Source organism: Tachypleus tridentatus, chromosome 13, assembly GCF_004210375.1.
Source record: "Tachypleus tridentatus isolate NWPU-2018 chromosome 13, ASM421037v1, whole genome shotgun sequence".
Taxonomy (NCBI): domain Eukaryota; kingdom Metazoa; phylum Arthropoda; class Merostomata; order Xiphosura; family Limulidae; genus Tachypleus; species Tachypleus tridentatus.
The window spans coordinates 257,372,533-257,494,428 of record NC_134837.1 but is presented as its reverse complement, the minus strand read 5'-3'; the positions used below and the strand labels follow the sequence as shown (position 1 = coordinate 257,494,428).

At 33.4% G+C, this 121,896-nt stretch overlaps 3 protein-coding genes across 15 annotated transcripts; 1 reads left to right on the top strand and 2 right to left on the bottom strand.

Moving 5' to 3' along the window:
- Positions 1 to 1,028: 1,028 nt before the first annotated feature.
- LOC143240947 (uncharacterized) lies at positions 1,029 to 7,500 on the bottom strand. 3 transcript variants are annotated; one of them, XM_076484235.1, is made up of 2 exons: positions 4,540 to 4,814; positions 1,029 to 4,325 (listed from the first exon to the last, which is right to left on the bottom strand). In XM_076484235.1, the coding sequence occupies exon 2, from the start codon at positions 4,297 to 4,299 to the stop codon at positions 3,946 to 3,948; it is 354 nt and encodes a 117-aa protein (XP_076340350.1). In that variant the 5' UTR covers positions 4,300 to 4,325; positions 4,540 to 4,814; the 3' UTR covers positions 1,029 to 3,945. The 3 variants fall into 3 exon arrangements, with proteins under 3 accessions (XP_076340350.1, XP_076340351.1, XP_076340352.1); XM_076484236.1 differs by lacking the exon at positions 4,540 to 4,814 and adding an exon at positions 7,363 to 7,500 and having other exon boundaries at positions 3,838 to 4,325; XM_076484237.1 differs by lacking the exon at positions 4,540 to 4,814 and adding an exon at positions 6,583 to 6,712 and having other exon boundaries at positions 3,838 to 4,325.
- A 5,686-nt stretch (positions 7,501 to 13,186) lies between these two features.
- On the top strand, positions 13,187 to 62,284 carry LOC143240946 (myosin heavy chain, muscle-like). 10 transcript variants are annotated; one of them, XM_076484230.1, is made up of 43 exons: positions 13,187 to 13,314; positions 16,011 to 16,299; positions 16,750 to 16,890; positions 18,317 to 18,473; positions 18,670 to 18,697; positions 19,795 to 19,903; positions 21,069 to 21,161; positions 23,010 to 23,073; positions 25,231 to 25,329; positions 26,679 to 26,782; positions 27,438 to 27,695; positions 28,234 to 28,383; positions 28,858 to 29,028; positions 29,583 to 29,762; positions 30,191 to 30,353; positions 30,651 to 30,697; positions 40,339 to 40,426; positions 40,852 to 40,969; positions 41,602 to 41,725; positions 44,558 to 44,694; positions 45,401 to 45,482; positions 46,671 to 46,925; positions 48,896 to 49,024; positions 49,440 to 49,562; positions 49,720 to 49,806; positions 50,263 to 50,408; positions 50,520 to 50,610; positions 53,082 to 53,138; positions 53,310 to 53,396; positions 53,692 to 53,858; positions 54,190 to 54,268; positions 54,514 to 54,759; positions 55,426 to 55,622; positions 55,846 to 55,978; positions 56,725 to 56,941; positions 57,405 to 57,645; positions 57,806 to 58,127; positions 58,463 to 58,594; positions 58,864 to 59,103; positions 59,714 to 59,914; positions 60,244 to 60,393; positions 60,905 to 60,982; positions 62,104 to 62,284. In XM_076484230.1, the coding sequence occupies exons 2-42, from the start codon at positions 16,102 to 16,104 to the stop codon at positions 60,953 to 60,955; spliced, it is 5,862 nt and encodes a 1,953-aa protein (XP_076340345.1). In that variant the 5' UTR covers positions 13,187 to 13,314; positions 16,011 to 16,101; the 3' UTR covers positions 60,956 to 60,982; positions 62,104 to 62,284. The 10 variants fall into 10 exon arrangements, with proteins under 10 accessions (XP_076340345.1, XP_076340339.1, XP_076340348.1 ...); XM_076484224.1 differs by lacking the exon at positions 40,339 to 40,426 and adding an exon at positions 38,968 to 39,055; XM_076484225.1 differs by lacking the exon at positions 40,339 to 40,426 and adding an exon at positions 38,968 to 39,055 and having other exon boundaries at positions 13,299 to 13,321.
- Positions 62,285 to 66,329: 4,045 nt separating this feature from the next.
- LOC143240595 (mitotic spindle assembly checkpoint protein MAD1-like) lies at positions 66,330 to 112,574 on the bottom strand. Of its 2 annotated transcripts, XM_076483302.1 has the most exons (16): positions 111,665 to 112,567; positions 107,667 to 107,818; positions 103,427 to 103,609; positions 101,388 to 101,440; positions 97,385 to 97,456; positions 96,644 to 96,673; positions 94,862 to 94,928; positions 93,584 to 93,714; positions 89,907 to 90,086; positions 86,611 to 86,697; positions 78,895 to 79,039; positions 78,344 to 78,472; positions 77,951 to 78,061; positions 75,993 to 76,185; positions 72,563 to 72,753; positions 66,330 to 66,562 (listed from the first exon to the last, which is right to left on the bottom strand). In XM_076483302.1, the coding sequence occupies exons 1-16, from the start codon at positions 112,122 to 112,124 to the stop codon at positions 66,401 to 66,403; spliced, it is 2,346 nt and encodes a 781-aa protein (XP_076339417.1). In that variant the 5' UTR covers positions 112,125 to 112,567; the 3' UTR covers positions 66,330 to 66,400. The 2 variants fall into 2 exon arrangements, with proteins under 2 accessions (XP_076339417.1, XP_076339418.1); XM_076483303.1 differs by lacking the exon at positions 96,644 to 96,673 and having other exon boundaries at positions 111,665 to 112,574.
- Between the last annotated feature and the right edge of the window lie 9,322 nt (positions 112,575 to 121,896).

The window sequence follows — 121,896 nt, the reverse complement described above, 5'->3', positions numbered from 1 at the left end:
ATAGTTACTACCACTACCACTCAATAGTACACCCTATAGTTACTACTACTACCCAATAGTACACCCTATAGTTACTACTACTACTACTACCCAATAGTACACCCTATAATTACTACTACTACTACCCAATAGTACACCCTATAATTACTACTACTACTACCCAATAGTACACCCTATAATTACTACTACTACCACTCAATAGTACACCTTATAGTTACTACTACTACCACTCAATAGTACACCTTATAGTTACTACTACTACCACTCAATAGTACACCTTATAGTTACTACTACTACCACTCAATAGTACACCTTATAGTTACTACTACTACCACTCAATAGTACACCTATAGTTACTACTACTACCACTCAATAGTACACCTTATAGTTACTACTACTACCCAATAGTACACCCTATAGTTACTACTACTACCCAATTGTACACCCTATAGTTACTACTACTACCCAATAGTACACCCTATAGATACTACTACTACCCAATAGTTACTACCACTACCACTCAATAGTACACCCTATAGTTACTACTACTACCCAATAGTACACCCTATAGTTACTACTACTACCCAATATAGTACACTCTGTAGTTACTACTACTACCCAATAGTACACCCTATAGTTACTACTACTACCCAATAGTACATCCTATAGTTACTACTACTACCCAATAGTACACCCTATAGTTACTACCACTACCACTCAATAGTACACCCTATAGTTACTACTACTACCCAATAGTACACCCTATAGTTACTACTACTACCCAATAGTACACCCTATAGTTACTACTACTACCCAATAGTACACCCTATAGTTACTACTACTACACTCAATAGTACACCCTATAGTTACTACTACTACCCAATAGTACACCCTATAGTTACTACTACTACCCAATAGTACACCCTATAGTTACTACTACTATCCAATATAGTACACCCTATAGTTACTACTACCCCCAATATAGTACACCCTATAGTTTGTGATTTAACAGAAAATATCTTAACTCAGAAACGATTTAAGTTTAAAATTGGATCGATATTTCTACTTTCATGGTAAGATTTATGCACTTGGCTAGATTGTCTCGTACTGTGTCTGAATTTAGGTGTATTTGTTAATTTCTTTAAATCATACCACAATTCGCTGCACTTGCGTCTCCCGTGCACCTGGTTACTAAAATCGTAACTATTCCATGTGGATAAATGCATTTTTGTGTTTTATGACTCCTCTTATTCCGAGAAATCGAGAGAAAAAAACGTGGCTTGATGTAACACACAATGTGTTTTATATTTTATTAAGTGTGTCTGTGCGTGACGGTCAAGTGTGTCTGTGCGTGACGCTCCAAAGAAATCACAGATAGTTTGTTTCTTTGTTTTGAATTTCGTGCAAAGCTACTCGAGGGTTATCTGTGTTAGCCGTCCCTAATTTAGCAGTGTAAGACTAGAGGGAAGGCAGCTAGTCATCATTACCCACCGCCAAACATTCCCACAGTTGGACGCGAAATTAAACATGTAGGCTTAGCTCAGTTTCGCCAAAATTCCAAATTGAAATTATCTGAGGTTTACACTTTGAATTTTTTTAGTACTTACGATCCCAAATAAAAAACGTGACTTGAAGCGGAATTTTGCTTTTGTATTCTAACTTTCACAACGTATTCCTGCGGAGACATATCAATATTCCGAAACGTCACCGCCGTTACTACTGGACTTTGCTTCATCCTTCTTACTGTCAGTGGCAGATTTAAGTTGTGTGGGCCCAGGGGCTAATAATTTTTGTAGACCCTACATCCCATGTAATTTTAGATAGAATAAAATTATCAATGGGTTCCATTATGATCATGGGCCCTGGAGCTTAGCCCCCTACCTAAATACTCCACTGCATATTGTTATTCAACTTTTTCACGTTGTGTACATAATAATAATAATAGTTATTATTATTATCATGAGACTTTTGTCATGTTCTTCTCAAAGATTGGAAATCTTTAATGTCGGGTAACAATAATGTAGATTATAAATATATGCCTCCAAATGTTATCGACGTATGTCCCGGACAGAACATTATACATATCCAAACGCTTACGTAATACAACCTGAATGAACATTAGGCGTACATGTGTAGCTGTTTACATGTTACATTTTAGGAATTTCAGCCATTCGGAATATCGAGCCACAACCATCAGTGACAGAGAACTTTGTTATGATAATAGATAGCAGAGCTTGATTCATAAGGTGGCCACGTTTTGGGAATTACGTGAATTTAACGTTTTGCGTTGTAGTGTAGCAAAAAGGTTTAAAGGAACAATAAGAAGTTAAATTTAGTAGAATAGTCAGAAAATCTGAAACTCCCTTTCTCAATGAAAGGCCAAAAATGTAGCGTTTACACAAAAACATTTCAAAACTATTTTGTTTGTTGTATTTCATTGTCTGGTTCTAGTTGGCAAGAAACAAGGAAATACTATTGAGGTGTTTGTAAAACCAGTTTCTGTACTTGCGCGCATAGTAACAAATAACTGTTAAAAATCTCGTAAACAAACAAACAAAAATATACAAACAGTGTTTTGTCAAATAGAATTTGGAAACAAAAGTTTAATAAAATTTGTTTAAAAAATGAATTTATAACATAATGTACGTATGGAAACACCTGGTCAAACAAAATCTGTTGCTACCCACACACATATACACATACAGTTATTTAGTAATAAATTCGTTATTGCTTTGTTTAATTGTTTCTTATTACTGTTAAGAATAAGACATTGAAAAATCTTTAATCCAATGTTGTGTACTCTTATAACAAGTTTACAGTTTTTTGATGATCAGTTTTGCTAATAAACAAAATGCGGTAAATATTTTAAAGTTAAACCTACTAACATATCCCATCCCAGTGGTATGTCCGCTGACTTACAGCGCTAGAAATCGGGTTTCGATACCCGTGGGCCCGGCGTGGCCAGGTGGTTTTGGCGCTTGACTCAAAACCTAAAAGTCACGGGTTTGAATCCCCGTTACACCAAATATGCTGATACTAAAAACTGTGAAAGCGTTATAACGTGACAGTCAATCCCACTATTCGTTAGTTAAAGAGTAGCTCAAGAGTTGGGAGTGGGTGGCAATGACTAGCTGCCTTACCTATAGTGTTAGGCGCAGATAACCTAGTTGCTTTGCGTCATAAAACGCCAAAAACACACACCAACCCTCTAGTCTTACACTGCTAAATTAGAGAATTCGAAATTCAAAACAAACAAGCAAACGATACCTATGGTGTGCAGATTACAGATAACTCAATGTGTGGCTTTGTGCTTAATTTCTCTAATCATAGAGAAATATATGAACTAACACCGTAGTTGCAATGTTGTAAACGTAAACTTCACTTTACGTTTCAGGCGACTCATTACTTTCGAATGCCACAGATTACTAATATCATATTTTTCATTTTTCAGTAAATATACGTATTGTTGTAATGAGTTTTTATCGTTAGACGGGTTCTTTTGGATTATTTGATAAAATAATGTGAAATTCAGTATGTTTAACGATAACCAATTAATGTATGTCGTCGATAACTACAGGCTTCGTTGACTGGTCGGTCCAACTTCACAAACAATATTTTAATAGATAACACTATGTAACACAAATTTTGTTCCTGGATAGTATGTGTTATTTTTTAATTGCTTATGTTGTAAAAATACAGAAAATGGCCATTATTCCCTCCAAACATTGCTTTTGGGACTTGGATAATGAAATTTAGAAATTAACCTATTTTCTATGTAAAAACAGGCAAATTTGTACATTTTCATTTACATAAGGTCTGAATAAAACAACAAATGAATCAAGATTTACATGTATTTATACTAAAGTTATACAAAAATGAACAAGTATGTTTAGAAGTGAGTAGTTTATCAAGATTTGCGACATTAATGTAAGTCACTTTCATCTATCAGCCCCCAAATATAGTCTCGGCATTCGACTTCGTTAGACCAAAATCTCTGATCAAGTCATTGAGATCTCTTTGGTTGGGGTAGTATGGGTTTCTCTCACCAGCTGCACCTATGAACTTGTAATCTGGATCTTCAACGTCTACCTCATCTTCTGATTTGCTGCTCTCTTCTGAGGATGGCTGATTTCTCTCTGGGGGAGTGGGTAGAGGGAGCTCATGGCACTGGGGCGATGGAAGATCTGGATACATGATAACAGATGCATTCCTGCCAGCCCGACGTTTGAAAAGGCCCACCATGCAGAAACTTGAGTGGTCAGTGGGTTCACGCCAAATTCTTGGAATAGCGAACTTCATGGCTCTCTTTTCCCCTCTGTACCATCCTGCAAAAGAACAATAAATTGTTATTATGAAGAATAAATTTATTTCATCCACAACTAATGTGTAAAGAGGTTCATGCAAAATATTTTATGTCATATTTTTTCTACACTATTGGAAATTAAAAAGACAAATTAAGATATATTTAAATTTTAAAAGGTCTAAAATTTGTGTAAATAAAATCTTACTATTCAAGCAAACAAAGATTGTCCGTCTTACCTTCTAGAGTTTTTTAGAATGGTAGCAGGTAAAATGAGGTGCTCAGGGTTTGTATTGACCCCCGACAGGTATGCCGAAATATGCCTTGAAGGTTTCACACATTTTAACAGATGCTGTCACAGAGTATTTTGTCGCTCTTGTCTTGATAAATTGGCCACATACATAGTAGAATGTGTCTGGAGAATGCTTGCAGCTTCTTGATGCCATCTCTGATAAAATCAGATAGGTCTATGAGTTCACTTAGGCAGCTAGAACTAAACTGCAGTGGTGAGTCCCTGTATATATATATTACTATGGAAAGTTCTAGAAAATTCTCGTAGGTTCAAGAAAATTCTCTACCAGCTACTCGGACCTGAACCTACCTGGAATGTTCTGGAAAATGGGTAAATTTGAAAATTTCATTACCCAGGTCACAAAAACAAAGTTTGAAGAGAAAAATAGGTCTTTTCCATTTACTCTAGGCATAAGAAATTGGGAAATAACACTTTCTGCCCAGTAACAAGAAAAAGTAAAAATTTTGTTATATAGTGTATTCCAAGATTATTGGTAGGCCTAACTATTAAATAAACTTAATTAATAAATTGTAAACCTTCCTCGCTAATCAATCGGTAACAGGGACACTGATTAACTTACTAGTTAGATCATTGACGAACATGCTAAACAATCGACAATGAACTGATTAATTAATTTAACTTAATTACTCTAATATTTTTATATTCTACTTGTTTTTGGAGCATACTACAAGAAGCTCAAACAATTTAAGAAACCAAATAAACACAGCCACAAAACTATGTTCACCTGATAAAATTAACGATGAAATCAACAAAATAAAACAACCACTTCATCAACATTAACAAATTTCCTCAAAAAATGGAAAAAATTATACGCACACACCTAGACCAACAACAAACAAACAACAATAAATCCCAAGATACAACAAACTACAAAACCTTATACTGCTGCATACCATATGTTCCTGACCTCAGCGAAAAAATAACCAACATTTGGAAAAAAAACTTACAACAAAACACAACATTCCAGTAAATACCAAATTTATACAAAAACCAGGTGCAAAACTAAAGTCCATACTATGTAAAAACTACACTGACAAACACAACACTAACATTATTTATAAAATACAATGCAACAACTGCCACGACTTCTATATTGCAGAAACAAGCAGAAAAATGAAAACTAGATTCAAAGAACATAAAAAAAAAAACACCTTCACACGTTTTTGAACACTGCAAGTCAAATAAACACAACATAACCAGAGAAACACCAAGATACTAACTAAGTAGGGAAGCAAATATAAACTAACGCAAGATCAAAGAAGTCCTACTCGTACAGCAACTAAAACCAAAATTAAACCAGTATAAAGAAACACCTTTATAGTTATACTAATTAATAACCTAACATTCAAATGTAACGCCTCCTACAATTCCCTACCTGCTCGTAAACTTTCGTTAAACTTATAGTCTTTGCAGGGCTATTAGATCACACAGTCCCCCGCTGTAATGAAAATATAGCCCACAAAAGTATTATGATGTTATTTTATGAGTCTGTTATAATATTTTCGTTTGGAATGTCATAAGTCTCAACTGAACGATTGCAAAATTTAAAATCAAAGATGTAATTTACTGTTAATTGGCATAAAACAGCATACGTTAAACACTTTTATAAACACATGTTTTAGACACTGATAAAAAATTTAAAGTGTTTTATCCAAAGCCAGTGGCGTATTTAGATAGAGGCTGGAGGGGACTCAGCCCCAGGGCCCGTGATCTTAATGGAAGTCCATTGATAATCTTATTCTATGTAAAATTACGTGGGATGTAGGGCCCACAAAAATTATTAAACCCTGGGCTCACACAACCTTAAACCCGCCACTGTTCGAAGCCATTTGATATTTTCTTTTTCGCAGTTAACGCAAGTGGGTCAATGACCGGTAATTTTCGTTTTTATATGACACTATAGCAAAGCTTCATTATTTATACTGTATAGTGTGAAGAATACTATGAAGTAATACTAAACGTACCTCACCTTTAAGTAAAATATACCATACTGTCCAGTGGCGTAGCTAGGGGGGAGGGAACATCTGTCCCTGGGCGCAGCATTGGGGGCGCCAAATTGATGTTACATAATTAGGAATGAATTTCAGAATGAAATGTTTTCCCCTCTTTACCAATTAATGCCCAGTGTGTGTCCCATATATGGGAGTTGCAACGTCATGTGTTGCCACAACTTGGTTGTGAGTTGGTCACGTTATACCATAACGCTGTCTAAACGTTGCGAAAACATCAGATTGCAACGTCACTTCCTGACGAACAATGGACGTTGCTATGTAACGTTGCCACAACGTCGTAATTGGTCACATTTTTCTATTACGTTATCTAAACGTTATGAATACGTTAAAATGCAGTCATTTCATAGTGAATAATCAACGTTGTTATGTAACATTTTATGCTGTAAATCAGTAATCAGCACGTGCATTACACGGATACTTCACCGGACAAAGCTGGTCTCAGTGCCATGAGATTGTCAGCAGAATGACTGTCAGCCTTGGCTTTGCTAACTGTGGAGCGAGAGATTACCGACAGCATAAAGTTTGAGGTACTAATCGATAAATTAGCAGCAGCAAAGGCAAGAAGAATTTCTCTTTGAAGTTACATAATTACATCCAAAGCATTATATCAAACTATTTCCTACTCTTTATGTTAACTCTTCAGGTTACTATATCCAAAGTAATGTTTTACGTTTTCGCAATGTTATATTTGACTATTATTTTAGTATAAAATAATACTGTATTAATCTTTCACATACATTCTTGTTTCTGATTCTGTCCTTCTCTGTTATTCAGTATCTTCAAAGTACCATTGATGTCTCAATTATTTCACTTTCTTTCTCTCCTTCATACACTAAAAATACGCCACGAAATACAAGTTTTCATGTTCTAAAACTCCTAAATTTCTAGGAAAGCATGACGGACTCCCTTATGGCTTACATTTTGTCACGAGGGGCCGCGAAAACTGACTTTGTCCCCGGGCGCTGAAAGCTGTCACAAGTGCATTTTTAGTCACATGAAAATCTCATTAATATAAAATGTAAAAAAAACACAAATAACACGTGTGTTTTCGGATGAAATAGAACTCGACGTCGGGTTTTTACCTTCTCATCTTTCGGACAAAGTACGTCATGTGCTAAGGGTTGTTTTTGCTTCCTTTTGACAAACTAAAATAACCCTGCACCACATATCAAGCAGGATAAGAGTGGTAATACATAGCATTTGGCAGTCGAGCTATCTTTCTGGTTTTCAGCCCATCATGAGGCACAAAGATAGTTGGAAAGGTCACGTTTAAGACTAAAACATAGACCTGAATGAGACAGTTGACCATTACGCCTGATTGTAATCAATGTTGTTTTTTTCTGTTTTAGGGCTCGTACATACAGAAAAGTGTAATGTATTCAAGAGGATAAACAGCAATTGACAATTAAGGTTCATACGATATTTTATTAAGATTATCTATACTCTATAATCGTTTAGAAATGTTTTCGTTACCACTGCATTGTCTTTAGATGCGTGTTAGAAGTCATAAAATTATTACTTAAAAACCGTAAGTAAAACCTTCGTTTAGCTTTTGCGTAAAGCAACAAGCAAATGAATCACGAATGTCGTCTAAATAATGAAAAAAAATCATTTTTTAAAAGTGTAAGAAGGAGCTTCTTTGGAAAACAAAACCTGCCAAAAGAGTAATATGTGTTTAATTTCTTAATTAAACATTTTAATTTATTGTTATTTTGGTTGGTTTTTGTTTGTCATAGTTGTTTTCTGTCATAATTTCAGGTAATCATTTATTTAAAAAAAAATTAAATCGGAAAAGACTCGAATACATGATGGGGCTAATGTGGGAGACGCCTTATTTAAGTTAAACGTCTACATTTATATATTCCCGCACCTTTGAATTTTCACTTCTCCATAAAAAGCCCTTTTGGGGACTCATGAGTGAGACTGGTGGTATATAAAAAAAGTTTAAAATCGGTTTCAATGTTTTCCACGTGGAAAACATGCTCGCCCTTTCAGCCGTGGGGACATTATATGACGGTCAATCCCACTATTCGTTGGTAAAAAGAGTAGTCCAACAGTTGGCGGTTGGTGGTGGTGACTAGCTGCCTTCCTCTAGTCTTACATTGCAAAATTAGGGACGGCTAGAACAGTTACACCTCGTGTAGCTTTGCGCGAAACTCAAAACTAACATAAAAGTTTGTTGGTACGCAGCATGACATAAAGCCTTAGGCCCGGCATGACCAAGCGTGTTAAGGCGTGCGACTCGTAATCTGAGGGTCGCGGGTTCGCATCCCCATCGCGCCAAACATGCTCGCCCTTTCAACCGTGAGGGCGTTATAAAGTGACGGTCAATCCCACTATTCGTTGGTAAAAGAGTAGCCCAAGAGTTGGCGGTGGGTGGTGATGACTAGCTAGCTGCCTTCCCTCTAGTCTTACACTGCTAAATTAGGGATGGCTAGCACAGATAGCCCTCGAGTAGCTTTGTGCGAAATTCAAAAACAAACAACCAAACATAAAGCCCTTGTTGGAACGCATTGTTACCAAAACTGGATTTTTTATATATTACATACCAGTGAAAAAGTCAAATGTTTTTTTTAAGATAAATCTACAAAACAAATTTAAGGTTAAGTTACTTTTTGATTGAAAATTCACGTGTCAATAAAGTGCGTTAATTGAACGAAAACGAATGCCCTGAAACATTCTCATTTTGGATTTAGTAATCACAAAAAGAAATATTAAACGTCATTTTTCGCTGATTTTATGTTAGTTTATTATGCTTAAGCCTCTTTTACTCACGTAAAACACATTACCAATGATCTTAGTTTTGTTTTAAAATGTCTTAACTCATGACAAGAAAAGCTACAGTATAAAAATATTCGTTTCTTTAGAACAGTGGTTCCCAACCAGGGGGTGCGAGATAACATTATAAAAACTTGTTTTGGCCACCTTCACCTTTATTCTTAAATAAATAATTACTGTGAGGGGTGCGAGAACATATTAAATTTTTTTAGGGGTGTGGGGCATAAAAAAGGTTGGGAACCACTGCTTTAGAATTTTAGCACAAAGCCATATGAGGGTTCCCCCAGTGGCTCAGCGGTATGTCTGCGGACTTACAACGCTAAAAACCGGGTTTCGATACCCGTGATGGGCAGAGCACAGATAGCTTATTGTGTAGCTTTGTGCTTAATTCAAAATAACAATAACCATATGAGGGCTATTTACGCATTTCTGTTCCTCGTTTTAAAATGATAGACAAGAAGGAAGGTAACTAATCAAGAAGGCAAACCGCCAACAGTTTGTCTACTATAATCAAATAGAGGGATTTCACTTTTATTTTTATAATACATCTACTGCCCCATCTTATTTTTTGCTGTAACGGGACGCGAAACATGACCTCTTTCATTTCGCAGTTTGGGCAAACTGGTCACCAAGTTCTTAAGAAACATTTATGTATAATTTATGTTTACGTGTTTTCGCAATTCATTATCAAACTTTCTACATGGTTTCAGATGTTGTTAAAATATTCCATTATTTTACAATATTTCTCAGTCCAGGAAGTCTAATTGTGACATGCCAAACCTCAAAACTTGAGAACTTACTTCCTTTCAAGGGTTTTATTTGCTGTTACAAGCACAACTCGGTCAGCGGTAATGAATGTATGTTTTGAAATAAATTTATGATAAGAAATATAATTAATGTTTTGGTGGTGTAAATCCTGAAATATCGTGATCACGGTTACTGTACTTAAAACCTTAGACAATACAGTTATTCCACTGTGCTGTATAGAAACTTAGCGTGTGAGAGGTGTATCCAATGCTTTATGTTTTAAATAAACATTAAGAAATGTGATATATTTCATAAACTGGTTTATTATGATATCACTACTCTGAATCCGTTACAAGGATCCACTGCGAAGACTCACTTCCATGAAGGCCTGGCATGGCCAAGCGTGTTAAGGCGTTGGACTCGTAATCCGAGGGTCGCGGGTTCGAATCCCGGTCACACCAAACATGCTCGCCCTTTCAGTCGTGGGGGCGTTATAATGTTACGGTCAATCCCACTATTCGTTGGTAAAAGAGTAGCCCAAAAGTTGGTGATTGGCGGTGATGGCTAGCTTCCTTCCCTCTAATCTTACACTGCTAAATTGGGGACAGCTAGCGCAAATAGCCTTCGAGTAGCTTTGCGCGAAATTCAAAACAAACAAATAAACACTTCCATGAACACTGACTCTCGCTTTAAAACAAACTAACTTTTGATGTTGCATTCCAACTGGTAAATACATACAGATTTCTGCAAAAATTGGGTACTTTGTTACAAACATTTGTCGTTACTTTGATAAAGCATAAGACGTGTATTTTGTGAAAAACTGAATCGTCATAGTTTTTTGTTTTATATTCTGACAAAATTGTTTTTTTTACAATTTTTTTATATTTTCAAATTTTTTGAAAAATTTTAGTCTCTTGTATTCGACTGAAAAATGTGTTTGGCAATTGTTTTACCGAAATAGAACCATTTCTTTTTAACCGAAATAGAACCATTTCTTTTTAACCGAAATAGAACCATTTCTTTTTAACCGAAATAGAACCATTTCTTTTTAACCGAAATAGAACCATTTCTTTTTAACCGAAATAGAACCATTTCTTTTTAACCGAAATAGAACCATTTCTTTTTAACCGAAATAGAACCATTTCTTTCTAATGAGACGCCGATTTTATGTCACAGTGTCGAATTTTTTGCAACAATTTGTAATTTCTCATCTTGAAAAGTACAAGCTATAGTTACCAAATTACCTACCTAATTAGGTTCTCACTTTGAAACAAACCTAAAATTACGAGCAAACAAACTTTCAAAATGTCTAAAAAATAAATAAAAATGTCGACTATATACAAAATATTTGTGTGAGACATTGTCCGTATCCTTCATTGAATGGACAACTCGTACTGCTAAGCCTTTTTTGTTTTCGTTTTCTATAATGTGGCTGTATTATCACGCGAGACCTGAATATGGTAATTCTGTGAGAATCAACAGGTGTGGCCTGCAGAAAATGTGGCATTTATATAGACTTTAAATGAAACAATATCCAGATTACGATAAAATGTGGATATATAATACGCTCGTAATAATAAATACGAGCGAAAGCATAAAAGGATATGCAATAACATTTTAACTACACTACACCTATAATATACGGTGCCGAGAAGGCCTTGAGTACATTACCAGAATTTATCAGGCTGGATGATGTACGATAAACGTATTGGTGGTGTAGGTTATTGTATATTAATAATAATTTCGTATCTAATTTATAAATGTTATACGAAAAAAACAACAACATAGAACAGATGCAAACGAGCGCGTGTCCAAATTACTTAAATGCTTTTACGTTACTTATTTATAAGAAATACCCACTGATCATTTATAGGAACCGTATCTGTGTCACAAAACTTTTTGCTTAACCTGAAGTGGCCTTATTTTAGAATCCAGCTAATCAGAAATACTCTTGTTAGTGAGATCTATATAATAGGAAGTTATGTTTTTTACTCAAAATCCTTAAACGGAAGTTTTATCAAGTGTGTCTCGAAGATCTGTATCATAAAAGTATTCATGTTCTAAGATAAATCGTCTTAGAATTAAAATTACAAATATTTTCGCGTAAGATAAAGATGTTTAAATAAGGTATCGTGGTATAGTATTACACATAGAGTTCTATCAGTAAGTAAACAATTAAAAATAAAGTTTGTTGAGAATCTTATGAGAATTAGTGTAATATTAGAGACACTCTAATTATTTGAGGGTGAAAACTTTCAGACAAACATTCTATGATTCAAAACAACCAAATAGCGACTCAGAACAACTGATATTTAAAATTTATAATATTACATGTGCTTTATAATGTAACACGAAAGTTTCCAATGGAAACTGTTCTTGATTAATGTAAATATCTCAGAAACGTGTCGTAAATTACGAAACAACAACCGATTTGTCTCTGTTGCTAATGAATATGATAACGTTGTTAGGTTTTGATTCAAAGACCAACCAGGTACTGATTTTAAACCAGAATCTCGACGTAAGATTAGTGCCTGTTACAGGTTAGATGTCGAACCTTTTCCAATATGCCACCCCAAGTGGTGTCGCTGTTCAGATAATTATACTAATCGGTAAAGAAAATAAAAACATCTGTGAAACGTGTAGAAGTAAAAGGTAATTATTACATACATGAAATACAGACAGAAATAATTTAATATGCAAAGAAGAGTTTCTGCTTCATGTGATATAATTTACCCTGAGAAATACGAAGTTCCAATCCGATGCTCAGCTGAAACGTTGCGTGTCTGAAAACAGTCTGTGTGTTGTATGAAAGTATTTATTTTTAGATTATTTCCGTTCTCGAGCAGGGTTGGTGGATGAGTGAGTTCATCCAGGAATTACTTGTGGGAGAAGAGAATCTTTTAACAAAGCCTGAACCTCTGACCCAAAAATGGGTCTAGATTTATTTAGCGCCCCACCCTCTTTGACAGAGGTTTTGTGTTCCGCGTTGAGAGAATTCTCAACAACTAACACGGTTGGCTGGAAAAGCCTTGCCACGCTTCTGATCTAAAGCTGATAATCCAATCAGGAGTAGTGTTATATTTCACTTTCAGAACTGTGGTATCAGCTTTCGAAGGTTTAAAAGAGCGAACTCTCGACCTTCTGTTTCAGAACGGCTTTCGAACGTAAGTGGTGAGCCTTCCTTTGTGTTTAAATATTTTTTTATGATTTTCGGTACTGATGGTGTGTAACTCCAGACTGGTGAGAGAACTAGTAGGCTATAAGCTAGGCCTTGTCATTTACTTAGAGAGCTTATCTTTGCCTGATTGTGTTTAGCACCGACTGCTGGATTTTGGCCTCCTTTGCTCACTTCTCTGGATTTACTAAAATGATTGTTTTACTTATCAACCCTTCCTCAAAAGCCCAGCAAGAATCCTTTCCAAATCAGTCACTGTGTTGCCTTCCGCACTGTTTGATGAAATGACCTTAGTAGTGTTACCTTCCGCACTGTTTGATGAAATGGCCTTAGTAGTGTTACCCAACAAACAAAACATACAGCGAATCACCCGATTCAATCTACCCTTTTGACACCAATGAAACCTTTACGTATAATTTGTTTTTTTATTAAATACCTTTCATGATTTTATCCATTCTTTCTCTTCTGTTACACCTAAATAATCCCCTCTGCCACACCAAATACAATTTGAAGAATTGCTCTACCTACAAACGTTGTCTTTAACACAACTTTTAGTTAAGCCACTAAATATCCACTACCCATACAGCTGGATGAAACCAGTTTAAAACATTAGGTATTCTAACAACCAAATCCTTCCATTGACACCCTATAATCGAAAATGTGCTTTGTATGTCAGAATAATGTACTGTTATTAGTTTAAAATGTACATAGTAATGTATTTTTATTACTTTTATGTCGTTCTGTACGGTTTTAAATAAGACAGTTTTTAAAAAGTTAATCAAAAGTAATGTTATTACGTTTCATTTAGTACTTTTGTTTTTCAGGATTATTTATTATTATTCAGAATCATGGCCATAAAACTGCTAATTAATCGTAATGTTGTTTGGATCAAAAATATTATCTTATATATTTTTTCACTTTTCTTGTCAACTTTACTTGGTATGCCGGATGAACAAGAGTTCCTAAGTGATTAGTAAGAGACGTTATGTAATTTCTAAATGTGTTACACTTTGTGTTTTTGTTCCATAGAGCTTATGTATCAACTCTTAACATGTCTTACTTGAACAGAATTACTTAGAATGCTATATAGCATTCCATTCGTTTTATCACGAAGTCCGGGTAATTTAATGCTCATGTTATGGGATAAATGAGAAATATCTGAAAAAGATCCACATTCTAGGTAGATAACACTTTTTTCAACGACGTATTTGTTTCACTCGTGACTCTAACAAAGAATCTTAGATTCTATCAAAGCCGAAAAATTAAGTTTCAGCTAACTAACTTATAAATGTTATTCGATGCTTGAAGATTAACAACAAGAAACAGAAATATCAGATTTAATGAATAAGGTGTACAATATTATAAATAAACTAAGAGGAACAAAAATTCTATAGCGCCACCAACCGGAAACAACGAAGTCACGTGATTCAGTTTTAGGATTTTTTAAATTTTAATTATAAAATAGGAACATGCAACTTGCAGGATAAAAGACAACAGAATCGGAAATAATGGATAGAAACAACTGTAAAAGTACAATATTTGAGTGAAGTGTAAACACGAGCTGTTACAATAGAAACTGGTTGCTATGGTAAATATAAAATATTTTAACTATGTGACCACATTTTCAGACATACAAAATTACGCCTAATTGATAGCGCCTTTGGATGTGTATGTGTTTTTCCTTATAACAAAGCCATATTAGACTATCTGCTGTGTCCCCTGAGGGGAATCGAGCCCCTGATTTTAGAATTGTTGGTTCGTAAACTTACCGCTGTCCCAGCGGGGGAATCACCTTTGAGAGCCGCTGAAATAGAGAATACGTCTATAGCTTGAATTTATTTAGACCACTGTTTTTATCTGAAATATTCCGAAATTTAATATGTTCTAATGAGCTCGTCTGGCAAGGTATGATGAATAGAGACACTCCGCTAAGAATCTGAGGGTCGCGAGTTCGAACTCCTTCACAAAATTTGCTCGTCATTTCAGTTATAAAGTGAAGGTCAATTCATTGGTAAAGAGTAGTCCAAGTGGTGTTGACTGAAAGCATTCTCCTTCTAATTTATCACTTCAAAATTAGGGACGGCTAGCGCAGATAGCCTTTGAATAGTATTGATGAAAATACAAAAAACATGTCTATGGGATTTTGAGGTATTTTTACTTCACAATACAGATACTAAATTAATTTAACATATAAATAAAACCAACAAACAATTCTAATGAGCTGGAAGAAAACGTTTGTTTATAGTTAAGCACAAACCTACAGAATGGGTTATCTGTGCTCTGCCTACCATGATTATCGAAAACCGCTTTTTTACATTGTATGTCCGCAGACATGCCGCTGTGCCATGGGAGGGCGGTAGAAAAACCCCCACGTAGCTCTTGTTGACTAATAAAGGAAGAGAAATGAGTGGCATTCCATGACGTAATCTTTCACTAAACTTTAGTCAATACAATCTTTTAATAATGGTATACGATTGTTTTAAACTGATTTATCTACAGTATTAAAACTGCATAGTAATATATGCAATTAAAACAACAGTAAAAAGTCACTGATTCAAAATTTGGTTCCTCACTCTTTCTCTCTCTATATATGTAAATAGATAAATAAATAGATAAATAAATAGATAGATAAATACATAGTTATTAAAGATTGCAGTGCACAATATTGTTTTTTTCTTATTTTAGAAGAGCTCCAGGGCTGTTCTGTACTTACACGTCCACTCAAGGTCTTTATACTTAGCTAGGCCTACTTCTCAGCGTTTCCTTAACTTCAATAATGACGAATCCAGCAGCAGAAGATCCAGATCCATCCGAATATTTGTTCATTTCTCTTGAGCAGAAACGCAAAGATCAGACTAAGCCATACGATGGCAAGAAGATGGTTTGGGTTCCTGATGAGAAAGATGGCTTTATCATCGGTAATATTGTGAGCACGAAAGGGGATACCGTCACGATCGACTGTCCTGGTGGTGAGGTAAGCCTGAACTGCGTGATTATGTCGCTTTGTTTATAAACGATATTTCGAACTCACAATTAAAAATTATAATATTTTGTAATTATTTAGCTAAGTGACTTTTACATAAATGTTTTTAGAATTATTACATACTATAAAAAATATATGGATTTTATATAATATATATATATTCAGAACTACTGTTTGATGTTGTCATGTATCTCACTACTGACTCTACTCTCATACTTAGACAAATGATTCTACATTTAATTAAATACCGACGTACTGAAATAACGTTAGTTCCTTGTCGATCAAGACCAAGTTTGGTTAAGGTAAACTGTTATAACGACTTTAAATGTTATTTTTAGCGCAGTTCGTAAGGAAATACTTAAATTACTGGCGTATATACTTACATATTTTGCGTAAAGATTATTCATTTATCTTATGCATGCATTTTGTATCTCTCTACAGCGTGTGTTGAAGAAAGATCAACTTCAACAAGTCAATCCTCCAAAATTCGAGAAAGCGGAAGACATGTCCAACTTGACCTACCTAAACGACGCTAGTGTTTTGCATAACTTGAAACAGCGTTATTATGCTAAACTAATTTACGTAAGTGCTATATATTTCTCCTCATAACTGTGACTGTTGTACTAGAATTTGTTAACTAGTAAGATAGCCCATATTTTCTCACACATTTATTATTATATCTACTTTAAACAACGTCACAGAAGAAATGTCAACTTTTTTTTTTTTTTTGCAAGATCGTAATCAATACATATAAGAATGTTCATACAGTCAAAATACAGATAGGGCTTCATCTCAGTGCATTATGTTATATATTGGGTTGAGGAATAATTCGTGAGCGTTTTTTCAAGTTAAAAAATATATTCATAAATGAAACTCTTTCGCAAAATAGTTCATGTCATTTGGTAGATAATTTTTTGCTCTAATAGACGGTGTGTTTGATTTTCATATGTCTTTAATTTTTGCTTTCATTTTCAGCTCATTAAATGGAATGTCAAGTGGACAAAATCGAGCATTTTCGACACTATCTGCTTTTCGCATTTAATTTCTTGCAATTTCGTTTAAAACAATGCATACTATATACCAAGGTATCACATGAAATAAAGTATCATAATAAATATTTTGGGTGTAATGTGTTCATGCATTGAAGTATTGTATAGTCTTGTATGTAATGCTTGAATGAAATTATTTAAAAACGCTCACGAATTATTCCTCAACCTAATAATAACGTTTGAAAAAAACATTTAATACCACAAAACAACGTACAAGAAATCTGAAACCTATATGAACTAAAATGCTTTCGTCATCATTTACGATATTTTCAGTCAAAACAGGGCTCGGAAATTTAAGTCTCAAATCCAATCAGCGTGCTAGCAATATAATGGTCATAAATGTCCACAATTAATTATAACCATAAAACCCAGTAAAGTTATTATTTTATTACTTGGTTTGCGCTCAAGTATATTAATATTATTGCTTTTAATGCTTCTGATAATATTGGATATTTTAAAATTTTACATTCGTGAAGATTATTTTAAATTGTTAGCATATTGTTTGGATTTAAGACTGAAAATATCAGTAATGGTGACTCGAGCGCTTTTGTTCATGGAGGTTTCATTTAGTTTATTATATAACTTATAAGGCAGTAGCTTCCAAACTATGTGCTGTTGTAAGTTACAAAGGTGTCACTAAAGTCTTACCAAACGAAAAATAATTAAGAAAAAAGTTTTTAATGTATAGTTACTGGCACGTTGTAATTTATAACTTTGTAATTTTAATGACATATTGTCTTTATGAATTTCGTTTAAATCTGTAAGTTTGGTATTGTGAGAAATAAATATTTTAAGGAAAAAACAAAAGAGTAAGCTATGCCTAAAACATCTTAATGCCCCTAGTATCATATCATATGTATAATAGGAACTTTTAAGTTTTGAAAACATATATTTGATGATTAAATTATTGAACTGTAAGATTTTGTATCATATCAAATGGGACTATTTGTTGTCCCCAGACGTACTCTGGCTTGTTCTGCGTGGTTATCAACCCTTACAAGCGATTCCCCATCTACACCAATCGCGTTGTTCAGATTTACAAAGGCAGGAGGAAGACAGAGGTGCCCCCTCACCTGTTTGCTGTCTCTGACGGTGCTTATAACGCCATGTTGCAAAGTAAGTTTGAAAGTCAAATGGTTATTTGTTACATTTCAGCACATTTGTTGATTAGTAAATTAAGCCCTTTTATTTTTTAAATTATATTTTACACTCAGTGGACGATAAAGGTGCAAGTCTAAAAACAAAATAAAAAACGTTTGTCATATTATGAATATATAAAGTTGTTTAAAATGTTTTACGTCTTTCTTTTCAGATCGGGAAGACCAGTCCATGTTGATTACGTAAGTATTTTGTTTTGCCATTAACTGTCATTAATTATTAAAAATTAATAGTCAGTGTCATAAAATTTGTTCTAGTCTGTTATTTGATAGTACGAAAAATTAAGCAGGATTTTATTTTGGCTTTTTAGACATTTAACTAAGAACACAAATGAATAGAGACTAGATTTATCTTAGGACTTAAAAAAATTAGAAATCCATGTTACAGAAATGCAAATATTTTAACATGCAGGTGTCTTTATATATTTCTTTTTACAACTATCTTTATAAAATCGTTTGACTCTATAGTTTTATCATCGTAAGAGACATGTTAATAATAATAATAACAATAAACATGTGTAAACTATACGTGTTTGAAACGTTCTGTCGCCACTATATCATATTATATGTGCATTTTAAACTCATAAAAACTGTATTTGAAATTATTTAATTGTGAGATTTTCTACTTGCGTGGTTATTTATTCCATCCTAAATCTTGTGCTATTTTAGTTTAAAAAATATTTACCCCAGCTCTTCCTACTCCTCTGAATCTTGTGTTTCGATATTCAAGTTTTCGCTTCTCAGTAAACTCCAGTGCATATACGTGTTATCTACTTGTAATATTTAGTTCTCCAAACGTACTTATAACCTGTACAAAAGTAATTATTCTGTATGTTCAACGAGATTACCCCCCCACACACACACACAAATTGTTATCACGTCGTAATTATGTATTTTGTCTAAAACAAATTTAAATTTTTACTAGTTTACAAATATATACATATAAAGTCTAGCTACAAAGTAAAAAAAAAACTTATATCTGAAAGTTCTGATTTTTTTTTAGTTTGTCGATTCAACCGTTTTGTATCAATTGAAATATATCCAACTGTCTCATCCCAAATTTTGAGCTATTTTTGTAATGAAATTAATCACCACAGCCCCCCCCCCAAATCCTTTGAGTCTTACATTGACATTTTTGCTTCTCAGCGTAGATAGCTTATTATTACATCTGGAAGTTCTGGTTCCACCTTCCTTCAAACCTTCCACAAGCCCATATGTTCTTACTTCCCCACCCCATGAATACTTCTATCTTAACGTCAATATTTGACTTTCAAAAACAGTGGAGAATCCGGTGCCGGAAAGACGGAAAATACGAAGAAAGTAATTGCTTATTTTGCAAACGTCGGCGCCAGCACCAAAAAGGAAGATAAGGAGAAAATATCTAAGAAGGTAACAACTTGATATCCCCCCCTGTCTAAGACGGTAACAACATGAAACCCCCCGAGCCATACAGTCGTTAGGCTCACGTCCGGCTCGTATTTCATATCCAGCTTGGAGTATCCCCCATGCCTTCATAACCTTTTCGTGAAAACGAAATCCCATAAATCATTAAACATCCACAAGGTGGCGTCTCTCATTTTCCAAGTAACATGTAACAATTTCAATCTTCAGAAAGAACCTCTTTATTTCGGTTTATTTTGTATTATTACCTTTCCGTTATGGGCATTTTGTCATTTAAACTACTTTATTATGGAATGTCCTATTTTACCCTTTCTTTTGTTGCATGTTCTTAAATATTTTTAAACATCTCTAACGAATTATTACTGATATGCTTACCTTTCACCGGGTATTAAGTCAATAAATGAAATATTTAATAAAAAAGTTGGTATTTGCACGATAACCAGTATTGTTCACTAAATCAGTCTTTTTACAATATTTATCGAATAAATTTGAAAGGTCCTCAATCCAAAGAACTTTCAGTAACCATTAACGTTGAACGTTGTGGTCAAAATGCATGCTTGTTTTTTAAAACATGTGAATTTGATGATGAAAAAAATTAGAAGTTTATTGTGTTAAATAATGGCGAATTGAAACTGTAAATTAGGTAATTGTATTTATAACAATGTGAAATAAAAAGGCGCTCTTACAAGCCATTTAAACAAAGCTTTATTCTTAATACGAGTAAGCACAGTACATATACGTTGATTCTAAGTAAGCTTAACATTGGGTTTTAATTAACCGAGCTTCTCGTGGTTTGATAATTTCAAACGGTTCATAACTTACTTATTATTTATATGTTAATCTAACGCTCTAAATTGTAAGGGCATGTATCTGAGCAGCTGTCTCTTAAAACGCTACGGCATGATTTAAGTGCAAATAATGAAACGAATAATGTCTTTTAGCTAAGAGTCAAACCTGTGTACAGTTAGAACTGCATTTATCATAGGACTAGTTCGTACGTTGATAGTTGTCTGGACAACACATAAGTAGTTGTAGAGTAGTGTCATTACGCTTCATCCATTTAACAACTCAGCTAAAGTAACCTTTTACCCCACAAGAATGTCAGACAAGTATTTCACCAGATTTTTTTTTCTCGCCTTTTCTCTGTTTGTAGGGTAACTTAGAAGACCAAGTCGTCCAAACCAATCCTGTTCTGGAGGCCTTTGGTAACGCCAAAACCGTGCGTAACGACAACTCATCTCGATTCGTAAGTTCTTGTTATCATGTTATTTTAATCTTCAACCACACCATTTGTAGGTTTCTGGAGACAAGAATACTATGTCGTAATCCCAACGTTTTGCCTTTGGTGGCAATAAATTTAAAAAAAAATCACTGTGGGTAAAATATGAAGGCTATGAAATTAGAATAACATTATTTGGAATTTACTGTTGAATGCTGTATGAATGTCTATATTAAAAGAATAGAATAAAATGGTTCATTCTTCAGAGGAATTATTTGCTCATTGAAAGTCATTAAAGAAGTCAGAAGCAACATTTTTTCTTCAGTAACTATCATTTTATACAAAACTTAGGATTTCAGCCAAGGTTCATAAGATTAAAACTTCAAAGTTTGTATTATGTTCAAGTTTGGTATTGTCTTTAGTTTCAGACGCATTAAAATGTTTCCAAAACTATGGTCACAAATTTTTCCGGATTTTCTATGGACTATACGAAGTTTACTGTGCTTATTCGGAACGCGATAGAAAGTTGTTCCGACAGCAGTATGTTTGTTATAATAAAAAAGCATGTTTGCTGTTTTACTGTTTCATTATTTTCCTATATTTAAAGGTAACAACATTTTATAGAGGCCCTGCATGGCCTAGCGCGTAAGGCATGCGACTCGTAATCCGAGGGTCGCGGGTTCGTGCCCGCGTCGCGCCAAACATGCTCGCCCTCCCAGCCGTGGGGGCGTTATAATGTGACGGTTAATCCCACTATTCGTTGGTAAAAGAGTAGCCCAAGAGTTGGCGGTGGGTGGTGATGACTAGCTGCCTTCCCTCTGGTCTTACACTGCTAAATTAGGGACGGCTAGCACAGATAGCCCTCGAGTAGCTTTGTGCGAAATTCCAAAAAACAAACAAACAAACATTTTATAGACCACTCACTAGTGATGTAAGGGTGCGTGCGTGCATTTAGTCTTAATTCAACTATAGGATTAATTACACATGCCTGCGATGGTTTTATTGTCTTGAAATTTTTGCATGTTCTACACTGAAATCGGAAATGATATCAAATGTTTTCCATCATGCACAGATTTTTCACAAAACATCACATGTGCTTTTACATAAGTGAATGATTGTCACTGAAATCGGATCACATTTTGTTATGCTTAAAATGTTGACAACCACTAGCTATAGATTTCTCTAGATCAATTGCGACGTGAGAGTTTTATCGAACGTTCTAAAACCCATGAGAAACACAATAATAATAAAAAAGGTTTGCTATGGTAAACATAATAATAATTTGATCTAAGTAAACATTTTTTTCCTTCCCGAATTGTTAAAAAAAATCCTTACGTGATAGAAAAAAATATTTTCAAAATCTGCGTAGTTGAATTATGGAAAACCCATTATTTCATAGAATTTCCACAGTTATAAGTTGGTAACCCTATATAAGTGGTACTTACTTTAAAACGTTACATTGTTCGTTTTAGAAGTTTGTCTTATCTCTGTAAACTCCAACCATGTTAAATGTAATTAAATATAAAGTAGGCACTGATTATTCAACCAGAAACTAATCAGTTTTCAGGACTGGGCTAGAAATAAGTTTCGGAAGAGTCAAGAATCCGTGGTGTTTGTTTTTTTCGCCTTAACCTGGTTTATCTTTAGTGGCCAAAACTTCGCTTATTTAGCACATACTTTAATTTTTGATATTTCTATTTTTCTAAATGTGATTGATGGTAAAAATACAGTCGTAGAATAACTTGTGTAATTTTTCAAATTGTATTGTGTCGGTGTTGAAATATTAAGACAATTTATTTACATTCATGAATAGTCTGATTTATTAACACACACACTTGGATCTGTAGAAATATAAATCATTCTTTGATTGTTTAGGGTAAATTCATCAGAATCCATTTTGGGGGCATGGGCAAGTTGGCCGGAGCAGATATTGAAACATGTGAGTATTTTTATGACATAAAACCTACTTTATATGAATGTGTGTATCAGTGATGCCAGGAAAATACGTAGGTTCAATAGATCAGTTTAATACAAATATACGAAACCTTGTAACCCAATTGGACCACACTGTTTGCCCCTTAAGAAGAAAGGCTCACTTTTTCGAAAGATTTTCGTTTCTGTGTGTGTGTTATTTAACATTGAAATGTATAAGTTTTGATATTGGTATTTACATTAGTGGTTATTTTGATGTATAAATAAAGACACATCAACTAACATTATTTTAAAACAAACAACCAAGGTAGTAAGAAGTCATCATAACTTGTTTCATTTTTCATTCGTAACGACGTTTTCGTAAGTGCAGATCGGTTACGTTGGATATGTTTTGTTTGCTAACAGTAACACACGTGCCCACGAACACGAGCCAGTGGTGGCGCAGTGGTTATGTTCAAACTGACAACTCGAGATTCACGTTCGTTACCAGTCACTCAAAAAAAAATGCGTTCGTATTTTATTACCATGTTTGCACTATAATAGTGACGGTCAAATCCCACAATTCCGTTAGAGAAGAGTTAGTGCTGGATGTTGTTGACCAACTGCTTTCTCCCCTAGTCTAAAAGTTGAGATATAGGGACGGGTAGCATAGCTAACTCATACTGCGCTTTATACGAAATTCTGACAAGTTTTGGATGTGCCCTCTGTTTCGTATAGTATCACAGTCGTGATGAATAAGTTTCTTACCAAACGAATTAGATACAGTTTTAAAGAAAAGGTAATTTAAAACAGAAATAATTAATTTATTATATCACAGATTCCACGAAAGAAATATTAGTTTATGATATCGTAACTTGTAATGAGTATATGCTAGTCATAATGTTCGGACTACTGCTTTGACTGATCCGTAATCATAGTTTTATATAATATATGTGTAAACTTGCTGGAGTACGCGCCCACTGGACGGAAGTTATATAAATTTATGGTTAATGAAAGTGTTAAATTAGCACATGAAACGTTGCATCCGTTATATGTAATTGTAAAAAAACCAAAAAACAACAAAACCGCGAAACACAAAATGTAAAATCACTAATTTGCAGGTACCTCTGTAAGGACCGAACAAACTTTCGTCTCAAATTGGCCGAAGATCCTTCAACAGGGGACATACTAGTGATAAAAAAAAAAAAAAAAGTGAAAACCAAAAACCTCAAAACTGAAAATTTCTGTATACCTACATTGACCAAACGAACCACCGTGCCAACTTTGGTGAAGATCCATCTACACATTACGAAGTAGTTACATGAACATACAAGAGACAGTACTGTTATATTTATATAGATAAGTAGTTACATCAACACACAACAGACAGTACTGTTATATTTATATAGATAAGTAGTTACATCAACACACAACACACAGTACTGTTATATTTATATAGATAAGTAGTTACATCAACACACAGTACTGTTATATTGAAATAGATAAGTAGTTACATGGATACACAACACACAGTACTGTTATATTTATATAGATAAGTAGTTACATCAACACACAACAGACAGTACTGTTATATTTATATAGATAAGTAGTTACATGGATACACAACACACAGTACTGTTATATTCATATAGATAAGTAGTTACATCAACACACAACAGACAGTACTGTTATATTTATATAAATAAGTAGTTACATGGACACACAACACACAGTACTGTTATATTCATATAGTTTAATGTGAATTTAATTTTGTCATAACAGATCCAAAGTGTTATGGAAACACAAGATAACATTACTAGTTAAAGTGTTATGGAAACACTAAAATCAACGCTTCTCTAATTCAACTGAGCTATACATTGTATCTCTTCTCTAATTCAACTGAGCTATACATTGTATCTCTTCTCTAATTCAACTGAGCTATACATTGTATCTCTTCTCTAATTCAACTGAGCTATACATTGTATCTCTTCTCTAATTCAACTGAGCTATACAATACTATGATCCACGGCTCTTGCCCTTATTTTGTAAGAGTTGTTTTATCTATTAGTTTCTCGACTTTAGTTATAGAAAACTGGAATTTATTTCCTGGAACTTCCATAGAGTTAGACAGTTACTGTCACAACATTTTTCGAGCTGTTATCGCAAAATATTTTGTTTTCTACAGATCTACTTGAGAAAGCTCGTGTGATCTCCCAACAAGCCGCTGAGCGATCTTACCATATCTTCTATCAGCTCATGTCCGAGGGTATTCCTGGGACAAGAGGTCAGTTAAGTCTCTAGATTTCTCTTATGACTAAAGCTCAAAAAACAGTTTCGCTAATCTTACATAATTTCGTTTTTTCATCATCCAGAAAAGAAGTAATTCGCAAATCCATACTTAAAGTCTTGTTGCGTAAAATTAACCAATAATTATTTTCTTATTGGCACAAGAGCTGTCACTTGAAAATGCGTATTTAAAATACTAGTGTTTGAGATTATCACCCAAGTTGTATTTTCCAATACGGAGTTTCAAACTGGTTTAAGCAGGTATTTGTAAGTTCTATTTATGTACAACACCAAGTAGGCAAAATATTTAAGAATTCTAAGCATCCATTGCTACATCCAGTGCTGACGAGGCCTTTCACAAATACCAGGGTTCATCAGGTGAAAATGCTAAATTTTCATTTACTAAACACGACGGAAAAAGAAAAAACGACTAAATTTTTGTCACCCCCACCAGTGACTGGCTGTAAACTTGAAAAGTTGTGACCCCACCAGAATTTAGGATCGAACCCTGCAGTGGGCACAGCACAAATAGCCCATAGTGTAGTTTTAAGCTTAATAAACGATTTCCACGTTAACTAGTTTCATCGTTAGTTTTTTGCTTTGAAAAATCATTGGATAGACTTAGGTTTTCAAATTATAAGAGGCCCCGGTATGGCCAGGTGGTTAAGGTACTCGACTCGTAATCTGAGGGTCGCGGGTTCGAATCTGTGTCACGCCAAATATGCTTGCCCTTACAGCCGTGAGGGCGTTATAATGTGAAATTCAATTGCATTATAAAAGAGTAGCCCAAGAGTTGGCGGTGGATGGTAACGAATAGCTGCCTTAAATTAATAAATTAGGGACGACTAGTGCAGATAGCTCTCGTGTAGCTTTGCTCGAATTTCAAAAACAAACTTAAATTTTCGAAAGTCTCGCGTGTATTGTTCCTTGGTAGGATGGCGGTGATTTTGCAGACTTGAAGTGTTAAAATTCAGGGTTTGATTCATTACAGTGGAAACAGCAGATAGCCAAAAGAGGCTTTGTTCTAAAACTAACAAACAAGCTGGCGTGCCTTATTTTGTATTATTGTAGAAAGGAAGGTTTCTTTTGAATATATAAATAGGTAAATTTTCCATAAAATCCTATCACGTGACCCCTATTTAAAATGTTACACGGTTAAATAACCACCACCAGGATCTTACGTGTAACCGAAAACCTCAAGTACCGTAACGTGTATGCGTGTTGTTTTTCTTTCACGTTTTACAGCAAACTAAAAATATGCTCTCGTAGTACTACCAAACCCACAAACTTAAGTGACGTAACATTCAAGTTTCTAATGACGTAAATATCTATTTGATCCAATTACAGAGAAACTGCTTCTCTCCGACGATATTTACGAATACCATTTCGTATCTCAGGGTAAAACTGATATTCCAAACGTTGACGATGGAGAAGAGATAAGACTGACTGACGTAAGTATTTTAAATAAATATCTCTGTCGTGACGCTAGATGGCGATTTTGTTTTTTAAACAACCAGAATCGCTTGTTTGTTTTAAATATTTAACCTTGTTTTCGAAAAAAATTCACTCCTCACAATGATATATTTCTTACAATAAATTTTAAGTTTCACATAAAAGCAATTTTATAAATACTCGGAGAAAAAAGTTATGTAATAAGTGTAATCTTGCACATTTCTGAAAGTGAACATGTTTCAATACTTTCTCATTATTGCGAAAACAAAACCAATAAATGTATTACATGTATACGTATTGTGTTGGGTGTGTACACGATTAATTGCGTCTATTGCAATTAGTTGTTTTGATGTACTGTGGATCTAACATTCTGAACAAATTTACCATGAGAAGAAATTTCTAAAACTCTGATATTTTGTAACGAGGAATTAAAACACAGATAAAACAAACAGATTAAATTAATTAAAAAAAGATAAAATTATAACAGTATTATACAGGTTATTCAAAAACAGACTTAATTGTAGAGCAGAAGTTGCATTATTGTTATTTAAAGTTAGGAGCTAATTTATATAATACGTAGACTGTTTTTAATTAATTAAAAGTTTAAATATTGGATGATCCAGATGAGAATAGTGACGTTTTTAATAATATTAGCATGCTTTCGATGTCCTGGGATTCAATGAAACTGAGAAAGATAACATCTACAAGATTGTCGGTGCTGTTATGCACTTGGGTGAGATGAAGTTCAAACAGAGACCCCGAGAGGAGCAGGCTGAGGCTGATGGCACCGCAGAGGGAGAACGGGTGGGGTTCCTGCTGGGTGTGAACCCTGCTGACCTCTACAAGAACTTTTTGAAGCCTAAGATCAAGGTCGGCGCAGAGTTGGTTACTCAGGGAAGAAATAAAGATCAGGTGAGACCAGCGCGATCTCTAATTTAGAAACAAAACGAAACTCGTCCATGATGAGACGATTCTGGTAGCGATGCACTCACTGTTCGCGTTGATTATATATAACAATATTATATATACCTGATTCCAGTACATATTATTGAGAAAAATCATTCTTAAAACCGTGTTGCTTTCATAGCAACGACAGTAAATATATAAACCAAATTTTTCGATCTAATCGAACGTGGCTACTGTTGGGATTACGGCCGAAAAGACAAGACATATAGTGTTGCGAATTTCCAGAATCAGTGCGTTGCAGCCGTTTTGAGTTGCTGTTTTTTCCTTATGCACGTTCTTGAAACACATTATTTGATATGTAAGTTGTGTCCTAGTGTAAGAATAGTAGCAAAATCAAAACAACTATAATGTTGTAAGGCTTAAAAAAACTGTCGATAAGCTCCCGGTTGACGTTGTTAGTGTTTGTTTTTAACGTTACACTTCGTTTTATTATACTGAGTTCACTATAATCTGTATAGCTAGTGTGCTTTCATCTGTTTTCTAGTGTATCTACTCCATCGGTGCTATGGCCAAGGCAATGTTTGACAGGTTGTTTAAATGGCTTGTGAAGAAAGTTAACGAAACCCTTGACACCAAGCAGAAAAGACAGCATTTTATTGGTGTACTGGATATCGCCGGATTCGAAATCTTTGACGTAAGCCGTGAGAAATACCTTTTTTAAGTGTTTCTCAAATCGACGATCACTGTACATGATACTATATTGAATATGAAATCGACACCATGATCAATCAACCATTCATTTCTGGTTTTTTTTTTAGTCATTTTTCATATATGGACAAGGTGATGTAACCACTTACCAACGTAACTTGCATCGTAATTTTGCGTTTATAATTCATGTCGCAGAATTAACTTTTCTAAACTGACTTATTATGTTCGTGAGTTCTGAAGCTACATTTAATCAACAATATGTAAATAAATGTAAGTTGTGTTTTTGTTTTCCGACTGTTCTGAATTATTTTAACCTAACACTATCGTAACGAATTTTTCTTGATGTTGGCTATTAGGAAAAAAAAACATACATTGTTTAGTTTGCGACGTTAATTTAAGAGTGTTTTGGCTCGTTATTCTTGTGGTTACTAGATGACGCCACGGTACTTTTATATTATAGTTCAACGGCTTTGAACAACTGTGCATCAACTTCACCAATGAGAAACTGCAACAGTTTTTCAATCACCACATGTTCGTTCTGGAACAGGAAGAGTACAAGAAGGAAGGTATTGACTGGGAATTCATTGACTTTGGTCTTGACTTACAAGCCTGCATTGAACTGATTGAAAAGGTGACTTTTTATTTTCTCTTCATCTGCAATACATGTTCAGCTTTAATTAGATTTAATTCTTGGTGTAAGCGAAACCATATTTTTCCTTCTTTGGTTTTCAGGCCCGGCATGGCCAAGCGTGTTAAGGCGTTCGACTCGTAATCCGAGAGTCGCAGGTTCGAATCCTGGTCGCACTAAACATGCTCGCCTTTTCAGCCGTGGGGGCGTTATAATGTGACGATCAATCCCACTATTCGTTGGTAAAAGAGTAGCACACGAGTTGGCGGTGGGTGGTGGAGACTAGCTCCCTTCCATCTAGTCTTACACTGCTAAATTAGGGACGGCTAGCGCAAATAGCCCTCGAGTAGCTTTGTGCGAAATTCAAAACAAACAAATTTTTGTTTTTTCTCTCACTCTTTCATTTAACTAAATCTTTTTGATAGAGGTGTTAAATAAAAACGTAATTTTTTTTTAAAGTGAATACTTTTCAAAGAGATAAATATGGCCCATGGGGGAAAAAAAGCAGAACTTCGAAGGAGTGAGACAGTTTAATGCAATAAACTTTTATCTCTTAGCCCATGGGTGTCCTGTCCATCCTGGAAGAAGAGTCTATGTTTCCCAAAGCCACTGATAAGTCCTTTGAAGAGAAGCTGAAGAATAACCACTTGGGAAAGTCTCCTAACTTCATTAAGCCTAAACCACCTAAGCCAGGTCAGGCAGAAGCTCACTTTGCTATTGTCCATTACGCCGGAACAGTGAGTCACTCAGTTGATTTATCCTTTTCAAACTCAAAAAGTTAATTGTTTTATTCTATATAACATTTGGTGACTAGAATGTTTTCACTCAACTTTTGACTCTTGTAATCTTATTAAGAAATATTTTAACAAATTATAATTTTCGTAGACGATCTTAATTCTTTATAATTTGTTTAAAGGAAGTAAAATATTTGTTAATTAACATGGCTTAATATCACTATATTTGCCTAATTAACGCGGCTGTCTTTCTAAACAGTTTTCATTCAGTGGATAAAACAGATTAGAATTATATATACTAGATCCGTAGAAAATAACTTTTCGTTACAGTTATTAACATCCTATCAAGGTGTGGCTTATTTTATTCGGTTCTTTCGATCATTTGGGCGCCTTTTACAAAAACAAGTGTCCTTGTCCCTCTATTTTTATAGGTGCCCTACAACTTGACCAACTGGCTTGAGAAGAACAAGGACCCCTTAAATGACACGGTTGTCGACCAGTTTAAGCATGGTCAGAACCAACTTGTAGTTGCTATCTTTGAAGACCATCCGGGTCTTGGAAGTGGTGATCAAAGCGGTGGAGGTGGTGGCAAAGGTAGGCAAAAGTTGTGACGTTTTGACATGTGAACTGAAGTAAATCATATACTTTTTAAAACTTACTATCAGTAGCATTTCGTGTTGTTTTTTATTCTAATTTGGCAGAAATAATGAAAACGTGATATGTTTTCATAACTGTAGATGTCTAGAAAGATATACAGTTTTATGCTACTTGTTACTAAGAGTGTGATATTTGACAAAAATAGTTAGAAAAAAAAATTAAAATATTCGAATGTTTAGAGCTAATAGTTTTGATTGACATAATCATTGTTATTTTTGTTTAATTTGTTTTCAGGGCGTAAGAAGGGCTCTGGCTTCCAGACGGTATCTGGATTATACAGGGTAAGTACCATTGATAATTAAGGAGGGAGTCTCCTTTCATTATTTTACTTTTAAATAAAATGTTGAATAACATAAGTATAGATTACAGCTTTAACAACTTACTAATTCGATAAATATTGTTTTGTTTTGAATAATGACATATTAAGGAAAAGTCACCGTTGATTTCATCATTAGTATATATTATAATATAGTTCTTGGATAATATAAAAGTCTTTTATGTCTTGAATAGGTGTTTAAATGCACTGTTAAAATACATCAATAAACTTATTTACCTGCAATTCTAAGGTGTTGAAACCTAAAATGTCCTACTTATTTAAAAATTTCTTACTCGAGATAAATAAAACATTCAATAAAATATTAATTATAACATTCAATAAAACAGTCAATATAAACATTCAATAAATCATTAAATATAACATTCAATAAAACATTAAATATAAACATTCAAAATAACATTAAATATAAACATTCAAAATAACATTAAATATAAACATTCAAAATAACAGCTTAAATCACTTTCTTATTTTTTCAATTGTACATTTCTTCTTTAAAAAGTTCGTGAAAATCAAACTGTAAAAAACCAGTAAAGATTTAATAAAAGAATCTCATCTATTCTGAACCAGTAAATATTTAGTAAAGGAATCTCATCTATTCTGAACTGGTAAAGATTTAGTAAAGGAATCTCATATATTCTGAACTGGTAAAGATTTAGTAAAAGAATCTCATCTGTTCTGAATCAGTAAAGATTTAGTAAAAGAATCTCATCTGTTCTGAACCAGTAAATATTTAGTAAAGGAATCTCATCTATTCTGAACTGGTAAAGATTTAGTAAAAGAATCTCATCTATTCTGAACCAGTAAATATTTAGTAAAGGAATCTCATCTATTCTGAACTGGTAAAGATTTAGTAAAAGAATCTCATCTGTTCTGAACCAGTAAATATTTAGTAAAAGAATCTCATCTATTCTGAACTGGTAAAGATTTAGTAAAAGAATCTCATCTATTCTGAACCAGTAAAGATTTAGTAAAGAATCTCATCTGTTCTGAACCAGTAAAGATTTAGTAAAAGAATCTCATCTATTCTGAACCAGTAAATATTTAGTAAAGGAATCTCATCTATTCTGAACTGGTAAAGATTTAGTAAAAGAATCTCATCTATTCTGAACCAGTAAATATTTAGTAAAGGAATCTCATCTATTCTGAACTGGTAAAGATTTAGTAAAAGAATCTCATCTGTTCTGAACCAGTAAAGATTTAGTAAAAGAATCTCATCTGTTCTGAACCAGTAAATATTTAGTAAAAGAATCTCATCTGTTCTGAACCAGTAAATATTTAGTAAAGGAATCTCATCTATTCTGAACTGGTAAAGATTTAGTAAAAGAATCTCATCTATTCTGAACCCGTAAATATTTAGTAAAGGAATCTCATCTATTCTGAACTGGTAAAGATTTAGTAAAAGAATCTCATCTGTTCTGAACCAGTAAATATTTAGTAAAGGAATCTCATCTATTCTGAACTGGTAAAGATTTAGTAAAGAATCTCATCTGTTCTGAACCAGTAAATATTTAGTAAAGGAATCTCATCTATTCTGAACTGGTAAAGATTTAGTAAAAGAATCTCATCTGTTCTGAACCAGTAAATATTTAGTAAAGGAATCTCATCTATTCTGAACTGGTAAAGATTTAGTAAAAGAATCTCATCTATTCTGAACCAGTAAATATTTAGTAAAGGAATCTCATCTATTCTGAACTGGTAAAGATTTAGTAAAAGAATCTCATCTGTTCTGAACTAGTAAAGATTTAGTAAAAGAATCTCATCTGTTCTGAACTAGTAAATATTTAGTAAAGGAATCTCATCTATTCTGAACTGGTAAAGATTTAGTAAAAGAATCTCATCTGTTCTGAACCAGTAAATATTTAGTAAAGGAATCTCATCTATTCTGAACTGGTAAAGATTTAGTAAAAGAATCTCATCTGTTCTGAACTAGTAAAGATTTAGTAAAAGAATCTCATCTGTTCTGAACTAGTAAATATTTAGTAAAAGAATCTCATCTGTTCTGAACCAGTAAATATTTAGTAAAGGAATCTCATCTATTCTGAACTGGTAAAGATTTAGTAAAAGAATCTCATCTGTTCTGAACCAGTAAATATTTAGTAAAGGAATCTCATCTATTCTGAACTGGTAAAGATTTAGTAAAAGAATCTCATCTGTTCTGAACTAGTAAAGATTTAGTAAAAGAATCTCATCTGTTCTGAACTAGTAAATATTTAGTAAAAGAATCTCATCTGTTCTGAACTAGTAAAGATTTAGTAAAGGAATCTCATCTATTCTGAACTGGTAAAGATTTAGTAAAAGAATCTCATCTGTTCTGAACTAGTAAAGATTTAGTAAAAGAATCTCATCTATTCTGAACCAGTAAAGATTTAGTAAAAGAATCTCATCTGTTCTGAACCAGTAAAGATTTAGTAAAAGAATCTCATCTATTCTGAACTGGTAAAGATTTAGTAAAAGAATCTCATCTGTTCTGAACTAGTAAAGATTTAGTAAAAGAATCTCATCTGTTCTGAACTAGTAAATATTTAGTAAAGGAATCTCATCTATTCTGAACTGGTAAAGATTTAGTAAAAGAATCTCATCTATTCTGAACCAGTAAATATTTAGTAAAGGAATCTCATCTATTCTGAACTGGTAAAGATTTAGTAAAAGAATCTCATCTATTCTGAACTAGTAAAGATTTAGTAAAAGAATCTCATCTGTTCTGAACTAGTAAATATTTAGTAAAAGAATCTCATCTGTTCTGAACTGGTAAAGATTTAGTAAAAGAATCTCATCTGTTCTGAACCAGTAAATATTTAGTAAAGAATCTCATCTATTCTGAACTGGTAAAGATTTAGTAAAAGAATCTCATCTATTCTGAACCAGTAAAGATTTAGTAAAAGAATCTCATCTATTCTGAACCAGTAAATATTTAGTAAAAGAATCTCATCTATTCTGAACCAGTAAATATTTAGTAAAGGAATCTCATCTATTCTGAACTGGTAAAGATTTAGTAAAAGAATCTCATCTATTCTGAACCAGTAAAGATTTAGTAAAAGAATCTCATCTATTCTGAACTGGTAAAGATTTAGTAAAAGAATCTCATCTATTCTCAACTAGTAAAGATTTAGTAAAAGAATCTCATCTGTTCTGAACTAGTAAATATTTAGTAAAAGAATCTCATCTATTCTGAACCAGTAAATATTTAGTAAAGGAATCTCATCTATTCTGAACTGGTAAAGATTTAGTAAAAGAATCTCATCTGTTCTGAACCAGTAAATATTTAGTAAAGGAATCTCATCTATTCTGAACTGGTAAAGATTTAGTAAAAGAATCTCATCTATTCTGAACCAGTAAATATTTAGTAAAGGAATCTCATCTATTCTGAACTGGTAAAGATTTAGTAAAAGAATCTCATCTATTCTGAACCAGTAAATATTTAGTAAAGGAATCTCATCTATTCTGAACTGGTAAAGATTTAGTAAAAGAATCTCATCTATTCTGAACTGGTAAAGATTTAGTAAAAGAATCTCATCTATTCTGAACTGGTAAAGATTTAGTAAAAGAATCTCATCTATTCTGAACCAGTAAAGATTTAGTAAAGGAATCTCATCTATTCTGAACTGGTAAAGATTTAGTAAAAGAATCTCATCTATTCTGAACCAGTAAAGATTTAGTAAAAGAATCTCATCTATTCTGAACCAGTAAAGATTTAGTAAAAGAATCTCATCTATTCTGAACCAGTAAAGATTTAGTAAAAGAATCTCATCTATTCTGAACCAGTAAAGATTTAGTAAAAGAATCTCATCTATTCTGAACTGGTAAAGATTTAGTAAAAGAATCTCATCTATTCTGAACCAGTAAATATTTAGTAAAGGAATCTCATCTATTCTGAACTGGTAAAGATTTAGTAAAAGAATCTCATCTATTCTGAACCAGTAAATATTTAGTAAAGGAATCTCATCTATTCTGAACCAGTAAAGATTTAGTAAAAGAATCTCATCTATTCTGAACCAGTAAATATTTAGTAAAGGAATCTCATCTATTCTGAACCAGTAAAGATTTAGTAAAAGAATCTCATCTATTCTGAACCAGTAAAGATTTACTAAAAGAATCTCATCTCTTCTGAACCAGTAAAGATTTAGTAAAAGAATCTCATCTATTCTGAACCAGTAAATATTTAGTAAAGGAATCTCATCTATTCTGAACTGGTAAAGATTTAGTAAAGGAATCTCATCTATTCTGAACCAGTAAATATTTAGTAAAGGAATCTCATCTATTCTGAACCAGTAAATATTTAGTAAAGGAATCTCATCTATTCTGAACCAGTAAATATTTAGTAAAGGAATCTCATCTATTCTGAACCAGTAAAGATTTAGTAAAGGAATCTCATCTATTCTGAACCAGTAAAGATTTAGTAAAGGAATCTCATCTATTCTGAACTGGTAAAGATTTAGTAAAAGAATCTCATCTATTCTGAACCAGTAAAGATTTAGTAAAGGAATCTCATCTATTCTGAACCAGTAAAGATTTAGTAAAAGAATCTCATCTATTCTGAACCAGTAAAGATTTAGTAAAAGAATCTCATCTATTCTGAACCAGTAAAGATTTAGTAAAAGAATCTCATCTATTCTGAACCAGTAAATATTTAGTAAAGGAATCTCATCTATTCTGAACTGGTAAAGATTTAGTAAAAGAATCTCATCTATTCTGAACCAGTAAAGATTTAGTAAAAGAATCTAATCTATTCTGAACCAGTAAATATTTAGTAAAGGAATCTCATCTATTCTGAACTGGTAAAGATTTAGTAAAAGAATCTCATCTATTCTGAACCAGTAAAGATTTAGTAAAAGAATCTCATCTATTCTGAACCAGTAAAGATTTAGTAAAAGAATCTCATCTATTCTGAACCAGTAAAGATTTAGTAAAAGAATCTCATTTATTCTGAACCAGTAAAGATTTAGTAAAAGAATCTCATCTATTCTGAACCAGTAAAGATTTAGTAAAAGAATCTCATCTATTCTAAACCAGTAAAGATTTAGTAAAAGAATCTCATCTATTCTAAACCAGTAAAGATTTAGTAAAAGAATCTCATCTATTCTAAACCAGTAAAGATTTAGTAAAAGAATCTCATCTATTCTAAACCAGTAAAGATTTAGTAAAAGAATCTCATCTATTCTGAACTAGTAAAGATTTAGTAAAATAATCTCATCTATTCTGAACTAGTAAAGATTTAGTAAAATAATCTCATCTATTCTGAACTAGTAAATATTTAGTAAAATAATCTCATCTATTCTGAACCAGTAAATATTTAGTAAAGGAATGTCATCTGTTCTGAACCAGTAAATATTTAGTAAAGGAATGTCATCTGTTCTGAACCAGTAAATATTTAGTAAGAGAATCTCATCTATTCTGAACTAGTAAATATTTAGTAAAATAATCTCATCTATTCTGAACCAATAAAGATTTAGTAAAAGAATCTCATCTATTCTGAACCAGTAAAGATTTAGTAAAAGAATCTCATCTATTCTGAACCAGTAAAGATTTAGTAAAAGAATCTCATCTATTCTGAACCAGTAAAGATTTAGTAAAAGAATCTCATCTATTCTGAACCAGTAAAGATTTAGTAAAATAATCTCATTTATTCTGAGCCAGTAAAGATTTAGTAAAAGAATGCCATCTATTCTGAACCAGTAAAGATTTAGTAAAAGAATCTCATCTATTCTGAACTGGTAAAGATTTAGTAAAAGAATCTCATCTATTCTGAACTGGTAAAGATTTAGTAAAAGAATCTCATCTATTCTGAACCAGTAAAGATTTAGTAAAAGAATCTCATCTATTCTGAACCAGTAAAGATTTAGTAAAAGAATCTCATCTATTCTGAACCAGTAAAGATTTAGTAAAAGAATCTCATCTATTCTAAACCAGTAAAGATTTAGTAAAAGAATCTCATCTATTCTGAACCAGTAAAGATTTAGTAAAAGAATCTCATCTATTCTGAACCAGTAAAGATTTAGTAAAAGAATCTCATCTATTCTGAACCAGTAAAGATTTAGTAAAAGAATCTCATCTATTCTGAACCAGTAAAGATTTAGTAAAATAATCTCATCTATTCTGAACTAGTAAATATTTAGTAAAATAATCTCATCTATTCTGAACCAGTAAAGATTTAGTAAAAGAATCTCATCTATTCTGAACCAGTAAAGATTTAGTAAAAGAATCTCATCTATTCTGAACCAGTAAAGATTTAGTAAAAGAATCTCATCTATTCTGAACCAGTAAAGATTTAGTAAAAGAATCTCATCTATTCTGAACCAGTAAAGATTTAGTAAAAGAATCTCATCTATTCTGAACCAGTAAAGATTTAGTAAAATAATCTCATCTATTCTGAACCAGTAAAGATTTAGTAAAAGAATCTCATCTATTCTGAACCAGTAAAGATTTAGTAAAAGAATCTCATCTATTCTGAACTAGTAAAGATTTAGTAAAAGAATCTCATCTATTCTGAACCGGTAAAGATTTAGTAAAAGAATCTCATCTATTCTAAACCGGTAAAGATTTAGTAAAATAATCTCATTTATTCTGAACCAGTAAATATTTAGTAAGAGAATCTCATCTATTCTGAACCAGTAAAGATTTAGTAAAAGAATCTCATCTATTCTAAACCAGTAAAGATTTAGTAAAAGAATCTCATCTATTCTGAACTGGTAAAGATTTAGTAAAAGAATCTCATCTATTCTAAACCAGTAAAGATTTAGTAAAAGAATCTCATCTATTCTGAACCAGTAAAGATTTAGTAAAATAATCTCATCTATTCTGAACCAGTAAAGATTTAGTAAAATAATCTCATCTATTCTGAACCAGTAAAGATTTAGTAAAATAATCTCATTTATTCTGAGCCAGTAAAGTTTTAGTAAAAGAATGCCATCTATTCTGATCCAGTAAAGATTTAGTAAAAGAATCTCATCTATTCTGAACTGGTAAAGATTTAGTAAAAGAATCTCATCTATTCTGAACTAGTAAAGATTTAGTAAAATAATCTCATTTATTCTGAGCCAGTAAAGATTTAGTAAAAGAATCTCATCTATTCTGAACCAGTAAAGATTTAGTAAAAGAATCTCATCTATTCTAAACCAGTAAAGATTTAGTAAAAGAATCTCATCTATTCTGAACTGGTAAAGATTTAGTAAAAGAATCTCATCTATTTTAAACCAGTAAAGATTTAGTAAAAGAATCTCATCTATTCTAAACTGGTAAAGATTTAGTAAAATAATCTCATTTATTCTGAGCCAGTAAAGATTTAGTAAAGGAATGCCATCTATTCTGAACCAGTAAATATTTAGTAAAGGAATGCCATCTATTCTGAACCAGTAAATATTTAGTAAAGGAATGTCATCTATTCTGAACCAGTAAATATTTAGTAAAGGAATGTCATCTATTCTGAACCAGTAAATATTTAGTAAAGGAATGTCATCTATTCTGAACCAGTAAATATTTAGTAAAGGAATGTCATCTATTCTGAACCAGTAAAGATTTAGTAAAACCAGTAAATATTTAGTAATGTCATCTATTCTGAACCAGTAAATATTTAGTAAAGGAATGTCATCTATTCTGAACCAGTAAATATTTAGTAAAGGAATGTCATCTATTCTGAACCAGTAAATATTTAGTAAAGGAATGCCATCTATTCTGAACCAGTAAAGATTTAGTAAAGGAATGCCATCTATTCTGAACCAGTAAAGATTTAGTAAAATAATCTCATCTATTCTGAACCAGTAAAGATTTAGTAAAAGAATCTCATCTATTCTGAACCAGTAAAGATTTAGTAAAAGAATCTCATCTATTCTGAACCAGTAAAGATTTAGTAAAAGAATCTCATCTATTCTGAACCAGTAAAGATTTAGTAAAAGAATCTCATCTATTCTGAACCAGTAAAGATTTAGTAAAAGAATCTCATCTATTCTGAACCAGTAAAGATTTAGTAAAAGAATCTCATCTATTCTGAACCAGTAAAGATTTAGTAAAAGAATCTCATCTATTTTGAACCAGTAAAGATTAGGTAAAAGAATCTCATCTATTTTGAACCAGTAAAGATTAGGTAAAAGAATCTCATCTATTTGAACCAGTAAATATTTAGTAAAAGAATCTCATATATTCTGAACCAGTAAAGATTTAGTAAAAGAATGTCACCTATTCTGGATTATTCCTGATCCTTTAGTTTCCTTTTCCCCCCAGGAACAACTGAACAAGCTGATGGCCACACTCCGAGCCACCCAGCCCCATTTTGTTCGATGCATTATTCCGAATGAAACTAAATCACCAGGTAGAAACCCGTCCACTATAACCACAAGAACGTTCATCCTTGTTAAGTTAAAAGATAAATCTCCAATCCACCAGGCATGGTGAACACAGTGTCAAGAATTTACCACAAAAGGAGTAACTTCGCGATTTGATTCCTTGTTAGAGTCCCATACTTTTCCACATTGCCAGCTTGTATCCAAGTGATACTGCTTTGTTTGCTATGTTGCAATAATTGTAATTTGATTGGTTTGAATTTCGCGTAAAGATACTCGGTAGCCATCTGCGCTAACTGACCTTAATTTAGCAGTAATAGACCTGAGGGAATGCATCATGTGGACACAACACACCGCCAATTCTTGAGCTGCTTTTTTAACCAACAAATAGTGAGACTTATTCTTACGGCTAAAAGTACGAGCATGTTTGTGGAAGGGGATTCGAACCCGCGTCCCTCAGATTACGGGTTAAGCGCCTTAACTATCCGTAATGGGCCTTTTTACAAATCATTCAACTTCCACTTTAATCAATTTAAAAATATAAAATCGTATATTATATGTTGTAACTGTGTTACTAAAACTTTATTGAAATGGAAAATGTAAGGTTGAAAGCTAGCCTTTCTACACAGCTCGAGTTAAGCCTAACTGTTTGATGTGAAAAACTCTTGACGCTGGGTTCACATTAAACACAAGACCTAAACCCTGCACTGTGAATCAACTACTTTACAAGAGTTAAATTCTACAGCTGTGTTTCATCCTTCATTAGTTCTGTGGACCCCCTCCAAAAAAAAAAATAATCTCACATCTCATCAATTAGAAGTTCGCTAGTTCCTGGATTGGTAAATTTTTTGAAATTTACTACTCATACAGAATATATTAACTAGCGTTCCTGTGTTCTACCTAACATTTCTATTATTTCTGACTAACAATTATTAACCTATTAATCGATGTGCATATTTGCGAAATAATACAATATAGCGAAGTAAAATATAGGCTGCAATGTAAAATAACCTCGCAATTTGTTTTAAAAGAATAACTCGATAATTTAAATACATAACTGAAACTATGGTGCTTACTTACAAAAGTGCTATGCCTAATGCTGCATACTAAATAAATGACAGCTCAGCGCAGAACACGTGTGCTTAGATTTGCACAGATAAATCTAACTATTTTCTGTTTTGTTTCGCCATCTTTAATGCTTCGTTTTTTGTGTTTTTTTAACTTTGTTTCTATAATACTAGTGAGTGTGCGTGTGTTGCTTTTAAATGGCGCTAACTGTCTAAGTCAATGCTGGGCTTACATTTCACTGCAGGAACAATTGAACAAGTTAATGACGACTTTGAAGAGCACTTCGCCCCATTTTGTACGTTGTATCATCCCCAATGAAATGAAAGCTCCAGGTAAGTGTTTGATAACCTAATAGATATCAAAACGGACGATCCTCAGATTAGTGATGTAATGAAAGAAACAGGTGAGGTGTTTTTGTTTTCTTTTGGTTTATAAAACATTGGTTAGTCATGTTGTATGTTTACATTTAGTTTCTATTGACGGTGATATTAGTTTAAGGTAACAAAACATAAATTTCTAGTTAATGTATACAAAACAGTGACCCTTAGCTACTGTTTCAAGCTGACTTTTCACGAGGGACAATTAGTTATCAAGAACCTTTCTCAGTATTTGGGTTTCCACAGACCCTGTATTAGGTTCTAATTTCAATTTAGTAAATCACTTCGTTTTTGTTTGTGTGTAAATTTTCAAGCAACTTGTAGGATTTTCGATCACGAAACAATATTTTTATATTTTTGCCTGGTGTCGCCCTCTTTAGGAGTGATCGATTCTCACTTGGTGATGCACCAGCTTACCTGCAATGGTGTACTGGAAGGTATCCGTATATGCAGGAAGGGTTTCCCCAATAGGATGATTTATCCTGATTTTAAACACAGGTAAGGCTTAACTAGACAACGCATCAAATCTGAATACGCTAAATTCATTGTACAACACTGATTTGTTTAACTCACGAGACAGTGAAATTAAAACAAAATTTTCGAAGTCTGACAGTCTCTTTAAACATAAATTGTTTCTGATTACATCATCTGCATCCTCGAAAAGAATAGACAACTCTTTTTGTCGTCCTACGGTCTTCGGTGGTTCTTTGAAGAAACTTCACACGTAAAATTAGTATTTGTTTTAGATATCTCTAATTGTAGCATGTCATTTCACGTGTGTTCAAAAACACATACTCCAAACCAGTCTGTGCCCTTATAACGACTGTATTATTTTGCTTACAAACACATTATACATTAATACTATAGTGGCCATTGTGTACCGTAACTACATTTCATTAATTAATGATGAGGAACTGACTGTTATTCTTCTTCTCTGTATAGTTGAAGCCATAGTATATTTCACTCCCTCTACTGCCGTTTAGCACTCACCACAGTTTTTCTTCTTCTCGTATTTGTCAAAGTTACCAGTTTGTATCTATTAACTGAAACTACGTGTTTTGTTTTCTTCGTGCCGTTAAAAAAAACTGAACCTTTTTTTTTTTCCTCCTCTTCACCAATGATTATTGCAGATACACAATTTTGTCTCCGAATGCAGTTCCCAAAGGAGCATTCGTTGACGCAAAGCATGCAACGGAAAAGATTCTGGAAGATATTCAGCTCGAGGCCAACGATTACCGATTAGGTCACACCAAGGCACGTGAAGATTGAAATTGTGCTTTTCCCTTTCCCCTGAATTTAAATTCATTATTAGCATTACTGAACTGTAGATCATAAACAAACGTTTCATACTAGGTCTAAGTAACACTAAAGACAAATTATTAAAATATCTCACCCTGTGTTCCCAGATGGAAATGCTTTAAACATACTGATATTTCTACCAAATTTTTAAAACCTTTTCTGTCTGCCCCACCTGCAGAGAATTAGAATAAAATCCCAAACCCAACACTTACCCAAAGTAGAAGATGTTAGTGCATATAATCTGGATACCCATGGAAATTATTTCATACCCTTTTACCCTAAATACCAATTTTTCTTCTTGCAGTAAGATTTTTGACAGTGAATGAAACATAGAACTCCTCGCACTTCTTGTTTCAAGGTATTAGATTACAATTCCTTGCACTTCTTTGTCCCAGGATCTGGACGATCAGTAGAAATCCTTGCGCTTCTTAGTCCCAGGATCTTGACGATCAGTAGAAATCCTTGCGCTTCTTAGTCCCAGGATCTTGACGATCAGTAGAAATCCTTGCACTTCTTAGTCCCAGGATCTTGACGATCAGTAGAAATCCTTGCACTTCTTAGTCCCAGGATCTGGACGATCAGTAGAAATCCTTGCACTTCTTAGTCCCAGGATCTGGACGATCAGTAGAAATCCTTGCACTTCTTAGTCCCAGGATCTGGACGATCAGTAGAAATCCTTGCACTTCTTTGTCCCAGGATCTTGACGATCAGTAGAAATCCTTGCACTTCTTAGTCCCAGGATCTTGACGATCAGTAGAAATCCTTGCACTTCTTTGTCCCAGGATCTTGACGATCAGTAGAAATCCTTGCACTTCTTTGTCCCAGGATCTTGACGATCAGTAGAAATCCTTGCACTTCTTTGTCCCAGGATCTTGACGATCAGTAGAAATCCTTGCGCTTCTTAGTCCCAGGATCTTGACGATCAGTAGAAATCCTTGCGCTTCTTCCCAGGATCTTGACGTCCCAGGATATCTTGACGATCAGTAGAAATCCTTACACTTCTTAGTCCCAGGATCTTGGCGATCAGTAGAAATCCTTGCGCTTCTTAGTCCCAGGATCTTGACGATCAGTAGAAATCCTTACACTTCTTAGTCTCAGGATCTGGCGATCAGTAGAAATCCTTGCACTTCTTTGTCCCAGGATCTTGACGATCAGTAGAAATCCTTGCACTGGTTTTGGTGAACAGTAGATATAACTCCAGGACTTCTAAAACCCGTTATCTTTCAGTTTAATAACATACATCTAACAGTATTCTACTCCTCACAGTAGATCCATGGTTTTTGTATTCCTTCTATAAATAGAGCCTTTACTTTTCCATTGAGCGACCTCTCAGTTCCATGAAGAAATACATAACTTTGCGTGAATCAGTTCTTTCTGGACACTTTCCCATATAAAGTCATAAAGAGCTCTGTAATGTAACTTTCGTTATAAAGCAAGTTATATTAATAAGATCTAAAATAATTTCAAAACTGAATTTCTTTTTAACTTGTTAGTGTATTATAATTTTCATTTGGTGGGTTTCATATGTAAAGTGAACTATACGTTCTTTCTGTCTAGTACCAAGTTCCTATAAAGGAAAACGAATTATATGCTAAACGTTGACTGCATATTTTGTTTTACGCGTACAGTAACTTTAACCGTTTCTGTGTTCCTCCAGTTTGTATAATCTTCATTATAGGTTATGATAGTTTTTTACCTACCATTTTTGTCTACCGTGTTTGTTTGTTTTTGATTATTATAACAGCATTTACATTCAAAATTGAAAAGCTTCTTTTCGTCCTTAAAGTTTAAATTGTCGATACATTGTTTAGCTACTAGATTAATATCAATATCGTTCTACAAATATATATATGTATTATCGCGCGACAAAAACAAGTTCCAGTACTTCTTCAGATAGTGCTAAAACAAAGAGACCACGTCCAAAGCTGGTTCGTCTAAGCCTTACCAAAGAGGGTTTATGATCATAATATTAGTAACTGTCACGTGGTATTCGGGAAAACTCCAAATATTTCGAGCTTTAATGAATTATTAAGAAAGTTAAAAATACAAAATAAAGCCGCCATTATCGTTGAAACTGGGTCGTCAAAGTTACCTCATTCTGTTAGTAATTTATTCAAAGGTATCGCATGTCTTAGATACGATACTACCATTATTAACTTTGTAACGTTGACTTGCTTTCCAGTACCTGGTTCTATATTATTTTATCCTATACCTCCAAATTATCCCTTGGTCTACCAAGATAGACCATCCTGACCCTTGTTTTTAGGGAAGGCGTTTGAGATAATCCAACTTGATATTGTTTAACTTCGATACGGACGCATTAAGGTAAGTTTCTATAAAACCATCAAAGCAATTTGAACCACACATATTTCCTCGATGGTAATGTGCCCAAGGGTAAATATTTTGATTTAATATAATTTTTATAATTTTACGGATGGTACATAAATAATATAAAATATTGTTAATGCTAATAAGTATTGTCATTAGTATAATCGTTACTGTTAACAAATATTACAAGATATTGTTATTAAACATCATTGTTCTGAAGATAATATTATAAACAGTTTTTGTCTTACCGACGTTAGAAGTCGAGCGTGGTTAGAACTAAACAAAAAATCAATGGATTTGTATTATGATTTTGTTAGACTTTGACTAGGTCTTGTTTTATGATCAGTTAATTTCTCAGCAAAAAATGAATTTTTTTCTTCCAACCTAAAGGTGCAATTCCTGATAAATAATTCAAGTGCCTTATTATTTATAATTAAACCTCTAATGTTTCAACGGTAGGTGTTTTTCCGAGCTGGAGTTCTTGGTCGACTGGAAGAAATGCGAGATGAACGTCTGGGTAAGATAATCACTTGGCTCCAGAGTTGGGTCAGATGGTATAAGTGCAAAAAGACCTTCAAACAGTTGCAAGAACAGAGGTAAAGAACAGCTGTAGTGACTTTCACATTATTGCTCTCATAAATGAGAGCGTACCGAAAATTATTCGTTTGAAAACAAAAGTCATAAAGCAGAAAATACAGACATAATGACGTTTAACTGTAATTGGTGGCACGTTAGTCATATCAACAATAAACATGGCGTTTACGCAAGATAAATTAAAGTACGTGACCTCCTATGCCAAACTGAAAAGTGTGTTGTGCGTATCCCATAGTTATGACCCCTACTGTACTCGCGACTGTGCACATGCGTACTGTACCGTAACTTGATACCACAGTTTTGGCGCCCATATTTCACCCTTTATGCCTGTGACGTTTTAATTCAAAGTGAATAATTTTGGTAACCCTTACATAATTAATGTCATGGGAGATAATTAAAGCTAATAATAAGTGAAAAACATGTAGAAATAATGAGACCCCCACCCACAGTGACACAGTGGTATGTGTGACACTAGTTACCCGTGTTGTAGCTCTGTGTTTACTTCTAAAGAAACAGACATAACGATCGTATTGTATTGAAAAGGGATTCACTAATGTTCTGTTACACAAGTTTGTTAACGTAATTTCTCAGTGTTTCTAAAATGCATGAATTTTATATATATTGTAACTTGTCGAAATTGATGTATGTATAATAATTGTTATTATTCTGAAGGGAAACTGAATGTTGATTTCATTATTTGGATTTCAGAGTTGCGCTGCTTATCATACAAAGAAACCTTCGTAAGTTCTTACAACTCCGAAACTGGCTCTGGTGGAAACTGTACTCCAAGGTACGTTGTTTAGGGTTAACTACTATGTTTTTTAGGCTTATGTATATTTTATTGCTTTAGATGTAAAGGAAAAAAATATATAATGTGCACAAAGAATCACATTTACGGATTTCCAAACAAATTCAAGTTTGTTTGTTTTTCTGCCCTATACAAATGTCATTTCCGGCGGAACTCCAGCACTGTTTTAATCACTTGTAATTTCTGGCAAACTTTCAATTTAGCGAGATTATCTGTGTCTTGTTTTGAACTACTCCGAGGTAGAAGAATTTGTTGTTCTTAATCATTTTTTCAGATGCAAAGATATTTCAGAGCAGTTTATTGTATTTACTTCATTGTTGTATCATCCCTGAAAGTAAGAGGAGCGAGTGTGACAAGTGTGAACGCATTCCCGAAAATGCACCCCTACACATGAATGTATTAAATATATTTAAACGGTGTAAACTTACACTGATCTACAATAGAGAAAAAACAAAACAAAAAACACCATTCTCTGTGAAAAATACCAGATTTCTCCGAGGGTCATGTTCCTGGATTCCCATTTTCGTCTTACCAACCAATCCATTTTTCCTCTAAAACTCTTGAACGATTTGATATCTAATTACAGTTTTGGACTCAGGGTAACAAATCCTTTCGAGTGATGTATTTGACCACCCCCAGAGCCTCGTAGATTAATTTACTCTAAACCATGTCTAAAAGAATTTCGATTTAAGGGTGGACCAGTAGAGATCCAGAAAGTAATAAAATCTATTCAGACACATGCGCGTCCCACGCTTGTTACTGCTGAGGCTCAAACATATAGCTAATGGGGAAAAGAGGTCTCCTAGATTCAATTACTTTTACCAAGCCCAAAAGAATTTCAAGTGCCGTAACTATTGAGGACTCCCTCTTGTTTGGGAACTCGACTCGTAATCTGAGGGTCGCGGGTTCGAATCCCCGTCGCACCAAACATGCTTGCTCTTTCAGCCGTGGGGGCGTTATAACGTGACGGTCAATCCCACTATTCGTTGGTAAAAGAGTAGCCCAAGAGTTGGCGGTGGGTGGTGATGACTAGCTGCCTTCCCTCTAGTCTTACACAGCAAAGTTAGGGACAACTAGCCCTCTTGCTTATTTTTAGTAGCGGTTGAGTTATGTCCTAACAAAGAGGGAAAGTGGAAGTCACTAATAATCATCCTATATTTGTCACTACAGGTCAAGCCTCTTCTCAGTATGGCCAGGATAGAGGATGAACTCAAAGAGTTAGAAGACAAGCTGAAAGCAGCAACCGAGGCCTTGGAGAAAGAGGAAAAGCTGCGGAAGGAACTGGAGATTCAGAATGTAAAGATACTCCAGGAGAAGAATGACCTGTTCTTGCAACTTGATGCGGAAAGATCGTCATCTGGAGACGTGGAAGAAAGACTCACTAAGGCCCTGACACAGAAGGGAGATTTGGAATCACAGCTACAGGTGAAGTTCTAATGTTCCAGTCCTAGCGTACAGTAGGAGCAGAATATACGCTGAACCTAACGTTTCTGTGTTGAGTTTTGAAACAGCTACTAAGTGTGATAATAAATTTATTTCCGTACAACGACTTCTCTCTAACAGTAAAAACTGAATTCTTTGATTGGATGTAATCGTACCTTGATTTTTGTTCATGGCCATATCTCACTTTTAGAGGGGAAATTTTTGTATAGATAGAAATCTGTTATTCAACAAACAACCCGTTCGAAACTTCACGCTCTTCGTGAGTGAACTGGTGTTTCTTTAGTTAAATGGATGTTGAATGTTGGCCCGGCATTGCCAAACGTGTTAAGACGTTCGACTCGTAATCCGAGGGTCGCGGGTTCGAATCTCGATCGCACCAAACATTTTCGCCCTTTCAGCCGTGGGGGCGTTATAATGTGACGGTCAATCCCACTATTCGTTGGTAAAAGAGTAGCCCAAGAGTTGGCGGTGGGTGGTGATGACTAGCTGCCTTCCCTCAAGTTTAACACTGCTAAATTAGGGGCAGCTAGCGCAGATAGCCCTCGTGTAACTTTGCGCGAAATTCACATACAAACAAACAAACTGTTATTTCGTGTCTCAAATATGTGTTCAGTTCTTTTTAACTGTGCTACTTAGTCTCCTAATTATGCGCTCAGTTTTTATTAACTGTGCTGTTTTTAGTGTCCTTAATTACATGCTGTTTTCTATTAACTGCTCTAATAAATCTCTTGACGATGTGGTCAGTTTTTGTTAACTGTGCTATTTCGTGTATTCTCTGTTTCAACATTTCTCCTATTTATTCTCTCGTATTTTGTTACCGATTTCTTCACTTAGCTGTCATGGTTTCACACTTTTATTTTTATGTGTATGAAGAACTTAATTTATTCACAAAAGACTCTGATCAGCTAAAAAGATTAATAATAATTATTTAATATTCCTATTTGATCGTTTAAAATTTGTGTGTATGTTTGTTGAAAAATGATTGTGTGCAATACAGGATAAACATGGGCTGGTTTGGGACCGAAATGTCGGGATTATTTGTTAGTGTCGTGTGTATATTGTATCCCACAGATAAAAAAGTGGGGCGTATATCCCCCCCCTTAGTCCCACTTATGCTCATAAAGGACTTTCAGTTGCTGTGTAACATTTCCTACCATAAGGCGGCAAAAACAAAACACGCAAAATAGTTTATGTACGATTTCTAAGAAAGTTGTCTGAGAACCTCACCTGAGAAGAGTCTAAAATTAGATAAATGTGTAATCTGTACCATTTTTAGAAAAATAAAAAAGTAAAAATTAAGTGTAGAGATTTTAAAAAAGATTCGACCAACAAGGGCCATACTGTCGTTCGTCTGTGAGCCTTTTCGAACCGCCCCCATAATCTGAGCCAATCGCTGTAGCCGTCTGTAACCGAAAAATCTTCCCATGCGATGATTTTGATGGATTATACATTTATATACGGCATAACGTAGCTATTTTCGCGATGTCACGTGCTGGATTATGGATCTGCCAAAATATCCCACATTGGGGAGGGAAGAATTATTTTTCCAAATCTTGCCAAACCACGGTTGTGGTAGTTTGCTTTTCACGTGGGATCGGATGTACTTATTATAGAGTTGTCGACTGACAGAGGGGTTCTTTGGTTGTTCTCACCTGAACTAGCATATATTAAGTGGCTAGTGGTATTTTATATCCTCGAAGTGAAAGTCTAGTTCCAATTGCTGCAATCTCCGAGAATTTGTCGTTGTGTTTTCAATCGTGTAAGAAGAAAAACTGTAATGGTATTTAACTTAAAGCGTCAAAACTTCTAGACTGTGGTGAGAAACATTAACTTTGAGGTCAAGAAATCCATAAGTTTATTTCAAAATGTCGGGAGTAGCACATATAACAACTGAACATAAAATATTATCTCAGCACGTTTCTAATGATAAAATAAACTATACCACTGGACAGGAACTGAACGATCGTCTGTCTCAACAAGAGCAGTCAGCAGTTCAGATGAATCAGAACAAGAAGAAACTCGAGGGGGACATTTCTTCTCTGAAGAAGGAAATCGAGGATCTCCAATTGGCTCTTCAGAAGGTAATCTAATAGCCTACTTGATGTTTTGAAACTTTGTGATTAATGTGTATCTTAAATCGTTTTATAGGTAAGTTTCTGTGATAATGAGTTAGGTTTTCGACTAAATTGGACTCTGATTACAAAGATTGGTGCAAGATTTTAAGAACTCTGATTCAGTTTGTTATATTGAACACTCTGACACATGTTGAGCTAAACAGGGCAAGAAATCTCTGACGTTCTTTAATCACTGTTGTCAATTGTCTTAACGACATAAAGCTATAAAACTGACATACAACCTGTATCCATTTCTGACATTACCAGCGCAGATAGTCCTCGTGTAACTTTGCGCGAAATTAAAAACAGAAAAGACATTACCGTTTTCGCAGTTCCATTTCTGATTGTGCACTTATTTTTCTTTTCTTGTTTTTTACATTAGGCTGAGCAAGACAAAGCTACCAAAGATCACCAAATTCGAAACCTTAATGACGAAATCGCTCACCAGGATGAGCTTATCAATAAACTAAATAAGGAAAAGAAGCATCTACAGGAAGTTAATCAGGTAAACCAAGACATCATGTTATCGTAATGTTTAAAATATAACTCTTTTTTGGGGGGGGGGGGGGCTTAAACGTTATTATTTTCTTGTGAATAGGATTTGTTCAGGATTTATTTATTAAAACTTTCAGCTTACTTTTATTTATTTGTTTTATGTCTAGAAAACATCTGAAGACCTGCAGGGCTCAGAAGATAAAGTGAATCACCTGAACAAAGTGAAAGCTAAACTAGAACAAACTCTTGACGAGGTAGGCTTAGATTCTTAAAGAAGTAGAGCGAAACATTAGTTGCATTCTTTTAAATGTCTTTATTTTTATAGTTTCAAATATAATTTGTTAGACCTTGAAGAAGCGAAGATTTGTAACTCTTAAGTGAGACGTAACTTCTGTGTATACGTAAACTAAACATTTTAATTAACCACGTGGCCCGGCATGGCCAGGTGGTTAAGGCGTAATCCGAGGGTCGCGAGTTCGAATCCCCGTCGCACCAAACATGTTCGCCCTTTCAGCCGCGGGGGCGTTATAATGTGACGGTCAATCCCACTATTCGTTAGTAAAAGAGTAGCCCAAGAGTTGGCGGTGGGTGGTGATGACTAGCTGCCTTCCCTCTAGTCTTACACTGCTAAATTAGAGACGGCTAGCGCAGTTAGCCCTCGAGTAGCTAAGTAAATTCGAGAGTAATAATGGAATTTTTAATTCGTGTAGTTGGAAGACAACCTTGAGCGAGAGAAGAAACTGAGAGGTGATGTTGAAAAGAACAAGAGAAAAGTGGAAGGCGATCTGAAGCTCGCGCAGGAAGCCGTGATCGACTTGGAAAAAAATAAGAAGGAAATGGAACAAGCCCTCCAAAGGTTCGTGGCATAAAATGTTTGTGCCGTATTTGAAAAGTAATATATCATAGATTGAAAATATAAATTCAAACCAGAATATGCGTTTATGTACCGATGTTTCTGTTTTGAAAGGAAAGAGAAAGAAATGGCCAGCATCGCTGCCAAGTTAGAAGATGAACAGAGCTTAGTCGCCAAGTTGCAGAAACAAATCAAAGAGCTCCAGGTATTTTCCCACGATATTATTTTCTTTGACTTCGGTTCTTCCAATGAAAATTTATTTACTTATTTATCTTTCAAAATGTTATCCAGGTTTTATATTATAAAGAAAGTTGAAAACGGTTAAACTTCCGTAACGAATTTGTTGTCAAAATGGACGAATAAATGAACTCATATCTAAATATGGTAAGTCGCGTGTAGGTGCCATAGGAGAGGAGCGTCTTTCACGCGGTGAGCTGCACGTTTACGCGCAACATCCATCAGGAATCTAACTTTTTTTTCCTAGTTTGTGATATTACTTTTTGTTTTTTTATCTATATTTAGTTACACACCCATAAATCACTGGTCTGCATAAGTCAGAAAACCAAAAATAGTTTTAAAGCTAATGAAAAACAAATAAACTTTATTTGATCCTACTTCGTTATTCAAGTTTTTAAAATGTATCGTAGACCAAACCCAAAAGCTTTAATACTCTTTATATATATATTTTTGTTTTTACTAAGATTTAATGATACAAGCTTTACCTGCAAAAATATTACACAAAATTTAAAATGTGACATAGAAAAATTGCTGGCAAAATGCCCTGGTGGGAAGACTTTTCAATTTAAACTTAACACAGAATATTTATGGCACGTGTGACAGCGCTTACCTGGGCTGGTTACAGTTCACGTGTGATTTCTTTGGCAGCTGTTAAGTCTGAATGCGTTTTCACCAAGTGTTAACGGATCGTGGAACTCCGTCCTAAATTGGACTTCCTGGCGATAGTCTGTGATGTGATGATTCACACCACATCACTCAGGAATGTGGCTTGAATTAGTGTGTACTTTTAAGGAAACAGTTTCTGTGGGTAAAATTACAAAGGTGTACTTACTCCTCCGTTCGTATTTGGCCGATGAGTTTCAAAATTATATTAAAATTTCATCAGACTTGTGGGTAACTGGTCCAGCTGAGTGAATCATTTCTTAACTTACTGATTAAAAATTACCAGTTTATTTTATAAGGAAAGAACAATCTGCGGCGATGTTCTCAAGGGCTCACCCCAGCACACCAGGTTATTATCTCATTCCACAAACGACAACACCATTTTAATCGCTAAATAAATTATTGTTCTAGAAGCAAAGGATATTGAAAACTTTTAAACCATTATAAAAACGTTACGATAAAAATGCTTCGATACGAAATAGTTCTTCGAGTAGCGATTATTAAGGAAGAGATGAGAGAAAGACGCATATGCCCTTTACCATAAAAGTAGTCACTTGGCTACATATGGCAAATTGTTTGAAAGGTGGAAGAAGCCATAGTTATAATTTCGTTATAATTTGTTAGACATAATTTGAAGCCATAGTTATAATAGTTATAATTTGCAGACATAGTTTCGTGTCTGCAAAGATGGCACATTTTCTTGAAATTCATGCTGTATTGAGTCCGGCATGGCCAGGTGGGTTAAGGCATTCGACTCGTAATCTGAGGGTCGCGGGTTAGAATCCCCGTCGCACTAAACATGCTCGCCATTTTAACCGTGGGGGCGTTATAATGTGACGATCAATCCCACTTTCCGTTGGTAAAAGAGTAACCCAAGAGTTGGCGGTGGGTGGTGATGACTAGCTGCCTTCTCTCTGGCCTTACACTGCTAAATTAGGGACGGATAGCGCAGATAGCCCTTTTGTAACAACAAACAAACATGCTGTAATGTCGCTTTCACGAATGTCATTTTCTTTCTTCTGATGCTTGGTCTACATTATAATAATTAAAGATTATCACCTTGCACTCTACTAGGATGTGTAATTCAACTGAAAGATATTTCCCTCTCTGGCTTCTTTTGCTTGCGAAAGTGTCATTCAAGGTACAGTACCATTACTTTTTCAAGTACGCTTAAAGAAAAAAAATATAACACGTTATTGATAGTGAAGATGAAACGTTAAGGTAATATTTATAGACGATCGTTAGCTGATAACTAGTTGTTTTGTGTAATTACATAACCTTTAATCGTTAATTCCTTTTAAAACTGCCCCTATCGGCAGAGTGGTAAGACTGAATGAAGTCTTATAACCCTAAAAATGAGGTTTGAATAATCTTAGTAAGAAGAGCACAAATAACCCTTTCTGTAGTTTTCCCTAACAACAAACAAAGAAGTCTCTTAACCCACCAATTAATTTAAAATGCACTTTATCGAATCAATATTCTACAGTGAATTTAGTTTTCTGCTTTTACTATAAAAATTTTAGTACAAGCTTATCGTAAAAAACTTGTAAATTTGTGATCGCTGTATGCGAGATTAAACTATGCGCAGTTATGCAACAAATATGGATCTAAAGCATCGACGCTAATCCACCTAAATTAAAACAAACATTATATAGGTTGAATTTAAAACATTCGAAAGTACAACTCAAGAATTATGGCTGTCGTTGTCACTTGAAATGTGTAGTTAGTTTTTCATTGTCCAGTCTCATGCTTTGAATTTTGTGTTGTTTTTGGCAGGCCAGAATTGAAGAGTTGGAAGAGGAACTCGAAGCTGAAAGACAAGCGAGGGCTAAGGTAAGTATTTTGTACTTGTACAATTAATTTGAAATAATACATATAATAAGATTATTGTTTTATAATGCCTGGTTTGTAAAGCTCCTACTATCTAAACTACAAAATTATTTTTAATGTATAAAAGGAACGCTGTACTGACATTACCTAACATTGCGTTTATTTACCTATTAGGCCGAAAAACAGAGAGCCGATCTAAGCCGAGAACTGGAAGAACTAAGTGAACGGTTGGATGAAGCCGGTGGCGCCACCTCTGCTCAGGCAAGTTTGTTAAGTGTTTTGTAAATTTGTAAGGACTCAAAGACCGATGCAATTAATTTAATGTTGTATGTTTTTCGCTTAGGAGTTATTTTTATGTTCCATTTACGAATTTTCATAAACCGCTTTATGTGACATCTCTGCTTTTGCTACAGTTTTATAGCATCTCGTAATTATTTGTCAAATTGTACATATGTGTATAATATTAATACATGCATTGCCGAAGCAGGTTGTTAGAATGAATGATAACCTTAATATTATATTTAATCAAACTACGAAACATATTTACCTTTGGTAGATTGAACTGAACAAGAAACGGGAAAATGAACTTTCTAAACTGAAACGAGATCTTGAGGAGTCAAATGTCCAACATGAACAGATCCTCGCTAACCTTAGGAAAAAACACAACGACTCTATCTCTGAACTTAGTGAACAACTCGATCAGTTGAACAAACATAAAGCCAAGTAAGCTTTAGCTAATAACAATAACGAAGGTTAATTTTTGTTTTATCAAATATAGGAAGTTTAATTACCAGACTGTGTTTTAAACTTCATAGCATCATTGTAGGAATTGCATAATTTCATTGTAGAAACAAAATCTGGAACTGAAATTCGGGTTAAAGTTTCTTAAGTCTCGCGAGATATCACTAAAGGTGTATTTTAACGTGATTCAAATTTCTTAAGTCTCGTGAGATATCACTAAAAGTGTATTTTAACGTGGTTTAAGTTTCTTAAGTCTCGCGAGATATCACTAAAAGTGTGGTTCAAGTTAATTTGATGACATGATTTTGTTCAGGGTGGAAAAAGAAAAGGCACAAATGAAGGGCGAGTTAGATGACTTACGTTCCAGTCTGGATCATGTGAACAAAGAAAAAGTAAGCTACGATAATAAACTATTGTACGAAATTACATTTCACGTATTTGTTCAATTACTGTGGCAACATTTTACTCTTTGTGCGAAATTCCAAAACAAAAAAACATTTTACTCTTTTTTATTAAGTTTGTAAACTCTTGAGTAAGTAATTCATAATTTCGGTCTAGTATTGGATTAGAATATTTTTAATTTACGTTTTAAAATTGCGACAAAATTGGTTGAATTGTTTAAATCGTTTTATTTTAGGCTAATACCGAGAAGAACTCGAAACAAATAGAAGTCCAATTACAAGACGCACAATACAAGTTAGAAGAGGCAAATCGTTCTATGGGAGACTTTGAATCCAACAAGAAGAAACTGAGTACAGAATGTGCTGATCTCCAGAGACAACTAGAAGAGGCAGAATCTCAAATTAATCAGCTCAGTAAACTGAAGATGTCTCTTCAGACCCAGTTAGAAGAATCCAAGAGGACAGCGGACGAGGAAAGCAGGGTGAGTTTGACTTATTTACTACATAACGTCCAGTTTTTGTTTATAATAAAAGCTGTCATGCGTTTTATGGCTGGTGATTTTGTTTCATCAGTTTCTCAGTGTAATTCAGTTGAATATTGTGTAAGCGTTTCTGGATGTTGCTGATGGTATGACTTAAAATATGAGTGACTTGCTAGAGTACAAACTTGTTTGTCAGAAAAGATAGGAAACTGTGTTTTTATATTTTGGTCTTAACATAATGAACAGTAAAAATGCAATAAAAATACATAAAAGTACCAATATTGAAAAGAAAGACACATTGTTTTCAAGAATTATATTAATATGAAAGTATATGGGAGGTCAAACACCTCCTCTCCAAGTTCTTTACCTCTTGACCTTCCTCATATCATCCTTTATCACTGTGTTAAGTTTGGTGTTGATTGACAAAGACATGTGGAAACGTATAGGGAACAAACACACAGACATATGGATAACGTCTTGATATTTGTGTATTTAATACGCTGATGATTAATTTCCCTGAAGCTGAATAATGATCGATGTGGCTTCTTTGGAATCCTTCGACTGAGGCAACTTATTATAAAAGAGAAACAATGTAACCCATGATTTTGACAACATTTTCGAACCACGAGGCAGTGATCTCACAAGCACTTGTTTTATTTCTTCTAGGAACGTGCTGCAGCGTTGGGTAAATGCAGGAACATAGAACACGAATTGGACGGTCTGAGGGAGCAGTTGGAGGAGGAACAGGAGGCCAAGAACGACCTCCATAGGCAACTCAGCAAAGCTAATGCAGAAGTCCAACAGTGGAGGAACAAATTTGAAAGTGAAGGTCTTGCTAGAGTGGAAGAGCTGGAAGATGCCAAGTGAGGCTCTTATCACCATTTGTTTAATTACAATAATTGTTTTAAAAAAAAGTAAACGTTAATTTACCAACTGAAAGTCTATGAGTATAACACATCAAAGCAATCGATTTAGAAAAAAATTAAAACCATAACGAAAAAAAAAAAACAAACGTAAAACCGGTGATAATTTCAGCCTCACAGAAAATAGTATTTTTATTTATACATTAAAAATGTGCTTCCACAGACACAAGCTTCAAGCCAAACTCCAAGAAGCTGAAGAACACATTCAACAGATTAGTGCAAAATGTGGTGGTCTGGAAAAGGCTAAATCTCGACTCCAAGGTGAGATCGAAGATATGGCCATTGAGGTCGAGAGGGTGAGTAACGGCAGTATATAAGTATGGTTACAAATGTAATGCAATACAGTTTTTGTTAGAAAACTATTTTGTTCACCAACATATACAACTAAACTCAGGGAATTTGTAGTTCAGTGAAGACAAAATTAAGTGTCTTATGAAATTCAATATGTATTACCACTTGTTTTATACGCGTAAATAAACAATATAATCCGTGGTTCGATTCTCTACAGTGGACAGAGTGCAGATGGCTCACAGATAAGTTAGCGATGTACCTGAAACAAACAAACAATATACGTGCCACAAGATAAAATTATTACTGTCTTCTGTTGTCTTTGTTTACGACCTTACAACTAAAAAATTCGGGGCTCAATTCTCCAGGATGGGCAGAGTTCAAATCATAGAACGACGACCTATTATCTTGGTGACCTACAGTGTATGATCTATTAATCGTATCAGTTTGAAAAAAAAAAGTTTGTTTTGCGTTTATTTCTGTTTATTCGAAATAATCAAAACGTCATGATTTGAAGCACTTAAGAAATAAACTGTGTTTGCATTCTAATTTTGTACTTTTGTTTACTTCGTGTTACACTGTACACAAGAAATTTATCTTACAATTTTAATAAAACTAGTGAGACTAGAATTAAGAGATGTTTGTTCTTTTACCTTGACAAAAGATGTGGTTTTAAACTGTAATAAGAATATTTTGAAGGTCCATCAGGAATTTGGATATTTATATCACTTCTTTTCCACGTTACAATTTGTAGGCCAATAGTCTTGCTGCTACACTAGAAAAGAAACAGAAGTCCTTCGATAAGACAGTAGCAGAATGGAAACAGAAGGTTGATGACCTTTCTGGTGAACTGGATGCTTCCCAGAGAGAATGCAGAGACTATTCCACAGAGTTGTTCCGGATGAAGACTTCATACGAGGAGGGTCAGGAACAATATGAAGCTGTTAAACGAGAGAACAAAAACTTACAAGGCAATAAGTTTTTACTTGCTATGAAGTTTAAAATCTCCAATCTTGACAAAACCTAAAAATTAAAGCAGCTATGAATAAAGGAGATCACATTCTGACAACATTAGTGTGTTTTAAAAATAGTATGGACAATATTTCTATTTTTTCTTCCCTTTGCACCAGCTCAGTGGTAAATCTGAGGGCTTATAAAGATAGAACTCAGGGTTCTATTCCTTCAGTTGGTAGAGCATAAATGATCCACTGTGTAGCTTTTTGTTTAACTATTAAGTAAGCAGCCATTTGTATATCAGCAAAGTAAATGCATATTTATCGAATTATTCAATTATGTACCAGCTAATTAGTACAGAGGGTTAAATCTACATTACCCGCTCAGTCTTTGTGTATTTCAATATTCCTTGGAAGTCTCTTTTTAGATAGTGTTTTCCACCAAGTTAGTTTATTACTCAATGAAACCTCTTTATATTAGATGAAATCAAGGATCTTGTTGACCAGCTTGGTGAGGGTGGTAGGAACGTCCATGAACTGGAGAAATCCAGGAAGAGGTTAGAGATGGAGAAGGAAGAACTCCAGGCAGCTCTGGAAGAAGCTGAGGCCGCCCTGGAACAGGAGGAGAACAAGGTGCTACGCGCTCAGCTTGAACTTTCTCAGGTTCGCCAAGAGATTGACCGCAGGATTCAGGACAAAGAGGAAGAGTTTGAGAACACAAGGTTTGCATCAGATTCAACAATGGTTATAAATACTTAATTCTAATTACCACTGTTTCGATGGTTCATCCGCTCAAAATATACTTTATCGACATTTGCTTTCCCGTATTTTTTAACATTGCGCAGAGAATCTGAAAAACAAATTATCCGTATGTCACTGCAGGAAGAATCACCAGCGAGCCATTGACTCCATGCAGGCCAGCCTGGAAGCCGAGTCCAGGGGCAAGGCCGAGGCCTTACGCATGAAGAAGAAGCTGGAGAGTGACATCAATGAGTTGGAGATTGCCCTGGACCACGCCAACAAGGCCAATGCTGATGCTCAGAAGAACATCAAAAGGTACCAACAACAAATCAAAGAACTTCAACAAGCAGTGGAAGAAGAACAGCGAGGACGTGATGAAGCCAGAGAACAATACGCCATGGCTGAAAGGCGTAGCCACGCCCTCCAGGGCGAACTGGAGGAAAGTAGACAACTTCTGGAACAGGTGAGGCGTCATCGAATTCACTACTTGATTCACGTTCAAACAGATAGTGGAATTAAGTTGTCCAATCGTAACATCCGCTGGTCTTTTCTAAAACTAACGAATTGTGATACGAAGAATTAGAACAGAAGGAATAGAGAGGTCTGTTAGCAGAATACAGTCGAAAGTCTGTGAAGTTACTTTAGATTCTACTGAAAGATCAATATCTAAACAAAGGTTTGTTTTAAATTACTAACATTTGACTCGATAATACTATGATTCATTTCACTCGCCGTTTCTGGAGATAGAATTTTATAAATTTAATCAACCTGTTTTTTATTTTATTTTTTGTATACAAGGCTGACCGCGGGCGACGTTCAGCAGAGACTGAACTGGCCGATGCCCACGAACAGATGAACGAGCTGTCCGCCAACTCTGCATCTCTCTCTATGGCCAAAAAGAAGCTTGAAGGAGAAATGCAAGCTTTGCAAGTAAGAGGAGACATTTTATCTAATCTTACTTAAACATAGTGGTTTATGTTTTAGTCGGAATAACTTATGGGAGAGCGCTTGACTTTATAAAACACAATATGAATTCGAATTTGAATTACCTCTGCTTTTATTATGAAATATAAGACTTGTCATCACATACATGTAGGTCTTAGAATGATATAAATGTAGTAACAGTTGTGGATTAACGTTATAAAACTAGACCAGCAACCTTCGTTTGATATCTACTAACACGTCAATGGTTTCTTTAGGCTGATTTGGACGAGATGTTGAACGAGGCCAAGCAGTCTGAGGAAAAGGCCAAGAAGGCCATGGTGGACGCTGCTCGCCTTGCCGATGAACTCAGAGCAGAACAGGAACATGGTCAACAACAAGAGAAAATGCGCAAGGCGATGGAAGGTCAGATGAAAGAACTTCAAGTCCGTCTTGACGAAGCCGAGGCTGCTGCTTTGAGGGGCGGGAAGAAAATCATTCAGAAATTGGAACAGAAGGTTCGATATGTTACTGGTTTGATCATTCGAACTTTAAGGTGGTCACATTCATGAGCTAAGCAGTAGTGATACATTTAAAAAAACACGCATATGATTTTAGAAAACAGCACAATGGAAAGAAAGGCTGGTTATTGTACATTAAGGTTCCGTTACTTGAGAAACAGGGCATGGCCTAGTGGTTAGCTTGCCAGGCTGTGGATCCGAGGGTCTAAGGTTCGCATCTTATTGCCGTGAAAGAAAATTGCGTTGTTTTGGGCCGCGAATGCGTTAAAATAGTAACAGTCACGTTCCACTATTGGAACAGAGAAACCCGAGAGTTAGTGGTGGGTGATGTTTAAATGATTCCTCTCTTGTCTTTCAATTCAAAATTATTAACGGCTAGCAGCAGATAAGCCTTTTTATAGCCTTGCTCAAATATCCGATAGAAATAAAATAACTTATTAATCGAGACATGATGTCGAGGCAGTTAACGAGTTTCTCTTGTTATATATAACATTATATAGTTTCGCTTTGTTTGAGGTTTTATGGTCCAGTATAAATTAATGATGTTTCGTAACTGTTCCCTTATGCTCAACCTTTATTAATCAGCACAACTGTTGACTATGTATAGGTTCGCGAACTGGAAAACGAACTAGAAAACGAACAGCGCCGTCATGCGGACGCTTGCAAGAATTTCAGAAAGGGCGAACGTAGAATCAAAGAGCTTCAATTCCAGGCTGACGAAGATCGTAAAAACCACGAGCGAATGCAAGACCTAGTGGACAAATTGCAACAGAAGCTGAAGACCTATAAGAGACAGATTGAGGAAGCTGTAAGTATATGAACATTTTAAATGGCATGGAATGTAATCCAAAATCCAACTAGTTAAGTCACCTAGACCACACAGCGTTGACGAAAACAAAACGCTAGAGTTTTTTAAACTTTAAATATTTTCAATAACCCGAAAGCAAGACCTTGTTATTCTTGAACACGTATAAGCCGAGATGGTCACTTTGTATAATACCATATGTGGCTGGCACACATTATAATTACAAAGACACATAACTTGTGTAGATATGGCAATATGTAGCTAAAGATAAGAGGATGCACCCTCGCTCCTGAGGATTTTATTCTCAAATACTATCCACCTCTGTCCACTAGGAGGAAATTGCTGCTTTGAACCTGGCCAAATTCCGCAAAGTTCAACAGGAACTGGAGGACGCTGAGGAGCGGTCAGACATGGCCGAAAATGCCCTTGCCAAATTACGTGCCAAGAATCGCAGTTCCGCCAGTCGGGGAGTAAGCCCAGGGGTAAGTGAACGGCTGGTGTTTTTACAGCCCATTTACGATAAAATAAATTCAGTTTAAAAGCAAACACAGGGCACGACAACTGCTCTGGAGTTACAATCATAACAATTATTATTGTAACAAACGGCTTATATAAATAGTTTTCCAACTACTAGCTCTGGATTGAGCAAAATGCGTCGTCAGCAATTAAACCGATTACACGGTTTGCTTATTGGACTTTTTATAGCAAATAGTAACATGGCAGAAGGAAACATCAAGACGTAAATTCAAACTTAGAAACAAATAGAATTATAATAAAGAAAAAATATTTTTATTGAAAGCGGGGTCCGTTAAAGGCCCATTAACTCTATTTCTTCTCTGTTACATTTAGCGTTGAATCCATGGATTATCAGTGTATTTTTATATGTATGGAGTTTTACCACCTTTGGCTGAAGTAACAAAACTATGTTTTTATTTATTTATTTTTGTAACTTCGAAAATGGTGAGTTTTACGTATTTTGTTATTTTCTTTCAGCCTGTAATGAAGCCCGGTCGTCTAACTAAAACGGTAGCAGATTTTGAGTAATCTTTGTCTCACCTTTGTGTATCATCCGTAAGTTGCTCAGCTTTCTGTGATAATTTATTGTATTATCGTGTTTTTATACGGTCACTTTATAATACGTAGCTAGTTGTAAGTTTATGATTGAACATGTCTATAAATGCACCCTAGCGGTTACATTCTGAACTACAGGGTGATTATTGGATAGATGTCTCAGTGATTTTTAATGGCCAGAACATTATACTACTTAGTTTGTGTTTTAGTGAAACGCTCTAGAAGCAGCTCTAAAGCGAAACAATAAATTTCCAAGTTAAATAAAAATAATACTTTGGTGTTATTAGTTCATTTACTACTAGTACTGTGTTAACGACACAAAAGGTACATAAACGAAATAGAAGACTTCACTTGTAACATCTAGTTTTTAGCAGTTCAATAACTGGTATAACATATTCTTCTCACATGAAATTAATAGTGTATCTCAAGCTACATTATTCTGTTTGTAAATTCCACTATCGAATGAAGTATGTAATTTACTCATTTTCACGATTAATTTACAACTGTACCACGAGATGGCAGAAGTTACAACCACAGATAAACCGTATCTTCTACCTCGAGGCATTCCCCTTCTCATTGTAAGAAAAAAATTATTTTCCCCCTAATTTAGAAAAAGCAATATAAAACCCAATTTATTAATATTTTTTTCAGTTAAATGGTTAACTTTCAAAACTTGTATTTTTCTCCTTCGTGGATTATTTTTTCTTTCTGAAAAAATATCCACAATGAGTTTTGTGGACGCCAATGCCTTCATGGAACAAATTGCGGTACAATGTTTTCTACTCCAAAGTTTTATTATTATTTTTTCAAAGACACTAAGACAACGACGATTTTTCTAATATAGTCGTCTTTTGTTTTCGGTTCAGTTGACTAGTTGACGTCGTTTATCATTCCAATTTACATGTTTTTAATACACTGTAAATCATCCGTGAACAAACATTTTGATATAGGGAACTTTTACGACTAGGTAATTTTGAAATCTTTAATTATTGAAGTCCAAACTGACATATTAAATCTTGCCAAAACATGTACTGTGTGAAAAAAAACAACTATTGTAGCTTATTCAACATTAATTTTTGCTCATTTGTGATTAATTAAGTTTTCCTTCTGTAATTTTGCAGGCTTTCTTCTCTACCCGTGACCAAGTTTGCCACTGGAAATGGATTTGCGCTTTAAAAAAAACAAAAAAACCTGGCTTTCCGATTGTCCTTTATTGGCTTTAAGAAATTTTCTTCTTACAAAAGATAAAATGTAGATAAAGATACTTGTTTTTGACCTTTGAAATAAAAGTTTATCGTAAAATTTGTTTTCGTATTTATGAATTTTTAATAATTTTGCTTGGGGTAGTTCGAGTACTACAGTAATGTGAAATATACAAAATGTAAACTAGAACTACATGAAGATTTAGGGTTAATTACGTACTTAATTCAAATTAAATCAGCAAAAATTTCGCTGTAGGAACAGCAGAACACTGTAATAGCACATTCTTGAATGTGTAGTTTACAAAAGAAACGAAATATTTCATACACACACGTATTATTAAGCAGTTAATCAGCTGTTTAATTCTGAATAAAGAATTCGGCGAAATGTTATATCGTTATTTCACATTACTGTATAATGAATTAAAAATGACTCGAAAATCCACAGGTAAAAACATTACCTGTTAAGTTTATACAGCCTTTGTGTATTCGGTGCAAGATACCAAATATCGACTGTTAAGTTCACATATTTGTGTACAAAACGCACTAAATTATCACATTAACAAACATAAAAAAACCACTTTAGCTCGATTAGAATTACGTTTTCTAATAACTTTTCAGGAATCTGGAGATTCTAAAATAATGAACCACCAAAAGCACACACGGTTTTTTTTTATACAAGTTTAAATAAGGAACTTACAGGTGTTAATCAATTGTTTTTTTCTAAATTGTTCTGATCACAGTAGTTAAGAGTAACGTAGTAATTAATGCACTTTGAAATGCAATTAATTCTATATCACAAAGGTACATAATCGGTGGAATTTTAGAATGAAAAAAACCCAAATCACTATTTTAAAACATGTTCTGAGGAGAGCAAACACCTTAATTCATAGGAATCGGCTGGTTCTGTAAGACAATTCAGCAGAATCTTTAGATCTGACAGTAGTGGAGAAACAGCCCTAAAAAAATAAGTTAAATACCCTAATACGAAAGACACAGTATGATAAAGAATAGGCTACACTCACTATGTATGAAAAGGGCCGGATTTCAAGCCATGCGAGTCCGTTCCAAGCTAATGATGGAAAGAAACAGGACAAAAATCAATATGGCCACAACAGATGGAACTGAGGCTGGGATATTGTAGAACTAACAGAAACTCGATGGGTGCAAGTACTCTTCAGTTACAAAAATGGTACATCAGGGACAGACAGAAAAGATGTGAAAAAAGCAGGCTGATTAATACGTTCAAAATTCAAAGATTTAATAACAAGAACTGCCAAAAACTTACTGAAATACAGGGTTGCAATATAAATGTATTGATAAAAGAAAAGATAATTTACAGCGTATGCACTAAAAGAAAGTTATAATTTAATAGTAAACAAATTTTACAATGACGTACAAAATTCAATAGTGGAAAACACGAGGGTGATTGGAGTTTTCAGTGCAAAAATTGGAACATCACTTAAAGAAGGAATCTTCAATACAAACACAATGGAGGAAAGTGGTTGTTTGAATTTGCCATAGAAAATACCAATTATGCTGTTCCACAAAGATACTGAGCAATGGAAGGTCCAGATGGAAGAGCTAAGATTCAAATTATCGAGACTTGCATGATAATTATCAAAGAGGGCATTGCAAGTGATCATAGAATGGTCTGGATGATGTTGCATATCAACAGAAATCTTGCAGGATCAAATAGGATTTCACACAAGCAAAAACTAAATATAAACAAACATAAGTTAGAATACTGACAAGAAAACTTTAAAACAGCATCAAAAAGTTATTCCAAGCTATAAACATAAAACATTGCAACACTGAAATACAGAAAAGAAACTTAGATTGTGACAGAAGGAACAAGAAAGAAGCGAATTGCTGTAAAGAACTGAAAATTATTACATCCAGAGAAAGTCAATAACGGGAGAGACAGTGAAAAAAAATAAAGGAACAAGTCACAAAGGAAGACAGCTCACAAACAGTCCAAAGCTGCAACAAAAAAAGACTAAGTATAAACAGTCTGAAAAAAATTGGGCAGTTGATGGAAAAGATCCTAAGCATCAGTGAAACATTCAATCAAAGTAAATCTAGTAGCATCCATTCACAAACTTAAGTTTTACAGGCTTAGATATTCAATGTTTTGGACACCAACCATCTCGTCTGGCATGGCCAGGTTGTTAAGGCACTCAATTCGTAATCTGAAGGTTGTAAGTTGGAATTCCTGTCACACCAAAACATGCTAACCCTTTCATTTGTGGGGCATTATAATGTTATGGTCAATCCCACTATTCATTGATAAAAGTAGCTAAAAAGGTGGCAGTGGGTGGCGATGACTAGCTGCCTGACCCAGATAGTCCTCGTGTACTTTTGCACGAAATTCGACAACCAAACCAATCAATCTAGAGAATAAAATGTATTTAGAAAAAATATAGTCCACAACTTACTGTTTAGAAGTCATTAGCCAACTAATTGAGCAAACATAGAAATATCCACTAAACTTCTGTCTTAGTATCATAAACTACAGGAAGACTCTCGACTCTCTTGAACACAAGGACCTATTTCTGGTATTAAGGACAATAAACATTACAGATATATTCAGATTCTAGATGCAACATCAGGTGCAGATACCAACAAGTTAACCATGGAGGCCCTACCTCACCTGAACTTTCTACAGCAACCCCATAATGTATGTTTTGATAATGATAATAAAACCCAATATTTTGGAAGGTACAAAACCCAAAAGGTACCTATGTTTTTGAAAGTAAAAGTACTTAACGTGTGCTTACTACTTACAAGTGTTATGTGGATCAGTAAAATGAAAATGGAGATAGGCTGGACACATATCTAAAGATGTGTGGAAACAAAGAACATGGAAAAGAAGAAAAAATGAAGAATTGATATACAGTGGTCAGAGGTTCATTACGTTAAAGCAATTTTGAGGTCTTACCATATAAACATATCAAGTTAAGCTCTATTTGACAACACTGCATCTTGACAATGGCCCTATAGCATAGTTTCCATTGCACAAGATTTCATCATGATACTGTCATGTTGAAGGCACACACCACACCCACCCTTTCTTTCCATAATCCATATAGTGTAGAAGAACAATGGATTTCAAACATCCATTAAAACAATACAATTGCACAGAAATCCACTGATGCAACATCTAGAGACCAGTCCCAATTTGTACTAAATAGCACAAATTTACGTATAACTGTCCAGGTGCTTGAAGTATGAGACTTGTGCCACTTTATCAGACAGTGATCCTTGTTACATTACATATTGTTGCCAAGTCAGGTGGGCAGCTTATTGTATATTAACATCTGTTACAAAATGCTTCCAGGGTTAGGGTAAAACTTATTGCAGGTCTCTTTCTGAATGGTCTTGGAGCACCAAGTTAATCCATATGCCTTTCATTTTCAATGCTATTAACTACAAGTAAGAATTTCTTTCTTGAAATTCTAAATCTGCAATCCAAACACATCTTTATGATCCAAATCTATGAATAGTTTTGCACTGAGAAAAAGTTCTTACATATCCTTTCCAAAAGCAGTTTTCAGTGGTATTACACCCTATAATGCAAAACAATGTTAAAATGAACTTTCATACACTAAGTTCCACTTCAAATTTACACCAACTATGGTTGTCACATGACTTACTGATTTTCATATTTAAAATAGTTTTAATATAATGTGCTTGATCCTCTGTAGTTCATGACGTACAACTGGAAAAGATGAAAATTATGAGAGAAAAGCAGTGCCCGAGAATAACTTGTTATATTGTAGCAGTGAGTTAACCTTCATTCAAAGAAAAATGTGTTCACTTTCTGGACTCGCACAGCATCATTCCCGTAACTCATTTTATTTGTAATAATTCAAGTAACATATTTTTCATATTAATACGTATTGTCCGTTATACAGCTTACTGTCTTTCTAATAGTTAAGTAACATAATGATCAGAAACAATCACATACACATGTACACAACATTCTCTTCTGCTTTAAGTTGTTAATTTTTGTGTAACACCTTAATAAAATGTATGTATGCAACAGTTAATAATCATTAGGTAAACAACATAAGGATATACTAGAGTGTAGCATTAATGAAAAATTGTCTTTTATGCTTGTTTTGCAATAAAAAAAACACATACTATGAAAATATATACATTTATTATATGTGATATATAATGGAAAAAGAGCAAAACTCTACACGAAAAAGAAATCTTAATTTTTATCCAGAAAGTAGGTTTGCTGACTGAATAGCTCCAAGGTCAAGCTACTGAGGAATGCTGGGATGCTGTTATGTCCTTTCAAGTACGTGTCAATCAACTCTTGTAGCTGGGAAGAATATTCTGTCTCTAACAGCTTTAACCTTCCATTGGCATACTAAAACCAAGAAACACATTTACAACAATTAGTAACTAGAGAAAAACCAATCATTTCTTTCTTTTTAAGGATTATGGAACCACGGTCTGACCACACATCTTTTACAACAGCACGACCATTCCAGGTACAAAAGCAGATAGCACCTTGTTCTTTTAAAAATAGATGTAAAAATAAGGTTGCAAAAAACTGTGAATAAGTACAGCTCACTTTAAATACAAACAATAAAAAGAGTATTTTTACTTTCGGAAAACTGTACTGATTAACTTATTACATATCTGTGATTTTATACAACCACAGAAGACTGCCTTTTACAAATTTACAATAAAATTATTCCAAAGAATTTTCTATATTTCATTCAGTATTTATTTAACTACATTATTCTGTTTTATCACATTTTATATTAAACAACTAATAAGGAACATTTTGGGTATCTATGTATTACACTAACACATAATGTACACATTTTATAATAAAGTTCTGTCAAATCACAACTGACCAAAAGAAACATGCACTGGGATCTAAGATCTCATGTTACTTGAATGAAGTAATAACATTGTTGTGTCAGGTTGGTGATAGCTAGATGAACACGTGCTATTCTACTTATTATCGGAATCTAAGATCTCACGTGAACACCGAGTACAAGAAACCAGGTGACTAATACTCTATACCAGTTCTACATGTAATGTTTCAACTTTTATTATGTTTACATTAAAAACTAGTTCTCATTTTAAGTTTGCAAAAATCTCTATTAATTTTAAGTTCAATTTATGTCATGCAAGAGAGCTGAAAAACTTCAATACTTCTTTTGGAATGAAAGTGCATCAAAAAACTAAACCACTATGTGAAAATCTGTTATTAATCTAGTTCAGATGATGAGAGCAAAAATGATACAAAGATTTACTATCTAATGTGATACGAGGATTTACTGTCTAATGTGATACGAGGATTTACTGTCTAATGTGATCACGAGTTTATGTCTAATGTCAGACAAGGATTTACTGTCTAATGTCAGACAAGGATGTACTGTCTAATGTCAGACAAGGATTTACTGTCTAATGTCATACAAGGATTTACTGTCTAGCGTGATACAAGGATTTACTGTCTAGCGTGATACAAAGATTTACTATCTAGCATTGATTCTACTATCTAGCATTGATACAAAGATTTACTATCTAACATGATACAAGATTTACTATCTAACGTGATACAAAGATTTACTACCTAACGTGATACAAGGATTTACTACCTAACGTGATGCAAGGATTTACTATCTAGCATGATACAAGGATTTACTATCTAGCATTGATACAAGGATTTACTATCTAGCATTGATACAAGGATTTACTATCTAGCATGATACAAGGATTTACTATCTAGCGGATACAAGGATTTACTATCTAGCGTGATACAAGGATTTACTATCTAACGGGATACAAAGATTTACTATCTAGCGGGATACAAAGATTTACTATCTAGCGGTACAAAGATTTACTATCTAGCATGATACAAGGATTTACTGTCTAAGGTGATACAAGGATTTACTGTCTAAGGTGATACAAGGATTTACTGTCTAAGGGATACAAAGATTTACTATCTACGGGATACAAAGATTTACTATCTAGGGGATACAAAGATTTACTATCTAAGTTTACTGTCTAAGGTGATACAAGGATTTACTGTCTAAGGTGATACAAGGATTTACTGTCTAAGGTGATACAAGGATTTACTACCAAGATTTACTATCTAACGGGGATGCAAGGATTTACTATCTAACGGGATACAAAGATTTACTATCTAACGTGATACAAAGATTTACTACCTAACGTGATACAAGGATTTACTACCTAACGTGATGCAAGGATTTACTACCTAACGTGATGCAAGGATTTACTATCTAACATGAGTTCTCAATTTTTCCATATTATAAGTCTAGTTAGTTTTTATGGTCAAGTTTAACTACTCCAAACTTACTGTACTTCAAGACAGAGTGAAACAAATCATTTTTTCAGTGACACACAAACATCAAATTATTCCTGTTTTGTTTTTCCAAATTTCCCAAAAGCATTTCAACACTTACATAATATTCTATACCAACTCATGAGCACTGTCTACCAATATCTATAAGTATTACTTTGATTAATACATGTTTAAACACAAATAAATTACATGCATGTGCAGATCATGAGTTCACATACACATACCAAGACTGTATTTTGTGTACACTTAACTCACCACATGTCAGTTAATTCATTTAAAGTTACATGTTATGGAAGCTATGGAAGCATTTCCATGGGTGTTTAAAAATTGTGTAAATTATGAATAGTATAATATTTCTCTAGTATTTTTAGATACTTACACAAATAAATGGCTTTCAGTCTGAAAAGCTGAGTATAATTTCTTAAGCAATTTAACTTTTAAACACAAATTAATTTAAACATACATTAATTTCTATTCATTAAATCAGAAAAACAGCAAGTTCATGAATTCTTATTATAAAACAATAAAGTCCTGTTATTCAGCACTTTGCTTCTGAAGAAGGTTAGAGGGTTTATATTATTTTCACTATGTAAAGTGTAACATTAGTGTAAGATGGTTAAGAACACTGGTTTACAAAGAAATTGAGACAAGCACAAAAATAGCTGTTTTAACCTAATTTGCTAAATTCAGATTTGAAATCCGTTTTTACTCATCACCTCTAGTTTCTTAGATATGCATACTGTACATTTTGTACACATACTGTACATAAAGGCGTAGATGCATTCAGGGTTAATTTCTAATATTGTGTGACTTATGTCTTCTTTTTTAGTTATTATACAATAAATGTAAGTGATAGCATTACATTATATATATATATATAGCTATATATCAAGGCGGATTTTGGCAGTTAAGCGTAGCCAACACGTCTCAATCAACAACCAGTAGTGCACTGGCAGTCAGGAGGAGGTTGGTGTCCCTCGACAATTGTGTTACACAATCTTTTGGGTATATATTTGTATTACAATTTCCAACGACGCACATAATTATTATTGCCTTACATATGATTTAATTTTACTTTGTTTTTTTCAGATTCTCCAATGGCTTCAAGCTTGTCAAAACACAGAGGATGCCTCAACAAGGCCAATTCTTTCTCCTACGTGTGTGGGGACTTCACGACAGTTGCACAGCATCGAACCATCACTTCCCTCCTCAGAACTGCCTACTTTCATTATTTTGACTGTAAAATTGGTGATCAGGACAAATCTTGGGCTCCACACATCTGTTGTAAACCCTGCTACAATGGACTAACTGCTTGGTTTAATGGCAAGAAAACGGCTTTCAACTTTGCAGTCCCGATGGTTTGGAGAGAGCCATGAAGCCATGCAGATGATTGTTATTTTTGTCTAACAAATATAACTGGTTTTAATGCATCTTCTAGAAAAAAGATCAAATATCCCAACCTTCCATCTGCTATGAGACCTGTTCCCCATTCAGATGATCTTCCCAACACCTCCAGTAAATAAGGATCTTCTTTCCTCATCAGATGAAGAAATGCCTCCAAGGGAAGATTCTGCCAAGTCAATCTCTTCTGAAGATATTGACTCTTCTTATTCAGGAACAAGTGGCAACGAGCCACACTGGATCACGCAAGAAGACCTGAATGACCTTGCTCGTGATTTGTATCTGTCAAAACAGCAGTCAGAGCTCTTGGCTTCCGGCTTAAACAGTGGAACCTAGTCCAGGAAGATGTAAGGATCACCAGTTTCAGGAATCGGAACAAAGACCTTGCTTCATTTTTCGACATGGAAAACAAGTTGTGCTACTGCACAAATGTACCTGGCTTGTTCACTTTCCTTGGTTTGCCACATAATCCTTCAGACTGGCATCTTTTCATAGACTCTTCCAAGCGAAGTCTCAAGGCTGTGCTTCTGCACAAATGTACCTGGCTTGTTCACTTTCCTTGGTTTGCCACATAATCCTTCAGACTGGCGTCTTTTCATAGACTCTTCCAAGCGAAGTCTCAAGGCTGTGCTTCTGCACAAATGTACCTGGCTTGTTCACTTTCCTTGGTTTGCCACATAATCCTTCAGACTGGCGTCTTTTCATAGACTCTTCCAAGCGAAGTCTCAAGGCTGTGCTTCTGCACAAATGTACCTGGCTTGTTCACTTTCCTTGGTTTGTCACATAATCCTTCAGACTGGCGTCTTATCATAGACTCTTCCAAGGGAAGTCTCAAGGCTGTGCTTCTGCACAACGGGAATAAATATCCCAGCATACCCACTGCACACTCTGTCCATCTAAAGGAGTCCTATGACAATATGGAGCTTCTTTTAGAAACTGTTAAGTACCAGTGGAGTCTGTGTGGGGACCTCAAGGTCATTGTTCTTCTTATGGGTATGCAAGCGGGCTTCACAAAGTACTGTTGCTTTCTCTGTCTCTGGGATAGTCGAGCTGTATCCCAGCATTACAAGCAGAAAGACTGGGGTCTAGAAGCACTTTGGTTCCTGGCTAACACAGCGTCAAGGAGAATCCTCTGGTTGACATGAAGAAGGTGCTTCTTCCTCCTCTTCACATCAAGCTTGGTTTGATGAAGAATTTCGTGAAGGCATGGACAAAAATGGTGCTGCCTTCCAACACTTGTCTACTGTGTTCCCAGGTCTCAGTGCTGCTAAGCTCAAAGAGGGCATCTTTGTCGGACCTCAAATCCGAGAAGTGCTGAAGGATACTGATTTTGAGGAGCTTCTTACCTTAAAGGAACTGAGAGCATGGGAAGCATTTAAGTCAGTCTGTAGTGGCTTCCTTGGTAACACATGCATACCAAATTACCAAGCCTGTATTGAGAAGTTGCTAAAGACTTATGAGGATATGGGATCCCGAATGTCACTCAAAATTCATTTTCTCCATTCCCACCTCAACTTCTTCCCTCCAAACCTTGGAGCAGTGAGTGATGAGCACGGAGAAAGATTCCACCAAGACATTACGAAGATGGAGAGCAACTACCAAGGCAAGTGGAACCCCAGCATGATGGGAGACTTCTGCTGGATGCTCTTGTGTGACATCCCGGAGGCAAAATACACCAGATCACCTAAGAAAACACACTTCTAACTGTCTGCAGTACTATGAATTGTGTACATTGTGTCATCCAAGTATATTTATTCCGTTAATGTTCTTTATCTATCCTGTTTTATCTGTAATAAGCTGCTGCAGCTGTTGAAATAAGCACGTATATACTCGGTATATACTAAAATGAGACTATTTAAAAGCCAGAAAACTAGAGGCGATAGAGCAAAACTGTTTATAAATTTGAATTCAGCACACCCAAATTAGTAAAAAATACCTATTCACATTCTTGCCTCAGACAAAAAATATTTTTTTGTAAACCAGTGGAATCAGCGATAATTACTTAGCTTCTGTCCCCTCCACCTAACTAAGTAGCTTGAATATTCAATTAACTTTCTGTACTTTCCTAAGTAAGTAGTCATATTTATCAATAGTGCATCAAACCTTCTCTTGTTTTAATCAGTCACCAAGGCACCAAAATAATGAAATGAATTTCCTACAGTTTTACACATAACAGCAATCTGTTAATAATTTTCTAACAGTACATCTCCTGCTCAACTATATTTAATGTCTTTTCCAATCTGATATATCCTCTATGAGATTTCATGGTCACAATGAAGTGTAATGACTCGATATCTATAGATATAAATTAACTAGCCACATTTGTAAAGATGCTATAAGTTAACACCTGTAAAAGTTAAGTCAGCTAATTACACTAGTAAAGGTGCTCTGTTTTACCAGTAAATATAAATTAACTAGCCATATCAGGAAAGGTGCTACAACTGACACCTATAAATGTAAGCTGGATAGCCACATTAATAAAGGTGCTACAACTTGACACCTACAGATGTAACTTAATTAGCCACATCAGTAAAGGTGCTATAACTTGACACTTACAAATGTAAACTACCAATGTACATTAGTATACAAAACAGTTTATAATGTCTAAATAAGTAATCTTACCTCAAATAGCAAGTAATCATTTTCTGATTCAGAGTACATATGAGACATCTTGTACTTATTCTGACTAGAGACATCTATCTTGAAACCTGTCAACAAATAGCACACCTCACGAAACTCCTGGCTGGTCCTTCGAAAGGCATTTACCAACCTCTTATTTTTTAACTCTGCAGCAGTAAGCTGTTCCTTTAGACCTGCAAAATTAAAACCTTATGTCACCAAATTATGAAAGTCATTCAGATGTATGTATATACAAGGTTATATGATTCAAACATCTGTTTCCACTATGACAACGGTACTTGAAGATTAGTCTTTAATAGATTGCAGTAGCTTCTTCACAACAAACAAATACATATATAATTTTCAAGGTAAGGATAAACACACTTTTTCCAGAATTTAATTAACTCTCTGAATATGGTTTTGATCAATATGAGTGACCGCATGACCTCCTTGTACTTGTATAAAATATTTCTAGATTCAATACTTCTAATGTTCAATATAATATGGTTTTGATCAATATGAGTGACCGCATGACCTCCTTGTACTTGTATAAAATATTTCTAGATTCAATACTTCTAACGTTCAATATAATATGGTTTTGATCAATATGAGTGACCGCATGACCTCCTTGTACTTGTATAAAATATTTCTAGATTCAATACTTCTAACGTTCAATATATTGTTAACGTTCAATATATTGTGCATATCTTTATAAAATTTGGCAGCATTTCAGTTAATATTACAAGTCTTTAGCACACAAAAATAATATTTTTTTAGTGAACTATTTTTAAATAAAATAAGTTATAAATTTGCTCACAGATACATTGAGTATTTGGTTTAATTAGCCAGTGCACAGAGTAATTTTCATGTTAAAATTAAAAATACTTTTTCTCATTCCAAAAATCTCAGACTTCTTTTGTGACCTCCTAAATACATTTCAAACATTTTTTTAAGTAAAACATGATAGTTTATATGTTACTTTTTTTAATCTAACTCAAAATGGGATTGGTCAATGTGACCGACCTCATAACAGCAATAGAAAAAAATCTAAATTACACCTTTTTTTTTCTAGAATGATTTCATATTGTAATATGAAAACACATTCATTTATCCTAACTAGTTCTAAGTTCATAACATGATGTTCTAAAAACACATAGGTCCAAGAAGTCTTGATAAAGATGAAATAGAAACCCTACAACCTGAGCTCTTTCTGAAGGTGAACCTCTCTTCTTTAGGGATAAACTGGGAGTAATGGTGTGATTGAACAAGTGATATAAATAAAGGGTGTTTAGTGACATCATGGGGACCATCTGGTTTTCCAGGAATTGTTTATTTCTCTGTGTACTGTTGTGAGCATCTCTTTCTGGTGCAACATAGTTGATGGTGAGAGTTCATAACAGTATACATCTATTTGTAATTAAATTATATTGTTTTTTTACCCTTTAAATTTAGCTAACAACTAGCTGCCCCATTATAAGCTGTAAATCGCTTGGGGCATGTTCAACTCACATTATGTTACCAAGTTACATTAACCAAGAGCAACAACAACTAGTACAGACAGCTCATGTGAAACATTTTTATTATATTATTATTTTTATTTTACTTTACCTAATGATAACTAGCCTAAAAATATCCTTTTTTTTTGCTTTTATAATTATACATAAAGAATAAACAGGGAAAACAAGAAATTCAATACATATTCAAACTTTTTTCTCGCTTTTGGTTGTGGAAGAGACTTAACCCTAATTTTTTATACTACTCATAGTATTACAATTAAAAATTTTTATTAAATTAAATAATGCACTAAACTAAATAAACTAATAACACACTAAAAGTAGACAAATTCCCTTACCTCTCAAAAAAATTTTGGCTTTCAAACTATGCAACAAGAGCAGTTAAAAATTCATCCGTTAACTTTCTTATGGGAACTATGTTTGTACTCTGAGTGAAACTGGCATATAACAGTTCAGAACAAAATGTTATAGAACATATCATTTGATGGATGAAAACATTGAGTTTCTATTGGTAATAGGTAATACATTATTAAACAAAATAGTGAACTATTAGCAAATTATAAAAAACAGGTGGGTGTGGTAGGAGCAATCTGATTTTCTATTCAATAGCTCTATAACCAAACAAATTTGAATACTAATCAGTGACATTGAGAAAACCCACTTGTAGAGAAATATATATGCAAAAACAGCTCGTTTGGGTTGAGAAAATCAATAAGTTTCCTCCACAAACCGTAGAAAACATTATACGCACACACCTAGAGAGAAAGCAAAATCAACCAAGAAAAGTATATATATCTCTCGAATCAAAAAATCACGAAACCATATACTGCTGCATACCGTATATTCCCGACATCAGCAAACAAACAACCGACATTTGGCAAAAACTAGTAACAAAATATGACATTCCAGTTAATACCAAATTTATTCAAAAACCAGGCACAAAACTGAGGTCTATACTATGCAAAAACTACACTGACAAACACCACACCAACATTATTTATAAAATACAATGTGATAACTGCCACGACTTCTATATTGGAGAAACAAGTAGAAAAATGGAAACCAGATTCAAAGAACATAAAAAGTCACCTTCAGACGTTTTTGAACACTGCAAGTCAAATAAACACAACATAACCATAGAAAACACTCAAATATTGAATAAAGAAACAAACATAAACAAATGCAAAATTAAAGAAGCCTTACTTATACAACAACTTAAACCCAAAATAAACATTTTATCCGTTGTAATAAAATAACAACATTTTATGTAATATATGTAAATTACATATAGGAAATCCAATTTCCTGTGTTGGGTTTTATCTTAAATTGCAATAAATCATACAAAAATGATGAGTGGAACTAGGTGGTGAAAACCATATCTCTTGAAACATTCAAGTTCTATTCAATGGTGGAACTATGACAATCATAGTTATCAGTAAATATCAACTGACACTCCTGTACTATAACAATCATAGTAACATCAGTTATCAGTAAATATCAACTGACACTCCTTTATGTACTATGACAATCATAGTAACATCAGTTATCAGCAAATATCAACTGACACTCCTTTATGTACTATGACAATCATAGTAACATCAGTTATCAGTAAATATTAACTGACACTCCTTTATGTACTATGACAATCATAGTAACATCAGTTATCAGTAAATATCAACTGACACTCCTTTATGTCATCCCAATTTAAGTGATTAGACAAAACTAACTTTTCAAATAGTATACTTATAAAATTACCTTATGTATGTACAAAAGTTTGTTATAACATAATAATCTCTACAAGATTTACACTTGAATTTACAATACAACATCTTAAAATAAGTTCCATTTTATGTTCAGTACATAGTGCTAACGATGTTCCAAGTGTCTACAATAATCTACATAGGTAAGTTATTAGCTACCTTCTGCATCACTGCTTGGGTCATGTTTCTCCTGGCAAGGAAGAGAGCCACTGGTACTTGGTTTATCTTGAGTCAACTGTTCAAGCTTAGCTTTCAGTGTCATGTTCTCTTGACGCAAGTCGTCGATTCTTGTTTGGATGGCTAGGTCTAAAGGATTGTTTTTGAAATGAACAATCTTCATTTGGGAATGATCCTAAACCAAGTAAAAAACACACTCATTTATTTATTTATTCCAAAGAATAATCACAGAAAGTACTTAGATTAATATATGTATATACATACCAACATATCTATATATATTTGCACGCGCACACACACACACACACACACACACACAAAAGAAAACACTGAATATAAAACTTTTTCTACTTATTTTATTAATTTCTTCTACTGGTTTTGTGAGTTCAAAGGTCTTCATGAAATAAGTTTTACTGGGAATGTATAATAAAAGACACACAAATACTGCTTTTCAAATAAACACAAATACTGTTATTGAAATACACATACTTTCTAAGTGTACAAACATATAATACAGTTCATGTATAAATTAAGTATGCTACAAATGTTTAAAAATGAATCAAATTAGTCAATATATTTTTAAAATTAAAATCTCTAATTATGTTTCTTTTTATTATTATTATTATTACAGAAATACAATTTATTTACCCTATTATTTCATACTTTTTCTTTTCTGTAACTCTTAGTAACTGTTTCCATGGTTTCACAATTCCTACTGACTTTACAATCAATTACTCTTGTCCACTTTCTACTCTTTATTTGAAGTGGTGACAAGAAAAATGTATATAATATTTTTTTGTAATATAATCTTTTATGCTTAAAATTATGTTCCCATGAAAACACAGTTCTTTTAGAATTTTAAATTTTCTCAAGATATATTCATTAAAGTGTTTACTACCATATATCGGACTTTTATTCAGTATGTCTGAATGGAATTCATGTAACTTCATCAGTAATCTCAAATAATCTGTTTCACCAATACACAATTCATCGTAACCTACACATTTTAAGATATTTTACATTCCTATAATATCAATGAAATGAGCTATTAATACAAAAACAAGATGTTTGTTAATGTTTTGATAATGTAAATTACATATACATATAAACACATGTAGACAAAAACTTGTTTATCACCTCATTTCATTAGATCTTATTGTAATATGAATTACTAATATAAAAAAGGCAATTTCGAAAACATCTTGGATTTGGAAATGCAATTGTTGTACTCAGATTATTGATGAAGTTCCAGGACATTGGTTTTTTTTTTTTTTGAATTTTGTGCAAAGTTACACAAGGGCTATCTGCAATAGCTGTCCCTAATTTAGCAGTGTAAGACTAGGGGGAAGGCAGGTAGTCATCATTGCCCACCACCAACTTTGGGGCTACTCTTTTACCAAAAAAATAGTGGGACTGACTGTAACATTATAATGTCCCCACTGCTGAAAGAGCAAGCATGTTTGAGGTGACAGGGATTCAAACCAGTAACCCTCAGATTATGAGTTGAGTGCCTTAACCTGGTTAACCTGATCATGCCAGGTCAAGACTTTGGTGTGAAACATTTTTAATTAAGATACTTTAAGACTGTTTTAAATCATTCAAGTATTATAATATTAAATTTATAACTCTATTACCTACAATTTTAGTGGAAAGTTCATTTATTTTGTTAGCTGTGGTTGTATGGGACGGAAAGATCCTAGAACTGGGAACATTCAATTGTATAGCCAGTTACTGTGATACCGGGGAAAATGTTTACACTTAAAAAGTTCCATTTCATGATGAACTCTCTTTGTTCACCTGAAGATGACCTAAGAAGGTCAAACATTGTTGCTTTGTACTTCATTTTAATTAAAGTTTTAACACCCACACCAGCCGCCTTGAGAACACAAAGTTCCATTTCTTACTTAAAGTTGTGTTGGAAAGTCTAATTACTGTGTTACCTGTTGCACTGAAAGAGCTGCTCCTTCAGTCTGAGTACTGGCTTCAGATTTCTTGACTGGCTGCAGGTTGCCTAATAATTGCTCCCTTGCCTGGTTCAATTCAGCTTCTGTCTAAAATGTACAAGTTTAAATTATGATATTTAAAAATACTGATTTACACACAAAACACTTATTCTTATTATAACTCATTTATCAACTGAATATTTCAAACCTTTTGTATAAAACTGAAACCCGAAACTCGTATTTTTCAAACAGATCAGAACTACACAAGTTTCTACAGAGTACAAGTAGATGCTTTTAATTTATCAGTTTCATCAAACTGCGAATTAGAACTTAAACTGATATATTTATCTTTCTAACAAGTAGGGTTAATCAATCTGATAGACAACAAACCTGGTCTAATTTGACTCTATATTCTGCAAGAACTGATTCTAACCACAGAATTCTTTCCATTTGTGGTCCTACTGCAACTGTTACTTCACTCTCATAGGAATCAATAACTCGTTTATAACTGTCTCTTTCCTGTGTGTACAAAAACAGATCACCAATTTGGAATGGAAATTATAAACATTCAACAAATAATATAAAACCAATCATAAAACATAATTTTTAGTGGTATAAAAACTCTCACATATGTACAATTTCAGAGTCAACATGAAGAGTTTAATTACAAATGTTATAATCTAACATTATAAAATGTCTTTTCATCTAAAAGGCTCAACATTATAATTTTAAAACACCATTATATGACTCAGCACTGATTTTCAAACTAATAGGTATTAATAATTGGAAAAGCCTAAGTCTAATAATTTTTCCACATAAAATTAAACTTAATTTATACACAAACACATGCATACACAAATGCTTATAATACAACACGTAATCAAAAATATTCAAAATAAAAGATTTATAGTGATACAGAAACCACAGTACAATTACAATACCTTGGACACAAGCAACAGTTTCTTTTGTAACCTCTTGATCAGGTGATCTTGAAGCTGCAATTTTGTGTTTGTGTTTTCAAGATCATTTGTAAGTTTGGTAATCTTCTCATTTAACTGTAGCTTATTGTTTTCAAGCTCCTGTCTCCTGTTAAAAGTACATGTGGTGTTTTAAACGGTTCTTCAAAGTTAAAACATTAAACTTTCGTAGTAGTAAAACAAATATTTATAATTACTTCACTGTACTATAGCATTGTCAAATATTGTATTAATGAGAAAAATAATAATAAAAGTAGGCTATTTATATGCAAAAACGGCTCGTTTGGGCTGAGAAAACACTTTACATAGAAGAGCGAACAACGTTTCGACCTTCTTCGGTCATCGTCAGGTTCACAAAGAAAGAGGTAACTGACCGGAAGCTGACCACATGTTTGAAAGGGGTTGTGTAACTGTGTGTCGAAATGTAGAGGGCGGTATTAGATGTTTGAATATATAATTTTATTTATTATATTAATATAGGTATAAAGGCATTCCTTTATATATTGGTTTATTTTGGGTTTAAGTTGTTGTATAAGTAAGGCTTCTTTAATTTTACGTTTGTTTATGTTTGTTTCTTTATTTAGTATTTGAGTGTTTTCTATGGTTATGTTGTGTTTATTTGACTTGCAGTGTTAAAACGTGTGAAGGTGACTTTTTTATGTTCTTTGAATCTGGTTTCCATTTTTCTACTTGTTTCTCCAATATAGAAGTCATTGGCAGTTATCACATTGTAATTTATAAATAATGTTGGTGTGGTGTTTGTCAGTGTAGTTTTACATCATATAGACCTCAGATTTGTGCGGGTTTTGAATAAATTTGGTATTAATTGGAATGTCATATTTTGTTACTAATTTTTGCCAAATGTTGGTTATTTGTTTGCTGATGTCGGAATATATGGTATACAGCAGTATATGGTTTTGTGGTTTTTTTGATTCGTGAGCTGTATTTACTTTAGTTGGTTGATTTTGCTTTCTGTCTAGGTGTGTGCGTATAATGTTTTCTACGGTTTGTGGAGGAAACTTTGTTCGCTCTTCTATGTAAAGTGTTTTCTCAGCCCAAACGAGCCGTTTTTGCATATAAATTTCTCAACAAGTGGGTTTCTCGTCATCACTGATTATTATTTCATCACGGCGACTGTCTGAGAAGTGTAAGTTTTGTGTTTTTCTCAGTGTATTTGTACTTACCTGTTACCATTATGTCTGAACTAGCATACCGTTTACACCACTATTAACAGTACACGCTCACACGATCGTTAAGAAACTAAGGAACTTAAACCAACGAATTATTAATAGAAGAAATGACATTTATTTTATTCAACAATGTAGAAAGAACAACTAACCCCTAATTTTGTAAAGGTAAAACTTTCAAAAATTTTAATATATACACAAACATTATCAAAATTTACAGAAAAAACTACTGAAAGCCATGTTGAACACAAAATACAAAGAACTACATGACTTACAAAACAAAAAAATGAATCTAGACCATCAACTGGCATGCTGCATTAAACCAGAGATTAACGGACTTATACAACGAAACATAAACCAAATCAATACTAAAACGACAGAGACAAAAGATTTGCCACAACAAAAACTAGAAAAACTAAGATGCAAACAACAGAAAAGACACCAAAGCGACAAACCGTTGACTAACCTCATAATTAACAGATCCGACCGTCAATTAAACACAGACGAGATACATCTACTTAACAAAGGACTCAACTTAGCTATAGCACCTAGGTACATTCCAACCATAGAAATCAAAACATGTTTAGAAGACCTAGCCAGGAGACTTGTGATACTTTCTACAGAGAACAAAAACAAGGAAACAACCAAAACAACCAACAGAAAGAAGACAACTTAGATAATTTTATTGACATCCAACAGCCAACCTTCCCAGGTAAAATTACAAATTTATATTTTCCAGAAACACCTAAAACAACATCTTAAACGATTTTTTCAAAGAATTTTCTCACAAAACCATCAACATAATTTCACAAAACAGAAAACTGAAAAACAACCTTACAAAAGAGACATTAATTGCATAAAAACCTAAAACAAGACAAAACACATAAAAATTCTAAAAGCAGATAAAGGTAACGCTATAGTCATAATGAACACGAATGAATACATCCAAAAAATGAATAACATCCTATCAGACACGAACAAATTTAAACCAATACACACAAATCCAACAAAGACACACGAGAGGCCTTAACTGAACAAATTACTACTACAAATGAAAAAAGCCAACACAATTTCACAAACACTTTATTCCTACCTACGTTAAAACCGACTCACGCACACCGCAAATATATCACGGCATCCCCAAACCTCATAAACCAGATTGTCCATTACGACCAATAATGTCCACATATGAATCGTTTAATTACAACCTTGGTAAATACATAGCATGGGCATTCTCCAAATATGTAACATCAGCCAGCTCATTTATCAAAGACTCTTTTAATTTCAAGTCTAATCTAAATCAACTTAATCATAAAGCCTTAATGGCCAGTTTCGATGTTATATCCCTCTTTACAGAAGTTCCAACCACTGAAGCCTGCAAGATAGCCTTAGAACTCTATATCCGAGACCCTAACCCAACTATAGAAATTCCCAGTAACCAATTAGCAACCCTCATAGAATTCACCACGATAAAGACAAACTTCATGTTCAACAACCAAAACTATATACAAACAAACGGCCTAAGCATGGGCAACCCAGTATCACCAGTTCTAGCCAATATTTTTTATGACACAAGTTGAAACACAAGCAATTAACACAGCATTACATCCACCACTATACTGGTATAGATATGTAGATGACACGGTTGTGGGATTCAAATCTACAGAACACATACTTAATTTTTCAATCACATTAACTCTATACATCCCAACATCAACTTCACATGTGAACAGGAAGAAAACAATCAAATATCATTTCTTAACCTCAAAATTACAAGAACTGATACACAATTTCAAACAGAAATCCACCGAAAAATCACCCATACTGGACTATACATTCCTTGGGACTCAGCACATGAAACAAAACAAAACTCAACATACTAAGAAACCAAATAAACACAGCCATAAAACTATGCTCACCAGATAAAATTAACAATGAATTAGACAAAATAAAACAATACTTCACCAACATCAATAAGTTTCCTCCACAAACCGTAGAAAACATTATCGCACACACCTAGACAGAAAGCAAAATCAACCAACTAAAGTAAATACAGCTCACAGATCAAAACCACGAAACCATATACTGCTGTATACCATATATTCCGACATCAGCAAACAAATAACCAACATTTGGCAAAATTAGTAACAAAATATGACATTCCAATTAATACCAAATTTATTCAAAACCCAGCACAAAACTGAGGTCTATACTATGTAAAACTACACTGACAAACACCACACCAACATTATTTATAAAATACAATGTGATAACTGCCACGACTTCTATATTGAGAAACAAGTAGAAAAATGGAAACCAGATTCAAAGAACATAAAAAGTCACCTTCACACGTTTTCGAACACTGCAAGTCAAATAAACACAACATAACCATAGAAAACACTCAAATACTAAATAAAGAAACAAACATAAACAAACGTAAAATTAAAGAAGCCTTACTTATACAACAACTTAAACCCAAAATAAACCAATATAAAGGAACGCCTTTATACCTATATTAATATAATAAATAAAATTATATATTCAAACATCTAATACCGCCCTCTACATTTTAGACACACAGTTACACAACCCCTTTCAAACATGTGGTCAGCTTCCGGTCAGTTACCTCTTTCTTTGTGAACCTGACGATGACCGAAGAAGGTCGAAACGTTGTTCGCTCTTCTATGTAAAGTGTTTTCTCAGCCCAAACGAGCCGTTTTTGCATATAAATTTCTCAACAAGTGGGTTTCTCGTCATCACTGATTAAAAGTAGGCTATATTTTTCATTATAATTATGTTTTATTAAAAATTAATGTCTCTTCATATTTGATATCAACATGTTATATTACAGTAGCATTTGTATTAAACCTCATAAGGTAATGTGTCATACATAGAATTCCTGTGTGCCAGCCAATGAAATGGTTACAGCAAAAATATTCATGAACTGTAGATTAGTTACAGACATTTACCAATGAGACCAAAATTTGTTCACTGATCGTTTTTCATTTCATTTCATTTTAAAAACTGCTTAAACAATGTAGAACAGAAGCTGCAGTATAGTTTCATATTTTTGAAGAAAATGAAGTAACAAAATATTAACACTACATTTCTGTTATGTATCACTACTTGTGCCATCTTATACAGGGTTAACTTGTGGCACCACAACCATATAGAAATATACATGTAACAAGTTACACCAAAATCATAGTTAGAAAAGTGTGGCATCTTGCAAGAGTAGATAATTCACAAATACAAGAGTGGGTGGCATTCCACGTGCCCCGAGCAACAGTATGAAACATGATCAAGAAAGAACTCTTTCTGGAAATAAGTCCAGGAGAATATGGATTCACGAAGATAAAACGTCCAGTTACACTTTCCATTCATCCATTGCATGCCTCAAGCAACTGAAGAACGAAGTATTTATGCTTTTCTGTAAGAAGAAATACTGGTCTAGCTACCAGAAGGTAGGCCTAGAGATTTCTGTGAGATCTGTCTAAACAGACACTGGGACATTACTCTTCTTATAAACTGGGTGGATTATAGAAAGGATCCATGGAGAAATAGTTTGCTTTAGACATGATTGCCTTATAATAAAGCTTTTCACAATGAAAACTATGTTGCATGATTATTGTTGTCAAGATGACTTGTTGTCAGAAGAACCATGACTAGACATACTTACATAGACTGTAATGGTGTGGTAAGGTTCCAAAACTGTTTTAACCCAATACAAAGGGCAGTGTTCCTTGCACCTATCCAGTTTCAATGAAACTATGTACAACAATGGTTATTATAATTCCAAATTTAATAAATGCATTTTTGCAAAATTTTGAAGGCTTTTAGTAATTTTACAAGTATGTTGTAACAAAAATCAGAATTTCCAATGTCTCATATTTATCTGTGAATTCAATGAATTAAGCTCTGACTAGATAACATGCTCAGTAATTATCATGCTAAGAATGAAAATACTTTTTTGTATTTCACAACTCTCACATTTAACATGCATCATCTTGAGACACTTCTAAATAAATATCGTTTTTTTTTAAATCTTTATATTTTATCTGTTATTTTTTAAACATTTTTTTAAGTGTAATTGTAATTTTTGTAATTTTTTTAAGTGTAAAATAAAATGAAAAAAAAAAAACAACTACCCTTTCACTTTCTTCTAGGATGAATACATATTGTAACAGAAAATAACATACCATTTGTACTTCTTACTTAAAACTAAGTCTTTTCAACTTTTGGGTTCATTTAATTTTTTTGCTTTTTATCTGCACTCAGACCCCTCAGAAGAAGCCAAAGGTTAATTATCACAGTCAAACAACGGTGCATAAACAATTGATTCAATTATAAGCACACCAAGTTTGAATTATAAACATATCTCAAAACACAAAATGTGCCATAATATTGACTACCAAAATAACTTTTAAATATCTACTTCACCTATGTTTTCTCATCTACCCTGAAAAGTTGCTAATTTTTACATTGTACTTATTTTTACAAATAAAAGATATCTATATGAAACAAAACTGTTAACACTTACCCACCTGGACTGCTGCTTTTTGCTGTTAAATGTAAAATTTGTAATTCAAAACATTATTCATGAAATATAAAATGTCCTATAGTTACTACAAGTTAACCCACAGGTTGCTGATAAAGTTTGGTCCACCACCAGCAGTTGAATGAGAGTGTGCTATATACAATGTACAGTTCACAAAAACTCCTCACATGTTTAAAGCAGCTGAAGCCAAGAGATTAACTGGCTTTCTGACTAATAGGTTAAAAAAAAATCCATCAGTCACTCAAAACTCAACAAAAACAATCACACCTACAATCTGAGGTGAATTGTATACAAATGTGCATCGCAAAGAAATAACCTTCAGTAGATGCTTGAGGGGCACAACACTCTTCCTATTGTATATAAACATATATATAAAAGAAAAGCACATGGTATGGACAACTTCATTCAGTTATGACAACATGGAGGAAGCCTCAGTGGTACCTGTCACACTTTCATTTATGTCTCACTACTGTGAGAAGCTGAAAGCTTTATATAGACTTTCAAATAGTGATGGAATGTAAATATTTGTAGGATTTGATGTAAAGGATTTCATATTAACTCTTACAAGTTACTTTTGAATTCAACAATCAACTTACAGTGAGAAATTCCTCCTATGCTTCATCATTGTGTTGTTACTAATACAGGTTGTTGTTGATTTTAAAATGCAGATTATACACATATATAAGAATGATATATATCCTATGCTAACATGCAACATTTTTAATGCAAGACATGCCACTACCTGTGCACTCACCTGTATTCATTAAAAGAAGTTTATTTTTTAAATCTCTATCAAACCTCTTAGGAATAATTTCACTCAACCAATCTGTTAGTTTGTCATATGAAAATATTAAGTACCTTGGAGACCTGTACCAGTCTCTAGACAAACTAAACTAAATGAGGTGACATTGTGAGTGAAAGCAAATGTTTTCTTAGGAACTGTACAATTGATGCCTTTGTTTATTAGCATTTCTATCCATATAACAAATGTACGATCAGGGGATGATCAACTTTGTTGATACAAAAAAGTCAATGCAATGTACCTTTCCAGCAACACCGAAACAAAAACATATGGAAAATTATGTCCTCCCCAACCTGTAGTGCCTGAGTATTACAAACATTCCGAATACATGTTTCTGTTATTATTTTTTAAACGAGTGGCATGTTTCTCTAGATCATTCTTGACAAATAACTTCCAGTACTTCGTGAATACAAGACCCAGGTTGTTTTGTCCACACAGAAGTCCTCACCTAATTCACAGTTCAATCTATTTTATCCATGTTGGCTGACCCATAACTTCTAAGTTGGTTCAGTCAGACTATTAATGAATACTGATTAAATCCAACAGTCAACAAGGGATAAGCTGTTTATCTTCATGCCAACTAGGAGACTCCATCAACCTGTCACACCAGATATACCATGCCTGAGTCAGTCACAGACTTTAGTTTTGCTTCCAAGAAAAAGTATGTAACATGCACTTCAGATACAGATATGGTAAAACATACAAGTCATTTTAGAAGTTTCAGTGTCTGGAAAACAAAATTGTCAGAAACTTTGTAAAAAAACTAGATTTTAATATTTGGAAGTTGAGATTTTTTTTTTTTTTTATTTTACTCCCGGAAAACAAGAAATAACCTATCATTCCATTAGTTTTAATTTTGGCACCAATTGTGGCCAAGCCTTTTTTCCATCCTTCAGTTCTTTCTTTTTATGAAAAAAATATGAAGATATAAAAGGAATATAGATTAAGAATGAAAATCTGGACACATACTGATTTCCAACATTAATTGTGGGAAATTCTGTTTACTTTTGAGTGAACAAATTCTACATTACTCTCCTTCCAATTTCATATCATGCTTACAGTTATCATTAGCTGTTACATGTAATCTGAGGGTTAAGCAGATGTGAGAAATTAAGAATGGTCACTCTACTCACTTTCCATTCAACATGATTACTTCACTTTTCAACAAAGTCACATTCTTCTGTAGTTGTGAAATGTGCCTTGAAACTTGAGATGGGGATCTATTAAATAAGAAAAATTGTGTACCTTACATTTTTCAATTTCTATCTGCAACTTAAGTTAATATTTTTTTAATTACTGGTACACCAAAACAAACAGTTTATGATTTTACTGAATATCGCCAAGGCTCACTTAACACATTTATTTAATATAGCATTGCTGAGCCTAACTATCATCGAATATTAAACAAAGTAAAAGGCATAAAACCCAATAACTAAAGTATTTTAGAAAGTATACAGTTTATGATTTTACTGAATACTGCCATGGCTCACTGAACAGATTTATTTAATACAGCATTGCTAAGCCTAACTATCATCAAATACACTGCTGGACAAAATCTTAAGGCCAATGAATATAAAGAAAAAATATGCATTTTGCCTTGTTATACTCAACCACTTATTTGAGCAGAGCTTCGAAAGATGAAAATAAGAAAAGGAAAAATAAAAATAAAAACCTTTTTAGCATCTAATAGGGAAAACGTGAACACTATGAAATTAACCTAAATACTAGCTGGTCAATAGTTTAAGACCATACTGAAAATTTTCAGTTAATCAGTAAACAAGTAACAAAATTTAGTCATTTGTGTTCAAGCATTAGCATTGTCAACATCTCCCACTGACATCTCCTGTGTTACATTGGGTTATAACATGGCAAAGGCTAAAAAGTTGAAAGAGTCTGAACATGGCAGAATTGTCTAGCTTGAAAAGCAAGGTCTCTCTCAATGTGCCATCGCTGGTGAGATTGGGCATAATAAAACTGCTGTTGCAAATTTCTTAAAAAACCCTGAGGGATACAGAATGAAAATTTCAAGCGGTTGGCCCAAGAAAATTTTGCTGGCGTTGAGCAAAAGGATTTGACAGGTTGTCTGGCAAGACACCAGCCGATCATCAAACCAGATTAAAGCCCTTACAGACATAGAATGCAGCTCAAGAACAATAAGTCGACATCTGCGAGAGAAAGGCTTTAAAAACCATAAACGTTTTCAAAGACCACACCATAAAACGACTCTGTTAAACTTTGCTGAGAAGCACCAAACATGGGACATAGAAAAGTGGAAGAAGGTTTTGTTCTCTAATGAGAAAAAACTATAATCTGGATGGTCCAGATGGCTTCCAACATTGCTGGCACGATAAGGATATCCCACCGAAGACATTTTCTACATGACACAGTGTAGGAGGTTCCATCATGATCTGGAGTACTTTCTCCTTCCATGGAACAATGGAGCTTCAGGTCATACAGGGGTATCAAACAGCAGCTGGCTACATTGGCATGTTGGAGAAAGCATCCTTCTTGACTGAAGGCCCTTGTTTGTGTGGAAATGACCTAATCTTTCAGCAGGACAATGCTGCAATCCACACTGCCCGCAGGACAAAGGACTTTTTCATGGCAAATAATGTGATTCTTTTGGACCATCCAGCGTGTACACCCGAACTGAACTCAATTGAAAATTTTTGGGGATAGATGGCAAGGGAAGTCAACAGAAATGGTCATCAATTCCAAACAGTGCATGATCTTCATGAAGCCATCTTCACCACTTGAAATAGCATTCCAGCCAGCCTTCTGCAAATACTTATATTGACCATGCCAAAGCAAGTGCTTGAAGTTATTCATAATGATGGCCGTATAACTCACTACTGAGACCTCTTGTTGAACATTTCCTACCCTGTTTAGGACTTCCGTTTGGTATGGTCTTAAACTTTTGACCAGCTAGTGTTTAGGCTAATTTCACAGAGTTCACATTTTCCCTATTAAATGCTAAAAAAGTTTTTTATTTTTATTTTCCCTTTTCTTAGTTTCATCTTTTGAAGCTCTGCTCAAATAAGTGGTTGATTCTAACAATACAAAATACACATTTTTTCTTTATGTTCATTGGCCTTAAGGTTTTGGCCAGCAGTATATTAAACAAAGTAAAAGACATAAAACCCAACAGCTAAAGTATTTTAGAAAGTAAATCTTCATTACTGTTGTTGTGCATGTAACTGATGACATAAGAACACCTATACCTTTACTATACCAATCTTATTTCATTCAACTTCTTGAGCCCTGGTACTAATTGAAAGGCCATGCTGGCACTGGGTATGGCAGATATTATATGTTTAACATGTTCTTTGTTTTTACTAAAACGTTCTTAGAATTACAATTAACTCATGAAGAAGAAAGATTTTAATATGTGAAAATGTTCATGCTACTTAGATGTTCTTTTTACCTGTGATCTGACATGTTTATCAAGTACCACAAGTGAACATGAGTACTAAATTCTAATTAAATATACAGACAGAAAAATGTATTTAAATTATTCACTAGTCTTTTGGGATATAAAACTATTCCTCTGATAATTAGTTTCACATTACTTCTACTGTTTAGAAAGTATTTTTCAACATTTTATTCATACTTCAAACTAATAACTGTTAAAGATAACGACACGACTACCAATTTATCCATAAGAAACATGATCATGTTGATCATAACAAAGTGTATAAGCAAACATGAGATCCCATCAAAATGATTTAAATTTAAGTTATAGTATACCGTGGAAAGCAATAAGAAAAAGACAATATAACTTTTGACTAAATATTTTGTAATGTAACTTGTTACAACTGAGAATAACATTTTTAAGGAATGTTTATAGTTTTCACTTCTCTTTCTCTTTATATATAACTTATTTTTTATTTTTATCTTTTTCTTATTTTAACTTGGGAAAGCAGTCACTTTCCCACAACTGTCTGCAGGCAGTGAAAGGTGATATAGATGTGGGACATTGCTGGCTTGATCACCCACATCTCACTCTTCTAATTTGTATTTATTTTGATTATTTATTATTATTCATGAATTTCTTTATGTGAGACAGTCGACCAAAACTACCTAGGATACATTTATATCCCAAATTTCTCTGTTAAAACTGATAGACTTGTTTTAAAACTGATAGACGGTGTACCCCCACTGCAATGTGAGTCCTACTTCTTCAGTCACCTCCATAACCTAGGATATATTTTACAATCCCATGTTGTATCTTGTACTCTAAAATGTTTGTATTTTGTTTAATTTTTATGTGTTTTGCTTTAGCTTAAAAAATTATGGTTAAAACTAAGGGAAAGAAAGGTTTAAAACAATGGTGCATCAAAGTGTTAACTCTCTTTTACCTGGAAATACAGTTACACAGCTAAATAAAAGCTTCAAACCATATTTACAACAGAAGCTACATCAGAATTACATGGTTTCACAGGAATCCTTGTCACTTTCCAAGCTCTTCCACTGGTGAAGTTGGGAAGTTAAACTGACATTTTCTTCCTGGATCCTGGTAAGTTGTATTTTCATTGATTCAAAATCTTGCTGTTGCTTCTGGAAATCTTCCAGTTTTTCATGGAGTAGAATGCTGTTGGTTTTTAATTCCCTGTCACAAAACAAGCAGAACAAGACATGGTTTAATGTTTGATACAGTATCACACCATGAAATTAATTTTTCATATTTAAAATGAATAATTTCACAATTAAACATTCTACCAGCACTACTGTTTTGATACGTTTCCAAGAGCTAAACAAATTAGCCTAAAAAATATCTAGCTTCCATTTACAATCATTGAATCAGCAAGTATAATATAAATAGTTCATAATATGGAATATAATATTTTCATTAAAGATAATTTCTGAGAACCCATTTTATCAAACTAAATAAGGATGTATATAGACTTTTTATAGAAATAAGGTTCTTCTTAACTTTCAGCTACTGTATACTACATGAATACATAAAACAGCAACATCTGTAAAAGCTCATATATGAAATATGAATATTTAACTCTACTTAAAAGCAGAAGTAAAAAATGTTTCTATAGCAATTTTTTACCAAGAGGAAACAAGATAATTTAATTTGAGTAATATACATATCAATTATAAGTATTTGAAATATTTTTATCCCCACTTCTAAAACCAAGAGAACATATAAGCAGTTTCCTTTAAATATACACTGTGAAAACAGACAAATTAAGCTTTTCATTTGCAGATCATTTAACAGAAATGTTTGAGAATTAGTCAGGATGTACAAGAACATCCAAAGCAAACAAGTACACACATGTATCCTGCTTGTTGTCAAGATGGTGGTATTTGCTTTGTAGTGTCGAAGTACATTTGTAATTATTTTAATTGAGTCACTCATTTGTTGAAGGACCAAATACATGTCGTTTACCAAATCAAAATTCAACAAGTTAACTTTCTAAATTTCATAGATTCACTTGTAGTTCATGGTTTTAAAGGAAAAGCACTGCCTATGAACCTATTTACAAACTAACACTACTTTTATGCTCATGGTAACCCACAAACTAAAGTATTTAAAACAACAGTATAAAACACACTCTTGATGCAAGCACAGTAACAAATTTAACATTTTTGTAGGGTCCAACCAGTGTAGCCCTTAGTAGGATAACAAACAGCTGAAACTTACACTAAACGTAATAGGTGCCTTTTGTGGTTCAACATAAAATGTTTTACCAAATTTGAAATTAGTGGCTTGTATTATTACTTATAAAAGTGTTTTATGAGTTATCAGAATAATAATCTGTCAATTTCTGATTATCAGTACTAACCATACAAGTAATTAGTGCTGTGTAGAATGGGATCCCAAGAAAACATCATATGAATAGAAATAAATGATATTAACTGGCTAGATGGCTCTGTTCATTAGTAAACACTGAAAATGAGTTTGTGGTAACTTGTCTTTTGAGAAGTTACAAGAATTGTATTGCTCACACACAAGAGTGGTAATTTTTTACAAAAATGAGCAAATTACAAAGAGGGATGAGTTAGAGGGGCGAGTCCTCCCTTTCAAAGATTAATTTTTGTTTTGTTTTCCATTTTGAAGTTAAAATGGTACATTTTAAACAAGTAGAATATATAAAGCACAATTACGTTAATAAAAGTTAAATTTTTACAGTATCAGAGATTACCTAACTTTACTTTTTCTTAGTTGAATTAGACAAACTAAGAGGAATGTGAAAAACAACAAAACACATCTGCAGTTAACAATAATACCCCCAAAATGGTTAGATGTTATTTGGATAGCATGTGATATACCATCAAAATTAACCATCATATACTATTCACCACACTAATTTATTTATTTTATTGTGAATTTATTTTTTCACCAGAATATGTATTTCACCTTTTCTTCACTGAAATGTCTAATTCATTCTCATAAAGCAAATTTATAATAAGTGTATATAAAAATGCCCTCTTCCAGACATATTTCTCTATTCTTATGGAGAAAAAAAAACATCACAGGACAAGTCACAAAGATTGATCAAATATCTAATTCTAAAGGAAGCAAATTCAAGACACTGACAGATGTATAACTCACACTTAATCTAAATGGTTATTCAGTTTTTTATCTTATTTATCCAAAAATGCTTCAAAGAAAATTAAATAAACTATTTTGAAACTTTGACTGTCCCACACATTAGTGACAGACTTAAAAGAGACAAACAGTAATATGTATACCAGGTTTACTTATAGGAATTGTAGAAAAAACAAATCAGAACCTTAGAAGAAATATTAATACATTCCATGTAAAAATGCATGTGCAAAGGATTAATGCATATTTTTAAAAAATGTTGCTTATAAAATAATTTATAGGATATGCAATGAATTTCAAATCTTTGAAACATTTCACACATCACAAGATAGATTCACCGAGCACGTAAGAGCCTTACGTCATCTCATCAAAGGTTCAAGTGATCACTAGGTAGAAAAACATAAAAGTATGGTATTTAACTGTTCTTTACAAACAGCTATCCTTGTTATAACTAATGAATTTCTCTTCACTATAAAGAAGCCCTTCTTATTAATTAAAACACTGGACTGGTGTTACAATCTTCATTGCTCTCTATTTATAAATACAAATATTATTTTTTCATTATTTTAATTATAATCTATTGCACATTTGTTTATGTGCTGCATCTATCTTTTTTTTTCAGAATATTCAAATGATTTTCAATGTAGTTTTAGGCTTCACACCAACAGCTGTGTTGCTAGACATTGATGTAACTGTATATTTTGTTTTAAATAAATCATTATTACCTGTGTGACCTTAGTCCATAAGTATACAGAACAAATTTAAAAGTGTACATCGTGAGTTTAACAGCATGAGTATTTATTTTCTCATGAAGAAGTCGTAAAAATGATATGTTGAGTAAAATAAATACAACCTTGTTCTTGCATTTATGTTTGTTCTTTCATTGTATAACATACTGTTTGTTTTAGATGTAAATTTACTTCAAAAATTGTTGTGTTTTTGTTATCCATATAGCAATATCTGGTTTACAGTCTGTATTAGAAAATCAGAAATCCATGGAAACTTCTCACACCTGAATGTACTAGGGATCGAATGTTAAACATACCAGCATGATGTGAAACATGAAAGTCAGCTCTAACTTCTGTATTTTATTATTTTTCATGCCCTAATAAAGGTCACAATTGAAGCCAGTTATATCCAAACTGTCCCTGACAGAAATATATATGCAAAAACAGCTCATTTGGGTTGAGAAAATATTTTACATAGAAGAGCGAACCTGACGATGACCGAAGAAGGTAGAAACATTGTTCGCTCTTCTATGTAAAATATTTTCTCAACCCAAACGAGCCGTTTTTGCATATATATTTCTCTACAAGTGGGTTTTCTCAACATCACTGTCCCTGACAGATATAAACTTGGGACACTTACCTGGTTAAACTGATGGAATATCTAACTCCTAGCCAAAGTATACATCAACTACACAAATTTCATGGGTCTTTGTTTGTTTTCTACCAAGTAGAATCAAACACTACATTTTAAGTCCATAAGACTACTGCTGAACCATGGATCTACATTATACACAACTATATATATAAGAAAACATTAACCTCAAAATTCGGTTATCTTCTTTCAACTTCTGATTCTCATTTTCCATTTCAACCATTCTTGAAAGTTCTTTCTGGACACCTTGGACCCATGCCGTGTCTTCTTGGTGAGCCGATAACTTGTCCTCAAGCTCCTATTGTACACCAGAACAGAATGGAAAAGGAACGATTAACTCCTAACAGAAATTAAAACAATGTGTCAAGATTGGGATCCATATTAACTTGACTACAGTAATTAAGTGAATGTGATAATACACCATCAATTTCTACAAATAACCTAAGACACAATCAGTTTAAGATAGTTAAAATGTGGCAATTTAATTAGCATTATAAATAATCAAAGTTTTTTTTTCTATTTTCCTGTATCTTATAAGATTATAGCTTTGTTTTGCGTGAGTACATTAATAATGAACATCAAGATATCATATATGTATTCACTTATGACATTCTTCTGTCAAATGTTGAGACATCTTGTATAAAATATATAAAAGTAATGACAGTAATCTTACAGATGATAAACATGATGTGAAGAAGCCAATGTGAAAATTATTTTTCTATTGTAGATGCATTTTCATGTATAATCTTTTTCTTATTCATTTATTGAATAGCCAAATATATATCTGAAGACTTTGTTTAACCAAGGGAAATTTATCAATGTGCTTTTATAGGCATATGATTATAAAATGTATTTCACATAAATTATATCTATAATATACAAAAAAAAAAAACACAAATGAATAATGGTCACTATACACAGAAGTTAAATCTGCTCCTAAGGGAATAATGACATTGTAGACAACAGTCACACAACAATGACAGTATAACACAATTTTATTTAATTATCTAAGCATACCTTCCACATATTACATCTATTATTTTGTTCTTTTAACAACACAAATAGCATCATTCAGTTTATAACACAAGAAAACTTTTCTCTTGCAAAGGCTACAGAAAAATATTCGATGTACTGGGAAGCTCACCATAGTGTCCTGGACTCCCTACATTCACAAACTCATAAATAATGCACTTTGTTTTTCACACACTTCATGTAAGCTGACCTCAAAGAGACACTAATAATTAATCCAACATGTAAAACTAGGTGTGCTCCATTTTCACATGTTGTCAAAGTTTGTTTAATTTTAACAGTGAAAACACACCAAGAACAAAGACAGATTAATTTAATGGATTAATTGGATAGACATCAGTAACTGATCCGGCATGATATTTTCTCTATTCTTAAGGTGTCCCTTGGTCACAATGGGCCCTTGGTCTATAACATACCTTTATTTTTTGAGTGGCCTCTTCTAGTTTCATGTTGGATTTCATTTCCTCTTCTTTCAGAATATGTCTATAAAGAAGCATGGAAAGAAAATATATAACAAATGTAGTCTAAACTTCTGATAAAATAAAACTAAACACAGTACATGACTGGTTAACACTGTGTGGGTGCACAGACTACATTATTTCTATATTGACTTTACAAATAAAAGATGTGAAAGACAAGTTTAATATTTAAAAATTCAAGTTTAATCACAGATGTACCCAAACGGTTTCATTACCAAAGCTAAGTACACAATGACCTGACATTTATATTTATTGCAGGTTTACGTTTATTAAAAGTGGATTTTTATACATTATAAATCTTCATAAAAAAACAAAAAAACTATTACATTAATAAAGCTTCAAACAGTAGCACATGCTTACAGTTATACAGATGATGTTTTTAGATCTAATTACCAAGGTTTTCTGGGCAAGGCCAAACAATTTTATTCAACCTGCAAAAACCTCTTTCTAGAGAATAGAAAGTATCATCTGCAGTTTGATATCATTGTAATTAATCAAGTCAACACGCAACCACGTCACACTGTACTTCTTACTTACAGACATATTTACATTTTAAACATGAAGTTAAATCAAACATATTGCTACTTTCAGAATTTTTTAACAAACTGGTCAGGAGTAAACACTTGGGGAAAACATGAATCAAATTCTGGCCAGAAACAAAAGGGCCAACAAAAAGTAATAGAACTAAAAAAAGATTCACAAATTCTGAGTCAGAATGACTTCAGTTGATATATTGGTTCTACTTGACTTGTAAAGATATAAGAAGAAATAAAACATATGTAAATTAACAAGACATTCTGCTAAGACCACAAATCATGATTGGCATTGAAAACATAATCAAAAACAAAAAGAAAGGAAACTATGGGGTGTTTAGAAACTGGTTTTATATTATTTTGTATGAAGACAGGTTATTTTGGTGATTCAAATAGCAAAAAAAAGGTTTTTATCAGAATCCGAAGAAAAACCTTTTTATATTAAATGAATATTGAAAAGACATTCAAGCTAACATGTATGTGTATATGTAGATTAAATGAACAACCCCTAAATATGTAACATTCCATCATTAAATGACGTTTTTACTCTGTCAATATGTCTAATATACAGAAATGTAAAGTCTTCCTATTTTCAAAAAGTTTTTCCACTTGGAATTTGGAAGGAGAAGTGTTTTTTCCCTACTTTGGAAGTCTAGCTTGATCCCTAAATTAAGAACTGCTTTAGTGTATTTACTACTAATGTTTTTATTTTTTGTTTCTTGTTATGAACTGTTAATAACAACTAAAACATGTTTGGGTGTGTGACGTAATATTAAAAGTACTAGTTAGAACATCTGTGTTTCTTATTTTATAACTTTTTTATTTCATTTTTATTACTCTACTTTCACTACAAAGACTATTGTTCAAAGTTAGCTTAGGATATACATATATTTATTTAGAGCTAACTTAAATCTCTTACCTTAGCAGAACCTCATTAGATATCACTGAGATTATGGCCAAACATTTTATTAAAAGTACATGCACTTTAATATTGAAACAATGTATTCTAACCTTCATAAATAAGAATGCAAAAAAAGTATATTTAATTACCTACAGTCATTACTTTTATAAACCACACCAAAGTTTAGGTTTCACTCTAAACAGGTAGCTTTGCTCTGATTCCAAGTTACTATTAATCAGGAGTAGAAAATTTTATTCTGTGAAATATGTACCTTATTTAACTTACATGAAAGGGCTGCAAACAGCAAAATTCCTTCTGGAAGATATATTTTTAATCCTATCAACTTACAGACATCTTTGACCAAGGTGTATTTACCAATCATTAATTGTTTAAGTTGTTAAATTATCACTTTCTAGAAAGAAATAATAATAGTTTAAACAACTATTTTAGACCAATATGGAAAAATTAATTACTAATTATCACCAGATCATACTCTGCTTTTTTCCTTTTCAAGAACAAAATGTAATATACTTAAGACAGCCAAAATTTAACAAGTCAGCTTGGTAATTATTAAGATAGCTCTACCACATAACATTATCTGTTTTGACAATAAAAGATGGTTATAAACCATCCTTACAAATACAATATTTTTATCACATTAGTTAGTTCAGGCCTGAGATATGTACAAAAGAAAAAAATGTATAAAAACTACAACATCAAGTCCAACTGCCATTCTGGAAAGTTCAACTAAAAAGGTCAAGAGAACTGGAGACAAATACTTTGTCTACTAAACATCTGACAGAATTATACTTAAATTTTATGAAACAGAATATATTATAAAATTGGCAGCTTATTTCAACAAAATATTAATAAGACAAATTCAACATATCAAATGAAAATATTCAAATTATTGAAAATAAGTGCAAATGACAAGGTTTTATTCAAACTCTATGTGAAATTCATAATTCATTACTAGTTTATTCAAAATCATCAGAGCTTTGTAGAAATTTATAATAACATTCTTACTTTTTAGCTAACTCCACCCGATTTTTAACGTTCTCTACTTCTTCATTTGAAGCTTTAACTTCTCCTTGGAGTCTAAAATTTGAATAGTTTTAAAGTTTACTTTTTCGACAATATAACAACCAATAATACAAGCAAAATACATTAATGAGTATTCAAAAACAGGTTCAACTTACAACTAATGTTTAAGCCTTTGATATGAGATATATGTAGTATTATTTGTTTAAAACTGATCTTACATGTACAACAAACAATAAAAAATAATGAATAATGACTAAAAATAATAATTCATTTTAAATATAATGGCAAGAAATCTATCAAGTCCTCTGCCTTTCAAACAGTTATTTAAAACTAAAATTATTTTCATGATGATGAGAAAATCCACATGTAGAGAAAAGTATATGCATAAAAAAAGCTGGTATGGGTTGAGAAAATTTAATGTAGAGGAGCAAACAATGTTTCAACCTTCTTCGGTCATCGTCAGGTTCACAAAGAAAGAAAGAGGTAGCTGTATGACAGCTGACCCCATGTTTCAAGGCAGTTGTGTAACTGAGTGTAGGAATGTAGAGGGCGTGCTTAGATGTTGGATATATTTATTAATATAGGTATAAAGGTGTTTCTTTATGTTGGTTTATTTTGAGGTTGAGTCGTTGTACAAGTAAGGCTTCTTTAATTTTGTGTTTGTTTCTTTATTTAGTATTTGGGTGTTTTCTACAGTCATGTTGTGTTTATTTGATTTGCAGTGTTCGAAAACATGTGAAGGTGACTTTTTGTGTTCTTTGAATCTGGTTTTCATTTTTCTACTTGTTTCTCCAATATAGAAGTTGTGGCAGTTATCACACTGTATTTTATAAATAATGTTGGTGTGGTGTTTGTCTTGTTTGTTTGTTTTTGAATTTTGCACAAAGCTACTCGAGGGCTATCTGTGCTAGCCGTCCCTAATTAAGTAGTGTAAGACTAGAGGGAAGGTAGCTAGTCATCACCACCCACCGCCAATTCTTAGGCTACTCTTTTACCAACTAATAGTGGGATTGACCGTCACATTATAATGTCCCCACGGCTGAAAGGACGAGCATGTTTGGTGCAACGGGGATGCAACACTGCGACCCTCAGATTACGAATCGCACGCTTTAACACGCTTGGCCATGCCAGGCCATGTGGTGTTTGTCAATGTAGTTTTTACATAATATAGACTTTAGTTTTGTGCCACACTGGACTATATATTCCTTAGGACTCAGCACATTAAACAAAACAAAAACTCAACATACTAAGAAACTAAATAAACACAGCCATAAAACTATGCTCACCAGATAAAATTAACGATGAATTAGACAAAATAAAACAATACTTCATCAATAAATTTCCTCCACAAACTGTAGAAAACATTATATGCACATACCTAAACAAAAAGCAAAATCAACTAACAAAAGTAGATATATCTCATGAATTAAAAAATCACAAAACCATATACTGCTGCATAACACATATTCCCAACATCAGCAGAAAAATAACCAACATTTGACAAAAACTAGTAACAAAATATGACATTCCAGTTAATACCAAATTTATTCAAAAACCAGGCACAAAACTGAGGTCTATACTATGTAAAAACTACAATGACAAACACCACACCAACATTATTTATAAAATACAATGTGATAACTGCCACAACTTCAATATTGGAAAAACAAGTAGAAAAATGGAAACCAGATTCAAAGAACACAAAAAATCACCTTCACATGTTTTCAAACGCTGTAAATCAAATAAGCATAACATAACCATAGAAAACACTCAAATACTAAATAAAGAAACAAACATAAACAAACACAAAATTAAAGAAGCCTGACTTATACAACAACTCAAGCCCAAAATAAACCAGTATAAAGGAATACCTTTATACCTATATTAATAAATATATCAAACATCCAAGCACGCCCTCTACATTCCTGCTCTCAATTACACAACCACCTTCAAACATGTGGTCAGTTATCGGTCAGTTACCTCTTTCTTTCTTTGTGAACCTGATGAAGACTGAAGAAAGCTGAAACATTGTTCACTCCTCTACATAAAATTTTCTCAACCCATACGGGCCATTTTTACATATATACTGAAATTATTTGTACAGTACAATTTTTACACTTTTTTTTGCATACATGTGCAGTCATGTGAAAAAGTTAGGACACCCTATGAAAGCCTGTGTAATTTTGTAACATTTTTGGATATATAGATACTTTATCTCAATTTTAACAATACTGAGAAATTATAGGAATATAACTAAACAATTAAAACTGAAGAAACGACTTTTCAAGATCTTCTGTAAATGTAATTCTACAAAAATGCATATTCTAACTGAGGAAAAAGTTAGGACACCCCTGCATTTATTCCCACTTAAAATGGCTCAACTCACACACAGGTGTATCACACCAGGTGCACATGATTAGAAGATCGTTACTCAGCATTTTGAATGAGGCTTGCCCTATTTAAACCTCAGACATTTAGTTGGGTGTGCTCCTGACTGTTGAAGTGAGAGTGAGCATCATGGTGAAAGCAAATGAGATGTCTGAGGCCTTCAGAAAGAAACTTGTAGCAGCTTATGAGTCTGGTCAGGGATTTAAAAAGATCACAAAATATTTTGAAATGAGCCATTCCACTGTCCAGAAAATAGTCAACGAGTGGAGGGCTTTCAAAACAACTGCCGACATGCCCAGGTCTGGTTGTCCAAGCAAGTTCACACAGAGAGCAGACTGCAAGATGCTAAAAGAGGTCTCCAAAACCCTAACATGTCATCACGTGACCTTCAGCAGGCTCTGGCTACTGTTGATGTGAAAGTGCATGCCTCTACAATCAGAAAGGGACTGCACAAGTTTGACTTGCATGGAAGGTGTGCATGGAGGAAACCTTTTGCTCTCTATGAGAAACATCAAGGCCAGACTGAAGTTTGCCAGAGAGAATGTAGACAAAGACCAGGACTTCTGGAATAATGTTCTTTGGACAGATGAGTCCAAAATTGAATTATTTAGACACCAGAACAGAGGACATGTTTGGCATAAACCAAATACAGCATTCCAGGAAAAGAACCTCATACCAACTGTGAAGCATGTAGGTGGAAGTGTCATGGTTTCGGCTGCTTTGTTGCAGCAAGACCTGGACAGCTCACAATCATAGAATCCACCATGAATTCTACTGTGTATCAGTTGGTGCTTGAGGAACATGTAAGACCATCTGTAAGAATATTAAAGCGGAAGCGGAACTGGACCCTGCAACACAACAATGACCCAAAACATACCAGTAAATCCACCAAGGACTGGCTGAAAACTAAGAAATGGAGAGTCCTGGAATGGCCGAGTCAAAGCCCAGATCTTAATCCCATTGAGGTGCTGTGGGGTGACTTGAAACGGGCTGTACATGCAAGAAACCCCTCACACATCTCACAGCTGAAAGAATTCTGCATTGAGGAGTGGGGCAAACTGTCTTCAGACCGATGTCAGAGACTGGTAGATGGCTACAAGAAGCATCTCACTGCAGTTACTTTAGCCAAAGGGGGTAACACTAGCTATTGGGGGGGTAAGGTGTTCTAACTTTTTCCTCAGTTAGAGTATGTATTTTTGTAGAATTACATTCACAGAAGATCTTGAAAAGTCTTTTCTTCAGTTTTAATTTTTTAGTTATATTCCTATAATCTCTCAGTATTGTTAAAATTGAGATTAAATATCTATATATCCAAAAATGTTACAAAAATACACAGGCTTTCATAGGGTATCCTAACTTTTTCACATGACTGTATGTTTATCACTGTTTACAGATAGTTATGGGCCCAAGAACTATTGTGTATTGTACATATATATGAACAACTTCTGACCTGCTAAACTGAATATGGACTTAAAATATTTATCACCAAAACTACTCATGAATATCACGAGTGTGAGATTTTAAGGAACAAAATTTCAGTATTTATTTATAAAACATCACAAAAACATCAAAGTCCCCTTTTAAGAACATTTATTACCTTTCAATTTTATGATGCAACTCCTGGATTATTTCAGATTTTTCTGCTTCAAGCTTGAAAAGTAAAAATCTATGTATTATCTCAGTCAAATTACACACACATTTGTATGTACAATATATTTTCATACCATAACACCACATTTCAATTCAAGTTTTATATACAAATACAATTTTTAAGCAGAGGTGAAGTACTTTTGTTTTTAAAGTATTTCCATGTGACCTGACAATAATTTTCAATAAAAATGTAAATATATGAATTTATGTTGTAAAAAGCAATTATCAACATGTGCTACTGTTATGCATCCTGCTATAATAGTAACCTCTGACTATAGACAGAAGCAATGCAGCAGTAATACATTCAAATTCATCCTCTAGCTAGTGATTTGATTTGTTTAGATGTTTAGAAAGATGGGTAGAGTTTGCAGCACCCAACTTCATATAAGAGTCTGCTGTGTTGAGACCAATGAAATTTAGTTCTCGGTCAAACCACACAATTGGTCAGTCACAAATCACTTTCAAGTAGTAATATGACATGAATGCTTGTACATATAAAACTGCTTCATTTAACAGTCTGTAAATGTCATTGTTTCTGTTTAACATCTACAAATCCTATGATAATGAGATACTGCTTTTGGTTGACATGACCATCTACTATAATAAAGTTACTTGAAAAATTTATCCCATGGAATTCTCTGTTTTTAGTACATATTTGTTTAATAAGTAGGCTGACATGTGATATGTAATTAAAATGTATGTAAATATCTAAATAAATGATGTAAAAGATAAATTATTAATAAATATTTGTTAATCTTCTCTGTTCTTATTTACATCTGTTCAGAAGTAAAATAAAAATAACAACAAAATATGTTAATAAACGTAATACTAGTTGAAACTGACTTGATAAACATAAGATGGAACCTTTTTATTTGCAACAAAATTAATAAATTCTATGGAGAAAATGAGTTTAATATTCTCAAAACAATGCCTCACAACAAAAGTTTGGAAATTTTCAATAAAAAAATATTACAGGAATACTGAAGAAATCTGTATGATTTATAAAGCTATAACTAGTTACTATTTGCTTAGTTTGTCTGAAGTTTCACAACATTTAGATAAGACCATCACTGTGAAAAGAAAAAAAACACAAGGGATATCAGTTATGGTCTTCCAATCCAAATGAGGTTAAAATTCTCAGTCATAAATTATTATTATTCCATAATTCAAATCTGATTTCAATCACATTATATATCATTAAAACAGTTATAATCGAATTTCTTTAGAAAAAATAACTGTACATCTATAAGGTACCACAGCTATAAGAAAATAATGTCATGAGTAAAGATGTTGGATTACGTACAGTTGGGTAAGTTAACTTGTGACATACAGTTGAGTTAATACATTAGAAACACACAAGCATCAAGTGAAATGTTTGCCTACAACTCAGGTAAATCTAACAGAAATATATACTTAAGTAGTATTTATACATTTCTCCAAATTACAAATGCAGATCTGCATGAAAATTTGGGGTAAAGTGAATGAAGCTTTTGACACGGTACTTTCACTTAGGCTAAGAATGTTACAGATAAACATACATGCAAAATAAAGTGAAAATAATGTTTATTATGTACATACAAGTAATTATACCATTTATACTTTTTACATGGCTAAAAGTCAGAAACCAGGAGAAAAGTTAACTGCTCTTTTAGAGATTACTCTTACTGACATAATGCAATAGTATATAGTTAAGTTTCTTCTTATTTAGGTATAAATTAAGAAAAGTAAATATGATTTAAATTCAATAATGAAAATTGAAATGTTGAAAACAGTCAGATGTATTTAATGTTCTAAAAATAAGTTTATTATGATACATTTATTCAAACACTTGTAATATATTTTCTTTCACTTCTGATAATATCATGACACAAACCAATATAATAAGCTTATACCTTTTCCTCAGTCACGAAAACATAAATCATATTTTCTGACTGGTTGAATTTTATAGTATATAGAACTACTTCTAAGAAACATGTTAAAGCAGACCTCATTTATATCAGCTTCAAGTTGTTTACAAAGCCTCTGAGACGACAACAGCCGTTTCTCATGTTCTTCCTGTTCTGTTTTATGTCGTTCTTTCAAATCATTAAGTTCTGACTCAACTTTTGTCTGTTTCTCTACGAGTCTTCGCATGGTGTCCTTCAACTTTTCAAACTTTTCAGCCTCTCTCTTAAAAAAAATTAACTTATTAAAATAATTCTATACCTTTAACCTATGTTTAAAAAATTAAACATACATGTGATAATAATTACAGTAGAATATATATTTATATATGATAACTCAATAAAGGAGTGGTAATACTCAACCTCTGTACCACCTGTTGTTGTAGGGTAAAAGATGTCAATTACCTTATCCGTAAAACCAGATATTTTCTTGTAATTTAAATACAAGAGACAAAACTACATTGGTAAAATAATTATGCATTTTACTTCAAAGGGATCATATATTTTTATGGACTCTTTTAAGACAAATATTTTATTAGCACTATGTGATAATGAAAGCTAGAAAAATGTGATCTTCAAGATGAATTGATCAGATATAAGTTATACCCTGCTACTGCTTTTCATGTGATTAATCCTACATTAAAAATATTACCTATAGATTATAGATACAAATTATAAATACTAATGGTACAGAACAGTGAATTTAATTCTATTAGTTTTAAAATGACATTCAGCAAGTACAAGTAAGTGAAATTAGCTGCAGGTTAGGTGTAGTAAGCTTAACAGCCAGTACTGGGCAATTAACGAAATTTGATAAATCAATCATCAGGCTTGTTAATTGATTATATTCAACTAATCAATTATTCTCACATGAGACTTGAATAGTTGAAATAAATAAAAATGTTAGATATAATTTTGATTAGTTATTTATCTTTGTAGCATTAATAAACTGAAATAAGTTGTATAAACTGATTTTTACATACCACTAATCGATACTCCTGTGTAATTAATTAGATCTTATTAACAAAGTTAATTGCATAGCAGATCAAACTTATGAATGGTCAATCACATCCTTCTAGGGATTCTTCTTTGTTAACCAGTATGAAAACTTCATGCAATGTTAAGTATTTAGATTACTAATGGTCAAGTTCAGGAAATAAAAAGTGGTTGGTTGGTTTTGTTGTTCAACATAAGATTTCCAATATTTGGTAAATGTTATATGCATTATTCAAATGTAATAAAATAAGAACCATCAATGTCTTAAGATAACAGATTTTAATGATCAAATGCATGATCATAATTCTAATAACACAACATTTATCAATATTAATCTTTTGAAAGCGAGTATCCTTCAGGTTTGAATTTTGTGGTGAATGATATAACAACATCAATGATTATGTAAATAACAATGCACATTTCTTTTGTTTTAGCATCTGCTACTTAAACTATTCCCAGTACAACAATGGTCAACAACATATTTCCATATCTTAAACAAAATTTCTCATAATTCAGTGTATAAAAATTACATATGAATCTTTAATAACCTAAAATTTATTTTGGATAGATGCTCACCTCTTTACAACAAAAAGTTATTACACTGCACATGTTGCTGTGTAGATTACTGTGCATACCACAAACCTCAAGTAAAACTCTCACCCAACACAGATCAATATATATTACTCCTGCCTATGACATCATAACTATACTTCCACTAATAGGAAGGCAACATCTTTAATGAACCAATGCAAACACACCAATATTAGAAAGGAAGGGTTAAGAAAAATGTTAACTTAAAAACATTACTCACCTCTGCACAATAAAATAGATAAAATCCAAGAATAAGAATGGTGGAGGGGACCATGTTGAAAAAAATTACAAAAATGAGTTCCTTTCTGGAATATGACACTCATAAGACATGGGTAACCTAATGGGACAAAACTCAGTGGAAGCCCACATTCATCTCAAACAAAGAATACTCTTTCCCCAGTGTTATTACAGTACTTGCTGTTAGGAGAGGAAGTAGAGCACAAGAAAGTACTGTAAGAATTTTTATATGGTGCTAAAGTGCCACTCAGATGGTAATAATGTACAATATGATCATTATCTTAGAGACAGACAGCTCAACATGACTTTGAATTGTGGCAAGAGTTACAAGTCAGACCATTTCATATGAAAGTATTATCTAAGGTACCACAATAATCAAGTGCAGGGAAAAGTAACTTAGACTTTTTCCCAAAGAAAACACAAGACTCATTAGGAGGGACCAAACAACCAGTAGTTGCTTGGTTCATATATACAGTGAGGTGTCCTACATTATACTATCAGGTAACACCCCAGTCTTTCTGTCTAAACAAGGTGTGTGTCCACTCAGTCTTGTACCAGTGGGGTCACACTGTGTAATAAAAAGCTTTCCGTACCAACACAAACAGTGACCTGGGACTGAAAAGTAAGGATTCTCCCATACTTCACTAGAAGAAGCAGAGAGAAGGAATTCATCTAGGAAAAAACACTGAGGAGATGCTTGTTTCATGCTCTCAGGAACCAGTCGCCCATAGAGAGACAGTGCAAAGGATTACACATCTAAAGTCAGCACGTGTGAGAGCTAGTGCTGTTTTTTTTTATTTATTCTTTCAGAAGTGCAGAATGGTTCAGAAGATAAAATACATAAAACACTGCCATAATATGTCTTCCAGAAAACCCCACTTCAAAAGTAGGCATGAGTAGGGTCAAATGGAACTAATACTTTCTGCATTTCTTCTTACTGTAGATTTTGAGGGAAAAGTACTCTCACTGAGGCAACACTGACCACTCAGTAGCTTACATAATCTTCACTTAACAGATACATATAGATATTTATACTAAAAAGGTGGTTGGGAAACCTGTCCATAAAAGGAAGATATTCCCACTGCAAGACATTGGCAAGTACTCTGAAAAGGCGCAGTACAAGTGAAATAACAAATATAGCTTAAAGAAAAAAAAAACCTCAGTTGAAACAACAATACAGGGAAGAAAATGGAGAAAACATTCTGTAACCTTTCAAAGCCATCCAAATTTTGGGGAAAAAAGATTAGTCAAGAAAGAAAAAAAAAGAGCAACAGCTCCCAAAAGTTAGATAGGGAAGATGTGTCTGAAGTATAGAAACAGTGGTTAAACCACTCCAGACAGATTGTTCTGTTGGAGCTGCTGAGTTGGATTTGAGGACAAAGGAGTGAGGTGAAAAAGGCATTGATAATCAGACTCTAATAATGGGAAGAAATCCCTAAAAGTACCAGAGAACAGAAAAATTACTTTGTAGAAAGAGTAAGTTTAAGCAAGTTAATCAATCTGCACCAGAGCCTGAGACACAACAGACTGAAATTAAGCATGGCAGTCATGGACCCAAAAGAGAAAATCCAGATTTTATGAGCAAGTGTATTAAAACAAAACAGAGGAGAAGTCTTAATGGATCATGAAGCTCATTGATCATCAAGGACTTGAAAATAAAGGGTTCAGATATCCAAGAACTTCACCAGAACCAAAGTGGTTACACACAGTTAGCATATAGAAATGGTTGTTGTCATTTGCAAAGCATAACAGTGTAATGCCTGTGCTGCACTCACCAGGAATAAGGAACTTAAAAACCTCTGCGTGGAAGCAGAATGTGTCCACTGACTTATTTCAGAGCATTGACAAGCTGACGGGCTCTCAAAAGATGCAGACATCAGCTTTGGAATCTCCCAAGTCAGAGTTAAACTATTTATTTAAAAATCATTACAAGTAAGAAACAAACAGTTTAAAACAATAATCTCATTTTATTTCTGCAAATATTTAAACTGTAGTTTCTACACAGGGGTTAAAGTTATTTTTGAAGACTCTATGATTGCAATAATAGATTTACATGAAAACTAGCATGACCATACAAGACAACATTTAAAATAAGAATCTAAATGTAGATTTTAAAACTTTTATACTAAAGGTTATAAATGATATTAAGAACTCACCAAAAATAAAATGTAAATTTTTTACACAGTTATTGTTTGCCATTAATTTACATGCATAAATTATGGTTGTACTCACAGATTAAAACAAACAAACAAACAATATTTCTGTTACTAATATGATTATGAGTACTTCTTCCTTTTTGCTTTATTGTAAAGCATTGTAATTTCACACATACATCAAACAAATAGCATGTGCATGTTTTAACATACAATACATGCATAGCTTGGTATAGGGATTAAGGATATTTTAAATCATTATTATAAAAGCAAAAACACCTAATAGCTGAAAAATTCTCAACATACTTCATATGCAGTTTTCCATTTTTCCATCTCTATTTCCAACTCTACACATGCACGCTTCTTAAGAGGTTCTACAGAACTTTCAAGAATACTGAAACTTTTCTCCAGTTGCTTCATAAGTTCCACTTCTTTTTCAAGTGTACTTTCTCTTGCACCTTAATACAAAAATAGAAACTTCCATAAAGGTACATTTCAAGCCATTATGCATACAGGCATTTCTGTAGAACATTTATCAGAATTTTAATTATTACATATTTTAGACAGAACTAGCATAATTTCACATGGGAATATGTGAAATTTACTAATGTGTGAATTTTCACTACATTAAAAATCCACAGTGAATGTTTTAACAATCTCATCTAAGCCTTTCCATTTTTTCCTAACATTCTGTCACACAAGAAATACACATTTTCCAATGTTGCACAATCTGTGTACTTCGTAAGCCCTTAGCACTCATTTTGTATTTGTTTTTATAGACAGTAACAAACTAGTTATTTCTATGCATTCTATGAATGAAATGTCCAAGGTCCTGTAACGAAAAACTACCTCTAATCCTTTTCATATTGTTACAACTGGTAACATACACCTATGATCACAGTATGAGCTTCCTGTGGGATTTTAGTTGTATTGTGAAAATACAAAAACATTAATGAAATGATGAAAATATTTTTCTCAACATCCACTCCTTTAAATTTTAGAAACATGTACCAGGGCCATAAGTAGTTTGATACTGTATCTCAAAAACTGGTCAATAAAAGTTAATTTGTATACAAATAATAGCCAATTCCATGGTAAGTAACAACAGAATTCAAATTCAAAAATACTTATTTCTTGATAACAATAAAAGGACCAGTAATGGGCCCAAAACTGAAGGCATCATGATAGACTGGCAGGGGACTTTAAAAAGTTTATACAAAACTCATTTTCATGTGCTTTCAAGCATTAGAGTTATGGTACCAATCAAATCTGGAGAACTGAATATTCTAATCCATTACATCACTATACAACTTGTGGTCACCTTCCCCTAGAAGACCATATGAATTACATAGTTCAGTCTTCAAAATTAGAAACAACACAGGGCAAAGCTATTGGAAAAGTCATGATGCTTTATGAAAAATATTAAATATAAAGGGGGTAAGGCATCATAAGAAAAAAACTTATAATGTTTCATCAGACAAAAATCTAAGATAAAAATTTCATACAAAAATAAAACTGCTGATAAATGTCAAGAATATTTAATGATACAATCAAAATAAAAAAATTAAATTTAAAAATATTAGTAACACACTTTATTTGTTTTATGTTGCATTTTATTCAAACCAGAACTAACAAATATTCAGTCACACAACTTACAGTATGAGTAAACTGCATGTCTGCTACCTCAAGCAGAGGATCAGGGATTTTTTTTTAAATAGTTAATGAACGAGGAATATCAATTTTGAAAACAAAGTTGCCAGGTATAATTCACTGTATTTTACTAACAATAACAGTTTTAATTTAATTTTGACTTCCCACGGAAATTTAAGTTGATATCAAAGCTGAAGCCTGAGATTCAAACTGGAAAGCGACACAATTTTTTTATTTCCCCCAAAATACTTAATAAATATAAAAACCTAATGCAAGTTTTTAATTTTCTACAATGGTAAAGGTACTTGTCTGACACATCACTCATGTATTAAATTTGTCTTTTAACCCTTTCACAATGTGTCACAGATCAAAGGCCATGTCATCGTACTTGTTGACTTGTGTTCAAAAGTTCCTCAAACTACTATTATATGAAGTTATGTCAATAAGTTTGAAATGAAATTATAATTCAAACCTTAATATTATATATGAGTTAATTTCTTAATTTAAAAAAATGTATTAAGAGAACACATCCAAATATAAATTTCAGTAAGTCACATGGTATGTTGAACACAGCACTGTTTAAAATTACTTGTTTCTGATGTCAAAATACTAAGTCTATAGTTTTGTACAAATCAGGAACTCAAAGTACCAATGTTAACAAACTAGAATATAACATAAGAACGTCATATCACTTTATTTTACTAAAATATGACTTACATAGTAAATCAAACATAGTGGCCCCATTTATGCCTTTCCTTTGTTGGAAATGGGTCCTTATGTACACTTAATTATATGACGTGAATAACTAATCAACAGCTTAGAATGTAAGCTTAGTGGTTATTTCAGCCATTTTAAACTCTAAAAAGTCTGCCATGTTCTTTTGAACCAATATTTCAAGAAGGTAGATTGTGTCTTCAGTCAGCTCAAAGATTCATATTTTTTAAAACCTAAACACATCTTAGTTGCTGAGCTTAATAAATTATAGTGGAATTCTATAGTATCACTATAGTTATTTATGATTTTTGATTATTCAACTGTATATATAAAAATTAAAAATGTGTTTGATATCCTTCACATGTGAAATTTTGAAAGACTAAGCAACCATGTTCAGATCTTATATCTAGAATAGATAATCATTTGGTATACTTCTTTATCCATTGTTCCAAATTTTAAAAACAATAAGTTCAATAATTTATATACATATATAATGTATAATAATTGAAATGTTAAAGTATATTACAAAACACTAGTCCACTACAACACAACCAAGACATGGAAATGTCAGTTTTATATTATTAGATACTAACATGAGTGCATGTGCACTGAGTTAACACAAGCTATGTAATGTTAGTTAGGCATGACTAGAAGGTCAATATAATAAAAAATAAATATATAGCATTACAAAACTTAAGCTACTTAGACTAAACATTGGTAGTTTCATGTTATAAGTTAACATTCTAGCATTAAAAAAAGCATAATTAATATTCATTGTATTTTTGTGTTATAATAAGTAAGCATTCTAGCACAAAAAGATGCATAATTTATGATTATATTTCATATTTTTTATGATGGTTACGAGGTTCCTTGAGTGATGGATCCCACATAGTTAAGAGTGTAGTAAATAAAATATAGTCTTACCCAAAACAAATGTTTGAAATGTATTTAGGAGATTTTAGAAGTAACGCAAATATTATTTGAGATTTTGAGGATGAAGAAATGTATTTTCTTAATCGTAACATGAAGTCACTTTGCACTCAGACCTGTAACAAAACACTCAATATTTTCACAAACAAATCTTTAGTAACAATATTTCATTAGAAAATCTGATTTTTTTTGTACTAAATATTTATAATCTTCACTAAAAGTCTATTAAATTTTGTGAAAATACACATGCTGTATCAAAAGTTATAATACAAATATTTAACATGAACAAATGTGTAGACAAATTTGTGTATACTCTACTAAGCCCATTGCAAAAAGGTTAATACAAATATCACTTTATAATAAAACATTGCATTTGTGGAGATTTTTCCCAAATTACTGTGCTAACAAAGAGAATGACATTTTAATTTTAAATACTCTATTCAAATCATGTGTGTGTCCATTCAACAACTGGACTAGTGTATGTGAAAATAACTAATTAAAGCTTAGGAAATGTATGCCTGGAAATAACAAATTGTAAACTTAAAAATGAACTTTGAGTGTGATAGGGAAATATTTTAATGGTCTCAAGAGTTAATAGCAAGGGGCCTTAAAAACTGTACTGACACAACAGAACACTGGTCTGGGAATTTCACGTGTACTGTATTTAAGACCTAGTCGCAATAGATTTCATACTATCCCAAGTCATATTTTAAAGTAAAAAAAAAAAGACATGAAAACATAAAATTATTGAATATTGTGATAGAGATAATAAAAAATATGTATCTAAGAGGAAACTTAAGTATCTTGTGTGTGTGTGTGTATATATATTAAACTTCTGATAATTCTATACTATTAACATTAAAGATACAAATATTAACCACTGTCAATCCGTTGATACTGGCACCAACTATATTCAACACGACATAAATTTCTCTTACTTACATTTCAATATTAAAAATTTAACCAAATGCATGTAGCTGTACGATTAAGCATATCTAATTTTTACTGACCTTTCTGATCATGTACCTCTTTACAAGTCAGAGTTTCACTTTCTAACGTCTTTTGTAATGAACCTAAATTAACACTAGACTGTTGTCCTGATATTTTCATGGGTAAGGTTTTCGCTTTATCCAAAGATTTATGTGGCTTTGGACTCACAAAGCTTAATTTTGTTGAGATGCTACTCCGACTCCAAGGCAAACCTACTGCTCTTGTCTTTGTTTCTCGCCGATTAAGTTTGGTCCTGTCACTGGCACTACAACTTACTGGCTTACTAGTATTATACGAACTTTTAACAGCACTAAACCTGGGCTTATCTGTTGTTAATGGCAAGTTAAGGCCAAACTTGGAAGTAGTTCTGACATGTGGAGTCTTTTGTTGTAGAAGATCGGAAAAATCATTCATCATTCTTACCACTTGAGAATTATCTTTAGGAGAATTTGGCGATAGTTCGCTTGTTTGATTATCCATGATACATCACGACACAATGCCAAACTCACACTCTCAATGTTAAAAATAAAAAGTATGCTTTTTAATTGTAATTTGTATTATACAGTAAATAAAGACTAAAATTACAATGGAAATGCGTAAACCAATCACTGATTTAGACCTTCGTTCGCGTAACCCTAATTTACGTAAGTGGCCTAAAATTCAGACTAAACTTCGTACAGTAAGTGGCGTAAAAACTTCAATAATTTTGAAACCTGTTTGAGTAATAAAACATATAGCTATAATAACAATTTCAGAAATTCTGTAACTTAACAAATATATCTTTACACAACATATTTAAGCCAATCCAGTAATTCTCCTGTAAAAAAAAAAGTCCTGATACTGTCAATGATTACTTATAAAAACAATTCTATTATCTAATTCGAAAATTATTGACACACATCTTGCCGGAAACCAAAATAAAACCCGATCGAAAAAAGCAAACATAAAAGAGCCCATGTTCAATAAAACGAAATATTACCAAACTTTATATCCATTGGATATCGACTTTGCTGTATGTTCTACTAGAATCAGTCAGTGTTTAGTTTAAAATATTCTGAAAACACTTCTAGTACTAATAAACTTTATATTTAAAATTTTATGAAATCAGTACTGATTATATTTGTTCAACAACTTTTTTGTTATCATGCAGAAAGTTAGATAAAGAGCTGTCTATGCACTACTAACAACGGGTATCGAAACCCGGTTTCTAGCGATATAAGGCAGCATACATACTTTATACCACTTTAGGAGGGTTGCTAAACGAAAATGTCGATTATAGAATCAGTAACCAGTACGTTTATCTGGTTGACAATTAAAATAAATTGGATATGTGAACTCCAAAATATTCATTATCTTCCAATATATTTTACGTATTTCGCACGTGCTTTCACTAAGTAAAAATACAGTTATACATAAAGGTGAAAACCTCAAACCAAAATAAAACATTTTGCTCTGCATACCAATCTGCTTCACAACGAGGGCCACTTGTTGTTGTTTTTGGAATTTCGCGCAAAGCTACTCGAGGGCTATCTGTGCTAGCCGTCCCTAATTTAGCAGTGTAACACTAGAGGGAAGGCAGCTAGTCATCACCACCCACCGCCAACTCCTGGGCTACTCTTTTACCAACGAATAGTGGGATTGACCGTCACATTATACGCCCCCACGGCTGGGAGGGCGAGCATGTTTAGCGCGACGCGGGCGCGAACCCGCGACCCTCGGATTAGGAGTCGCACGCCTTCAAAAGCAAATACTGTAAGAATACATTAGCAATTAAAGGTATTTTGGACAAGTCACTCCACTGATAAGATAATTCATAACAATATAATAAGTATTAGATGCTTCTTCCATAACATCTATTTTACACGCTAAATATAAAGAGACATTAAATATCAGGTCATTCCTCAAGTAATGTCCGATTTTAGGATCAGAAAAAGAAAAAGGGTTTCAGACGCTTTTAACGTTATTTAATCCATAATGTATTTTCCATTATTATTACTTACTTCATGCCAACGATTCACAAACTTCTGAATGCCACTTCTATAACATTTTTGGGATTTAAAGGAAAATAACGTAGAGAGGATAGTTTTGACATCTTCATGTGTCTTTTCTATCAAAATAATTCTACAAATTTCAAAATAGATGATAATCAAATGGGACTCTAACTAATTCAAACGCTCTAACTGTTGACAATAGAAGAGTGATGTAATCGTTACATTGAGTGGCAGCAACTCAAAGTGGATCACACCAATAATATCCCACCAAACTCTTAACAAGACTTTCCTAGGGTGGAGGTCCATTTTGGGTTGTGCTTTGGCCATCTTACCTGCACTGAGCCATTGTCTGCGGTGTTTAATATTTTTATAAAATATCAATGTTTCATCTCCAGTCACTAACCTGTCCAAAAAAGATAAGTTACGTGCACGAGAGTGCAAATGTCCTCTCTTGCTCTAATTTTGGCTTCTGTCAAATCATGGGGGACCCATTTTCCAAGTTTTGATACCTTTCCAAGTTGTTGCAGATGATGGTGAACTGTTGAATAAGTTCAAATAAGCTTCTGTACTAGTTCTTCAACTGTTACAGCACAATCTTCATCAAGTGCAACAAGCAGCATGTCATCATTAAACTCAACAGGACGACCTGAACGTGGCACATATTTTAAGCTGTAGTCGCCTGATCTGAGCTTTTGAAACCGCCTTCGACGATTCTTTCATTGAGAAACTACGCACCATGAACACCTTAAATGTTTGGTGTAGTTTCTGCTGCACTATTGCTTTTCTTAAACTTATAAAGCATAATATGCCTAATGTGCTCCTCAGACACATCCATCTTCATTAGGTATTATTTGATTAATGATCTGAAAAAGTGGAGTTAGTTTCTTTTATTTTTCTGAACATTTTGATACACGTCCTACTACATATTTTAGTCATTAAAACTTTCTACAAAGACAGAAATAATGATGTATTTTCTGTATTAAATTTTCGGACATTATTTATGGGATGACTTGATCTAATATCAACAATTGTCCGACCTAAAACTAAAAAAAAAACATTAATCCTCGAAGTATTGACTTGTTTATATATTCTTTACTACTGATTGGTTAGGGTGCTCGACTCGTAATTTGAGCATCGCAGGTTCGAATCCCCGTTGCACCAAACATGTTTGCCCTTTCAGTCGTGGTAATGTTATAATGTTATGGTCAATCTGACTATTTCTTGGTAAAAGAGTAACCCAAGAGTTAGCAGTGGGTGATGATGCCTAGATGCATTTCCTCTAATCTTACACTTTTAAATTAGGGATGGCTAGCGTAGCCATAAGCAAACTAGAGAAGAGTAAGTAGAATTTATCATATTCCGTAAACAATTAATAGTAAATTATGCTAGTAATTAAATGATAAATTACAATATTGGTTGACGATATCACTTTTTGCATTTTTTGTTCGGTTTGTTTTGAATTTAACAAAGCTACACGAGGGCTGTCTGATCTATCTGTCCCTAATTTAGCAGTATAAGACTAGAAGGAAGGCAGCTAGCCATCACAATCTACCGCCAACTGTTGGGCTACTCTTTTACCAACGAATAGTGGGATTGTTCTTAACATTATAACCCTCAAAGCTGAAATGACAAGCATATTTAGTGAGAAGGAGATTCGAACCCGTGACCCTAAGATTAGGAGTCAAGTGCCTTAACCACTTGGCCATGCATTTTTTGTATGAATGAGATGTTATTTGTGAATCAGTAATTATGACAGTTGTGGACTCAACAAGAATTTGCTGCACAACTTTACCAATACAGCGTCCTAGAAGAATGTAATAAAGTTTGAGCGTCAATGTGTAGGTCCGCTTAGCAACAGGAGATTCATTCAAGATATCGATTATAGAATAACACCAGAGCTCTTACTTAACCGAGTTGATGCCAAACAGAACAACGCGACTGGACACTATTATAAAACAATGTGAACAGTCTTAAGTAATATGTACATTCAGTGGGGTCACTAAATACTGAAAGTATTCGGGACTCTGACTCATGGACATGAGAATTTTTGGAGTTTCAGTATCATATTAATCGTAGGTTTCTAGTCTGATTTTTCACACACCAACTGAGGATTTTTGGGTACGAAACCGTTTGTGCCAGTACCTAGCGACTCCTCCGTGTACAATACAAATACAATTTGTGTACTTGCAGTTCGACTTAAATCAGATTTTTGCTTCTAATAAATGTTCTCAGCTTCAGATCATGCATGAGACAAGCAGATTTGGATTTGCCATGGATCTACCAATACATAATATAAAAATGACCTCTAGATATCACCTGAACAACCATTAAAGGCTACTGCAGTTAATATTTTTACAAGGTTACATTAAGCAATATTCTGTAAAAGCGGTAACAAGAATTATCTGCTTCAGAAAAACTAAGAAATAAAAAGAAAACTTGAAAATTAACTTAGCAGTTTTCTCGACAATGCCTTTTGTGAAACATGCACATATTCAGAATAAAAAAAAATACAGCTTTTAATATATCGGGGGACATTCTTTTTATCATTCTAATGTTTTTGTTCGCTAGAAGAAGTTTTTAATTACATGACGCATTAAGTCTAGAAATTTTTGATGACAAAAACCCACTTGAAATAAGAATGTATCTCAGAACAGATGGTATGGGGCCATAATTAAATAGAATAAGCGAATACTGTCAAATATTCGGAATAAAAATAAATACAGCAAAAACACAAGTAGTGGTATTTACCGAACTGACAAAGCACAAAAAGTACAGTCGGAAATACAGTCAGTGATGTCGATAAAACCCACTCTTAAAGAAAAATATATATGTAAAAAACGGCTCGTTTGGGTTGAGAAAAAATTTTACGTAGAGGAGCAAAACGTTCTTCGCTCCTTTTTACATATATATAGCCGGAAATATATATGAATGGAGCATTACTTCAGACTGCCACAACGGCAAAATGTCTAGGTCTAACCTATGACTCAAAATTAACATGGAGTAATCACTTACATGAAATAAAAAGTAAAGTCTGGCGAAGAACCAACTATACTAGGAGATTAACTGGAAAAAAAGCAATAGAGCATCAATAGACAATATATTAAAAATTTACAAAACATACATTAGATCAGTAACTGACCACGCAGCTCTAGCTTGGATTACTGTAAGTGACAAAATAATCAAAATCAAGCTGTAAACAAAACAAAACACACTCCTCACATGGTACAATTACGCATTTTGATGAAAAATGAATTATTATGCGAACTAGACAGGTACCGCATATATGGTGAAGATAGTCCTGTACATCTCTCCCCGATCAACATATATTTTAAATACGAAAATAAATTTAAATAAAAAAATATTAAAAATGGAGAAAAACAAAAGGCCACCATCAAATTAGACTTCCTACTGATAGAGCAAAATTATATCGATAAATGTACGAAAATAGTACATGGACATTGTCCTGAAAAGGGTCGGAGTAAACTCAGACCACTCTGACCCTAAAGCAGTAGCCATACCAACCTATACTGTATGGTCATGTATGTAAAGGAAGGAGGAAGACGCCAAAGCGCACCTGACCCTCCAGTGTACATATGATTACTCAAATCTCGAGGCAGAAGCTGGTATGGGTATTAACACTTTTATTGATAACCAGAGAACAACGTTTTGGCCTTTCTAGGTCATCTTCAGGTTAAGTCTAGAAATGTTGGGAAAACGTAGACCTCTGTAACAATATCAAAGTTTACTAGAGTACATAGAAAACAAGTGCAATATAAATATGCCAGATTAAATGTGTTAGGCTGAGTTTTTAAATCAGACGCAATTAGTGAATTAGAAGGTGAGTCATTCAACATGTTTTATATCGACGTTTTAAACAAACGCAAAATTAAAGAAGCCTTACTTATACAACAACTTAAACCCAAAATAAACAAATATAAAGGAACGCCTTTATACCTATATTAATATAATAAAATAAATAAAATTATATATTCAAACATCTAACACCGCCCTCTACATTTCGACACACAGTTACACAACCCCTTTCAAACATGTGGTCAGATTCCGGTCAGTTACCTCTTTCTTTGTGAACCTGACGATGACCGAAGAAGGTCGAAACGTTGTTCGCTCTTCTATGTAAAATATTTTCCCAACCCAAACGAGCCGTTTTTGCATATAAATGTTTTATATCGATTGATAAGAGAGAAAATTTTGCAAGTACATTAGGCACGCATTTGTTTTGGAATTTCTATAAATTTAGAATAACTGTCATAATGCTACAATAATATACAGACATGCACTACATTTTCCTGTCTTGTCTGCTTCAGATTTGTCTCGATCTGACAATTCACTTTACTTTAACTACCAATGAACTTTAATATTGCATTAGTTGCGTGTTGTATTGACCATTTCTGGTTTATCAAAACAAACAAAGCACTTCGCACAGACATCCCCAACCCTGAACAAAAATGCTGTTGTGCAATGAGTGCCACAAATTACTGTATACTCTTTACACAGCAAGTCCATTGTTATCATTTTAATCCCTTTAAAGAAAAAACACAACAATAACTAATTAAAATAACCTTTCTAACTCTAGAATGACAATGTGTGGTCATTATGACCTCATATTACTTGATATTCACGATTGAAAACTTAGCGCTGGCATTCTATGGTTAAAATAGATAAATACAAAATTTAATTCTCTAACACAGAGTAATAAAAAATATTTAATATATAATGGAAATGTTACATACGACATATTTCGAACTTCCATAGAATCTTTCTACAATATAATATTGATTATATTTTATTTTTTCAGTTTCTATGTCTCATGGTGGCACTTAAACAAACAAAGTAATCTCAGTATTAACAACACGTCCAGATACACAAAACAGATTTATTAATTAAGTCTTACACATCATGCCTGACACTAATAAGATACGTATTTAACATAAAAAAATACACGAATAAAAGGCAAGACAAAAGTACTGTTGTTCACCCAGATTAAAATCACTAAATTATAATACACAGCAAAATCCTGTACGACACGTAAAAATGCTCAAAAACAATTCCAAATAACGAAAATACACACTAGATCCACAAAGGAAAGATTTAAAATATATATTTATATATAAAAAGGGAGGCCTTTAACATAAATAATAATAATGACAAAATTACAATAAACGAAAGATACAGAGGCACATGTACATATAACACACTTTACTAAAATCAAGTACACTGGAAATAGTACACTTACTAAAACAGACAATCTTTAAAATTAATCCAAAGAAAATAAAATACAGAATATATACACTCATTCAGGGTAGCTATGATGTCAGTCAAGTTTTTCCCTTATTGCAACCTTGTCAGCAGATCCTTAAATTTGGAAGTTGCCTGGTGGTTGTTTGTCATGGCCTTGTGTCTGGTTTAAAGTTTTCTTGGTGGTCACCATCCTGGCACACAAGTGGCAGACTTTTTTTATAAATGTAACATAGGTGTTGGTTTCCATTGCAGCTGATCCTCTTCTTCTTTATAGAGAGCACAGGCCTAGATTCATCACGAAGGTCTGTTCTACCATCTCATTCATGCCACCAGTGTTTGGACCAGGTATGGTCATTACTCTTGGTGGAGAGTTGATTGATGATTTACTACTGCCTCCTTGTCATCTGGCTACCCTTTATGGAAATATTTGTTTTGCAAAACCTTTTGGGAATTTGGAACATAATGGTCTCACTGGATGTGGAGACACCTCTGATATCTTGTCATGCTGTTGAAAGACATCCTCCAACTGTGTACTGTGGTTCCCAATGCCAATAAATCCACTATTTCTACTTCCTTTCATGGCTGGCCGTTTGTGGTGATGATTGGGCCAATAAGGATTTTGATGACCAGAATGGGTCATAATGAGAGCACCCACATCTGTCATTAGGATCATAATCTACTATGATTGTTGATCTTGAAACACTACCCTGATGGATGCAACAAGAAGAAAAATACAAACAGCATAGGTGTGGGACTGGCTGTTCTACTAGTTTTTCACCACTATAAATTACAATGCAGATGGGCAACTGTGCAGTTTACATGCTCTCAGTGTTTAAAGAAAAACTCCACAGGTTCTTCAAAGATCTGGAGATTTATGCATCCTGGAGAACACAGCAATCTCAAACAAAGACTGGTACACAATATTATAGCATGTAAGAGTATGCATCACCATCTTATTCATCAAGTTTAGTCATTGTATGTGGTCTCAGAGCATCTTCAATGTATGCTACTCACCTGGAAGGTTCTGAGTTGCTCCAACTATCCACTGTTTTATGTTGAAATATTGATTGGTCAATAAAATGGTGTTGCAAAACCATACTACATATTTCCTTTACTACTCATACCTTACCACTATCCTTGACCAGAGCAGACTTAAAATAGTACTTGATGATATTGGGGATATTTATCAACCATCTATGTGTGTAGAAAACACTTCAGTAAAAATAGGATATCCAGTCTGCTTGTTACCACCATGACATATCTTTACTGTGCTATGCTTCTACATATAGCAAATACCTATGCAAGAGAAAGTTTTTATCAAAAAGAGAGTGCCCCTCCTAGTTTTATTGTGTCCTCACCACAAACTCCATTTATCCTCTTTACTATAAATCCTATATGATTTATTTTTAAAGTGCAGTTTCATATCAGTTATGCTTGAAAATCCAATAAAAAAGAAACAAATTTAAAATAAATTCTGCAATAAACAGATCCTCTAAATCATGGAAAAATACCATATATTCTTTTTTTACTTGGATTAGAAAGTTAAAACACTTGGTTTAGCAACAATGCTTAGATATACATAATTTCAGTACAGGAAGTCTATCTCATGCAGTACTGACCTTAGAAAGTGGAAAACATTGACATTTTTCATGTTATTTATTGAGATTGATTTTAGATCATATGTCTACATTCTATAATGAAATTATCATGTTTAAGTTTAGAAATATCTGCAAGCTAAATTCTCCCTACTTTCATTTGGTACAACCAATGAATCGGCTAGCACCTGCAAATTAAAAGAGATATTACTATTTACGTACACAGATCATATTTTATTTCTCTATAACATAGATATATAAAAATATTAGATTGAGGAATAATTCGTGAGCGTTTTTAAATAATTTTATTCAAGCATTACACACAAGACTATAGAATACTTCAATGCATGAACACATTACACCCAAAACATTTATTATGATACTTTATTTCATGTAATACCTAGGTATATAGTATGCATTGTTTTAAACGAAATTGCAAGAAATTAAATGCAAAAAGCAGATGGTGTCGAAAATGCTCGATTTTGTCCACTTGACATTCCATTTAATGAGCTGAAAATGAAAGCAAAAAATTAAAGACATATGAAAATCAAACACACCATCTATTAGAGCAAAAAATTATCTACCAAATGACATGAAATATTTTGTGAAAGCGTTTCATTTATGAATATATTTTTTTAACTTGAAAAAACGCTCACGAATTATTCCTCAACCCAATACAAACAACGAAGTCCAAAGTTTCTCTGTGTGATTTAAGTTTAATGTTTAACATACTGTGCACTTACCTTTTAATTATTTCATTAAATAAGTATTAAACTCACTTTGTTTAATGTAGTATTCAGGCCATTTTCTTCCATTCTATGAAGTCAAAATTTTAGTTTTAAATATTTTCAGTTTTTTTTTAATTACTTTGATTATTTGTAAGGTAAATCAGTGAACTTTATAATACCACACAGTAATATGAAATTTTAGTGCTGTAACCAAAAGATTTATTATGAAATTTTTTTCAGATTTTTGATTACTGTATCTTAAAGTTTACACTTTAATAAAACTTAAAATGATATTTTCCAAATGAATTTATGTACAAGGGAAGAAGTTTATTCTTGAGAGTAAACCACTATCTGAGGGAGTGGCAAGGCTTATAAGAAACCCTCTCCTTGACATAGATCTTTCACTGATGTTGCAATGGATCATGTCTACTATCTCAATTCATCTTCATCTTCAGGAAGGAGAACAGCAACAAGAGATCTTCGAAATAGCTAAACAAGTTTTATTCTCCAACATTAACTTTGGGTTATAGGAAGTGTAGATAACTGATGGTCAATGAAATGACATGCAGAATGAAGGTTAAAAAATCAAGTGCAGAGGTTTCTATAAGATATTCTGACTGAAATTAACCAGAAGGACTCGTAACATGAGAACACATCATAGGTTTTATACTTGTTTTTA

Excerpts from the sequence above, each read along its gene's own strand:
- LOC143240947 (XM_076484236.1), bottom strand. The coding sequence starts at position 4,299 with ATGAAGTTCGCTATTCCAAGAATTTGGCGTGAACCCACTGACCACTCA.
- LOC143240946 (XM_076484230.1), top strand. The coding sequence starts at position 16,102 with ATGACGAATCCAGCAGCAGAAGATCCAGATCCATCCGAATATTTGTTC. Across the intron at positions 21,162-23,009 it reads ACGACAACTCATCTCGATTC|GGTAAATTCATCAGAATCCA; the intron begins GTAAGTTCTTGT and ends TTGATTGTTTAG. Across the intron at positions 30,698-40,338 it reads CGGTATCTGGATTATACAGG|GAACAATTGAACAAGTTAAT; the intron begins GTAAGTACCATT and ends ATTTCACTGCAG.
- LOC143240595 (XM_076483302.1), bottom strand. The coding sequence starts at position 112,124 with ATGGATAATCAAACAAGCGAACTATCGCCAAATTCTCCTAAAGATAAT. Across the intron at positions 103,610-107,666 it reads AATGGAAAACTGCATATGAA|AGAGAGGCTGAAAAGTTTGA; the intron begins GTATGTTGAGAA and ends ATTTTTTTTAAG. Across the intron at positions 76,186-77,950 it reads CAGCTCTTTCAGTGCAACAG|GATCATTCCCAAATGAAGAT; the intron begins GTAACACAGTAA and ends TACTTGGTTTAG.